General features: G+C 38.9%; 1 protein-coding gene and 2 pseudogenes across 4 annotated transcripts; all 3 read left to right on the top strand.

The window, feature by feature from the left end:
• The first annotated feature begins 4,735 nt into the window (after window positions 1–4,735).
• ARNTL2 (aryl hydrocarbon receptor nuclear translocator like 2) lies at window positions 4,736–89,647 on the top strand. 4 transcript variants are annotated; one of them, XM_035729205.1, is made up of 14 exons: window positions 4,736–5,156; window positions 41,032–41,182; window positions 42,668–42,769; window positions 53,251–53,292; window positions 56,444–56,601; window positions 63,498–63,577; window positions 64,985–65,077; window positions 67,118–67,235; window positions 68,096–68,239; window positions 86,586–86,826; window positions 87,179–87,285; window positions 87,417–87,567; window positions 88,732–88,790; window positions 89,529–89,647. In XM_035729205.1, exons 1-14 carry the CDS (start codon window positions 5,126–5,128, stop codon window positions 89,639–89,641), a joined length of 1,590 nt encoding a protein of 529 aa, XP_035585098.1. In that variant the 5' UTR covers window positions 4,736–5,125; the 3' UTR covers window positions 89,642–89,647. The 4 variants fall into 4 exon arrangements, with proteins under 4 accessions (XP_035585098.1, XP_035585100.1, XP_035585099.1 ...); XM_035729207.1 differs by lacking the exon at window positions 42,668–42,769; XM_035729206.1 differs by lacking the exon at window positions 64,985–65,077.
• Window positions 89,648–92,211: 2,564 nt separating this feature from the next.
• LOC113921615 lies at window positions 92,212–98,370 on the top strand (annotated as a pseudogene).
• Window positions 98,371–110,593: 12,223 nt separating this feature from the next.
• On the top strand, window positions 110,594–111,546 carry LOC113922303 (annotated as a pseudogene).
• Window positions 111,547–116,936: the final 5,390 nt, after the last annotated feature.

Below are 116,936 nucleotides of genomic sequence, written 5' to 3'. Positions count from 1 at the left end.
TATTCATTTTGGTTATTACCACTACTCTGAAATAAACATAATTATCCTCATTTTACAGATGATGAACGTGAGGCTGAGCATGAGTCACCCAGACACAGGTAATAAATTGCTCTTGAACCCAAGTCCAGTGCTCCTTTATTCCCCCCACATCATACAGCATGCTTCAGTGACAAATTGCCTCATGTGCTTCTACACCTCAGAAAAATACATGGGGAGCTAGTGGCAGATTTGTCACTTTGGGTACTTTGGACTGCAAGTGTCTGAAGACGCAAGTCAAGATGGCTTCAACAATAAGGAAAATGATTATCTCATACAACATGAAGACACAAGATAGGGAGCTTCCAGGGTAGTCAACTTAGCAGCTCAAAAACAAGAACACAGGTTCTTTCCATTTTACTACTTTTGTCATCCTCGGAGTGTTAGCTTTGTCCCTTGTCTTGTTTTTCAGAGGGGCTAAATGGCTACAGAGACTCTAAGCATCAAGTCTTTCTACAACATGTAAGTCCCTAGAAACTACTTCTTGTGCACCCTCTTTTTTAAGATCAAGGAAGATCTTTTCTAGAAGCATTCTAAGCAAAGTAAGCTCCACATTTTAATGGCCATGATTATGTCGTACATCCATTCCTACAACAGTACCTGGCCTGGGACGGACTTAAAACTAATCAGGATTCACATCCCTGGTACTAGGGGGAGGCTTACCTAAGCACACAGCCACCTGATACCAGAACCAGTTGGAGTTCTTTTAACAAGCTCCCAGGTAATCAAAAGGGTACCACACATTTTTGTAGCAATGGTTCTTACCTTAAGCCACTATACCTGGATTTTCTTGTTGGTTCTCCCATTGCTATGTTTGAGCTGGAGGCTGATCCATCAACGTCCTTCCTGGCCCACCAAAAACAGGAGTACTAAGTACCACTGTGCTGGACCACAGCTCAGCTACTGCAATCCCAGTTTTCTTGTCCTTTGGAGAACCAAAAGTAGGGGTGGGTCTCTGGACCTCATACAGACAGAATAGATGTATGGCTCAATGACCAGAGTTTGGTCTGTTTAGTACTTTTGCCATCCCTCCCAACTCCTAATCATCTCTTCATTGATCCGTCTCCCCCACTGCTGTTACACCAGTAATAGAGACCCTCATCGATTTATTTCCCCAAGATCCAGCTAGGAGTGGGGTGGCCTAATTATTGGCTCAACTGCTTTGTCTAACTTGAGCAGATGGGCTTTGACTAATAGAAATCCAAACATTTCTCAGGTGAGATCGTGCTAACTACCACGATATTATCTTGGAATTGCTCTACTGTTCATATTAAGATGTTCCTTATCAAACCCTTAAGCATAGGATGACTTTTTTTTAAGATTATTTTTTATTTGGAGAGAGAGAGAGTGGGGGGGCGGGTAGGGGCAGAGGGAGAGGGAGAATCTCAGGCAGACTCCCTGCTGAGTGCAGAGCCCAACGCAGGGCTCAGTCTCACAACCCTGAGATCATGACTGGAGTCGAAACCAAGAGTCAGACGCTTAACTGAGCAACCCAGGTGTTCTAACATAGGATGACTTTTAAGTCTCTACCAAAGGGGAAACCCATAACAGGAAAGGGAAACTGTCCTTTGCCTTTCTCGTCCTCTTGGGTAAGATAATCACGAACAGAACTTGAAGATCACTCCTGCCCAATTCCATACGATATGAGGAGGACTGAGGAGGACCTGGGTTACCATACTTGTTTTAAGAGTGTCCAAAACTTGAAAAAGTAAAAATCAGTTCAGCTTTTGAGACTTATACACACAAACAAATCTAAGGGAAAAATAACATTAAGCAGTAACTCCATATATAAAGAGATGTCTGCACAACCATTCCCTCGGGCTTGTCCTATGTTTGTTCCTTTTTGTATTTTTCTCAGAATTTTAGTTTATTGCTACTTCTGGCCTCTGGCTAGTGGAAATACCCAACTCACCCCCACAACAATCTAGGCTTAGGAAACCTGATTTTTGACAAGTTGAAGCAATATTTCCTAGAGTACTTAAAATGTCTCAAAATCAACTGATTTTGAAGTAGGGATTGAGAACTACTAGCTCATAATCTCTAGGGGTGGGTATGAAATTCTGTACATTATCATGCACATCCAACTTTGGGAACCACGGAGCTAAGGAGAAAAGGACACTGGCTGGACTCTTCCGAAATGAAATAATACCCACCTCATCAGTTGCTGTGAGAACGTCTATACGAAGTGACGGGGGCACAGCGGGTGCAGTACAAGTCAGTGCTATGGCAATGCCTGGCACATTGTATGCGCTCTCGAAATAATGTGTGAACAAACGAATTAAATAACTGCATTTTTGGTGGGCAGCCCTACTTTCCGTCTAAAGCTGATCTCAAAATGTTCTCATTTTTAATAAAAACATAACTCAAAAGCATTGAAAAGGAGCGTAGCTTTACTAATTTTGTTATTTTCCAGGGAAATAATGTAAGAGGGTTTGCATTACACAGTGAAGTTCCCTTAATACCCTTTTAAGAGAACTTTCTCAACTTTCCACTCCCCGTTTACTCTCCCATGAGTAAACTCTCCTGCACTTACCTTCTCTGCATTCTCCCCCGCTTCATAAGGCAAGCTCAAGCTGATCTTCCCCATACCAGACACCTACTATAGGTCCATCTATTCATCCAAACTCATTTGACCTCCCTGTTTGTCCCAGCTGCGCTCCCACTCATCAACCTGCTTAGCAAAAACAAGGATCTTCCCCAGGATGGACCCCACCCCTATAGAATGGTGGGGGTGAAGGGACAGTGGCAGGGAAGAAGGGGTAGTTTTAAATATCAATAATTTAGTTATTTTCCCCAGTCCCTTAGGAGCTCATTAATGGGTAGTTATTTTTATATTTATGCATCACTGGAAATAGTATCTTCAATGTAACAGCACTCTGAAGCAGGTGGATTTTTTTTTTTTTTTTTTTTTTTTTTTTGCCCTGGACCAACTAAAATATCTAACAGGTCTTAAGGAGCCCTCAAACTAAATTATATTGTTACAATCCCAGCAGGAAGTTGACAAGTATAGGAATTTATAGTTTTGAGGCAGTGGATACTAATTCCAGTACTGTTCTTGCCTGAGTACTTGGCAGTGAAGCAAAATTAGGAAACTAAGGTCACCCTGGGATTAGCAATGATTCCCGAAGAGCTACACTATCCCTTGGCTTTGGTGAGAAAAGGACATTGACCAGAAGGAAATAGATCATATGTTCTGCAAGTTATGTTTCAAATCACTTCTGTTACATTTTGCTCAAGGAGAAAATATTAGAAAATCACTGCCCGTAAATGAGAGATTACCTTCCTATCCATCTCTCAAGATACTGGTTTTCTATCTCTGTTTTATCCTATGAGGCACAATATAACTACTCTTTAAAAAAAAAAATCCTAGGAAGGAAAGCTCCAGAGCATAAAGAAAAAGTAGCAAGTAGAATTTAAACTTGAACATTAAGGGGGAAGGCATGTTAAGCTATGAGAGTGACTTGCCCCCGGAGAACCCTGTGGCCTCTTCTCCTTGAGCATTATTACTTCCTCCTATCGTATTAAGGTTCTGGATTCCTTTTCTTTGGCTTTCAAGCTCGAGTGGGAGTGAATCATCATTTCTAAGAAATGAGGACTGCAATGATTCACCAGCAAGCTTACTGGATACCATGGTATGAACGTCTAAGAAGATCTGGCTTTTACAGTCTGGCTTCTCCCATCCACTGAGTGATCCTGGCCCCAGTACTCATCTCTGAGCCTCTAGGCATATGTACATAGTCTGTACTGTACATTTTAACCAGGGTGCTGCTTCACCAGGAAAGTGACATTTAACACATGCCCAGGTCTTTCAATGCCTCCCCACTTGGTAAAACATCCCCAAACAGCGCACATTTATCCGGAAAGCCAGGTTTGGACATATTCAGGGAAACCTACGCCCGATTTAAGACTATTTGCCAGGCTTTCTGTGGAACTTCTATTTTTGAGCTGCCAGCAGAAGCTGATGTTGGTGGATTTCAGGTAGAGCTCCCAGTCAAAGCTGGGATTGTGATGTTTCAAGAATGGTTTTGATGAGGGAAGTGCGTTGGTGTGCTTTACTGAGGGCAGCCACAGTTCTTAGCACCTCCTTCCACCTCCAGCCGGTAAAATCCCTGTCCCCACTTCAGAGGGCAGCAGTTTCCCCTGGTCATGCCTACTTCTTCCCCGGGAACGCTGTCCCAATCCCCTTGCCCAGGTTTGGCCTGAAGTAGCCCCCAGAACACATATGCAGCTAGTTAAGGCGCTATAATGAAGTCATGGTAGGAAAATTAATAGATTTGGGCGAGTTGATGCAAAGCTTTAGTGTTCTCTCTGCGGCTCCTTTCCTCCACTACCTTCCTCTACTAGACAAACTGTGACCAAGGAACGGGTCCAGTGGGACCAGTGGGCGGGGAGAGAAGCAGCTTATTCCGCACAGGATGGAGGGCTGTCAAATGATCCTCAGAGGATCTTGCTTCTGGATTTACCCAACCTTTGCGGGAGCCAAAACCGCTTTCTCAGTGACCCCCCTCTCTGTCACTTCGCTTCCTTGTTTCTGCCCCGAAGCCCTACCCTCGCCCTTCTGTGTACCAGTGAAGTTTCTCTTCCAGCTTCCCCTCCTCCCCCAGCACCCCCACCCTGCAATGATCTCCATTCATCCTTTACCTTTTACCCCAAGGGAAACAACTCCAACCCTCAGAACACTCACACAACGAATCCTTAAAGTGATCGTGGAAACCTGTTTTTAAAAAGCCTGGTTCCTGAAAGGCGCAAGGTGCTGCCTCGCCAGCCTTTCAGCGCTGTGCCTCCAGCCGCAGGGGTCGGGGGCGGTGCCGCCGTGACTCCGCCCACCACCCGGTCCCTTTCTCCGGCTGGGAGCCCCACGGCAGGCCAGTCCCAGGCCGGTGGCTCCGCTGTCCCGGCCGGCCGGGCTGCAAGTCGGCGCCGGCTGAGCGCCCAGGGGCCGCGGGGGTGGCCGCCGAGACGCGTGGCACAGCTCCCCGGGCGCCCGCGTCCCCGCGCCGGGGCCGCCGCCTGGGCCGGCGCAGGGCGGGCCCGGAGCTCTAGATGCCGCCAGTCCCGGGGCTGCGGAGCCGGCCGGCTGGTTCCTGCGATGGCGGCGGAAGAGGAGGCTGCGGCGAGAGGTGAGGCTGCGGGCGTGCGGCTCCAGGTGGGGGAGGGGCGTCGCACACGCGGGAGCATCCCGGGCCGGGCTGGGGGCGAGCGGCCCGCGCGCCGACGTTAGGCGGGCACCGTGTGCGCAGGCTTCCCTCCGCCCCCCCCCCCCCCCCGGCACCTGCTCCGATTGGCTCCCGGACCAAGGTCGTCGCTTGGGGGCACAGGTGCTGCGCGGCATCCAGCCAGTCCTCCCGGGGAGTAGGAGGTGGGGAGTGCCCGTGCTCGCCGCCGGCTGTCGCGTTGCCCGCAGCCTCATTTTTGGTGCCGGCTGGACCTTTAGGCGAAGGTGAGCTGGCGAGGGACCAGCCACCTTATAATGGCGAGCAGCCTCCCTCGGCCGACCACCGGGATCCCACTTCGTCGTCTGTAGGGATTGTTGCGTGGACTTCTTAGATTTCCTCTTTTGTATGAAGCAGTTGTCATCAGCCATTGAAGGGACTCGGGTTCTGCGAGCCTGTAGCCTCTGTACTGGCAATACTCAATTCTCCGTAAACCGTTTCCAAAACTGCCCGCTCCTGGGGCGGGCAGGCGGGCAGGGAGCGCGTGGAGGCAGGTCCCCCGCACCTCTCGCTCGAAAACCATGGATTGCACCGCAGCACCGGTCCGTGAGCGAGAGGCGGCTCTCGTCTTTTACCGTTACTGCGTTAGGAAAGCCGTCAGTGGAATGTTTGTGTTCTATTTTAGTGGAGTTTTTGTGAATTGAATCGGAAGAGTGCTATTTCTTGTTCCTTTCTCTACTATACACTGGCAACATTCCGTGGTCTCTTCCATGGGACTAGTCGCAATTATGGGACGGTTATAAAATATCTGTTAAGTCAAAAGGGAGGCAGGAAAAAAGATATAACTAAAGGAACACTGGCAGAATTTCAGGGAAGCAGTTGATTAAATCCGCACTTGCCTTTTGGAATATGGCGATGAGTTTTGATTCTTCTCTGAAATACAGCAATGAGAAGAGGTGCTTTTGAAAAATCTAAAACAGTTATGGGAACTTGGATTATGGGGAGATTTCCAACATTCTATCATTTGAATGTGTGCGGTTTTTCTGGATGATATAAAGATGCGAGTAAGCACTGTTTGGCAAAGAGAAGGCAGTATGTATGGTGTTAAGCTCAGTCGTGTCACTGGGGTTATTTACCCTTAGCCTTAGTTTCTTCATCTGTAAAATGGGGCTAATTATAGTATCTGTCTTATAGGATTGTTAGGATTAAATGAGATATAAATGCATTTAAGTACATTTAAAGTGCTTAGCCCAGTACTTGAGAAATAGCAAGTCCTCCACAAACATTAGCTTAATACAATTATTATTTTTTTAAAGAATTTATTTATTTATTTATTTGACAGAGAGAGACACATCCAGAGAGGGAACACAAGCAGGGGGGAGTGGGAAAGGGAGAAGCAGGCCTCCCGCTGAGCAAGGAGCCCAATGCGGGGGCTCCATCCCAGGACCCTGGGGTCATGACCTGAGCTGAAGGCAGACGCTTAATGACTGAGCCACCCAGGTGCCCCGCTTAATACAATTATTAATTTACAGCTCCCATTTGCTTTGTGAAGTTAATGAGTCTTGTCTGGTTTTTTAAAATGTCATCCCACACAAGTCAAAATTAGCCAAACTGAAGGAATAGTTGGACTGTACTGAAAAAAGAGAAACACAAAAATGCACCTTACTCATTCAGAGTGGCTTTCACCACATAAGCCTTATGGACTTATAAGTTTTCAAACAGATGGTTTATTGCTATTTAGCTGACTATCAAATGTGCAGTTGGGAATGATTAAAATTAATCCTTCTTAGATAAGAGTAGCAAAGTTTCAGTAGGGTCTGGGAGGGCCAGCATTTCTTGAGGTCCTATTATGTACCAAGCATTTCATAAGGGATACCTTCCTTAGTGTCACAACAGCCCCGTGATGTAGGTGGTGTTACCTCCATTTTGCAGATGATAAGAGAAAACAGGCTGGCCCACAGTTCACAGCCAGAGTGCCAAAACTGAAGTTAACATCTGTGCCTATGGGCCATGCAGCTTTTCTTCCTTTCCTGTCTCACTAGGTGGCGCTAATGAGCAACTAGCGCACTTTTCAGACACCGTCTTTAGCTAAAAAGGGTGAAAAAAATATGGTTACAAGTTCCCCCATCCCTGGAGGGAAAAACACAACAAAACAGGTCTCTATATCACAATCCATGGCCATGTTTTCCTTACACAAAATTCCTGAGGATTTCTTTTCCCTAGGCAGTTTGACATTAAGACCCTGGTAATACTACAAATCTAAAAGTGGTGGTGGGGAGAAACCCCCCTCCCCCATGGTGGTTACACAGCTAAAAATAACTTCAGGGCTGATTGTGAGAATAGCCACCAAAAATCAGCTGGTGCCTTACATAATTGCCTGCTCAATTTTTTGACAGGCTTATGGTAAACACCAAGATTGAGCAAGCTGCCAAGTGACTGGGCGTCCTGGTAAATGATTCCAGAATCCTTAGAGTCAGGGAGAGGGCAGTCTTGCAGGAGCAGCGCATTTTCAAGACTGACTGCCAAAGATGGTTTGGGTCTCAGCATTTGTGGGGCAGCTTTTTCACGTTCCCCGTTCCTTACCGTGGCATGTTTTCACCTGGGAGGTTATCAGACCACTCTTTCTGAGGTGGAGTTGTAGTTCTGCAATTATAGTGGCTTAAATTCATTTTTGTGACTCAGAAATAAAAAATCATGTGCCAATCAACTTTGCATAAGCTACTGCTCCTGGCCTGGATCCTTAGGCAAAGTCTCAGCCTGAGATGCATTACTCAACATAAACCAGGATGGACTAAAACTGCTTTTCACATGTTGGGGAAGGCGGTGGGGGGTGGGGAAGGGGACTGAGAGGAATGGAGAGAATGGGGAGAGGAAAGAGGGAGAGGAGGGGTGGAGTAAAGAGAGAACAGGGGGAGAGAGGGTAAAGGAGCAAGACGGAAGGAAGGTAGGAAGCGAGGGAAAGAGATGGGGAGACAGGAAGGGCGTAGAGGGGAGGGGAAGGAAAATGAGGGGGCAAGGCAAGGAGTTGGTGGGGGGAGAAGAGTGAGCGGGGGAAGGGAAAAGAGGCGGGATGGAGGTGGGAGAGGGTTGGGAGGGTAGGGACTGCCAGCCCATCAGAGTTTGACTCCAGGAAAAAAGAAAAAGTAATTTAATGTTTAAAATATGTAGGGAGGGGCATCTGGGTGGCACGGTTGGGTAAACATCTGACTCTTGATTTTGGCTCAGGTTATGATCTCAGGGTCCTGAGACTGAGCTCCACATGGGGCTCCACGCTCAGTGGGGAGTCTGAGATTCTCTCTCTCTTTCTCTTTCAAAATAATAAGTAAAATAAAATATATAGGGAAAGCCAAAATATTAGCATAGGAAACACAGTCATTTCACTTTACTTTTTTCCTTGTGACAAGACTCCCTAGTTCTAAAAAGCATGATCTCTTTCTGTGCTGTGAACATTGATTATTGCATCCTTTTGAAATCTCTCCCTTTACATAGTGTTCAGGAACTCATAAAGAAGGTAATAACATCTCGTTCTAGTAGCCCTGATTTCAGTCGTCTCATTTAGTTGAAGACCTTCAGTTTTCCACCATGGCAGCTGAGTGACGCAGGTGCCTGGGATCCGGGTCATGAGTCAGCATCAGGACCGTCATCAGCATTATCGGGGACTCAGTGACCAGGTGCCCTACAGGAGACGGGTGTACCTGAGACATCTGCCTGCTCTGTGAGACAGTGATGTCCTGTCCTGGTTTCTGCAAGTCTCCTCCCTGGAGTGGCTCTCCTCACCCCCAAATCCCAGCCCTTCTATACCCTGCCGGCCTCACCCAGTGCCTCCCTCCTTCCTACTGGCAGGAGGCTGTGAGAACTTAATTTAAATTCTTATTGGTGCTGGTACTACAGGTGGAAGATATTCTCTGCAGTAGCTTGTAGTATTTCTGGATATTTACTGATAATTTATGAAGCACTTAGCTGTGTACCTCCCGCCCCGCCCCACCCCCAGTTTTCTTCTCTTACTTATGTGAAGTCACATTTACTGGTCCCTCACACATACTATTTAAATTATATCACTTTAGGCTATAATATCTCACCCACCCCCAATTTTTAAATTTAAAATATTTTAAGGGGTGCCTGGCTGGCTCAGTTAAGCATCTTACTCTTGATTTCGGCAAAGGTTGTGATCTCAGGGCCGTGAGATACAGCCCCTGCATGGGGCTCTGCACTGGGTATGGAGCCTGCTTAAGATTCTCTCTCTCCCTCTCCCCCTGCCCCTCCCCCCTAATTTTTAAAAAAAATTTCTTAAAATATTTAAATCAGTCCAGTTATATAATATTAAAACTCTAATTTGAAAATACTTAAATGTTGTCTGGCATGATAGGAAATTTGTCATTTATCCAAGTACATTATTGGCATTTTGTTTCTCTAGTTTTTAAAGTTTAAATCTCTAAATAATATCTTTACAGAGAGATAAAAACAAAAGCTGGAGGAAAAGGAAATATGGAGAGAATCACTCTTCCAGTCAACATGGTTTGCATTACAGGATATTATTGAAGGTCAAGATTATTGCCATAAAACAGTAATTGCTAATGTATTCAAAGTGTTTTACTTATAAAGAAAATGCTTTACTTATTTATTTTTTTTAAGTAGATAAGAAATACACTTTACCCTATGTTCCAAATATATCACAGGGAAAATGGAGAATCATTCACTGGCTTTCTCTCTCCATTTTGTCTCCCTTATATGTCCTATAATCTGTTATGTGAGGGAATCTGCCTTTCCCCATATTTTTCTTAAATTTAATTTAATTTTATTATGTTACATTATGTTAGTCACCATACAGTACCTCATTAGTTTTTGATGTAGGGTTCCATGATTCATTGTTTTCCCCATATGTTTTAAACTTTGCTACCTCCAGGCGTTGCTCAGGCTATTGGCTGCTCCTGGAAGGATCCTGCCCTCCCTCCAGATACTCATGTGGAAGTCTTATGTCCTCCTGAAGGCTGAGCTCAGGTGTCACTGTGTTTTTACTTGCCTGTGGGGGAGGAGATCTGGTGTATAGGGAAATGAACATGAGCTTTGGAACCAGGCCATTGGGAATGTGACCGCCAGTTTCATTATTTACTAGCCATGTGACCTTGGCCAAATTATTTAACTGCTCTGAGCCCCAATTTCCTTGTCTAAAGAATGGGAGTAAAAAATGCCTAACTTGGAGGGTTATGTGGGAATTAAATGAGATGATTACAACCAGTTTAGTGAAATCTGACCTACAACAGATGATTTCCCCCCTTCTTTTCATGCAGTCTTTCCACAATCTCCCTTCCCCCAATGGAAATGCTTCTTCCCTTCTGTTTTTACACCGTGTGTGTGTGTGTGTGTGTACACACGCGCGCACACACGTGCGTGCACGCACGTGCCTATTAAAACAATTGGCCTGCTTGCCACAAGTTATTTAGGTAGATTTCTTAGTTCCATTCCCATCCTAGGAGAGCAGGGTTGATTCTTACTCATCTCTACAATTTCCCAACTCCTTGTACCTATTAAATGCCAAATGAAGGTTTGTTGATTTTAAATGAATGATTGGTCTAAGGTGTGGACAGGGCTGGTTCATTCGTAAACTATACATTAAATATACACTACTGTACTAAGCAAGCTAAGCACACTACTGTACTAAGACGGAGAAATGGATACAGCCAGAAAAAAGATTCAAGAGCTTATAAACAGGCAAAAAGCAGTTAAAATATGTGTAAGACAAGATAGAACCTAGTAAGATCTATAGTTTAACGGCTAGGAGTGAGCCTCCCCACCCAAAGTTGGCAGAAATTATATCTAGTTCACAGGGCAAGGACTCACTTTCAGAGAAGGTACCAACTTTAGTATCGATGGATAGAGAACTCTTGGGGAGGCAGTGAAGAAGATGGTCTTTGAGGACAGAACACAGGAACGGTATGGAAAGCCATCAGTGATGTGTTTGGAAGAACTGGTGGTGGTATTTTTTTGGCTTTGGATAGGAAAAATGGAAAAGGAATTGATCGGTGAAGTTGCATTGTTCATGTTGCGGGGGGCTTCCCCTCCCACGCCTGTGGTGCAGCACAGACAGTGGACCCAGAAAACCCACGGTATACCGGCAGTGATTTGCCTGCTCTCCAAAAGGAAAGATCCATGCATCTTCCTTTTGGCCCCGGTCAGCAACAGAACTTCTATGTCACCTCGAAAGACTAATTGTGGCATATTTCTAATCAGATAAAAAAAAAAAAAAGCACAAGTCCCGGTTCCTGCCAGGTGATTGGCTCTTAGGTCTTAGCCTTTACTGTAAATCCTTTGGACCACTTCTTTCTCTCTTTCATCTTTTCTTCCCTGAAAAAGCAGCTGCTTCTGTTTTTAGGTCCATTTCACAGTCATCTGAAAAGCATCGTAACTACTATTTCATTTATTCTCATTATAGCCTCTTGGGAAGCAGGTCTCTAGACTTCTAATGGCCTTTCCTACGTTGTTCCACTGTCCCCGTCGCTGATATACCCTCGGGAGGGATGTGTGCTCCAGGTGTGCTCTCAGACGCTTCCCTGCAGTTCCGTGGGACCAAGCTGAAAAATACCCTCAGCCTTGACTTCTAGACTTCCAACATAAACACTTAGTGAAGGTTTGTGAACCAAAAGGAATCTAGTGCCCAGCACATCTGAACATGCTGCTAATGTGAAGAGAGCACTCATGGAAACACCCATGTGTGATAACCTCACAAGGTGTTCTTATTTTGATTCAGATACAGTGCGGACGATCTCGGGTTTAGAAGATACTTAAAAGCAGAAGCTCTAGGGGCCCCTGGGTGGCTCAGTTGGTTGGGCATCTGCCTTCGGCTCAGGTAGTGATCCTGGGGTCCTGGGATCGAGACCCCCATTGGGCTCTTTGCGGAGAGCCTGCTTCTCCCTCTGCCTCTCTCTCTGTCTCTGTCTCTCATGAATAAATAAATAAGATCTTAAAAAAATATTAAAAAAAGCAGAAGCTCTATATACATTAAAGTACCTCTTCACCTTTTTTCCTTAGGAGAGGAGAATATAAAAAGAATGGACAATTACTGAGCTAGGATAGTTCCAAAGCCATGTGTATTTTACAGAAACACAGATTTTAAAAGATCAACATACAGTAGATAGAATTGAAATTGAACACTTTATGAAGTAGATATTGATATCTAAATGAATACATGATTGTGAAGATTAATACTTGTTTTGTCAAAGATCTAGAGAAAATATTGAAATGTTGAACACAATTTCCAGCTCTGCATGTATTTCTTCCCAGCTCCCTGGTTGGAGCATTGGATGTCCTGAGTTACGAGGTAGCCCAGATAGGCTGTGTTTGCACTGCCAGGGAGGCCAACCCTATTGCTCTAATAGGTCATCCCTTCTGTAAGATTTATCCAGACAACCACACTCACCTAGAAAAAAAGAGACCAAACCCAATTTTCCATGCATCCTGCTGCTGGTAGCTTCTTAGGACAATTCTCCTTTTCTTTAGTTTTCAGCCTGAGTTCAACTAGCCCTTTTGGCTCATCAGTTTCTTTCAACAATAATCGAAGCTACCTCTGGGACATGTGTTTGGTTGTAAGCAAAGCAACCTGGACTTGGGAGGGGGGGTTCACATTCACACTTTAAATTGTAGAAGGCATCGAGGACAAATGATCTATCAAGAGGTTTAAAAATAACCATTTAGTAGCTCTTTGTCTAGGAAGAGCCCGGAAGCAGCTTTAGATTCTGATCATCATTGTAACAATGACGTGTGAGGCCTAGATGGAATTAATGTCACAAATGTCACTTTGAGTTTTATTACTTTTAAAACTCCTATTGTGTTTTAGTTTGTGGAACTTGAACAGTTTGCCTGTTGCAGTATAATGCTTTCCCCTCTCCCCCACTTTGAAAGGGTCTTTTTCTAGAACAGTCACCATTCAGTGAAAAGATACACAAATATTTTTGTGAACACTGATGATTATTTTTCTCAAAGTTAAACTGAAGGCGTCTCATTTTGTTAATGCTTTAGTTGTCAGGAACCATTGTATCTTTTTTAAAAAAATTATCCACATTTATTAACAAATTTTAAGTAGTTGAGATACAATATTATGCAAGTTTCAGGGATACAACATAGTAAATCATTGACAATTATATAAATTACGAAATGCTCACCATGATGGGCGCTTCTCTCATACAAAGTTATTATAGTTATTATCAACTATATTCCCCATGCTGTGCTTCTCATCCCCATGACTTATTTATTTTCTAGCTGGAAGCTTGTACCTCTTAATCTCCTTCACATACTTCACGTGTTCCCCCCTTGTCCCTCCCTTCTGGCAACCACTGGTTTGTTCTCTGTATTTATGAGTCTGTTTTGTTGTTTGTTGTTCATTTGTTTTTTAGATTCTCCATGTGAGTGAAATCATATGGTATTTGTCTTTCTCTAATTTATTTCACTTAGCCTAATAAGTGACTAATAAGGACTTTCTAGGTCCTTCCATGTTGTTGGGAATGGCAAGATTTCATTCTTTTTTATGGTTGAGTAGTATTCCATTGTTGTGTATATATACCACATCTTCTTTATTCATTCATCCATTGATGGACACTTAGGCTGCCTCCATATCTTGGCTATTATAAATAATGCTGCAATAAACATCATGATGCATATATACTTTCAAATTACAGTTGACACTTGAACAACATGGGTTTGAATTGTGATGGTCCACTTATACACAGATTTCTTTTAAAAGATTTTATTTACTTGAGAGCAAGAGAGAGCACACGAGTTGGGGGAGAGGGAGAAGCAGGCTCCCGCTGAGCAGGGAGCCCAAAGCAGGGCTGGATCCCAGGACCCTGGGATCATGACCTGAACCAAAGGCAGACGCTTAACCGACTGAGCTATCCAGGAGCCCATATACAGATTTTTTTTTTATATGTATAAATACAGTACAGTACTGTAAATGTATTTTCTCATGATTTTCTTAACATTTTCTTTTCTCCAGCTGACTTTATTGTAAGAATACAGTATATGATACATATGACATACAAAATATGTGTTAATCTGGTATGTAGTTTATTGGTAAGGTAAGTCAACAGTAGGTTGTTAGTAGTTGTCACTGTAGAGTCAAAAGTTATATGTGGATTTTTGACTGTGCAGGTGGCCAAGCCCCTAACCACTGTGTAGTTCAAGGGTCAGCTGTAGTGTTTTCATTTTCTGGGTAAATACCCAGAAGTGGAATTAATGGATCGTATGGTATTCTTATTTTTTGAGGAACCTCCGTACTGTTTTTCCTAGTGGCTGCGCCAATTACATCGCCACCAGTAGTGCACAAGGGTTCCCTTTTCTCCACATCCTTGACAACACTTGCTATTTCTTGTCTTTTTGACACTAGCCATTCTGACTGGTGTGAGGTGGTATTTCATTATGGTTTTAGTTTGCACTTCCCTAATGATTAGTGAACATCTTTTCATATGTATTAGTCATCTGTATGTCTTTGGAAAAATGTCTGTTTGGATCCTCTGCCCATTTTTTAAATCAGATTATTTATTTTGTTCGTGTTGAGTTGTATAAGTTCTTTATAAATTTTGGGTATTAACCCCTCATTGGATATATCATTTGCAAATATCTTCTTTTGTTCAGAAGGCTGTCCTTCATTTTGTTGATTTTTTTTTTTCTGTGCAAAACCTTTTTAGTTTGATGTAGTCCTGATAGTTTATTTTTGCTTTTATTTCCCTTCCATGGGGAGACAGATCCAGAAAAATGTTGCTAAGGCTGACATCCAAAGGTTTACTGCCTGTGATTTCTTCTATGAGCTTTATGGTTTCAGGTCTCACATTTAGGTGTTTAATCTATTTTGAGTTTATTTATTTTTTTTGGTATGGTGTATGAAAGTGGTCCAGTTTCATTCTTTTGCATGTAGCTGTCCAGTTTACTCAACACTGCTTATTAAAAAAACTGTTTTTTTTTCATTGCATATTCTTGCTTCCTTTGCCATAGATTAATTGACCATATAAGCCTGGGCTTATTTCTGGGCTCTCTGTCCCATTCCTTTGACCTATGTCCGTTTTTGTGCTGGTACCATGCTGTTTTGATTACTAGAGCTTTGTAGTATATCTTGAAACTGGAGTTGTGTTAAACCTTCAGTTTTGTTTTGCTTAAGATTCCTTTGGCTGTTTAGGGTCTTCTGTGGTTCTACACAAATTTTAGCACTATTTGGTCTAGTTCTATGAAAAATGCTGTTGGTATTTTGATAGGAATTGCATTGAATCTGTAGATTGCTTTGGGTAGTATAGACATTTCAACAACATTAATTCTTCCAATCCATGAGCATGGTATAGACCTAAAGTACAGGTCTTTCACATCCTTGGTTAAATTTATTCCTAGGTATGTATGTATGTATGTATGTATGTATGTATTTATTTATTTATATGCAGTGATAAATGTGATTGTTCTCTTAATTTCTCTTTCTGCTAGTTTGTTATTAGGGTATAAAAATGAACCAGATTTCTGTATATTAATTTTGTATCCTGAAACTTTACTGATTTTATTAGTTCTAATAGTTTTTTGGTGGGGTCTTTAGGGTTTCCTATATGTAGAATCATGTCATCTGCAAATAATGACAGTTTATTTCTTCCTTACCAATTTGGATGCTTTTTATTCCTTTTCTTTGATTGCTGTGGCTAGGACTTACAGTATTGTGTTGAATAAAAGTGGTGAGAGTGGACATCCTTGTGTTGTTCCTGATCTTAGAGGAAAAGCTTTTAGCTTTTTACCATTAAGTATGATGTTAACTGTGGGTTTGCCATATGAGGACTTTATTATATTGAGGTATGTTCCCTCTATAACAACTTTTTTGAGGGTTTTTTCTTATGGATTGTGTTAGATTTTGTCAAATGATTTTTCTTCATCTATTGAGATGATCATATAGTTTTTATTCTTAATTGTTAATGTGGTATATCATGTTGATTGATTTGTAGACATTAAACCATCCTTGCATCCCTGGAATAAATCCCATTTGATCATGGTGAATGATCCTTTTAATGTATTCTTAAATTTGGTTTGCTAATATTTTGTTGAGAATTTTTACATCTATGTTCATCACAGATATTGGTCTGTATTTTTTTGTTATAGTGTCTTTTTCTAGTTTTGATATCAAGGTACTGCTGGCTTTGTAGAATAAATTTAGAAACATTCCTTCCTCTAATTTTTTAGAATAGTTTGAGACAGATAGGTATTGACTATTTTATTTTTTAAAGATTTTATTTATTTTAGAGAGAGAGTATGAGCTGGGGGAGGGGAAGGGAGAGAAAGAATCTCAAGAAGACTCTGTGCTGAGCACAGAGACTGGTGCAGGGCTCGATCTCACAACCCTGAGATCATAACCTAAGCCGAAACCAACAGTTGGAGGCTTAACCAGCTGAGCCACCCAGGCACCTCTCTATTTTAAATGTTTGGTAGAATTCACCTGTGAAGAAATTGGATCCTGGACTTTTGTTTCTTGGTTTTTTTTTTTTCAATTATTATTGATTCTATTTCATTACTAGTAATCAATCTGTTCAGCTTTTCTCTTTCTTCCTAATTCAGTTTTACAAGATTGTGTGTTTCTAGGAATTTATTCATTTCTTTTAATGTGTCTGATTTGTTGGCATACAATTTTTCATAGTAGTCTCTCATAATTGTTTGTATTTCTGTGGTGTCAGTTTTACCTCTCCTCTTTCTTTTCTGATTTTATTTGAGCCGTTTTTTTCTTGATGAGTCTGGCTAAATGGTTATCAATTTTCAAAGAACCAACTCTTGGTTTCATTGATCTTTTTTATTGTTGTTTTTAGGGTATTCCCCCCCCCCATTTCATATTTTCTGCTCCGACCTTTACTGTTTCCTTCCTTCTACTACTTTGGACTTTGTTTTTCTTTTTTCTAGTTCCAGTAGGTATAAGGTTAGATTGTTTGAGTTTTTTCTTATTTCTTAAGGTAAGTGTGTATTGCTCTGAACTTCCCTCTTAGAACTGCTTTTGCTGCATTCCAAAGATTTTGAATCATTTTGTTTCCATTTTCATTTGTCTCCATGTGTTTTTTTTTTTAATTTCCTCTTTGATTCTTCATTGACCCATTGGTTGTTTAGTTACATGTTTAGCCATCGCATGTATGTGTTTTTTTTATAGTTTTGTTTTCTTGTAATTGATTTCTAGTTTTATAACATTGTAGTCAGAAAAGGTGCTTGGTATGCTTTCAGTTTTCTTAAATTTATTAACCCCTGTTTTGTGGCCTAATGTATGATCTGTCCTGGAGAATATTCCTTGTGAACTTGGAAAAAAAGTATATTCTGCTTTTTTTGGATGGGATGTTCTGTATATATCTGTTAAGCCCATCTGATCTAATGTGTCATTCGAAGCCACTGTTTGCTTATTGTTTTTCTGTCTGGATGATTTCTCCATTGATGTAAGTGGAGTGGTAAAGTCCCCTACTATTATGTATTTTTGTCAGTTTTTCCCTTTATGTCTGTTGATATTTACCTTATGTATTTAGGTGCTCCTACGATAGGTACATAGATATTTACGATTGTTCTATCCTTATGTTGGATCAATCCCTTCATAACTATGTAATGCTTCTTTTTGGTCTTTTGTTACACTTTCTTTTTAATCTGTTTTGTCTGATGTAAGTAAGTATTGTTATCCTGTTTCCTGTTTCCAGTTGCATGGAACATTTTTTTCGATCCCTTCATTTTCAGTCTTTATGTGTCTTAAATCTAAAGTGAGTCTCTTGTAGGTAGCATCTAGATGGTACAGCTACATTTTTTCACCCCATTCATTCACCCTGTGTTTTTTGATTGAAGCATTTATTCCATTTACATTGAAAGTAATTATTGAGAGATTTGTACTTGTTACCATTTTGTTAATTATTTCTTGGTTGTTTTTGTAGTTCTTCTGTGTTCCTTCTTTTCTTTCTCTCTTCACTTGTGACTTGATGATTTTAGTGTTACACTTTTTTTTCCATTAATTTTTTTGTGTATCTGTTATAGGATTGTGGTTTGTGGTTGCCATGAGGTTCCTCTCTAACATCCTATGTATATAATAGTCTATAATAAATTGGTCACTTAAGTTTGAACACAGTCTAAAAACACTACATTTATTTTTTAAATTTTTAAAAAAATTTTAAACTTTACAGCACATGTGGGGCTCATATAGCTACCATCCATCCCATCATATTACTGTTACAATATCATTGACTGTATTCCTTATACTCTGCTTTTTATTTCTGTGACTTACTCATTCCATATCTGGAAGCCTGTATCTCCCTCTCCTTCACCCATTTTGCCCAACCCCCCGCCCCCTCTTAAGTTCATTCTCTCTATGTTTCTGATTCTGCTATTTATTCATTTTTTCTTAGATTTCATTTATGAATGGAATCATATGGTATTTGTCTTTCTCAGTATGACTTATTTTGCTTAGCATTATACCTTCTAAGTCCATCCATGTTGTCTCCAGTGGCATGATCCATCCTTTTTTATGGCTGTGCAGTATTCCATTGTAGATATATACTACATTTTCCTTTTCCATTCATCTACTGATGCATACTTAGGTTGCTTGCATGTCTTGGTTATTGTAAATAATGCTGCAGTAAACATAGGGGTGCAGATATCTTTTTTAGTTAGTGTTTTCATGTTCCCTAGGTAAATACCCAGTAGTGGAATTATTGGATCATATGTTATTTATATTTTTAATTTTTGGAGGAACCTCCATACTGTTTTCCATAGTAGCTGCACCAGTTTGCTTTCCCACCAACAATGCACGAGGGCTCCTTTTTATCTGCATCCTTGCCAACACTTATTATTTCTTGTATTTTTGATTTTTGCCATTCTGACAGGTGTGAGGTGATACCTCATTATGGTTTTGATTTGCATTTCACTGTTGACAAGTGATATTGAGTATCTTTTCATGTGTCTGTTGGCCATCTGTATGTCTTCTTTGAAAAAATGTCTATTCAGGTCCTCTGTGCATTTTTTAATTGGATTGTTTGGTTTTTTTGGTGTTCAGTTATATAAGTTTTTTATATATTTTGGACATTAACCCTCATTAGATGTATCATTTGCAAATATCTTTTCCTATTCAGTAGGTTGTCTTTTAGTTCTGTTGATTATTTTTTGCTGTGAAGAAGCTTTTTATTTTGATGTAGTCCCAATAATTTATTTTTACTTTTGTTGCCTTTGCCTTAGGAGACACGTGTAGAAAAATGTTGCTATGGCTGATGTCAGGGAAATTACTGCCTGTGTTCTCTTCCAGGATTTTTATGGCTTCAGGTCTCATGTTCAGGTCTTTAATACATTTTGAGTTTATTCTTTTTTACGGTGTTGGTAAGTCATCCAGTTTCTTTTACATGTAGCTGTCCGGTTTTCCTGGCACCATTTATTGAAAAGACTCTCTTTTCCGCATTGTGTATTCTTGCCTCCTTTGTCATAGATTGACCATATAAATGTCAGTTTATATCTGGTATCTCTTTCTGTTCTATTGATCTATGTGTCTATTTTTGTGTCAGTACCATGCTGTTTTGATTACTACAGCTTTGTAGTATATCTTAAAATCTAGAATTGTAGTATCTCCAGCTTCATTATTCTTTCTCAGGATTGTTTGAGTATTTGGGGTCTTTTGTGTTTCCATATAAATTTTAGTAGTATTCTAGTTTTGTGAAAAATGCTGTTGGTATTTTGATAGAGATTGAATTGGATCTGTAGATTTCTTTGGGTAATATGGACATTTTGACAGTATTGAGTCTTTAAATCCATGAGCATGGAATATCTTTCCATTTGTTTTATCTTCACCTGTGTTTCTTTCACACATGTTTTATAGTTATTTGAGTACAGGTCTTTCACCTCCTTGGTTAAGTTTATTCCTAGGCATTTTATTCTTTTGTGGTGTAATTGTAAATGGTGTTGTTTTTTTAAATTTCTCTTCCTGTAACTTTGTTGTTACTGTATAAAAATGCAGTCAGTTTCTGAGTATTGACTTTGTATCCTGCAACTTTACTGAATTTGTTTATTACTTCCTGTAGTATTTTGGTGGGGTTTTTAGGATTTTCATTGTATAGTATCATGTCTGCAAATAGTGACAGTTTACCTTCTGTCTTACCAATATAGATGCTTCTTTCTTTTTTTTGTCCAATTGCTGTGGCTAGGACTTTCAGTACTATGCTGAATAAAAGTGGTGAGAGTGGACATCCTTGTCTTGTTCCTGACCTTAGGGGAAAGCTCTCAGTTTTTCACCATTGAGTATGATGTTAGCTGTGGATGTGTCATTTATGGCCTTTTTTAATGTTCAGTATGTTCCCTCTAACCCCATTTTGTTTAGAGTTTTTATCATGAATGGGTGTTGAATCTTGTCAAATGCTTTTTCTGAATCTATTGAGATAATGATATGATTTTTATCCCTTGTTTTGTTGATGTGGTGTATTATGTTGATTTGTGAATATTAAACCATTCTTGCATCCTGAGAATAAATCCTACCTGATGGTGGTGAATGATTTTTTTAATGTAGTTTGCTGATATTTTGTAGAGAATTTTTGCAACTATGTTCATCAGAGATATTGGCCTATAGTTTTTTGTTTTTTTTTTTTCCTCTCATGTCTTTGTCTGGCTTTGGTATCAGGGTGATGCTGACCTTATAGAATATACTTGGAAGTTTTCCTTCCTCTTCTATTTCTTGGAATGGTTTGAAGAGAATAGGTATTAACTCTTCTTTAAATGTCTGGTAGAATTCACCTGTCAAGCCATCCGGTCCTGGACTTTTATTTTTTGGTAGTTTTGTTTACCAGTTCAATTTCATTACTTGTAATAGGTCTGTTTAGATTTTCTGTTTCTTCCTGGTTCAGTTTTGCAAGATTGTATGTTTCTAGGAATTTATCTATTTCTTGTAGGTTGTCCAGTTTGTTGATATGTAATTTTACATATTCTCTTATAATCCTTTGTATTTCTGTGGTGTCAATTATTACTTCTCCTTTCTTGTTTCTGATTTTATTTGAGTCCTTTCTCTTTTTTCCTTGATGAGTCCAGGTAAGGGTTTGTCTCTTTTGTTTATTTTTTCAAAGAACCAGCTCTTGGTTTCAATGATTTTTTTTCTTCCTTTCTTTTTTTTAGTCTCTACCTCATTTATTTCTGCTCTGATCTTTATATCCTTACTTCTACTCACCTTGGGTTTGGTTTGTTCTTTTTTTTTCTAGTCTCTTTAAGTATAAGGTTAGATTTTATTTGAGTGGTTTTTGTTTGTTTGTTTGTTTCATTCTTTTGTATGTAGCTGTCCAGCTTTCCCAACACCATTTGTTGAAGAGAGTGTCTTTTTCCTATTGCATATTCTTTTCTCCTTTGTCGAAGATTAACTGACCATATAATCATGGGTTTATTTCCGGGGTCCCTGTTCTGTCCCATTGATCTATGTGTCTATTTTTGTGCCAATACCATACTGTTTTGATTACTATAGCTTTGTAGTATAACCTGAAATCTGGAGCTACTCTTTTATACCATTGCTTTTTACAGAAAGAATAAAGAAAAAATAATAATAAAAGAAAAATATAAAACAAAAGAGAAAAATAAAATAGGAGTGGAAAAAAGGAAGAAAAGGAAGAGAAAAAAAAAGAGCAAGAAATAAAAAACAAAACAAAACTGACCACAATTAAAAGCAAGAGAAAATTTAAAAAGTTAAATACAAAACAAAAGCAAACAAAAGAAACACAAAACCATGGCTTGTTCTGTGCCCCAGCACCACAGGGCAGCTGGTGTGGACTTGTGGATCCTGGGCTCCCTGATGTTGCAAGCTCATCCTGAGCTGGACCCTGCTCAGTGTGGGCTTTTAAGGTGGGGGGGGGGTGTTTCTGTAGTTCCTTGGCACTTTTAAACTGTGGTTTTTCTCTTGTGCCTCAGCACAACCAGGGCTGATGTGTGCTTTAAGGTACTGGGCTTGTTGTGGTCACAAGCTCCCTGTGATAACCGGACCCACCAGTTATGGCATTTGGACCTGCCCTTTGTGGCATCCGGACCCTGCCTTGGTCTGTGCTTTAGGATGGAGCAGAGAGAATATTCCCACAATTCTTCAGCCCTTTTAAACTGCTGCTTTTTTTCTATGTTCCCGTTCCAGTGGGCTGGTGTGGGCTTGCAGATCCTTGGCTTCCTGAGGTCACAAGCTTTCTGTGATGATCTGACTCACTGGTTATGGCGTTGTGACCCACTAATTATGGCATCTGAACCTTTGCCTTATGATGTCCGGATCCTGCTCTGGTTTGAGCTTTTAAGGTAGAGGAGGACAGAGTGTTCCCACAGCTCCTCAGCCCTTTTAAACCTGGCTTCTTTTTCTGTGCCCCAGCATGACTAGGGCTGGTGTGGGCTTGTGGACTCTAGGCCCACTAAAGTTGCAGGCTCACAAAGATGACCAGACTCACCCATTTTGGCATCCGGATCCTGCTCCAGTCTAGGTTTTTAAGGTGGGGTGGGAACATCAACTGTGCCCTTCTCCAGGTTCTCTAGACTGGAGAGTGTTCTGCAGCTCCTCTGTCTATGGGAGGAGGTGAGCTCAGGATCCTCCTACTCCACCATCGTCCTTAAACTGCAACCATTGCGTCTTTTATAGGTTCTCTGTGGCATCTGGCATACCTAGTCATGCCTGATTAATATTAAGCATGCACCATGTTTTCTGTTTACTCACAAACTGCAAGAATTATGTTTTCCCATGTGTAACAATGATATGGGTGTAGACCATCCAAATCTAAGTATGTTTTTGTGCTTTTTGGAAAAACATGCTGATGTTCAAAAAGCTAAACCCTGTATTCTTTTTATGCATGAGGGTCAATCTGGTCTGGAACAAGTTAGGGGACTTTCCAGTTTCGACATGGAACTGAAATTCTGATGAAGCTCTGTTTCTTACTTTTGCCTATTCCTGGATTAGGTTATAATGCCTATGAAATGTTGGCTTTTTCCGGAATGGTCCTAGTCAGGGAAGCATTCTTCAGTGCTTATATCACTCTGACTATATTCTGCATCACAACTGAGTGGTTTTCCATGACTCCGATTTCCTCATAGTCATAATGGGTGTTTCTCCTACCCCTTGGCTCCATTTCAAAAGTTTAGCATAGTCTGGTCTCCAGAGCTTTAACCTTTTAACCTCTCCTTCAATTCCTGCTAGACATTTGGATGTGTTGCCATTTCTGTGAAGTGCTGATGTCCAAAACTGAACTTCTTCTGTTGGGAGGGAATGTGAAATAGTGACCTACTTTTGGCTTTGAGAGGATCTGAACTCTTTTACCTAATTATTGTGTGATGTTTGGCACGTGTATCAGTTTGGGTTCAACCAGAGGAAGAGAACTAGTAGGAGATGTGTATATTAAGAGGTTTATTGCAAGGAATTGGCTTATGTAACTGTGAGGGCAGACTGGGCAAAACGAGAATCCCCAGGTCAGGCTGTGAAGAAAGGCCAGCTAGAACTCTCAGACACAGGCTGAAGCAGCTGTCCATAGGTGGAGTATCTCTTTGGAGAAGGCTTAGCTCTGTTTTTAAGGTCTTTCAACTGATTAAATCAGACCCACCCAGATTATCTAGAATAATCTCCCTTATTAAGGTCAACTGATTATGGCCTTTGGACTTGAATCACATCTGCTAAATACCTTCCTGGCAACACTTAAGTGTTTGAGTAACTGAGGACTGTAGCCTAGCCAAGTTGACACAGCAAAAAGACCATCACAGCACGTTACTTCACTTCTCTAAGCCTGTTTCCTCATCTGCTAAACCACCACTGGAGGGTTGTTGTGAGGATTGTATAAGAAGGTAGGCAAAGGGTATAGTGCCTTGCACTTAAGGATTCAGTAAAGGATTATTCTATTTTTTGTGCTGGTGGCAGTATGTATGGGGGGGGTTGGTGACAGTGGTGGCTGTGGTCTCACCTACAAAAGTGCCTTAATCCCGGTTTTTGTCACTTTCCTGATCATTCTGCTTCATTGCGGTGGTTGGCTTCCTAACTGGTATTCCTCCCCAAATTTCTTCTCTTCCATCTTCATTTTTTTTCCCTCAAGGCTGTAATAGAAGCTTAAAGTAGCTCACTACTCTCCATCTCTGAAAAAAAATGTCTTAACTGAAATTCAGACACACTATGTTCAATGCTTTCCTCAATGTATCCGTCAATACTACAGCTCCCTTTTCCAGAAAGCCCCCACCTCCTTGCTAAAAGCTAGTGGAATAGAGGACTGCCTTCTCCAGTGGCATCAAAATTCATTCTAGTATATTCTATTTTTTTAAATTTCTGTAGTAATTGAGAGTGGACGTGCATGAGAACTGTTTCTCTGTAAGACGCTGTTGTATTTACTTTTTTCTCTCATTTAAACTGCAGTATAACACATGGCTGGGCAAATAATTGCACACCCTGAGTCTCACTTTCCTCTGCTGTCTGGTGAGTGACTTGGACAAGATGATTTCCTTTGTTCCTTTTGCCTCCTCTTAATCTTTTATTGTAAATTAAGAAAACCAGGTATCTTTTTAGGATTTTCTCCAAAAATTTTATACTAATTTTTATCTTTAAGATCAAAAGCGGTTTGTTTTTTCCAGATCAAAACAGATACATAATAGGCAATACTTAAATATAGTTGAACAAATAATAAAAATTTACCTGGGAAAATCTTTCAGGTCCCCACTCCATCAATAAGAAACGATGTGTGGGGGCGCCTGGGTGGCCTCAGTCACTTAAACATCTGGCTCTTGGTTTCAGCTTCAGTCATGATCTCAGGGTTGTGAGATGGAGCCCTGCATCAGCCTCTGGGCTTGGTGTGGAGTCTGCTTGAGATTCTCTTTCCATCTCCCTCTTCCCCCCTTCTCTCTCTCTGTCAAAAAAACAAAAAACCGAAAACCAATGTGTGAACAAATGAATGCAGCTAGGAACTGTTATAGTCTATAGGAATGACATCTTTGGCATTGAATGTCACACAGGCAAGCAAGTGGGCCATATTCCTCATGGCTTAAAATGAGCCAGGGTGGATCTGGTTTCCTGTGGGAGGGGCCAGAGATTTCCCAGGCTTGCTCAGGGCAAAGGCGTTCCAGAGCGTGTATGAGGTAGGATATGCATTTGCTTATATTGCCCTGTGTACTAAAAAGAGCCTTAAAATGAGCAGGTGCCCTGGACCTCATGCACAGTGTATACTGAGGCTCCCCATATCTGGTTATGAGGGCACAGTGTTCAGAGTGGAACACAACTGTTGTTCCACTTGTATGGGTGTGAATGGGAGAGAGATAGGAAGTTTATGGCTTCCAAACCCTAGAATGAACTCAAAAACCTGTTCTCCAGTTTGTAGCACAACCAGGTAGAAAGGACATGGTAGGAAAGAGCTAGTGTATTCCCCTCAGCTGTGATCCTATCACGTCCTGCATATCATCCCAAGAGTACATATTCATCAAGCTACTTCGAAGTAGACATTCTGCTGTGGGGGCTAGGAATATGATATTGACCCAAAAGACTGCTCCTTCATGGAACCTAAAATCTAACAGGTCCTTCCGTGTATCCTGGAGTTCCACCAGGTATTAACCCAAGGCTGGAGTGCTGTTGGGGATGTGGTAAAATGGAGGGGAAGGACAAAATTGGGAAAAGGCATCATTTAGGCATATCAGTGAATAAAAGCTAGTGCACAATCTTGAGGCGACAAGGAATATGGCCCACTCACTTGCCTGTGTGACATTAAATGCCAACAATGTTATTCCTATAGACTGCAACAGTTCCCAAGTGTTTTTTTTGTTTTGTTTTTAGAGCGAGATGGGGAGGGGGTGCTGAGGGAGAGGGAAAAAATCTTAAGCACGCTGGCATGGAGCCTGACGTGGGGCTCAATCTTATGATCCTGAGATCATGACCTGAGCTGAAATCAAGAGTTGGCCATTTAACTGACTGGGCCACCCAGACACCCCCACAGCCCCCGAAGTTCATTTAAGATGTGAAGCCCAACGCGATTCATTACAACCCGAACAACCTAACCCCTGAGGCTCTCTGACACCGTGCATTGTTCACAGTCTTACTCCCAGAGCACTTTCCCCAACCCAATTAACTCAGTTTTCCTGTCTGCTGAGTGATTCTCTGAGTCCATTCTAACCATTCAGAGCTCTTCCCTAGTGTCAACATTTTGCTTTCCGCTGTAACTCTTACTTGGGCTCTCACTTTGCCTACACTGTATTTGATCACAGCGAGTAAATTTCCGGCTGTTCTCTCTTTGGTTTTTGGTTCCACGCGCCAGCCAAACATTTGGTTTGACGATGTAAATGTCATGCCGGTCACTTTTGCAGATGGCATATTTTGAGGAGGCTTTATTCAATTTGTTAGATATAATCTGAATCCAAGAAGATGCTGTTAGGGTGGTGCCAAAGAAGATTAAACTTAACCAATAAAAGGGCCAGTACCTAAGTATTTAAAAAAAAAAAAAAAAAAAAAAAGCAGATGTATGAAAGGTAAAGAGGTAGCTTAACAACAGCCCGTAGAAAAGACAGATTTAGGTGTACTCAAGGAAAGCCCTGTTCAGGAATCAGAAGACTCACGGCAGTCTGTCCTCCGTCAGTGTCTGGCTGTCTGAAAAAGGGCAAAGAACTTAATCCACTGTGGAACTCTTTTTCTTTCTTGGAAAAAGAGGGAGTTATATTAGACCATCTGTAATACCAGTTACAATTCTAAAATTACACTGTTGATTCATTCACTTATATAAAGGCCCAATATATGAAATAAAAGCTAATGCAGTCTTATAAATAACAACAGTATGTCAAAACATTATCAGTAAGAGTTCTGCTCCCCTCTCTGTGGGCCAGACAACTCCCAGATGTTATGTTCTGATCATTCCACACATCAAAGGAAGTTTTTGGTTAAAGTCTGTCCAGAGAGAGCAACCATGCTAGTGACAAGACATCCTATATGGGTGATGTTTGAGGGAGTCACATGGTTTGGTTTAGCGGGGAGAAGAATTTAGGGCAAAAGTATGGGATATTATGGTTGTCAACCAAAGTTTGAGGGGTTCTGTACTATATGGACTGCGTCAGATGACACCTCCTTCATGAAGCCATTATAGAATGTTGTGACCCAGACTTCTCCACTTTCCGTTCTCGCTTGCATTTGGGTTATTCTTCTAAGACTCAGTTATTTGAGAGCAAACGCCATGTTGTGCTCATCTTTGCATTCCCTCGAGCTTCTAACACTGCATTGTACAATAGTAAGTATGCAAATACTTGGCGACTGAACTGAAAATTTACTAGACTTTTTAGGTACAGGATCAATGGTTAGAAATTAAAGTGATATTTTGGTCTTCTGAGGAGTAAACTTTTCAAAGATTCAAAATGTCGTAAAAGTATACACTTATGGTGAGATAGCACACACAATGCATTCACTAGAATGAATCAAATTAAGAAGGCTGACAATGTCCATTGTTGCTGAGAATGTGAAGCAACTGGAACTCTCATACACTGTTGGTGGAAATGAAACAAAAAAAACACTTAGGGACACAGTTTAGCAGTTTTTCAAAAAGTTAAACATAGACCTGTCTTACAATCTAGTCATTCTGCATCTAAGTACTTACTCAAGACAAATGAGAACGTTTGTCTACACCAAGACTTGTACATGACTATTTGTAGCAGCCTTGTTTACAGTAGTCAAAGATTGAAAACAAGCCAAATGGCCATCACCAAGTGAATCAAATTGATGAACGAAATATGATACCCACCCAAAGGAGTAAGCAATAAAAAGGAGGAAACCACCATTACATGCAACAACATGGATGAATCTCAAAATCATTATGGGGCAAAGAAGCCAGCCCCAAAGGGCATATATGGTATCATTCTCTTTACAAAATACGTAGAAAATGCCAAAAACATCACTCTGCCTGGGGTTGGGATAGAGGGAAGGATGGACTGCAAAGGGCATGAGGAAGCTTTTCTCCAGTTTAGTTTATATGTGTTAATTTTATGGTGGTTTTGATATACAGAAATTTTAACTTTTTAATGTCATTTCTTTCATGGCTTTTACCTTTGGTATATCCTTCAGAAGTCCTCACTTTAAGATAAATATTTACAGATGTTTTTTCTTATACCTTTTATGATTTTATTTCCCTACAGTTAACTCATTTATTCATTACAAGTTTATTTTTGATAAATAGGGGGAAGTACAGATCTAATATTTTCTGAATAGTTAGGAATTGACCTAATATGAGTTATTCAGTAATCCATCATTTTGTCAATTATTGAGTGTGGGTAATGTGTCAGGGATTGTGTTAAACTGGGAATAAAAACATGGTCCCTGCCCTTAAGGAGTTGTGTCTAGTGAGGCAGGCTGACTAGTTAAAAGATAATTATAGTGAAGTAGAATAAGCTTAATAATGGTATCAATTACAAAGTGCCACCATATTACATAGAAGGGGCCCTAGTGGGATGGCAGGTTTTAGGGGCAGCGGGCAGAGAAGACTTCTTGTAGGAGTTAACATCTGACCTATGTCTTGACAGGTACGATTATGTTACTCTGATTTGGGAACAGCATTCCAGGCAAGGGACAAATAGGCCCAGGGAGGCAGAGCCATGAGGGACTGAGATATGATTGGGGAGTGTCACCCAGTGCCCTGTGGCCGTTGCCTGGCTCATGAATGAGAGGGCAGCACAGGGTGAGCCTGGTAGGCAGACTGTGCTGTGCTATGCAAGATTTCCTATTACATGGCCTCTTAAGCTCAGTGGGGAGTCACAGTTGGATTTTGAGCAATGGAAAGGAATAATTAAATCTGTTGTGCAGCAATCACACTGCTAGTGGTTTGCATATTGAATAGTCTCTCATAGCACACAGCTTTTAATTCAAGCAGTCATCATAGTTTTGAATTATGTATCTGATTATTGATTGTCTCACATTACCTTCTTCAGAAGGGGTGGAGGAAATTTATTTTTTACTGATTAGAGAAGGATTTTCATGTGGAAATCTGAAATGTCTGGCACTATATTTCTTTCTTTCTTTCTTTCTTTTTTTTTTTAAGTAGGCTCCACACCCAGCGTAGAGCCCAATGTGGGGCTTGAACTCACGATCAAGACCTGGTCGCTTAACTGACTGAGCCACACAGGTGCCCCTCTGACACTGTATTTCTGATTTAATCCAGCTCCGCAGTCAACCTGACAGTTAATTTGACTTGGACCTTAGTTATCTTTAACATCATTCCATCTGACCATGCACAGGGTTGGAGATAGGTTCACATCTGTGTCTGTTTGGATCTCCTACTTTGCCATAAGCTCATTACACTCAATTCAGATAAGTAGTGTACTACCTGATATCCCTCCAACAAAACTTCACAGATTCTAAAAGTCTTCAACATTTATCTCATTCTTTTTCTTTTTTTTTTTTTTTAAGATTTCTTTATTTTAGAGGTGGGGAGGCATCATTTCCTGATCTGTTAACTTTACCCCCAATTTTTCCTATTAATATATTTTAAAACAAAGAACAAAAAACATAAAATTTAATATTTTACACAGTATTTACCATTTCATAAATAATTTGGAAACATTGTATTTAAAGGCTGTATAGTAGGCCACGGGGCGCCTGGGTGGCTCAGTTGGTTAAGTGTCTGACTCTTGGTTTTGGCTCAGGTCGTGAACTCGGGGTCGTGAGGTGGAGCCCCGCATTGGGCTCCATGTTCAGCAGGGAGTCTACTTGGGATTCTCTCTCTCTGCCCCTCCCTGCACTCACACTCTTTCTCTCTCTCTAAAATCTTTTTCTTAAAAAAAGAAGGGCTGTATAGTAGTCCATCCCATGATTACACTTAGATTTTTAGTTCCCTTGTTTGTTGATACCTTTAGGTTGTTTTCAGGTTTACACTGTTGAAATATTTTAATAAATTTCTATGTACAAAAGTCTTTATATCTTTAATAATTTTAGGGTAAATTCAGAGAAATAGAATTGCTGGGTCAAAGGATAGAAATATTCTTGTGTCCTTTGATAGAACTTTCCAAATTGCCTTTTAGAAAGTTTATATCAATTGTTATTCCCACTAGAGGTATATGAAACTCTGAGAATCTCTATTCTTACCTCCTCTTCTCCAAGGCTCCTTTGCCAGTAAACAATTTATCAGGATTGATCAATTTGATAGGGGGAAGTATCTCTTTTTTTGCTTCAGTAATTCTCAGGTTATTTGTAATGTGGTCAGCCCGATTGTGAAGGAACTTATGATCAGGGAGTTGTAGAAGCTAATCACTCTCTTGTGTATTTCAGAACTAGGAGAGGAGGTTGGTATTATTTGAGCCTCCTTGCCATTTTCAGAAATGATTCCCCACTGTCACTTAATTATTTTCATTTAGGTTTTCTGTTCGTTTCACCCTCTTCTATCCTCATTTTAATCATCTATCTCTGGGATGTTACCTCTGTATATTCTTAGACATTTTCCTCTCCTGTGTACTCCCTGATGCCATCCTAGGTGACTTTGGTCTTTCTTCTCTTTTCCGCATGTTCTGTCTTCACGTCCCTGCAGCACCCCCTGTGGCACATCTTATGTCGACCCTCGAATCAGCTGGAAATGCTTTACCTATGAATCCCCAAGTCTGAACTTCTCCCTGCTCTTACTTATACAGACATTCCAGCCACCTGCCTGTTCTTTCAGCTCCTTCTGGGTGTCTCTTGCTTTCCTACCCAGCCTGTACACTGTGACGGACCATTTTACTACGATGCAGACATCATTTATTTGTCCTTTGACCTTCTGCATACTTCCCTGGCAAGGGACTGACTTTGGGCAAGTGAAACCATCTATTTTCTCTGCTTTGATTCTCCAGCTATTGTGTAATCATGGACAAACTCACGTGCCAGCAAAGCTCCACATCCACAGCATCTAGGAGCGTATGGTTTCCCCTTTACCATTTGGAACTCAAAGAAAGGAACAGTGTCTTAAAGTAAAAATTAACAGAGAAAATAAGGCTAAATGTGTTTTTGTTTATGAAGTCTGAGATAGCTATACTTTGACCCAGGGTCTTCTACCTGGGTTTCTTTCTCACCATATCTGAGCCTTCCTCCCCTGAGAAACATCCTCAGGACTTACCTCTTAGATATTCTTTTTTTTTTTTTTTAAGATTTTATTATTTATTTGTGTGAGAACGAAAGCGAGAGAGATCATGGAGTGAGAGGGAGAAGCAGAGTACCAGTTGAGCAGAGAGCCCGTTGCGGGGCTCCATCCTAGGACCCCGGGATCATGACCTGAACCAAAGGCAGATGCTTAACCGACAGAGCCACCCAGGTGCCCCATCTTTTAGATATTCTTGCTACTTTTGACATCATGGCCAAGAGAATAAAATTTCCTCCGTACATAGGGGAGATTGATCCTTCTGTGATGTTTCAACATCATATCTGGGACAGGTGGTGGTGGATCCACAGGTGGGGTCCTGATCCCCACTTGAAAGGGTTTTGGCTTTCTCTGCCTGTGCTTGGCATCAAAGCCTTATTTTCCCGGCCCAGCTGGAAAGGGTTCAGAGTGCGGCTCTGAGTGCAAGCTTCATTACAGAAATAAATAGGAATCCAGCTAAGAAGCCAGCCATTCCGGTTGGGAAAGGTGGATGCATTAGGATGAAAGTTGTAGCTTTTAATAGGAAGACTAACTCCTAGTAGGGAGGACAGTGCAGATGGTACCCCCACCCTTCTGAGGCTTGCCCATGAAATGAAGGGGGCTGAGATGCAGCGCTAGGCCACTTCATTAGCTCTCTGCCACCTGGAAATAAAGCTCTCACTCCTCAGTGGGACATCCAGGGCCCTCTGGGAACAACTTTTCCAGCTTGATTTCCTAATGTTTCACACTGTGTGCAGCCGTACTGATGTACTTGCTATTCCCCAACAGTCCACATATATATTCCTTTTTCTTGCTCAGTTGTATGTATGTCTTACAAAAGTAAGACACAATACTTACACAATTTTGGAACAATACAGAAAAGTAGAACAGGAAAAAAATCCTTTGATTGGCCATTCAGACAAAACACCTGAAAACATTTCACTGTGTCTCCTTCCAGGTTTTTTTTTCTCCCCTGCATATATATTTTCTTTGTTTCTTGTTTTTATGTAGTCTCTGTCTTTCATCCTTTTTTTTTTCTTAAGATTTTATTCGACAGAGAGAGCGAGAGAGGGAACACAAGCAGGGGGAGTGGGTAGAGGGAGAAGTAGGGAGCCCAGTGAGCAGGGAGCCCAATGTGGGGCTCGACCCCAGGACCCTGGGACCATGACCTGAGCCAAAGGCAGATGCCTAACGACTGAGCCACCAGGCGTCCCTTTCATCCTGCTTTTTAAAGGAAACATTACATACCCATTTTCCAGGTTGATAAAACTCAGATGCATCATTTTCAGTTTATGTTATTCTTTATCAACAATAGCAGTTTATGTCTCACAGTTCTCCGACTGGAAGTGTGAGGGTTCCAGCAGAGTCAGATCCTGGAGAGGATGCTTTTCTGGTTACAAACTTCCTGCTGCGGCAAGAGAATGAGCTAGCTCTCTGGCATCTGGATAAGGGCACTAATTCATTCATGAGGGCTCCGCCCTCAGACTCTAAATACCTCCCAAAGGCCCAGCTCCTAATACCATCACATTGGGGTTTAGATTTTAACATATGAATGGGGTTGTTGCAGGAGGATAGTCAGGTAGTATGCAAGGGTCCCTCTGTTGGGTCTGCAACTGAGGAGTGGTAGGGTATCAGAGCATTGCTGCTGAACCTCCTGACTCCATTATTGTGAGGTTTCCCACTAGTTTTTACAGGGGCAAATACCAAGTAAAGCTTTGCTTCAAAAGCAGTAACCAAATGGAGATACAAGAAGATAAAACATTTTCCTAGAATATAACTTAGAATTGCTTCTCGGTCTTCCTTCTTCCAAGCCACACCACTCACCAAAGATGTTGCACTTTGCAGCAAACAGAAAGGAGTAGCAGAGATGCCAGCAATACAGCCCTCTTATCATGGGAAGAGACAGTAAATGTCATTGTTTTTGACCTACAAAAACAGAATGCTAATTTATTAGTGGATGCAAAATATCTCTATCCGAAGGCCTTGTGTAGGCATCCATATGGTGTCCTTTATTTCTCTCCTGTATGTAGACCCACATAAAAACCCTGCTTTTAAATCCAAATTCTCCTCCTCTGCCAAGGTCACTGAGGCTGAAATCATGGGAAAACCAGGTTTTCATGGGAGCCATTTTTCTGTAATAGTAAGGTACGTGTTAGAGTCTGAAATGGAATACTTTTCAAAAATAGTAGCAGCATGAAGGGTCTGTCGACACATTCTGTCTACGAACAGATGGGAACTTGGAAAATGATACACTTAGGCCCCTGTATCTTTACTATCCCCTTTTTATCCCTATTTTGAGTAAGATATTTTGCTGGCTTAAGAGACAAATCTGGCTAAACATCTGCTCCTCTTCAGGGTTTGGTGGGATGTTTGGATCGACAACTCAAGGAAGGTGGTCACTGGGAGACTCTTTCCTGCCTTTTCTAATCATGGTAAAAAATTCAGAGGTAAATAAATCTTGAGGGACTTTCATGAAATCTCAGTGAATCTAAGCCCCATCCTTATTGAATTTTCTAGATAACCTGTGTTTCTGCAGGGTGAATAATGATCTGGGGGTCCGGTTTCTGGTCAGATACCAGATATTTAGCGTGTGTTTTGTTTCATATGTGAGAAGGTAAAATTTACATTGAAAAAGTCCAATTTTACCCATCAAACTTGTATGCGGAGACTCATTTTCTAAAACTTGACTCATATGTATTCATTGATTCAACAACTGAACGTCATTGTTAATGATGGCGTAGGATCTTACTGAATGCATTTATTTTGCCACCTGTTCATGATGTTCTCTTAGCCTGAAAAAATGCTGTTGTTACTGCCTCCCCCCAAATAGAATTAAGTGTTCTTCTGTCTGTGTTCTTGTAGGGTAAACTCATACCTGTCTCTAGATCTAATTTCACCTACATGTGCACAAACATATTCAGGATTATAAGCTTCTTGACAGCAGGTTACATTAGGCTCTTAATACATACTATGAAATAATAGAATGTTTTTTAATCTTTCCTGAGCAAAAGCCTTTTCATAATTTGTGTATAGTACTACCTATAGATGGTCTTTGTTCTTGAATGGTACCAATTGGTACTTTATCTATTATGTGACTAAGCATCTTACAGTAATATGTTAGTGATTATCTTACAATAATTTGTCAGTGATAAACGGTTTTTGATTTTCTCTTGTAACGCATTACCACAAACCTATACAACAGTTACCGCTTGTTGTTCTAGAAAGCTACTTCAGATTGCCAAGTCCCATGTCACACAGTACCTTTTTTCCAACAATCAAGTGTATTTTTCCCTCTGTGGGGAAGAAGTTGGTAAAAATGAAGTAATGGAAGGAAGTAGGCCTATTCGTTTGTGAAATAGGCATAGTGGGGAACCGCATATCCCTTATTGTGGGAATTTTATCATTTCCAGCAGTCTAGGAGGGTGAATCTGTTAGTTCAGATATCACATCTCTTTCAGTTTCTCTTTTGCATGTCTGGGGTTAATGAAATGCAGTTCATTCTTTCAACAAACCCTATTATTGTGTGTCAGGCACTGTGCTAGGATTTGGGGAGAAGAGATGAAATGGTTCTCACAGCTATCCATATTGGAGCTTATAGCAGATCTCCTAAATCTTTCTTCTGCCTCTTCTTTTGTGTCTATGAGCTGAACACCTTTTGGAATCCTGAAGAGCGGGATCTCAATGAAGCAATAAAAAGTGCCGGGAGCAATAAAACTGAAAAGTGTGGGTGTTTAGCACTGAGTAGAACACAGCATCACTTTTGTGGCATTCTTGACAGAAGTTCATAATCTGAATTTAGTTATGAGTGAATAGAAGACAAGCTTAAACTGGGTGACATTCTATACAACTGGCCAGTACCCTTCAAAACCTCAAGGACAAAAGACTGAGGGACTGTTACAATTTAAGGGAAATGGAAGACATATAACAGACCCTAAATATTTCATGTGATCCTGGATTGGATCCTGGACCAGCAGAAGGACATTAGGGGGGCAATTAGCAACATTTGAATATTCCTGGTCTTGAGGTTAAGTAAGACATTACCTTTTGGGTAATTTGATTTGAGGCATGGATTCTCAGAAATTAAGAAGCAAATGCTTACATTGCACAAATTGTTTTTAACACAGAGTTATTCATAGGTTAATTTATATTTTATATAAATTTTAACATAGAGCACACTACTGCAGTGAAGGTACGTAGTGGGACAAAGTTTCTAAGTTGTATGAAAAATATTTTTTTTCCATCCTGCCATTGCCTGCCTGTGAATGTGTGTGTGCTTGTGTGTATGGGTAGATGTATATTGTCTTTCAAACACAACATCAGATTCTAAATTTGAACCCTTCATAACTATGAGCCTAAGCCAAAGGGCTGCTTGTTTTCTCCTGCTTAGGATTCTGAAGCAGCTGCTCATTTCCCCCAGTTTATTTTCATCTTTGAGGAACTGATACTAAATGGCAGACCTTTAAAATAATGTTACTTTGATGACCATCACCAGGGAGATACATGTAGAATGGAGTGAGATGTAATGCTAATGTCATTTTAAATAAACCACAGAACCGCCTTTATAAAAGACAAGCATACTATCTTTGTTCAATCTAAATTGTGAATTATTTTTATTGAGTTAAATAACATGTATTACCCAACTCTACATCAAAAAACCTAAAAATCCAATTAAAAAATGGGCAGAGAACCTGTTAGGAGTTGGGGAAGAGACAGTAAAATATCCCCCAAACTGAGAAGACACTTTGAGACTGGAAAATGAAGGAGGCCACTCCGTAGAGTTTACACAGAGTTTTATTCAGGTAACTGACTGACACAGAGGAGATCGGGCAGGAGGCGATCCGTGGTAGCTCTCACAAAGTCCAGACCTTAGTCCACAGCTTTTATAGAGCGAGAGGACAAGCAGAAGGGCACTGTAGTAGGATCAAAGGGTTCACATGCACCTCAAAGGGCTTGCATGCACCTAGTTGACAGCTACCCTTTCATTAGATCTTGTGGCATCACCTGTGCATCAAGAAAGAAGGAAGACTGTGTTATCTCTAACAGATTCGTGAGAGGCCAAAACAAACCTGCCCACCATCCCAGTCTTGGCTGACATCTCTAAGGTATGTATATTAATCTCCAACGGGCCCAGAACACACAGCCCCAGGAGAGGTCATTGAGCAAACATGAGCAAGATGGAGGGTCAAAGATGGAGTCAGTATCGTCAGCACTCCTACAGAACTTGAATAGACATTTTCCCAAAGACCTCCAGATGGCCAACTGACACATGAAAAGATGCTCAATATCACTAATCATCGAGGAAAGACATGCAAATCAAAACCACAATGAGATATCACGTCACACCTGTCGGGAATGGCTAAAATTGAAAGACAAGAAATAACAAGTGTTGGTGAGGGTGTGGAGAAAAAGGAACCCTTTTTTGCACTGTTGAATACAACATAAATTGGTACAGCCATTGTGGAAAACAGTATAGAGGTTCCTGAAAAAAATTAAAAACAGAAATATCCTATGATACGATAATTCCTGTACTAGGTACTTACCCAAAGAAAATGAAAACACTGGTTTGAAGAGATATATGCACCCCTATGTTTATTGCAGCATTATTTATAATAGCCAAGATATAGAAGCAACCCAAGTGTCCATTGATAAATGAGTGGATAGGAAGATGTGGTGAATATGTATATACACACAGACATAAAAAAGGATGAGATCTTGCCATTTACAACAACATGGACAGATCTAGAGGGTATTATGCTAAGTGAAATAAGTCAGATTGAGAAAGATAAATGCCATACGGTTTCATTCATATGGATCTAATAAACAAAATAAGTGAATAAACAAAAGCAAAACCAGACCTATTAAATACAGAGGACAAACTGATGGTTGCCAGAGAGAAGGCAGTTGGGTGAATGGGCAAAATAGGTAAAGAGGAGTGAGAGATACAGGCTTCCAGTTATGGAATGGATAAGTTACAGGAATAAAAGGTACAGCATAGGGAATACAGTCAATGGTATTATAATAGCATTGTATGGGGACAGGTGGTAGCTATGCTTAGGGTGAGCATAGTGTGATGTATAGAGATGTGGAATCACTATGTCGTACACCTGAAACTAATGCGATATTGCACGTCAACTCTACGTGCGCAAATAAAATTTTTAAAAGTAGGAAAAGAGTATTATAGAAATGTATTAATAAAGTGTTATTTTTCTGGAAAAAAATAACATGGATTTTCACCATGGAGAAGTGACAACTTGATGAAGAAAGACAATATCAAAAAATTGAAGCATATACCTTCAAAATGAGTTATATAAAAGCAGAATTAACTTTCAATTCCTAACACATGGTCTCATCTTGTAAGTAAGTGTATGTGGATGCTGAAAGTAAATTGGGAGGTTAAAAGTGAAATCTTCACTCTTTAAATTATGAGTTACCTTCTAACAAATAAAAATCTACATGAAGGCTGAATTGTTTCCAAAGAACAGATCTTTTCATCCAGAACTAATTAGTCCCACTAACCCATATTTTCCTTTTGTTTACAGAAAGCCCTCTTCTTTGAATACACTTCTACTGACATAGCAAACTTAAACTTGATGGAACATAGCTTATTATGGGGCAATACTCCCCCACTCATTAGGGAACATACAAATAAAGACCCTTAGAGCTTTAGGTTTTGATTTTTGTGAAAAGAACATTATTTTGCAGCCTAAAGATGGTCTATTTCTTATTTTAAAGGTTAGGAAGTAGGATTGTAATGTGGAGATCATGCTTCCTAGAATGAGAGGCCAAAAAAAAATCTTTATTTTTGTTTTGAACTTATGTGAGGGAAGCAGTGTGCTTGCTTATGTTGGAGGACTGGAGGTGGGCGGGAGGGGTCTAGTATTATATATACCAGGGTGAACTCTGGTTCAGTGTTGATGAATTTTTCCTATTGATTTGTCATTTATTGTAAGAAACTCCCCACATTTTTCTGTGGAGACAGATGGTGTTCTGCCATTCAAAGTCCATTGGATTGAAGTCTGGAAGCTGAAATCAAAATTAATCTCATGTGGTATCTGTGGTGATCCTGAATCCTTCCCATTAAGAGAGTCTAAGCCTAGAAGTCTTCGAAAATCATAAATCAGAAACTTAATTCCCAGGTGGCCAAAAATCATTGATAAAATTATTCTCCCCACTTTTTTATTGTGAAATGTACTGTAACTTACTTAAGATTGTAAAAGTTATATGTGTAGTTTAAAGAATTAAAAAAAATCTGTGAACTCACACTGGGGTGAAGAAATAGAACATGAATTCTTAGAAGCCTGTGTGTGTCCTTCACTGATTGCATCCAGATGCACCTTTTCTTCTCTCAAAGAGAATTCTGACTTTTGTGTTAACTATTCCTTTACTTTCCTATATAGTGTAGCTACCTCTATGGATATTGCTAAAAAATATTGATTAGTTTTACTGATTTTTGAACTTTATATAATTTTTTTTTTTAATTGTGCTGTGGGATGCCTGGGTGGCTCAGTTGGTTAAGCTTTGGACTGTTGATTTCTGTTCAGGTCATGATCTTGGGGTTGTGAGATGGAGCCTCATGTCGGGCTGCACTGGGCATGGAGCCTGCCTGGGATTCTCTCTCTCCCTCTGCCCCCCCATCTTTTTTTAAAATTAAAAATAAAAAAAGTGCTATATGTTTTTAGCTATGACTTTTTTCCCCCCAGAATCACTAGTTTGAGATTCATCCATGTTGATATCAGTACTTCATTCATTGTTACTGCCATTAATATTCATTTAGTAAATAAACAATCCATCTGTTGAAGGAGATTTAGTTTCCAGTTTTCTGAGGTTTTTATTTTTGTTCTTCAGTTACAAGCAGTGCTGCTAATGCATTTCTTGTATATGTCTCCTAATATGCATGGAGTTTTTCCCTTGTACCTAGGACTGGAATACTGAATCACATGTTATATGGAATAGTCAACTTTTTTAGGTAATACATAAATGGCTTCCAAAGTGGTTGTACCAATTTATGTTCCCACCAGCAGAGCAGAAGACTTCCCATTCCTTCACATCTTCACTTACACTTGGTGTCCTCAAATTTCTCCATTGTAGCTGTGGGATGGGTATACCACTATAGTTTATTTTGGATCTTCCTAATTGCTAATGAACTCTGCTTTGAATGTGTTATTTGTGTATTTCTTAATTTTTAAAGATATAGGGACTTTCTAGTTATCTTTTTGTTACTGGTGTCTAGCATAATTACATTGAGTCAGTAAATGATGTAGGATGTCATTCTTTTGAAACTGTTAAGACTTACTTGCTTTTTGTCCAGTATATGGTCAGTTTTTATAATGCTCCATGGGTGCCCCAAAACAAACAGTGGATTTTGAACCTGCTAGGAATAGTGGTCTATAGATGTCTATTACACCAAGCTTGTCCATTGTGTGGATCAGATTTTCTACATCATTGTTTCTGAATGCTTGATCTGTCAGTTACCGCTAGAGGTATGTTAAAAATCTCCCACTCTTGTAGATTTATTGCATTTTCTTTGTTAATACTTCTTATATATTTTCAATCTATTTTGTAAATTAGATGATTTTAAACTTGTTACATCCATTTTAATATGAGAAATATAGTTATTCAGGGAGGCCCACTTTTGGACTATAGGTTATTTTTATTTCAGTGATTCTGATTTTTATATTTTATAAAACATTTAATAAACCACACTTTATACAAAAAGGATTTTATTATCATATTTAGCAATTTAGGGTTAAAAATATTCACATCCTTTGATGTTATTCTGAGATATTATCTAAATGAAATAACCAGTAGATGAAAAGCTGTATGTACCACAATACATATTTGTGATGGTTAAAACAAACATAGATTGTAACAATAGAAGAATGTTTAAGTAGCAGGGCACCCAGGTGGCTCAGTTGGTTAAGGTACCGACTTTTGATTTCGGCTCAGGTCATGATCTCAGGGTCATGAGATTGAGCCCCTCATCACACTCCACACCAAGTGCAGAGTCTGCTTGGGATTCTCTCTCTCTCTCCCTCTGCCCTTCCCGGAACTTGCACGTGCAATCTCTCACTTTTCAATAAATAAATAAATAAAATCTTAAAAAAAAAAGAATGTTTAAGTAGCTATGACACATCTACATGAGTGTGTATTATATAATCATTAGAATCATTTAAAAAGAATTTTATATATAATGCTTGTAATACGATAAAGTTATCACAGTGATTTGTAAATAAAGTAGAATATACTATACACTATTATTTCAATTACTTAATGACAACTTTGGAAAAATTCTTAAGGGAAATACCTCTAAATAGTAACATCAATTGGTGACATATGATTTCCCCTTTCCTGTTTTTTGCGTTTTCCCTATTTTCTACAATTCTTTTACAATTAAATGGGGGAAATAACCTTAAAAATATGGACTAACATACATTTCTAACTAGTATTTAAGTGTACGTATTTGTCTTTCATTCTATGTTATATCAATATAATTGATATATTATATTGTTATAAAATATCAAGATAGAAAAACCACTTAAAACATGTGATAGGGGGTGCCTGGGTGGCTCAGTCATTAAGCGTCTGCCTTCCGCTCAGGTCATGGTCCCAGGGTCCTGGGATCGAGCCCCGCATCGGGCTCCCTGCTCCATGGGAAGCCTGCTTCTCCCTCTTCCACCCCCCTGCTTGTGTTCCCTCTCTTGCCGTGTCTCTCTCTGTCAAATAAATCAATAAAATCTTAAAAAAAACGTGATAGGGATATGTATAAAGTAAAAGTTAATGTTAAAAATAGATGTGCTATTGGGCTTTTTCTCTCACAGACAGAATACTGACTGAAGAGAACCAGTGCATTTCTCCTGTGGTTTCCAGTCATATGAGCCCATGGACAAAACCAACAGCTATTGGATCCCTCTGCCCACATGTGGTGGAGTTCCCAAGAAAACGAAAAGGAAGTGATTCAGACCCATCCCAGTAAGTGAATTTATTCCTCTAACCCCATGAAATCTTTCATTCTAAGGACAAAAAGAAAAGATTTCTTTTTAAATCATTGATGATTTTCAGTTACATGGTAACATTTGGATAGGGACAATTATTTATCCACCCAGCTGCCACCTGTCACTGACTGATCTGTAACTTTTTCATCCACCTTTGAAGTTTTCAGTTGGAGTCTGAAAGACATAGGAACATAAGGTTAAGTTGCTTAACATTTATGGTTACAGCAAAATACTTAACCTTCCTAATTGAATTGCTTAACCATGAGGAGAACATCTTCCTGCATGTTTCGCTTAAAATAATAAACACCATGTTGCTTCTTACCTTATCCATCATTTATATAGTAACCAACCCTTGGTCATCTGTGGCCAGTTAAAATCATCTAAAACTCTTGTTTTCCATGTTTATTAAGCCAAGTAGATAATAAAGTCAATGTTGAGGATACTTGGTATCTCCTTGTTTTTGTTGCTTAACACAGCTTGCAGCCCCAAATATCCGTTAATAAACACCCCAAAGCTAGGGTTTGTATGGTGAAAATGGTAAGGCAAAGTAAATATTATGATCTAGAGTACTCCGTTTTAGGCTGGTACTTTACATAAATGAGAAAGTTGATGACAGTCTTCATGAACGAAGGGAAAAATTTTGAGTAGGGGGACAAGAGTACGTACTAGTACAAACTAGCTCTTTTTAAGTCTGTTTTTCCCAGTATACTTTATGATTTCACTAAAACTCCTAAGACAGCAGTGTCACTGTTATTCAAATGTAAGTACCGCACTTCCCAAGCCACATATAAATGACTTGAATGTTATCTACTATTTTGGGTTGTCCATATTCTCTTAGACTCTTCTATTAATGTGAATGATCATAAATAACTACAACTGACGAAATGACTGTCTAGAACTGTTTACTGTGTTACATCCTAAATTATCAGTTTGCAGTCCCCACTCAGCTCAAGCTCAAAGTGATTGTAAGTCCTTTTTATTTTCTTTTTCTTCAGAATCATAAGCACCATTGTTCTTTCTTAGTATCTAAATAAGATTGTGGGCTGTTGAAATGGAGCCGTGAGTACTAGAAGTAACAGTTTTATGCCACATAGCGGGCATGGTTGAGACCTCACAGTGGTTTGGGGAGTGAATGGGAAAGTGGGGTCCATGGTAGGGGAAGTAATAGAAACATGCAAAGTACTGGCAGGTAGTGATTTTTTTTTGGCAGAAGACAACACTGAAAATTAGCCAATTGCCCACAGTTTAGAAAATGAAGAAGCCAGGATGCAGAAATATCAAGCGGCTTGCTGAACATTACACAACTAGTTAGATCGTTAGTGTGGTACTTTCTTCGCTATACCCTGCTTCCTGTCTCTCTGCAGCTGGACAGGGTAGGGGACTTTTGGCACATGGGGGTAATCATGCTGTCCATTTCCCAACATGTATGGGGAGAGGTGACCCAAGACCTCCTTCCTTCCAGGTCAGGAATCATGACAGAAAAAGTGGTGGAAAAACTCTCTCAGAATCCCTTTACCTATCTTCTTTCAACAAGGATAGAAATATCAGCACCCGGTGGCAGCAGGTAAGTGCTGGACTTCCATTTAACATAATTCCTACCTGAGGAAGCTGTATAATGGCAGTAGACAGAGAGTATATACCCCACTGATTTGCTCATTACCTACCGTAGAGCTTCTCCATTCTGCCGCAATCCTTCTTTCATTCCACCATTTTCCATTCCTCTAATGAAATGATTGAGGTCAAAGTACTTTATGGGTTTTACAAAGTGCTGACTGTAGAGCATCCTTCCCAGAGACTCAGGGCATGAAAGCCAGTCATTAGACATGAAGTTGATTTCCTTGGTGGAGCCCCAGAATATTGGGTATTTTTTTTAAAAGATTTTATTTATCTGACGGAGAGAGACAAAGCGAGAGCAGGAACACAAGCAGGGGGAATGGGAGAGGGAGAAGCAGGCTTCCTGCGGAGCAGGGACCCTGGGATCATGACCTGACACAAAGGGAGACACTTAATGACTGAGCCACCCAGGCGCCCCTATTGGCTATTTTTAAACAAAGAAGAATGCATGAGAATGTTTACCATTTCTTCAGTGCTCTTGGTTTTGAGTGGAGAGCTGATTCTTTTAAAAGGGTCATTGATGAAGATTCCCTGGAATGTAGCCATTAAATATTTCCTGAGTACCTACTATGTGACACCCAGTGGACTAGGAGGGAGAAATACAGATGAGACAAAAGAAATGTGTACCAATTAGAAAGATACAGATAATTATTACACATTATGATAACTGCCATAATACACACCCTGGATACCATGGCAACCAAGACAGTTGGGCATTTAAATAAGACTGGGATTGGGAGGGTATCCCATTGTGTGTGTCTATATACACACACAACCTCTGCTTCCTGCAGAGGTTGACTTAAGGTAAGTTTTAAATGAAGAATGGAAGTGAGTCATTCAGAGCAGGGGTAGAAGAGGTATTTTAGGTAGAAGGAAGAACTGTGCAGAGGCATCGGGCATGAAATATGAAATAGCACTCTGCTATTCAGGAAACAAGTGGTTGGCACAATAGAGCAGAGGTGGGTGAAATGAACATGGACTGGGTTAAAGAGATCTGTTGAACTAAAGAATATAGAAATTATCTTGCATGCAGTCAGGAAAACAGAAGGATTTTAAGCATGAGAGGACTTGTCAAATTACATTTAAACAAAAATTGTGGGCCTTCGGACTTTTTTTATTTGGTAAAATACATATAACATAAAAATTGCCATTTCAACCATTTTTAATGTACAGTTCAGTGGCATTAGTCACAGTGTTGTACAACCATTACTGCTGCCTATTTCCAAAACTTTATTACCCCAACTAGAAACTCTGTATTCATTAAATAATAATACATACTCTACACCTCGTTTCCTTCAGTCCCTGGTAACCTCTAACCTACTTTCTAGCTCTATGATTTTGCCTGTTCTAGATATTTTATATAAGTAGAGTCATGCAATGTTTGTCCTTTTGTGTCTGTCTTATTTCACTTAGCATTGTATTTTCAAATTTCCTGTATGCTATAGCATATTTCAGAAATTCATTCTTTTTATGGCTAATATCCCATTGTGTGTGTCTATATACACACACAACATTTTTGTAACAATGTTACATTAATATCAGGTGTACAACCTAATCAACTTTTTTTATACATTATGCTATGCTTACCACATAAGCTATAATCTGTCACTGTACACTGCTATTACAATATCATTGACAATATTCCCTATGCTGTGCCTTTTATTCCCATGACTTATTCATTCTATAAGTGGAAGCCCGTATTTCCCACACCCCTTCACCCATTTTGCCCATCCCCCACCCTCCTTTCCTCTGGCAACCATTAATTCTCTGTATTTATATGTCTGATGCTGCTTCTAGTTTATTCATTTGTTTTTTTAGATGCCACATGAGTGAAATCATATGGTATTTGTCTTTCTCAGTCTATTTCACTTAGCTTAATACCCTCTAGGTCCATCTATGTTGATGCAAATGGCAAGATCTCATCTTTTATATGGCCATGTAATATTTTTTTTTTGTGTGTGTGTGTGTACACTACTACTTTATCCGTTTGTCTATTGATGGACACTTAGCTTGCTTCCATATCTTGGCTATTATAAATAATGTTGCAATAAACATAGGGTTGCATACATCTTTTTAAATTAGTGTTTTGGTTTTATCGGGTAAATACCCAGTAGTGGAGTTCTTGGATCATATGGTATTTCTGTTTTTAATTTTTTTTTTTTAGAACCCCTCCATACTGCTTTCCACAGTGGCTGTACTAATTTACGTTCTCACCAAAGTTCACGAGGGTTCCATTTTCTGTATATCCTCTCCAACACTTGTTATTTCTCATCTTTTTGTTTTTAGTTATTCTGACAGCTGAAAAGTATTATCTCATGGTTTTGACTTGCATTTCCCTGATGATTAGTGATTAGCATCTTGTGTCTGTTGACCATCTGCATGTCTTTGGAAAAATGTCTATTCAGGACCTCCGCCCATTTTTATTTATTTTTTATTTTTATTTTTTTAAAGATTTTATTTATTTATTTGACAGAGAGAGACACAGCAAGAGAGGGAACACAAGCAGGGGGAGTGGGAGAGGGAGAAACGGGCTTCCCGGTGAGCAGGGAGCCCGACGTGGGGCTCGATCCCAGGACCCTGGGATCATGACCTGAGCCGAAGGCAGACACTTAACGACTGAGCCACCCAGGCGCCCCCTCCGCCCATTTTTAAATCAGATTGTTTGCTTTTTGGGTATTGAGTTGTATAAGTTCTTTTTAATTTTGGATATTGACCCCTTATTAGGTATGGAATTTGCAAATATCTTCTCCCATTTAGTAGGTTGCCTTGTTATATAAAAGTTGCACAACGGCTTTTTATTTTGGTGTAGGTCCAATAGTTTATCTTTGCTTTTGTTTCCCTTGTCTTAGGAGATATATCTAGAAAAATACTGTGACAGCCAATGTCAGAGAAATTACTGCCTGTATTCTCTTCTAGAATTTTTATGGTTTCAGTTCTCACCTATAGGTCTTTCATCAATTTTGAGGGTTTTTTTTTTGTGAACGGTGTTAGGAAGTGTTCCAGTTTTCCCAACACATTTGTTGAAAAGACTTTCTTTTGCCCATTGCATATTCTTGCCTCCTCTGTTGTAGATCAATTGACAATACACATCTGGATTTATTTCTGGGCTCTCTATTCTGTCCCATTGATCTATGTGTCTGTTTTTGTGCCAGTACCATACTGTTTTAAATACTATAGCTTTGTAGTGTATCTTGAAATCTGGACCTGTGATACCTTCAGTTTTGTTCTTTTTCAAGATTGCTTTGGCTATTTGGAATCTTTTGTAGTTCCATACCAATTGTAGGATTTTTCATTTTAGTTCTGAAAAATGCTCTTGGTATTTTGATAGGGATTGCATTGAATCTTGACATTGCCTTGGGTAGAATGGACATTTTTTTATTTAAATTCAATTAGCCAACATATAGTACATCATTAGTTTTTGATGTAGTGTTCAATGATTCATTAGTTGCATATAACAATATTCTTTAATTCCATGAACATGGAATATCTTTCCATTTATTTGTGTCATCTTTAGTTTCTGTCATCAGTGTCTCACAGTTTTCAGAGCATAGGTCTCTTACCTCCTTGGTTAAGTTTATTCCTAGGTATTTTAGGCTTTTTGGTGCAGTTGTAAATGGGATTGTTCACTGAAAATCTCTTTCTGCTAGTTTGTTATTAGTGTATAAAAATGCAGTGGATTTTGGTATTTTAATTTTATATCCTGCAACTTTACTGAATTTATTGGTTTTAATAGTTTTTTGATGGAGTCTTTAGAGTTTTCTATATGTAGAATCATGTCATCCACAAATAGTGACAGTTTCACTTCTTCCTTACCAGTAGGATTGCCTCTTATTTCTTTTTCTAGTCTGATTGCTGTGACTAGGACTTCCAATACCATATTGAATAAAAGTGGTGAGTGGACATTCTTGTGTTGTCCCTGATCTTAGAGGAAAATCTCTGAGACCTTCACCACTGAGTATGATGTTGACTGTGGCTTTTTTCGTATATGGCCTATATTATGTTGAGGTATGTTCCCTCTAAACCCACTTTGTTGAGAGTTTTTATCATGAATGGATGTTGAATTTTGTCAAATGCTTTTTCTGTATATATTGAGAAGATCATGATTTTTTTAAAAAGATTTATTTATTTATTTTAGAGATTGAGAGCACAAGCAGGAGGAGGGGCAGAGTGAGAGGGAGACAAGTAGAGTCCCCATTGAGCAGGGAGTCCTACGTGGGGCTTGATCCCAGGACCCTGAGATCATGACCTGAGCTGAAACCAAGAGTTGGACGCTTAACTGACTGAGCCACCCAATCATCCTGAGAAGATCACATGATTTTTATTCTTCATTTTGTTGATATGGTGTATCATGTTGATTGATTTGCAAATATTGACCCATCCTTGCATCCCCGGAATAAACCCTGTTTGATTATAGTGAATGATCTTTTTATTGTTGAATGTAGTTTTCTAATATTTTGTTGAGGATTTTTGCATCTATGCTCATCAGAGATATTGGCTTATAGTTGTTTAGTTTTTTTGTTTGGTTGGTTTTTCTGTAGTGTCTTTGTCTGGTTTTGGTATCAGGGTAATGCTGGCCTCGTAGAATGTATTTGGAAGCTTTACTTCTATTTTTTTGAATAGATTGAGGAGAATAGGTATTAACTCTTCTTTAAATGTTTAGAATTCGCCTGTGAATCCATCAGGTCCTGCACTTTTATTTTATTTTTATTATTTTTCTTTTAAAGAGAGAGAGTGTGAGTGGGTTGGGGGAGCAGAGAGGGAGAGGGAGAGAGAGAATCCTAAGAAGGCTCCATGCTCAACGAGGAGCCGACATGGGCTCAGTCTCACAACCCTGAGATCATGACCTGAGCTGAAATCAAGGGTCAGATGTTCAACTGACTGAGCCATCCAGGTGCCCCTGGTTATTTTTTTTTTTTAGTTACAGATTCAATTTCATTACTAGTAATTGGTCTGTTCAGATGTTCTATTTCTTCCTGATTCAGCTTTAGAAGATTGCATGTTTCTAGGAATTTATCCATTTTTTCTAGCTTGTCCAATTTTTGCCATATACTTGTGTAGTATTTTCTTATAATCCTTCCATATTTCTGTGGTGGTCTTACTTTTCCTCTTTTGTTTCTAATTTTATTTATTTGGATCCTTTCTCTTTTTTTCTTGATGAGTCTGGCTAAGGGTTTATCAATTTTGTTTATCTTTTCAAAGAACCAGCTCTTGGTTTTATTGATTTTTTTTCTTGTCTCTACATCATTTATTTCGCTCTGATCTTTATTATTTCCTTCTACTCATCTTGGGCTTTGTTTCTCTTTTTCTAGTTCTTTTAGGTGTATGGTTAGATTGAGCTTTTTTCTTGGTTTGTTTGTTTTGAGGTAGGCCTGTATTGCTATATATTTTCTTCCTAGAACTGCTTTTGCCACGTTCCAAAGATTTTGGACTATTGTATTTTCATTTTTCTATATGAATTTTTTTATTTTCTCCTTGATTTCTTTGTTGACCCATTGTTGTTTAGCCTCCATTTGTTTGTGGGTTTTTTAGGTTTTTTTGTGATTGATTTCTAGTTTCATACAATTGTGGTTGGAAAAGATGCATGGTATGGATTTCAGTCTTCTTAAATTTATTGAGACTTGTTTTGTGGCCTAACATGTGATCTATTCTGCATAATGTTTCATGTGCACTTACAAAGAATGTGTACTCTGTTATTTTTAGATGGAATGTTCTATATATGTGTGTTAAATCCATCTGGTCTAATGTGTTGTTCAAAGCCACTATTTCCTTATTGATTTTCTGCCTGGATGAAATACCCATTGACGTAAGTGGGATGTTAAAGTCCTCTGTCATTATTGTATTACTGTCAGTTTCTCTGTGTTCGTTAATGTTTGCTTTATGTATTTAGGTGCTCCTATGTTAGATACATGAATATTTACAATTGTTCTATCCTCTTCTTGGATTGATCCCTTTATCATTATGTAATGGCCTTCTTTGACTCTTGCTACAGTCTTTGTTTTAAAGTCCGTTTTGTCTGATATAAGTATTGCTAACCCGGATTTTTTTTACCCCACTTCCATTTGCATGAATATTTTTTCTATACTTTTGCTTTCAGTCTATATATGTTTTTAGGTCTTTTGTAGGCAGCATTTGTTTTTTATCCATTCAGCCACCCCATGTCTTTTGATTATAGCATTTAGGGCATTTACATTGAAAGCAATTATTTGTAGGTATGTACTTATTGCCATTTCTTTTTTTTTTTTTCCTGGCTGTTTTGGTAGTTCTTCTCTTGCTCTCTTTCTTTGTGATTGATGTGTTTCTGTAGTATCATCTTTGGCTTTCTTTTTCCTTTTTTTGTGTCTATTATAGGTTTTGGGTTTGTGGTACTATGAGGTTCATATATAACATCCTAAGTATATAGAACTCTTTTTAGTTGATGGTCATCTAAGTTCAAACACGTTCTTTAAAAAAAACCTTATTTCGCCCTTTCCTTCATGTTTTACGTATATGCTGTCATATTTTATATCTTTGTTCACCATTTTCTAACATCTAATTATGGCCATTTCTTTTCCACTTAAGTTCCTTTAACATTTCTTGTAAGGCTAGTTTAGTGGTAATAAAATCATTTTGGGGGGAACTCCAGTTCTGAATGATACCCTTGCTAGGTAGAGTATTCTTGGTTGTAGGTTTTTTCCATCAGTACTTTGAATATATCATGCCATTTTCTTTTGGCCTGCAAAGTTTCTGCTGAAAACTCAACTGATAGCCTTGTAGGGTTTTTCTTTTTTTTTTTTTCCCCAGATAAAATTTTATTCAGAAGGCTAATTTTGAGTGCTGTGAATTATGTAAGACTGTTGAATAACAGATCTGTACCTCTGAAACAAATAATACATTATATGTAGGGTTTTTCTTGTAGGTAACTTTTTGCTTCTCTTTTGCTGCCTTTAAAATTCTCTCTTTATATATTTATTTTTAAAGTAGGCTCTGTGCCCAATGTGGGGCTTGAACTCATGACCCTGAGATCAAGAGTAGTATGCTGTACTGACTGAGCCAGCCAGGTGCCCCCAAAATCTCTCTTTATCTTTAACCTTTGACATTTTATGTGTCTTGGTTTGGATCTCCTTGGGTTCATCTTGCTTAGAACTCTGTGCTTCTTGAACCTATATATCTATTTCCTTCCCTATGTTAGGGAATTTTTCAGCTATTACTTCTTCAAATAAGTTTTTTCCCTTTCTCTCTTGCTGCTTCTTCTAGGTCCCCTATAATGAGAATGTTTTTTCACTTGATGCTGTCTAAGAGATCCCTTAATCAACCTTCATTTGTTAATTATTATTTTTTTGTTTCGTCATTCAGCTTGTGTGCTTTTCACTAGCCTGTCTTCCAGATCGCTGATATATTCTGCATCCTCTAATCTGTTGATTCTCTCTGATGCATTTATTTCAGTTACTGTATTCTTCAATGCTGATTGGTTCTTTTATTATTTTTTTTATCTCTTTATTGGAGGTCTCACTGAGTTCATTCACTCTTCTCTCCAGCCCAGTGAGCATCTTTATGATCATTACTTTAAATTCTTTATCAGGCATATTGTTTATCTCCATTTCATTTAGCTCCTTTTTCTGAGGTTTTGTATTGTTCTTTCTTTCGGAGCATATTTCTCTGTCTCCCCATTTTGCCTGACTTCCTGTGTCTGTTTCTATGAATTAAGCAGAATAACTACTTCTAAATTTGAAGGAAAGGTCTTGTGTATGGTCATCCCCTATGTAGACCTTGTGTGTTTGGTGATTTTCACTGGCTGGAGATGTGGCTGGCATGGGCTGGGTGTCCCAGGACTCCACACAGTGGGCACCCTGGCAGGATAGCTGAAGTGGGTACAGGTCAGTGTGGTCCCTGGGCTCTCCCTGCAGCAGGTGCCCTGGCAGGATAGCTAAAGCTAGAGTGGGTGCATGCCGGGTGTCCCAAGGCTCTACATCCAGAGGGAACCTTGACAGTATAGCAGAAGCTGACATGGGTATTATTCGGAGTATCCTGGAGCTCTCCACACAGAGGGCACCCAAGCAGGACAGGTGAAGCTGAAGTGGGTGTATCCCAGGAGATCCCAGGGCTCTCCATGCAGTGGGCACTGTGTCCCAACAGCTAAAGCTAAAGCTGTTGCAGGTCAGAGTGTTTCAGGTTCTATATGCTGAGGACACTCTGGCAGGATGTCTGAAGTGAAGGTAAGCTGGGATTTCTGGGGGCATTGTTTTCAGGGGGTGATCTGGTGGGGTGGCTGGAGCTGAAGCAGTGTGTGGACCAGGAGACCCTTGAGTTCTTTGTACAGGGGGTGCCCTGGTAGGATAGCTGAAGTGGGTGCAAACAGGTATGTTCTAGGACTCTCTGTAGAGAGAATGCCTTAGAGGGGTGTCGGCTGGAGCTGAGGCAGGGTACATGCCTGGCCAAGGAGGGGTCCTGGGGTACTCTGCACAGGGGTTGCCATATATCACATTTTGTCTCCCCATTCATCTGTTGGTGGGCATTTAGGTTGTTCTTATCTTTTGGCTACTGTGAATAATGCTATTATGAACATTGATGTACAAGTATCTGTCTGAGTCCTTGCTTTAAATTCTTTTTGGTATATACCTGGGAGAATTGCTGGGTCATATGGTAATCCTATGTTTAGTTTTTACGGAACCACAGAAACTGTTTTCGACAGTGGCTGTACCATTTTACATTCCCACCAGCAATGTGCGAGGGATCCAGTTTCTCCATATCCTTGCTGACATTTGTTATTGTCCATTTTTTAAAAGAATTTGGCTATCCTATCAGGTGTGAAGGGGTACAGACTTACATTTTCAAAGAATCACTTGGGAAACAGCAAGGAGGATGGGCTGGAGGCGGAAAACCCAAGAGGCAGAGAAAATAGCTGAGAAGTTCTTGCTAGGGATTGTTTACTGACCATTGGTCTAAGAAGGTGGTCCTGGACAGCAGTGCATGGGAAGGGAAGGACATGTTATGACACACTTAAAAGAGAATTCATGATTTTTGGTTAAAGAGAGCAGGCATACAAGAAGTGTTCAAATTTTCTGACTTGGTTACCTATGTGGAGGATAATATTATATGCTGAGATCACGGGATAGATGGTGAATTCAGTTTTTGATGCAGTAACAACATGGTAATTCTGGGATCTTCAACTGGGCAGTTGGATATGAGAGTCTGGAACTTAGGGGTGATGCCTGGTCTGGAGATAGACATTCACACATCATTAATGTTCAGAAAGCCATTGCAGTGATTGGCATGAATTCAGTCACTGGGGGAAGTGTATGGAGTGGGAAGACTTGGGGGCTGAGGATATACTCTGGGGGCACTTGGGCCTAAACCCTGTAAAGGGAGGAGGGAAATCCTACCCCAAATGTGAGAAGACATGGTTCTGAAGCAGGAGTAGTATCTCAGAAACCAAAAGAAGAAGATTTTAAAAAGAGGAAGGCATGAAAAGGAGCAAATCTGGAGAATGTTTTGATAGTATTTGCAATTACCTAGGTTTGTGCTGCAAACAAGAAATGAATTGTTTGGCTAATACATGATTGTGCCTTTTTTTCTGTTCTACCAGGGACCATTAAACAATAGTATTTTTGGATTTCATAAGTACAGTAGGTTTGAATTTCACCATTTCTTTTGAGTTTTTTTTTCTTGTAGTTGACAGTGTTATATTAGATTTGTGTGTATGACATAGTGATTTAACAATTCCACACAGGACTCAGTGCTCACTATGATAAATGTACTTACCATCTGTCACCATATGATGTTATAATATTATTGACTATATTCCCTATGCTGTACTTTTCATCCCTGTGACTTATTTATAACTGGAATTTTGTACCTCCTAATTCCCTTCACCTATTTTGCCCATCCCCTCATCTACCTCCCCTCTGGCAACCACCAGCTTGGTCTCTGTATTTAAGAGTCTATTTTTGTTTGTTTGTTTTGATACATTTGGAAATATATTTTTAAAAATATGTATTTTTAAAAACTACTCAGCCTGCATAATTTTTAATGTGGAATGTATTCTGTCACCATCAGTATATTTCATTCTAGTAGTGGTCTGGTGGTAACTACATTTCTTAAATACACATATACACACACGTGTGTGTATATGTGCATATATAGACACACACATTTAATATTATTCATATGAAAATTATATTTCTCAGGATTCGCATGAGATAATTTTTGTTCATTGTCAGTTAACAGTTTTTGTTGCCCTGTTGGGGATGATGTGCCTGTCAGCCTTAGGAGGAGAACTGCCACTTGTGTTGACAATAATAATCACTTCCGGTCATTAGGAGCTCAGGGTAGCATTTCTAACGAATGACTTAATAGAAATTAAGAGGATGGTACTTAATCTCACATTTATTTTCTTTCAAGAATTACGTAAAAGCTGTTTCCTGTAGTTTGACATTTTATTCTGCTTTTTTGTAGAATGGAAGATGGTGAACAACAAGGAAAAGTGAAGTCCTTCAGGTACATTGAACCACTGAGATTGATAGATGGTGGGTGGAAAAGGTTGCACCAAAGTAAAAGGTGACGTCAAGATAGAATTGATTCATGAATATTAGGTTTTTCTCATTTGGTACCTGTTACCTTTTCTTTCAACTTGAATAACATTTTGTCTTAATGTGCCTTTAAATTTTTCTTAGAGGGACTGTTTATTAAAGTATTTCCTTTAAGCCCTAGAGCAAAGCTGATTCATGCCATAAACAAATAAAAATTACTTCTGAGGAGCATCTGATTGTTAGGAATTCATCCTCATAAATTCTTTGGCAATTGTTTCAACATATTCTCAACGTCAACAAAAATTTTTCTACAACTGGCAACATGGCCAGATCTCAGTTTTGCTTTTCCTTCATTTATTCTGGTTTTTGATATGATTTACAAAACACTGACAGGGGTCAAAGTGGCAGTAACAGTACACAGAATTAAGAGCCAGCCCCTGCTGCTAAATTATCAAGCAGAGAACCAGCCTCTGGTAAATAAGGCTTTCTCGAATACAGTCCTCCGGTATTCTTTTCAGGTGCATCTCCTTCAAGTAAAGTGCCTTATTCAAAAACTAGCTATTTTGCCTTCCTCTGGGTTTCCTAGCTCCTACCATCATCATTCATTGTTCTCCACAGGGCCTTGCTCCCACCCGTTCTCACTCGTCTCTAACACCCTGCCTCTGAGACAGAACACCCCATCTGCTATGCATTCCTGGAAACAGGCATCTCTGCCCATTGCTCGTGTCTGTTGCTAGTGGGTAATACTGGTGGAAATGAGAGGTGATAACTCTAGCAAGAGGATAACTATAACATTCTTCTAATCATAAAATTTTAATCTAAAAATTACTCTTGAATGGACCAAAGCATAAGTATATAACTAAATTTTATGTGAATGTACATATAATTTGAATTCCATCCAGTTCACTCAAAAGTACATATTTTGTTCCAGGAGTGACGTGACCCAAGGGTGAATGGTTGTGGGGAGGCGGGGGACGGGGAATATTATCTCCATTGGTTTTCATTAGTGTTCTCCCCTCCCCCACTCTTTTATGTGGAAAAATTACATTTTCTTTCATCTGATTTAAAGTTGCCATAAAGACAGGTCAGAGCAAGTGTCCTTCTTTCCCATCAGACTGTCCTTTTTAAACTCTTCTTATGTGGAAATTCTGGAGGTGCCATGATCTGAGTGTTGTAGGAGAAACAGACAGATGTTTACAGTTAAGTGTGAAGAGTAGAAGAGCCTAACTCAAATGTAAGGTACAAATAAAAGATAGACATTTTCCCCCTACATTTTACCATCTATGAAAAAGGTCTTATCAATGCCCTCTTCCTGTTAATTGGCAATGTTTTTCTTTCCTTGTGACGTTTTAAATAATACTGAATTTTCAACAGATGGTGACTTAGGTCTGGTGACATGGTCACGGTGTAAAAGATACTGAGACAACTGAGAGAGGAAGGGGCTTCCTCAGGTAGTAGTCACAGATGGTTTCCAGGAAGAATAACTGAGCTGGGTGTTGAAGAAGGAAGAGGGTTTTTCCAATATAGAAGGGAAGGACATTCTAAGCTTAGCAAAGAGCAAGTCAGAGGAGATGTGAGGTGACTTGGCATGTGTGAGGACCAGCAAGTCGTTTGGCATTGCTGCGGAGTAACATGTGGAGCTGTAGGGAATGCACGGAGAGAGGAAACTGGAAATGAGGGCACAAACCAGGTCACGGAGAACCTTGGGGTGTCACGTGGGAGTTTGGCCCTTCCTCTTAGGCAGTGAAAATACATGTTAGCAGTTTGATGCAATGGAATTAGACGACTTCGTTTTTTTTAGAGTGATAATTCTGGAAGTCGGGGTTTGTATAGACTGGAAGAGGAAGATGCGGGAAGTATAGCAAGTTAAAAGGCTTTTGGGGGTAGTGCAATGAGCTGTCACCTAAGGAATCAAGGTGGGGACGGAGTGGATGGGGAGGAAGACAAGACCTATATAAGAACCACTGAAGAACTAGAACCTATAGGAGTTTGTGATTATTCAGCTCTTCAGGGTGAAGAAGGAAGGGTCTAGAATGAGCCTAGTGATATCAGCAAGATAAACTCTACAGGAGTAAATCAGGGGTAATGGAGGAAGGAGGAATAAAATGAGGTAAATTGCAAGGAACGTCTTCAGTGTGGGCTTACTTGAGGTTTAAAGTACTTGTGAATCATTTAGGTGTGTAGTTCAAGTTCTGAAGGTCAGGAATGGGGTGAAGTATGAACGAGATAGAGATTTAATAGTAAGTAGCTTATGAACAGCTGTAAAGCCTTTGAGAGATAGTGCTATCTCAGGGTGAAGCTATAGGGTGAGGAAAGAGTAGAGCCAAGTGGGGAATCTTGGGGACACTGCTATTTAAGGAAAGAGGAAGAGCTGATAAAGAGACTAAGGGGACTGAGCAGAGCAGGGAGGACAGAGGAACAGGAGATGGTCACAGGAGCCATCGGAAGAATGAGGAATGTCCATCAAAATTCAAGGCAGGGATCGGCAAGGAGTTGCATAAAATAAGGATGACCTCTGCTAAAAAGAGTGTCAGTGGGGCAGGGTTTGTGGCAGGTTGGTTTTAATAGATGGAAAGGTGCCTGCTTGAGAAGTGAGAAGAGTGGTGATGGTGATCTTCCAGGAAGCTGGCTGAGAACAGAAGACAGTAGCAAGGTAAAAACCCCTAGGACTGGGGAAAGGCGGGGGTTTTTTTCCCCAGAGGGCGAGATTTGCACACAGGTGCAGCCCCATGGGAAGCTGCTGTGGAAGAGAATGAAGTTAAGATGCTGAGGTGAATACCGGAGAACAGTGATCTGTAATAAGAGGAAGAGTTGGGTAGCCTTCTAAGACTGAGGGAGGTTCTAAAGCTACCCATGTGGCTCTCAGACACATCTTAGTTCTTGAAGGTTTCTGGAAATAAGATAGGGAGGAAGGAGCAGGGGTAGTTGGTGGGATGAGAGACGAGCCCCATTCCTGCGCTCAGCAGCTCCCTCCTCTTCCCTGAACCACGAGTGCAGGGCCAGAGTTGGGAGGGACGTGGGTGTGCTTTTGCCGGCCTCCTCAGGCCCCAGCCAGTGCCTCCCGGGTAACTCTGAGTCTGCTCGATGTTAAAAATAAAGGAGGTTCGTTTCCTTCTTAGAGAAGCTCATAGCCAAACCGAAAAGCGGAGGAGAGATAAAATGAATAACCTGATTGAAGAACTATCTGCAATGATCCCTCAGTGCAATCCCATGGCACGTAAACTGGATAAACTTACAGTGTTAAGAATGGCTGTCCAACACTTGAAATCTTTAAAAGGTGAGTTTGGAAATGGCTTCTGCATTTGTTTTGTTTTGTTTTTAAAGATTTTATTTATTTGAGAGAGGCCGAGATAGCAACATAGTGACAGAGAACATGAGCAGGGAGGAGAGGGAGAAGCAGGCTCCCCACTGAGCAGGGAGCTTGATCCCAGGACCGTGGGATCATGACCTGAGCCGAAGGCAGACGCTTAACCGACTTAGCCACCCAGGCACACCGCACTTGGATTTGTGAAGTCCTCCCTGTAATTGAGATCCTGGATTCATTTGTTTTGCTGTTGTTGGCTACTGAAATTCTATACAGATGTGTCTTTCAGCTTTATAGGCATCACTTTGTTTATAGGCATCAATTTTGATGCTTGCTCATATTCTGTATGTGGAGAGAATACTAATCGGGGTATGGAAAATCTTGGTTTCACTAAAAGCTTTATCTTAAGTGCACACAGTATGTCTACATTTGTGTCACCTTCAATGTCTTTCATCAGTGTCTTAGAGTTTTCAGAGTACAGTCCTTCCACTGCCTTGGTAAAATTTATTCCTAGGTGTTTTATTCTTTTTGATACCGTGGTAAATATGATTGTTCTCTTAATTTCTCTTTCTGCCGGTTTGTTAATAGTGTATAGAAATGCAATGGATTTCTGTATGTTGATTTTGTATTCTGCAACTTTACTGAATTCACTTATTCTAATAGTTTTTTGGTGGAGTCTTTAGAATTTTCTATATGGAGTATCTTGTCATCTGCCATGTATCTTGTCGTCTGTCATGAGTATCACTCATCTTATAGTGAGCGTTCTCCTTCCTTACCAATTTGGACACCTCTTATTTCTTTTTCTTATCTGATTGCCGTGGCTGGGACTTCCAGTACTATATTGAATAAAAGTGGTGAGAGTGGACATTCTTGTCTTCTTCCCGATCTTAAGAGGAAAAACTTACAGCTTTTCACCTCTAAGGATGAAGTTAACTCTGGGTTTGTCATTTATAAAGCATTTATTATGTTATGTTCCCTCTGTACCCACTTTGTTGAGTTTTTCTGAATGTTGAATTTGTCACATGCTTTTTCTGCATCTGTTGAGGTGATCATATGATTTTTATCTTTCACTTTATAATATGTGTTATGTTGATTGATTTGCAGATACTGAACCATCCTTGCATCTCTGGAACAAATCCCACTTGATCATGGAGAATGATCCTTTTAATGTATTGTTAAATTTGGTTTGGAAATATTATGTTGAGGACTTGTGTTCATCAGGGATATTGGTCTGTAATTTTCTTGTTTAGTTAGTGTCTTTGTTTTTCATATCAGGGTAATACTGGCAACATAGAATGAATTTGGAAGTTTTCCTTTCTCTTGGAATGATTTGAGAAGGGTAGGTATTAACTCTTCTTTAAATGTTTGGTAGAATTCACCTGTGAAGCCATCCGGTCCTGGACTTTTGTTTATTGGGAGTTTTTTCATTACTGATGCAATTTCATTGCTGGTAATTGGTTTGTTCAGATTCTTCCCGATTCAGTTTTGGGAGATGGTAGGTTTCTAGAAATTTACCCATTTCTTCTAGTTTGTCCAATTTTTTTTGCATAATTTATGTAGTCTTTTTTAATCCTTTGCATTTTTATAGTGTCGGTTGTAATTTCTTTTGCATTTCTTTTTTTTTAAGATTTTATTTATTTATTTGACAGAGAGAGACATAGCGAGAGAGGGAACACAAGCAGGGGGAGTGGGAGAGGGAGAAGCACACTCCCTACTGAGCAAGGAGCTTGTTGCGGGACTCAATCCCAGGACCCTGGGATCAAGACCTGAACCAAAGGCAGACACTTAACTGGCTGAGCCACCAAGGCTTCCCACTCTTGCATTTCTGAATTTGATTCTTTGTCTTGATGCATCTGGCTAAAGTTTTAACAATTTTATGTCTCTATTTCATTTATTTCCACTCTGATCTTTGTTTTTTTTCTAGCTCCTTTAGGTATAAAGTTAGATTGAGATTTTTCTTCTTTCTTGAGCTGGGTCTGTATCACTATAAACTTCCCTCTCAGAATTGCCTTTGCTGCATCCAGGAGGTTTTGAGCCATTGTCTCTATTTTCTTTCATCTTCATGTATTTTTTCCTTTCCTCTATGACTTCTTTGCTGACCTGCTGGTTGTTTAGTAGCATGGTTTTTTTGGCCTCCACACGTTTGTGTTTTTCCAGTTTTTGTTTGTGTGTTTGTTTTGTAATTGATTTCGTTTCACTGTTGTAGTCAAAAAAAGATGTTTGATTTCAGTCATTTTTTTTTAAATTTCAGGCTTCTTAAATTTATTGAGACTTGTTTTGTGGCCTAACATGTGATCTATTCTGGAGAATGTTTCATGTGCACTTGAATGTATAGTCTCTTGTTTTGGGATGGGATATTTTGTGTGTGTATATCTGTTAATCCTGTCTATTGTAATTTGTCAGTCAAAGCTACTGTTTCCTTGTTTTCTTTTGGATGATCTATCCATTGATATAAGTAGGGTGTTAAAGTCCCCTACTATTGTATTACTGTTAATTTCTCCCTTTATGTCTGTTAATGCTTGCCTTATATATTTAGGTGCTCCTATGTTGGATGCATATTTACAATTGTGATAACCTCTTTTGAATCAATACCTTTATTATTATGTAATGGCTTTCTCTGTCTCTTGTTACAGTGTTTTAAAGTCTATTTTGTTGTTATAAGTGTTGCTGCCCCATCTTTTGTTTTGCTTTCATTTGCATGGAATATCTTTTTCCATTCCTTCATTTTCAGCCTGTGTCTTTACCTCTGAAGTGAGTTCTTTGGAGGCAGCGTGTAGTTGGGTCTTGTTTTGTTATCCATTGCATCACCCTGTGTTTCTTGATTAAAGGTAAATAAATGTAATGCTCCAGAGTAATTATTGATAGGTACATACTGGAATTTGAAAAATTGTTTTCTGTTTGTTTTTGTAGTTCTTCTCCATTCCTTTCTTCTTCTTTTGGTCCCTTCCCTTGTGATTTGAGGACTTTCTTTAGTGTTATGCTTGAATTTCTTTCTATTTTTCGTATATGTATCATAGGTTTTTGGTTGTAGTAACCTTGAGTTTCATATAACTTCCTAAGTGTATAGCAGCCTGTACCAAGTTGATGGTCCCTTAACCTTGAACACATTCTAAAATACTACATTTGTACTCCTCGTCTCCACATTTTATACATAGGCTGTCACATTTTATATCTTTTTATTTTGTGTATCCCTTAACTAATTTTTGTAGATATTATTTTACTACCTTTGTCTTTTAACTGTCATACTAGCTTTATAAGTGGTTGATCTACCACCTTCACTCTGTTTTTACATTTGAAATATTTTTTTGCATAATTTTCTTCTAGTCTTGGCCTTTTCTTTTCTGCTGAAGAAGTCCCTTTAACAAGAAAGATAATTTAAATCACCTTCCTTAGTCTTCTACATGCGGTAGAACAGTGGCTCCTTGTACTCCAACCTGCGGACTATGTGCAGACCTGGAGAGTAGGCAGTGGGGAAAGAAAGTACAGCCTTGATCCCTTCAATGCCAAGCAGAACAGCACAAGTGTGGGAACACTGCTTGGCAGGCTTCCTTTTGGGAGTGTGACAGGAGGTATCATTTTCCTAGTGATCCCTTGTGAAACAGGATTCTCTTTTACCCACAACTGGATCTTGCATAAGTTGTGTGCAATATTTCCCTTAAATCTTTAAGCAGTGAACATTTGCAGGCCCTACTGAGGTCATTTGATTGCAACCCTAAAATTACCCAACAATTTTCACATTCGCAATGCCCGGATGGAGAAGGACCTAAGGGAAAAGTCATGAATCCATCAACTAGTTCAACAAACATGCACCGAGCATCAAATAGGTTCCTGTCTGTGCTGGGAACTTGAAAAGGGAGGAACAAGATCTCTGCGCTCTTGGGATTCACAGTAGGCGAGGGAGACAGACCCAGGTAGAGATCATTAAAATCCAGGGTGCCAAATGCTACAGTGGAAGTAAGAGTGGGAGGAGCAGCAAGAGAAGCTCAGTAGGGAGGACGTACTGTCTAAATCCAGAGCAGATTCCTTGCACCAGAGCACAGGTTTTTGTCATTGGCCCTTCTGAGGTGGTCAAGGACCCATCACCCACCCTGAGCATACCCTTAAGTCAGTGCTGCCCACAAGTGAGAGGACTTAAGGCAACTGGGTCTGCCTGCATTCCAGGGCCCTTATAGGAGTAGACCATCCAATTTGCTCTGCAAAAGCCTGGACCCCAAATCATCGGAGGGCTGCATGTGGATCATGTTATTTTGGTCCCTACATAATTACTTTAAAGACAAATAGATCGTGAAATGAATTTTTGTAAACTTTAAATAGTGCTTCTGAAATTATCTGGGTGGAGGACAAGTGTTTCCCACCCCCCACCCATTATAAAGTACAGTTAATTCCTGGAAAAAATGATCATGGGCTGGGGTGGCACAACAATGTCACATTTCCATAAAAGTGTCTGAAAATGCCTTTTTAAAAAGGATTGATCGATTGGACACAGAGGGAGAGCATGTGCCTTTGCACAAGCAGGGGGAGAGGGAGAAGCAGGCCCCCTGCTGAGCAGGGAGCCCAAAGCAGGGCTCCATCCCAGGACCCTGAGATCATGACCTGAGCCGAAGGCAGATGCTTAACCGACTGAGCCACCCAGGCGCCCCTAGAAATGCTTGTTCTTCATTTCTGTACTCACCTGCCACAGTTTGCTGATGACATTGGTCTGCAGACAGCACTTGGAGTAGCCCTTCTTCTCAGCATGTGCCTTCAGAGAAACTGTGGGCATTCTATATGTGTAGTCATATTACTGGGGCTCAGTGGGGTGCAGTGGTCCATGCATGTAGCTCCCAGAGGCAAACCTCCTGGGTTCAAAGCCTGGCTCCCTGACTTAATAGCGGTGTGACTTATTCAAGTCACTTCACATTCTGATCCTCAGCTTCCGTAGCCATAAAATAGGGACAGTGCATTTACTGGTAGGGTCGTTAAGAGTAAAGAGTAACACCTATACAGGGCAAGCACAGAGTTTACTCAGGGTGGGGGTGGGGGTAGCAGGAGGAGGAATAGTTACTGTGATTTTGATCATTTTAACCTAATGAACACTGTAATAAAGGTAAGTGATCATGTTTCCTTGTTTGTTATCTCTCAGGGCGCCTGGGTGGTTCAGCTGGTTAAGCGTCTGCCTTTTGCTCAGGTCACAATCCCGGGGTCCTGGGATGGAGCCCTGCATCGCATGGGGCTCCCTGCTCAGCGGGGAGCCTTTTTCTCCCTCTCCCTGTGCTCCAACCCCGACTCGTGCTCTCTGTCAAATAAATAAAATCTTAAAAATTTTGTTATCCTCATTGGCCCATGCACAAAATATCACAGCATGCGTTTTATTAACACACCTCAGCCTGGCTTTGGCTCTGCCCTTACCCCCACCCCCCATTTCTCCTTAGCACGTCCTCGCTCACTGCCCAGGCTCGCCCGTTCTGGCTGATGGACATGGACAGGGTTTCCCCAGCATACTTCTGCCAACCTTCGGGCCAGACAAGCAGATAGCACTGCCTTGCTCAAATTGATTTATGGCTGTACCCTGGTCTGGAACTCGGTCTGTATCTTTCTGCTCTTTCTCAACTCCCTTCCACCAGTTGCTATGTAGTCCTTTATAATAACAAGAAATCATTTGAGGGAATTCTTGGAGACCTACCTAGAAGGTAGATTTCGACAGGGATTTTCATTTGCTTATGCCAGGCTTATAAGGGTGCTACCGGTCTGAAAAAAACTTTATCAAGTAAGACCATGAGGTATTTTTTATTTTCTGGGGTTTTTTTCTCCTCCAGCACTTAGGTATTTTGTGAGTTTGAGCTGCAAAGCCATTCAAGGGCCACTGTGTGGTTAAAATGTCCCAGGGTGGGGAAAACAACAACAAAGACCTCTCAGGGTATTAACCCATCTTTCTCTTGCAAAAGCAACTTTACTTGCGGTCCTCAGGAAGAGGGGCTTGGGGTTAGGAGAGTTGAGAAGTATAACAGAGGGAAAATTGATTTACCCGTGAATTACCCTTGCCTGGAGGTTACCTGGGGACAGGGCACCTTGGCTTGGTGGGCTGTCCCTTGCGCCCCCTTGTGGCCACGAACGGCTTTCTCCTGTTGAGGTGGGCAGATGCCTTTAAGGCAAATGCGATTTCGGTGCTTCCCTTGTTTCTCTCATTGAAACGTTTACCTAGGTCGTGATCTGCTGGTTCCTCATTTTGTCAGCTGTTCAGTTAGAGACTTTTAATACAATAAACTCTGTGCTAAGGGCTTAAAATGAATTATTTCACTTACATTTTATACATTTTTATATATTATCAGAAATCTCCATATGATTTTTAAAGCGCCATATGGGAAAATCGTATGAATCCATAGAAGTGATTTAAAGTTCCACAATCTTCTTCTTTAGGGTAATTCACATAATCAGTTCTTTTGTTTTTTGTTTAAGTAGGCTCCATGCCCAGCATGGAGCCCAACAAAGGGCTTGAACTCATGACTCTGAGATCAAGACCTGAGCTGAGATCAGGAGTTGAACACTTAACCGACTGAGCCACCCTGGTGCCCTGGAGCTGTTTTAAGAAGCGGAATTATCGATTCTAGCTAGATTCTTGAATACTGTTGCATGTTATTATAGTGTTACAGAGAATCTAGTTCTCTTTTGAAATCCAGCTCCTACTGTCTACACATTTAAGTATAAGGGAGTAAGAAGTTCCAAGAACTTAGCAAGTATAAAAGCAGGACATCTTAATCTAGTAATAATGGAAGAATGATTACGATAAAGCCATAGGATGTGCTGAAAGTACCGTCTCCAATGCAGCAGCAACAGTGCGCGGTTTCCTACGTTTCCAATCTATTTTCCGTAACTTTTGGACTTATTTTTAGGTATGACAAATTCTTATGCAGGAGATAATTATAGACCTTCATTTATTCAGGATAATGAGCTCAGACACTTAATCCTTAAGGTAAGTCAAGAGTTATATTTGTCTAAGCTGTGTTTGTCCTTTCAGTTTTACTTGGATGGGAGGCAGATTTTCTTCAGTTTGCTTCTGGCTGCCAGCACCCAGGGCTCCCTCATACACCACAGCTCCCTTCCTACAAAAATAAGTTGCCTAAGTAACCGTGTCTTAGTTTGGGCTGATGGAAGTAGAGACAGAGGATAGGCACTTTCCAAAGTTTGGAGCAAAGCTCGTCTTTAATCCTAAACTTGCACTGCCTACGGGACTCACCTCCTATGCCATGGGGTCTGTTCCCCTCTGTCAGCACCTCCTTCAAAGCCATCTACCTTGTATCCTTTCTCTCCTGGATCCTGTTCTCTGCACATTAGCCAGTTGCTGCTTAATGAGCTATTAGTCGATGCTTTGACATTTCTCTTCTCATCATCTCATATGCATGGGTTTTCAGATTCATTCGTCTAGAGGTTTATTTGACCTGGAAAATATGACCATGTCATTGGCTTATCCTGCCCCCAGGAGGTGATAAATGTCTTGATCTTGTGCTGTGACTCCTGGGCTTTAAACTGCAGCACGATTAAACAGAAAGATTATTCATATATATACTTGTCTATTTTTCTTTTAAAATTTTTAAAAAGCTCTTTAATCTGAACAGCTGAATTTAAATATAATATTTCTGATAGGAATGTAAGGATTTTTTTTGAAGATTAAGATATTTAAAGTTAGCAAAATGTACAGTATGCTTTGGAAGCTTTCTCACTAATCTTTAAGTGTTTTTTTTTCAGGCCTAACATAACACGGGTTCTGCCCTTCTAGAATATGTCTGCCTAACTCACCTCATGTTTGTTGCCAGTTAGTAGAAATTAAGGGAATGTCCAATGGGGTGCTAGACTCATCCTGTGTCCATATATATCCATTTCCATATAGGTTGCTTCACAAGGAATATACTGGACAGATTTCAATGGGAGTAACTGATGTTAGAATTTTTTAAGTTTCATTTTAAATGAGCGACATCTTATTATCTAAAAAGTATATTGTAGAATGTCTTCTCTTTTCCTTGTTCCCATTCCACACATTCCCTTCATCTAAGCACATCCCTGGACAGTTGTTAATCCTGTGTTTTGATATCTTTATAGTTTCTATATGCACTATAGAATTTGGGATGGATCGTTTTTGTATTAGAAAACATCTCAACCAAATATTCCATAGCCAAACTTTCCATGTCAAAAACTAGTTTAGACTGGGGTTCAATTTGATGTTCTTTATCAATCCTTTTATAGCTTAAGAAAATGTCCTGATTTTACTAGCTCTTTGACCACTCTTTGTTTTATTGCTATAGGAATTTTCACAGTATCTGAATGTGTGTAAGAAAGACAGAAGATATTTAAAAATATTCACTTTTATATTTTTAAATCCTAGACTGCAGAAGGCTTCCTATTTGTGGTTGGATGTGAAAGAGGAAAAATTCTCTTCGTTTCTAAGTCAGTCTCCAAAATACTTAATTATGATCAGGTATCCAAAACTGAGGATATTTTCCACGCGATGTTTAACTTTTTTTGAATGAACACATATTTCCGAGTTCTCTTCCTGAACCCTATCCTCACCCTGGGCTGTGGGCGCTTAGGTTCTGCTAGGTTAGAACTCCCAGAGAGATGGAAATATATGGAAACACTATGGGTTTTTATTTTTATTTTTTTTTAAGATTTTATTTATTTGACAGAGAGAGAGACACAGCGAGAGAGGGAACACAAGCAGGGGGAGTGGGAGAGGGAGAAGCAGGCTTCCCGCTGAATAGGGAGCCCGATGCGGGGCTCGATCCCAGGACCCTGAGATCATGACCTGAGCTGAAGGCGGATGCTTAATGACTGAGCTACCCAAGCACCCCATGGGTTTTTATTTCTGATAAGGGTGTTCACTTCCTGACCTCCAGCAAGCTATTTAATTTTCCTGGGCTGCAACTTTCTCTTATGTAAAAAGGGGAAATGATGATTACACCTGTGTCTTAGGATGTAAAGACAAAATAACTGTCACATTTGAGACTGTCAGAACAATGTTAGTTGTCCTTCTGTTTCCTCCAAAAGACAGCATTATTATTTATTATTAGGTTATATGCATTACATAATAGTTTTTGATCTAAGCTCTGGCAACAAACTCTAAAATTCATCTTTTACTTAACTACCTTTCTAATCCTTTACCTCCTCATTCCCGAGCACCATTTAATTTGAACTAGTTACTCAAAAGCTCTAGCACTAACACTAATCCAATAGAGTGAAGAAACTATCACCTGTGGTCACCTTTAAGATATACATCAGATAGACCACAGCGTTACTCTTAAATAACCCCCAATAATTTCACCTATATTCTCCCCAAACATGAAAATTTGGGAGATATAAGATTCACAGATAATGAGTTAAATAACAGAATAAGAGGTATTATGAGCCTACATCCAGGAAATAGAGAACATCACACACACACACACACACACACACACACACACACACACACACAGATAACTTAAAATTCAGAATAACATTTAAGTTCCAAATCAGTGACATGGAATCTTGTCCCACTGGGCACTTACCTAGCATTTCAGACCATTCAAGAGATATAATGACTACTCAGGAGGCCTTTGGAATCCCCATGATGTAGGGTCTGGTCCTTAGCTTTTCAGATTCAGAAACCTGATTTGCTTTGAAACATAGAGTTCACACAGTAGATTGGTTTATAAAATGCTATTTTTTTAAGATATGAGATATCTAACTTCCAAGCTATCTTGGCTACTTGGTCATATGTCCAGCTGGACCATGTGTTCTGTCTAATATAAGACTGTCTACTTAGGTAATAAAGGATTTCACAAGGGCGGGGTGATCCCTGTGGGTCAGGGAAGGCTTCATATACAAAGTAGAATGTCTGCTTAGGTGTTAAGATGAGTAGAGAAGGGGAGGAAGACACTTGAAGTTGAGGGAGTCGGGGAGTAAAAGCCAATTGGTTAGAATGGTGCGGGAACTATGAGTTTGTAGAGAAGAGGTCATGAATTCTGGGTGATGAGACCGTACAAGCAAAGGCATAGACGGGGGAATGCTGTATCCTGGGATAAGTGGAATGGGAAGTGGAAGGTGTTCTAGGGTGGATTTTGTTTTTTAATAGTACAGTGATTTTTTTTTTTTTTGAATCTGAGTCACACCCTAAAATCACAGATACTTTGTGGCTTCCATATTGCAATCTCTTTACTTTTACCAAGGATAAGAAGAATTTAAGTCATAATGTGATTTAGAAGCAACAAATGAATTGGGGGATGTTAACAAGAGTTCACTGAATATTAGTGATTAGGTATTTGTGATTTGTGTGTTTCCATATATGGTTTTGTGTGCATGTATTTCTATCTACAAGTATCACCCTGCTTCTAACACTAAGTTAATGTCACACCGTGTGGTAGATGTATCTCTGAGCCTAAGAAAAAGCAGTTTTAACAGTATTTACCATTATGTTTGTGTGAAGAAATGTAGAAAAATTATGGTACTGATTTTAAATGAACATCTACCTTATAAATAGGCTAGCTTGACTGGACAAAGCTTATTTGACTTCTTACATCCAAAAGATGTTGCCAAAGTAAAGGAGCAACTTTCTTCTTCCGATATTTCACCGAGAGAGAAGCTGATCGATGCCAAAAGTAAGTGGTCATTTCAGCATGCCCATACTTTTATGTAAATATAATTATTACTTAAAAGCGCAGCTGTACAATATTTTGAAAAATTAGCTAATTATGGTTTTATCATGAGGAGATTTAATAAACTTTACAATCATTAACCTCAGAGTTCAAAAAAACAATATAAATAGAGAATTCTTATACTCATATACACATACAAAACAAATATATTCATATGAAGATGCTTTGTTCGGGGGAGTATGTGATTGCTTCATATTTGCTGTTTTTCATATGCTAATAAAGTCTTTACAAGAAAGTATCATTTGGGATTTAAAAAGTTGCTGGGGTTTCCATTATTCAGCAATATGCTGAGACGGTTCTCTTTCTTATATGAGTTAGGTCTAGTCAGTATGAAAGACCTTGTATAATTGTGCTTTGGAAGTGTAAATATTCTTTATCTTCTCCTGAAAATACCTCTCTGAAAATGCTTAGTACCAAACAATTATTTATAATATAAAGTAATGATGCTTTATGCCATTGATTACTACTGTAAGTTGAGGATTTTTTCATTTAAAGAAATTTTTTAATTTCATTTCACTTAGATAACTGTCTAGATAACCTTTGTTTCCACCCCTAGGGAAAAAATGAAAATAAATTGCAAGTGTTTATAAATTATAAAAATATGATTGCTCGGTAAATGCTCTTTTTGGTATATTTCACTTTATGGTTTACCATATAATGATGTCATTGCTTTAAGTAACCATTTTTCTTTTTCAATTTATAAAAAAAAAGGAATAATTTTGAAATGTGTCTCCTGACATTTCTTACCATCTATATGAAAATATTCTTTCCACCTGTTCTCTTGCCTCCTCCTGCTATGAAAGCTGGTTTGCAAGTTCACAGGAATTTCCACAGTGGAAGGACTCATGTATATTCTGGCTCAAGGCGATCCTTTTTTTGTCGGATAAAGAGTTGTAAAATCTCTGTCAAAGAAGAGCATGAATGCTTATCCACCTCAAAGAAGAAAGGTATCATCATTTTAAAATATCAAGTGATTTAAGCATGGATATAAAATTAATGTCCTAAAAGCTTTCCATACAGAAATAATAAAGTGTGTGGTCAAGGCAAATAGTTGAGGCCAAAAGCACCTAAGGAAATATGATTGTTTTTTAACCAAAATTATTTAGATTGACTCGTCATAGCTTTCAAATTTATCAGGTAATTGCAGGCCTTTTACTGCCCAAGATTTTAATGGTGTTGTTGAAATTGCAGTTTGGGGGCATTCGAATGGGAAAATAAATGGGAAGAAATTGGAATTTCATAACAAAAGTTATATTTCATTGTTTTATAATATGAAAGTTAGGTCTTTTAAAAAAAAACTGCAATAGTACAAGAGCCTGACTTGATTAATTTTGGTGAAAGTTTTTTTTTAATTTTTTTAAATTTTATTATGTTAGTCACCATACAAAACATCATTAGTTTTTGATGTGGTGATACACGGGGTGAAAGTTTCTTAAGACATTCCAGGTGTAGTTTCAATGCTTTTGGTTCTTTGGTAAATATTTCTAGTTCTGTTTTCTTTTATAGATCTGTCTTATTTACATTTCTAATTAACACTCATCTATTTTACTTGACTGAGAAATTCTGGGGACTGAAAAATGTCTCACACATTTTTTTGCCTAAGAATATATTAACCTATTAGATACAGGATTTCCTATGCAAATTTTAATGTGAGATTTGCTTTCCCATCCTTTAAGAGGATATTTATACTGAGCTGCAAGATTCAATTTATTTACAAGTTTTGGTCAAATCTTTTTTGGCGACCACTTAAGATGATAATCACTCAATACTCATTAAGCCTGTACCTGTGCCAGATCAGAAACTGTACTAAGTGTTTTAATCTCCATGAAAACACTATGCTTACCACTGACTTAAATTGGTAAAACTCACACTCAAACCTAAACCCCCTACTCTTACGTTACACTATGAAGAAACAGAATGAACCAGCAGTCGTAAGAGAGGATCTATTTGTAAACCATCAGTTGCTGCCCTTGTGCCCTTGGCTCTGAGTGGGCAAGGGTTGTCTAAAGTCACTTGTAAGGCCTCCTGGGCTGGAAGTCATAGTTGACCTGGTGATTAAGAGGCTGTGGAATCCAGCTGACTGGGATCAAATTTTGGTTCTATCACTTGCTAGCTCTGTGACTGTGAACAAGTTTCTTAATCTCTCTGAGCCTCAGTTTCCTTATCTGTAAAACAAGATTATCCACAGCCTTGTATGGCTTTGTGGGGTAGGTAAATGCGTCAGTTCTGGAGCCAAACTGCTCAGGTTTGAATCCTAACTTGTGAGTAACTGTGTGACTCAAGATAAATTACTGAATCCTTCTGGGTCTCACTCTTTTTAACTGTAGAAAGAAAATAAAAGACTCTCCCTCCTAGGGTGGTTATTAGGATTCAAGGAGTTAATACATGTGATGTGCTTACCCTGGTTCCTAGCATAGTAACACTAGGTAAATGTTAGGAGCTGTTATGAATATTATTAGAAATAATGCATCTAAACTCTTAGGACAGTGCAAGGAGATGGTGTTGTCATTACCTCAGGGTGCCTGTTTCCTCTGCCTTCCTTCCCAAGTCAGTCATGTTAATCTCATATTAATCTTATATTTGACATGGCTAATAATGTGGAACTAGTCTCCAAGGGCAGGAATATTCCTTCTGTGTGGATGGTGTAAGGAGTCATACTCCATGCAGACCCTGGACTGTAGTCCAGGATTTAACTAGATTTAAGTAGAGGTAAATCAATACCATACTGAGTAGACCAACCATAAGTGAATCACCTAATCTATACAGCAATCCATGAGAGAGAAAAACATGGCAGCCAATGCAACTATCTTAATGTGGCTGAAGTCTCTGTGGTGTTTTATACAAGTTATAAGTTGAGTAAAGTCTTAAACTATCAGGTTTTGTAAGTGTTTTAAAGATTACCAAATAGGGAGTAATAGTTCTGGTCCAAGATGGTGACATAGGAAGACCCTGAACTCACCTCCTTCACAGATACCAAACCTACACCCATTTATAGAGCAATTTCTCCTGAAAAAGATCTGAGGGCTGACTGAACAGCTTCCACACAATAAAAGACCACATACAGAATGGCACAGTAACAAAGGAAAACCCTAACACTGAGAACTGTAGTGGGAAGGGATAGTACTGAGGGACTGTGAGCAGATCTCTCTGCACTGGGGCACACAAAAAACCCACAGTCTAAAAAGGCAAATAGAATATACAGGAACCAGTCCTACAATGCTGCCAAAGGGCTGGGAGCTACTGGAACTCTCTCCAGGTCAGAGGGGCTGGTGAGAACCATAGTTTACATTCCCCCTCCATCTTGACCATATGAATGACAGCAAGGTCTGGGTGCCCGAGCTAGCCTTCTCTGTCAGTCAGTGAGCCCCAGAGCCCTAACCCACACCAGCCCTAAGGTTGCCCCACAATAGTGCCCGACAGGACATCCCTGGTCAGCACTCACTACAGCTCCACTGCCTTACCAAGGTGACACAAGTGCAAAGCATGCTGGAACACCCGAGGCCCACGTCACTTCAGCTCCAGATGGCTTGCAAGGGCATCCCTAGTGCATACTGCTCTGGAAACCCCCTCCCCCCCCCACCTTATGCCTACTACAGCTCCAGCCAACCCACCAGGGTGCCCCTTGTGCAGAGTACCCTCAGAACACCTGGCCCATACCCATCTCAGCTCCATTTGCCCTCCCAGAGCAACTTCTAGGCTGAATACCCCCATACCCTGGCTTGTACCCCTTTAGCTATCCTGCCAGAGCACCCTCTGTGCAGAGCGCCCAGAGACCACCCCAGCCCATGCCTATACTTCAGTTTTGGCTATTCTGCCAGGGTGCCCACTGTGTAGAGAGCCTCAGGACCCACTAGCCTGCACCCACTTCAGCTGTCCTGCTAGGGCACTCTCTGTACAGATAGTCCTAAGACCACCTCAACTCCACTTCAGCTCTAGCCACCCTTCCAGGGCAGTTCCAGAATGGAGCGCCCTAGGGCCCCCACTGGTATCAGCTACAGTTCCAACCAGCCAAAGTCACCAGATACAGAATCTACACAGGGAAGAACCATACACAAGATGATTCCTTCAAATTTGGGAGAAATAGCTCTTCTGCCTAATTCATAGAAACAACACAGAAAGTCAGGGAGACAGAGGGGTATGCTCCAAATGAAACAAGAAGACAAAACCTGAGAAAAAGAACTAAGCAATATGCCTGATAAAGAGTTTAGAGTCATGATCATAAAGATGTTCACCAGACTGGAGAAAAGGGTGGAAGAACTCAGAACTTCAACAAAAAGATAGAAAATATAAAAGACAACTAATCAGAGTTGAAGAATATAATAAATGAAATGAAAAATATACTAGGGGGAATCAATAGATTAATGGCTGCAGAAGAATGGATCAGTAATCTGGAAGGCTAATGGAAAACACCCAAGCTGAACAGCAAGAAAAAAAAGGAATTTTTTTTTTTAAGATTTTATTTATTTGACAGAGAGAGAGAGAGAGAGAGAGAGAGACAGCGAGAGAGGGAACATAAGTAAGGGGAGTGGGAGAGGGAGAAGCAGGCTTCCTGCTGAGCAGGGAGCTTGATGCCGGGCTTGATCCCAGGACTCTGGGATCATGACCTGAGCCGAAGGCAGATGCTTAACGACTGAGCCACCCAGGCACTCCGAAAAAAAAGGAATTTTAGAAAAAGTGAGGATAGGTAAGGGATCTCTTCAACAACGTCAAGCAAACAAACATTCACATTATAGGAGTCCCAGAAGGAGGAGAAAGGAGCAGAACACTTATTTGAAGAAATAAGAGCTGAACAAGTCTCTATCTCAGGGAAGGAAACAGATATCTGACACAGGCACAGAGAGCGCCAAAGAAGATGAACCCAAGAAGTTCTGCACCAAGACACATCACAATTAAAATGTCAAAGATTAAAGAAAGCTAAAGAGAGAATTTTAAAAGCAGCAAGAGATGGGGCGCCTGGGTGGCTCAGTTGGTTAAGCGACTGCCTTCGGCTCAGGTCATGATCCTGGAGTCCCGGGATCGAGTCCCACATCGGGCTTCCTGCTCAGCGGGGAGTCTGCTTCTCCCTCTGACCCTCTTCCCTCTCGTGCTTTCTATCTCTCGTTCTCTCTCTCTCTCAAATAAATAAATAAAATCTTTAAAAAAAATAAAATAAAAGCAGCAAGAGAGAAGCAATAAGTACCATACGAGGGAAACCCCAGAAGGCTATCAGCTGATTTTTCAGAAGAAACTTTGCAGGCCAGAAGGGAGTGGTATGATATATTCAAAGTGCTGAAAGGGAAAAAAACCTACAACCAAGAATACTCTACCTGGCAAGATTATCATTAAGAGTTAAAAAAGAGATAAAGAGTTCCCAGGCAAACAAAAGTTAAAGGAGTTCATCACTAAGCTGGCATTACAAGAAAAGTTAAAGGGACTTCCTGAAGTAGAAAAGAAAAGACCATACTTAGAAGAAAATTTGAATAACAGGATGTAAAATATGACAACATATAAATTAAACATGGGGGAGGGGAGCAAAAAATCTTTCAGAATGTGTTCAAACTTAAGTGACCATCAACTTAATATAGACTGCTCTATACTTAGGATGTTATATATGAACCTCATGGTGACCACAAACCAAACACCTATAATATATACACAAAAACAGAAAGAAAGAAAGCCAAGCATAACACTAAAGAAAGTCAACAATCATAAGGGAAGAGACCAAGAGAAGAAGAAAGGAACAGAGAAGAACTACAACAACAACCAGAAAACAATAAAATGGCAATGAGTACATAAATATCAATAATTACTTTAAAAGTAAAGGGTCTAAATGTTCCAGTTGAGAACACAGGGTGATTCAATGTATTAAAAAAAACAACACCCATCTTATATGCTCCCTACAAAAGGCTCACTTCAGGCCTAAAGTCCCATACAGACTGAAAGTGAAAGCTTGAAAAAAGATATTCTATGCAAATGGAAGCAAAAGAAAAAAAAAAAGCTGGGATAGCAATACTTATATCAAACAAAATAGACTTTAACATAAAGACCATAACAAGTGACAAAAGGGGCAATGCATAATGATAAAAGGATTAATCCACCAAGAGGAGAGAATTGTAAATATTCATGCATCCAACATAGGAGTACCTAAATACATAAAACAAATATTAACAGACATAAAGGGAGAAATGGAGGGTAATACAATAATAGTTGGGACTTTAATACCCCACTTACATCAATGGATGGATCATCCATGCAGATAATCAATAAGGAAACAGTGTCTTTGAATGACACATTAGATTAGATAAACTTAACAGATACATACAGAACATTTCATCCAAAAACAGAGTACAGATTCTTTTCAAGTGCACATGGAATATTCTCCAGGATAGATCACAAAACAAGTCTCAATAAATTTAAGAGGATAAAAATTTATACACACATCTTTTCCAACCACAACAGTATGAAACTAGAAATTAATCACAAGAAAAAATTCTTAAAAACAAACACATGGAAGCTAAACAACATGCTACTAAACAATCAATGGGTAAATGAAGAAATCAGGAAGGAAATATAAAAATACACGGAGACAGGGGTTCCTGGGTGGCTCAGTCGGTTAAGCATCTGACTCTTGATTTAGCTCAGGTCATGATCTCAGGGTGGTAAGATTGAGCCCCACCTAGGGCTCTGCACTCAGCAGGGAGTCTGCTTGAGATTCCTTCCCTCTGACCCTCCCCCTTCTCATGTGCGCTTTCTCTCTCATTCTCTGTCAAATAAATAAAATCGTTAAAAAAAAAAAACTTAACCAAGGAGATGAAAGACCTCTACCTCAAAAACCACAAAACATTGATAAAAGACATTGAAGGTGACACAAACAAATGGAAAGACATACCATACTCATAGATTGGAAGAATTGATATTGTTAAAATGTCCATACTCCCTAAAGCAATCTACAGATTCAGTGCAATCCCTATGAAAATACCAACAGCATCTCCACAGAACTAGAACAATCCTAAAATATGTATAGAACCATAAAAGACCCGAATAGCCAAAACAATCTTAAGAAAGAACAAAGCTGTAGGTATCACAATAACAAATTTCATGATATAATACAAAGCTGTAGTAGTCAAAACAGTATGATCCTGGCACAAAAATAGGAAGAGAGAAGCCAGAAATAAACCCACATTTATATAGTCAACCTACAACAAAGGAGACAAGAATGTACAACAGGGGAAAGACAGCCTATTGAATAAATGGTGCTGAGAAAACTGGACCACTTTCTCACCCACACATAAAAATAAAATGGATGAAAGACCTAAATGTGAGACCTGAAATCCTAGAAGAAAACATAGGCAGTAATCCTTTGAGCATCAGCCTTAGCAACTGTTTGGTCTAGATATGTCTCCTCAGGTAAGGGAAACAAAAGCAAAAATAAACTTTTTATTTTGACTACATCAAAATCAAAAGTTTTTGCACAGTGGAGGAAACCATCAAAATGAAAAGACAGCCTACTGAACGAGAGAAGATACTTGCACATGATATATCCAATAAGGGGTTAATATCAAAATATATAAATAACTTACATAATGCAACATCAAAGAAATAATCCAATTTAAAAATGGGCAAAGGACCTGAATAGGCCTTTTTCCAAAGACTTAACATGGCCTAGGAATATTAAAAGATGCTCAACATCACTAATCATCAGGGAAATGCAAATCAAAGGCACAATGAAGTGTCACCTTACACCTGTTAGAATGGCTAGAGTCAAAAAAACAACTGTTGGTGAGGATTTAGAGAAAAAGGAATGTGCACTTTTGGTGGGAACATAAATTGCTGCAACTACTTGGAAGACAGTATGGAGTTTTCTTAGAAAATTAAAAATAGAAATGCCGTATCATCCAATAATTCCACTTCTGGATAATTACCCCCCAAATGAAAGCACTAATTTGAAAAAATATATGACCTCTATGTTCATCACAGCATTATTTACAATAGCCAAGATATAGAAGCAACCCAAGTGTCCATCAGTAGATGAATGGATAAAGAAGTGGTACACACATACTGGAATATTTTTTATTTTATTTACATTCAATTAACATTTGGTATATTATTAGTTTCAGAGGTAGGGTTCAGTGATTCATCAGTTGTATATAACACCCAGTGCTCATTACATCACATGCCCTCCTTAATGCCCATCACCCAGTTACCCCATCCCCTCCACACACACACACACACACACACACACACACACACACACACACACACACACACACACACACACACACACACACACACTGGAATATTACTCAGCCATAAAAAGGATGAGATCTTGACATTGCAAACAATATTGCAAGAATATGGATGGATCTAGAGGGTATTATGCTAAGTGAGACAGATAAAGGCAGATACCATAGGATTTCACTTAATATGTGGAATCTAAAAACCAGAACAAATGAATAAACAAAGAGCAGAAACAGACCCATCAATACAGAGAACAAACTGATAGTTGCCAGAGGGAATGTGGGGAGGGGGAAATGGACAAAATGGGTGAAGGGGAGTGGGAGATACAGGCTTCCAGTTATGGAATGAGTAAGTCATAGGGATAAAAGGTACAGCACAGGGAATATAGTCAATAATCTTGTTACAGTGTCGTATGGCAGCTACACTTGGGGGAAGCATAACAGATAGATCTGTCATGTCCCTATGTTGTACACCCAAAACTAACGTAACTTTATGTATCAACTACAGTTAAAAAGATCTTCAGATTAATTTGTCATTCCTTCTGGGAAGAGAAGCGTTTCCATATGGTCTTACGTAGTACTGGTATTTTAGTCATGTCTTTGTCTTGGTGCATGGTTAGTGCCCAGTGTCACCATGTTTTTTTCTTCTGTAAAACTTGACTTCACCCTCCACTCCCTGCTCTACCATCTTACTCTTTGCTTCTAAACTTGGCAGCCTCACAGTTTTCTCAGTCTCTCTGTTCTTTTTGAGAACCACTGCTTTAGACTCTTCTGTCTAGTAGGAGATTATCTGGGAGCAGAAGAGGAGGAAAGAGCAAGGAGAGTGGAGGAGAACAGATGGCCTGGGCAGCAGTGCCCAAGACTGGTGCTGAAATTCTGCTGGTGGAGATTCTCCTCCACTTGGGTTTTCTCATAGCTTCTATCATAATCTTGGTTTTAGAAAACGCTGCATATTTGTTACACTTAAGTAACACTGGTAGAGACCAGCATGATATCATTGCCGGCACAGTAGTCTCTAATTAGATTTTCATCAGTCAATAATTATTTACTGAGTACCTACTATGTGCCAGGCACCACACCAAATGCAAAGGGTACACTGGAGACAGGTGGTCAAATCATTGCTCTAGTGAACATTATATCATAGTGACAGGAGGCAGCCGGTCCACGTGTAAATTAATAAATATTTTAGGTAGTAGAAGGTGCAATGAAGTCAATAAAAGGGAGTAATGAGGACAGGGACTAGGAAGAGGTAATTACTTTAGAATACTCAGAGAACGTCTCTCTAAGGTGACATTTGATCTGAGACCTGAATAAGGAGCCAGCTATGTACAACTCCCTGGGAAGAAATTCCTGACACAAAGACAAGTGTGAAGACCTTGAGGAATGAAAAACTTGGCATTTGGGGGCACTTGGCAAAGAACAGTGTGACTGGATCTTACATACAGGAGATAGTGACAGGAAGGGAGGCAGCTGAAACCACATTTGTAGGTCCACATAGGCTAGAGAGAGTGGTGTACTGGTCAGTGTTTAACAACCAGCTCTGAGCATAGTTTTGATATGAATGTTGGTTGGCATTTTCCTTTACATTAATAAGATGCAAGTGAAATCATGAAGACTCAGTGTCAGAACTTAATGCGTTTTTTAAATGTTAAGTGACTTTGCTGAAATCGTTTAATATTAGAGGATTATTTGCTCAATTTTTGTGCTATTTACCATATAACAACTATAGGCACAACATGCTTTTTAGGTTTAATCTTCATTATTAATATTTTGTCCATGGTTTTCATAGGTGTAGACAACCAGGAAAGAAAATAAACAATAGGTCAAGCCCTGATTTGTAGCTGTGCTGATTTCTGTGGCATAAGTAGTCACACTTTTACCAACATGAAGCCACTGAACATAAAATAGGGAAGGGAATGCACAATAACACACCATTATATGGTCTTGTGTTCAAAAAATGTTTTTCAGTGAATACTTATTAACTACACACTATGGGCCAAACACTATTCCATATGCTGGGGCCAAAGCAATGAACAAAACAAAACCTTTACTGATGGTGATAAGTGCTATGAAGAAAAAGAAAATAGGACAAGTTAGATTTAGAACCAGACCTTCAAGTCACTGTTTCATAATGTGTTAAAACATGGTTTTTAAAAATAATAAAGCATATTTAATAGCTTCATTAAAGAAGATGTATAATTTTTAAAGAATAAGTTTTACCATTAATAAAATTTATTCTTAAAATGTTTTCATCTTTTTTCTATTTTTAATTTCAATTTTGTGTTTTATAATACACATATTTGTATAAGTTGATATATGAAATGTATGCACATGAAGGGTGCTTACATTTTTTTTTATAGCATGCAAAATAAAAAAATGTTTCAAGGCCATTGCTTTAGAGATTAGAAAAATGACAAGCCCCTGATATGCCCCTAGGAACATCTCTGCATTTTTAGTAGGCTCCCCCCACCCCCAAACCTGATAGTAAGGAAGAATGTTCTGTGTTGTATTAGGCCCAATGGGAGCTAAGTGACCATGTCCATCACTACAGCAGATTATGAAATACCAAATTAGACATCCTGAGTATGCTCCCTTCCCCTTAGGACCTCATATTAACACCACAGAAGAGCCAAGACATGTAGACCAGCTGGGAGAACCCTAAGAAATAGTTCAAGGGATCTGTTCCCTAACAAGGCAGACTCTGCAGCACAATCAGTGGTAACATGAAAGATTTAAGAGGGCAAGTTGATGACTTGCTTCACCATAACAAACGTTTAATCCTGAATTGCGAAGTGCCATTATGGAAGAGAAGATTGAGTCTGTCAGGCCTAGGACTCAGGCACCCACCCAGATGGCCCTGGAGGTTTATCGGCCTTAGATCTCCAAAACAGAATACTAGCAGCAGCACTAGGCCATCCCACTGGAAGGAATGGAGAATGAAAGCCTGTTGGCAGATCCAGAACCATTAGAACACAGGCAACGCTTCTTTCCAGGATATCTTCCCTAACACCCTTCTCTCTCTGCTGGGTTAAGTCCCAGGTGCCCACTTTTGGTAGGTGACCTATTAATAATCCTGAGCTCTTTGCTGCACTGTATCAAAATTATTTTTTTTATATTTGCATCCCACATTAGAATGAGAGTTTCATTTGTTTCTGTGATGCCTGACACAGTGTAGACACTCAGACATCTATTGAAAGCGTAAGTGACCATCCTCTTTTTCTCTGTATTGACCACATAATTGCTCTCAGATCCACAAGAACAATTAAGAATCCAGTGAATTAATCTACATCATGATGTTTTGGTTTAACCCAAAATGCAATTTAAACATCTTGAAAGATTTGATCCCAAGAAGTTTCTGTCGTGAGGGTGGGGCCCTCATGATGTTGTTGGTGCCCTTATAAGAGAGCAGAGTTTATTGCTTATACAGTGAGGTGGTCACTATCTATAAGCCAGGACGAGACTCTCACCAGAACTACAAGTCACAGATCGGTGGGGGGGCTCTCTCTTGTCTAGGTTCCTCTGTCACCGTAGATTTTTTTATTTCAGCTTCCGTGGAATTCTAGGACAGCACACAACTACCTACATTCTTGGAGGACTTTTCTTAAATAAGGGAGCCCAAATAAGTCACAGATAGTAATCTTGGAAGAATGATACTTTCTGTGTCTAGTCTTTCAACCCTTTGCAAAGATGCGAAAAGGAAAGTAAGATGTCCTCCGTGAACTGCATAGTACCGTTACAGTATTTTGTAAGTATTGACTCTTAAGCAGAAACACGTGTCTAGTCGTAGATTAAAAAAAAGTCCAAGCAGCATTTTTGAAGGATGTAATAATCACACGTTAGTCTTTCTACGTGGTTTCTAAATGGAATTTTTTATTATAAGTTAGAAATTTATAGAAGAGGCAGAGAAGATTTTTTTTTCTTTTTAAATAAATATTGATAATCTTACTGGAAAAATGTATTTCAAGTGGTAAATTGAAGCTAATTCATACTTTAATTTCATGATGAGCTAAAGGAACTGGCATATTATTAACTCCCTCCAGTGCTCCAAGTTCTCATATTAGGCTTTGCCTCACAACAGCCATGCTGGTGGTCAGACTTTAGGACAGAGTAGGAGGAGCCTGGACTCTGAATTCAATAGGGTTTTTTTTGTTTTGTTTTGTTTTGTTTTTTAGTGTTATTTGAGAGTGAGCACGAGTGGCGGGGAGGGACAGAGGGAGAAGGGAGAAGCAGACTCCCCACTGAGCAGGGAGCCCAACGCTGGGGTAGGGGTGGAGGGGTGCAGGATCATGACCTCATGACCTGAACTGAAGGCAGATGTTTAACCAACTGAGCCACCCAGGCGCCCCTCAGTAGGGTTTTAACATCATGTCTGCTGCTTAACGACTGTGCAACTGGAAGCAAATTTCTCTCAATATATGGGAAATGGGTGTTATGGACTGAATTTCCCCAAAATTCACATCTTGAAGCCCTAACTTCCAATGTGACTCTATTTAGAGATGGGCCTTTAAAGAGGTAATTAAGGTCAAATGAGGTCATGGAGTAGATCCCTAACACAGTATGACCGGTCTTCTCATAAGAAGGGGGGGCCTGGGTGGCTCAGTTGGTTAAGCGTCTGACTCTTGCTTTCAGCTCAGGTCATGATCTCAGGGTCCTGGGATCGAGCCCCGTGTCGGGCTCTGCACTCAGCGGGGAGTTTACTTGGGATCCTCCCTCTCCCTCTGCCCCTCCCCCTCGCACGTGCTCACTCTCAAATAAATAAATCTTTAAAAAAAAAGAAAAAGAAGAGGAAGAGCCACTAGGGATGCACACACACACAAAGAGGTCATATGGGGACAGTGAGAAGTCAGACATCTATAAGGCAAAGAGGCCTCAGAGACACCAAACTTGCCAAGACTTTTGCCTCCAGAACTGAGAGAGAATAAATTTCTATTATTTAAGCCCAGTCTGTGTATTTTGCTATCACAGCCCTAGCAGATACAATGGGTATAGTAATAATACCACCTCATGGGAGTTTGAATTACATGTGGCTAACGCCACGCTTGGCTCCCAGTAAGCACTCAATAAACAGAAGCCCTTATTTGTGGCTCAGAAAGAAAAGAAGGAAAACAAAATAAAATTTGCTTCTTCAGCAAGAAAATCAGTGATTATTTAAAAGCATTTGCCAAGCACTTTGAGTAAATACCTAATTTAATCTGAATAACAATCCTGTGTAAACCGTCCTGATCTTGCACCTGAGGAAACAGACGCCAAAAAAAAAAAACAAAAAAAAAGTTATGTAATTGGTCTAAAGTCACCTAGAAAGAGGCAGAATCAGAAATACGGCTTTAAAATCTGTATTCTTTCCACTATGCCATACCACCTACTAAAGCAACTTCCTAGATGCCAAAAGGTTACTAATGAAAGAGACCCATTCTGGATGATTTCTGCAGCAGACACACAGCAAGGGGGCTGGCTTTTGGGGTAGGAATGTATTCCTGCCCACACACAGATGTTCACTCCCACGTCAAGCTGGACCACACAGATGCCTGCAGTGAGTCAAATATCTTTTCAAAAAAGACTTTTTAATCTGCTCAAGCACTTGAACCAAATATTCACTTTATACTCCAGAGCTCTGTGCCAAAGGCATACGGCCAGTTGGGCCGAAGAAATGGTAAGGGCATGTGTTAACAATCAGGATGGCCTTCCCTTGCAGCGCCTGATTTGAGGACAACTGCCTGTAGACAGACATGTAGACAGACCGCTGGGCCGGGGTAAGGTAACTGCAAAATTGAACCCTGATTGGCCACATGGATGGGTTCCCACACGTGAGATCATCTTGTATTCTACGTTAGCCAAGGAGAGTATCAAGTGAAATAATGGTATTTTACATATAGTTGCTCTGAAATGGTCTTACCAGTAATAATTAGCCAATAGGATTATGTTTTAAGACGACTCCCTATTAATGAGGAAAGCTCATAGTTAGTAAAGGTGTTTTTCTTATTTACCACGGCACAGCAGTTATATTTAAATTTTTAAATTATTTTAGTTTTAGTTTTACAATGAAACTGAGAGGGAGGGACAGAGATTTCCCATATACCTCTGCCCCCACACATGCAGAGCCTCCCCCATTACCAATATCTCCCACCAAAACAGTATATTTCTTACCAAGGATGAACCTACACTGACACATCATCATCACCCAAAGTCCACAGTTTGTCTTAGGGTTCACTCACGATGTTGTACATTCTATGGGTTTCGACAAATGTATAATGACATGTATCTGTCGTCGTAATATACAGAGTAGTCTCACTGCATTAAAATCCACTGTGCTCTGCCTATTCATCTCCCCCTGCCACCTCCCCTGGTAACCACTCATCTCTTATCTCCATAGTTTTGTTTTAGTTACACTTAAATTTAAGAGACTAGAAAGCCCTTTTTATGCTAATTGAAACTGAACTTAAAATTTATGGAAAAGCCATTTCTCAAGATTGGCCATGAATCCCTCAAGTGGGGTTTCATTATACTGTTCTCATTTTGTATGTTTGAGATTTTCCATAATAAAAAGTTTAAAAATAAACAATATTGACATTAGAAACATTATTTCTGCCCTGATTCTTACATGAATGTTATAGATTCAAACTTTGAAAAAGCTTCTAAGATAGGGATAAAATTACTCCTGTATCTCTACTCGTGAAATCAAGGGCTGATGAAGGATGGATGACTACTACCAAATGTCTTGGGTGTTTCTCAAATTTATCTTAATGAGATCATCAGTAATACAGTAGTACACTCAGAATCCCTTTGGCTCCCTGTGCAAGTGTGGCAGATGCTGTCAGTACACCATGACCTATCCTCTTAGCACCTACCACTTGAAGGGATGCCACCTTGTTTCCAATGTCCAACCTCCATGACTCTGCTAGACCTTCTCTCTTCTTTAGAGATTGTTCTGCCTACAGTAGCTAGGGGCAGACCTCAAGTCCTTGGGAATCAGTGCTCCCTGTGAGCACCCCTCATCCACTGCCTGAAAGGAGCTGATGGATAAACATCCTAACTCTCTTTTTCTTCGGATTACTTAGTTCTGAGGCTCTTGTTCTACATTTTTTCCCAGAAGGTCCCCCACCCAGATATAACATTGATTTTCCAAAGTGGGAACTTGCTGGAGAACTTATCCTTTATCATCTTCCTTCTCTTCCCTGTCTCATCCCACTTCCCTACTAGTATTCCTGGGATCCTCTCTCAAATATGCTTCTTGTACCTGAATCCTTGTCTCAAGATCTGCTTCTGTGAGAATTCAAACCAAGCAAGATACCAAATTGAGAGACCTAGCCCTCAACCTGAAGAAAAATTTCATGAGGGATTTTGAAAAGATGTCCTATAAATGAAGGCAGCGTTTGGGTTAACATAAATTTTTCCCCCTTTCCAAAAATCACAGAGTAGGTTATACTTGAATCTACCCTGTGGAGCTGATGTAAACAGTTTGGTAAGGATTGGGGCCCATGACCCCAATATTTAGGTAAAAATTTAAAGAATTCTTTTTTAAAAATGATTTATTTATTTTAGAGGGAGAGCATGTGAACGGGGGTGGGGGAGGAGAATTTCAAGCAGACTCCCGGCTGAGTGTGGAGCCTGACATAGGGCTCAAATTCATGACCCTGAGATCATGACCTAAGCTGAAATCAAGAGTTGAATGCTTAACTGACTGAGCCACCCAGGTGCCCCTAAGAATTCTTGAGATAAGAGGTATCATATGGGATTTTAAAAAAGCCTAAGACAATTGATCAAATGGATTGCAGTGGATGGAATCACATAACCCCAACTAAAAATCTGCCAACTGAATAAATGTTCACAGTGAGAATTGTGAGTCAGATTAAATTGGAAATTTGGTTGGCAACCCTGTTATTAGAGAAGAATCAAGGTAAAATGCTAGGTTTTGTGTGATGAGATTCTGTATGAATGTGGAACTTTTTAAATCTACATTTTTAGTTGAAAAGAACATTTTTAGTCAGTATCATTTGTAAATTTGCAAGCAAATGCCATCAGAAATGCCAAACTCAGTGTATAAGCTTTTTGACTTTTGACTGCTATCTAGTTTTAATATGAATGAAAACCTTGTATTTACCATTTATCCCAATTTTAATTCCCTTAAGGTATCTTGGATGTTGTAAAGAAAGGAATCTGGTGGGACTCCCAGTTTTCTCATTTAACTAACTACCTGGGTTGATTATGGTGCCAATAAACAGAATAGGGAGTAAGTGATATAAAGGTGATTTGGCTGCATAATATTCCATAGCATACATATACCACATCTTCCTTATCCATTCATCTATTGATGGACTCGTAGGTTGCTTCCATATCTTGGCTATTGTAAGTAATGCTGCAATAAACATAGGGGTACATATATCCTTTCAAATAAGTATTTTGATTTTCTTTGGGTAAATACCCAGTAGTGGAATTATTGGATCATATGGTGTTTCTATTTTTAAGTTTTTGAAGAACACACTGTTTTCTACAGGGGTTGTACCAATTTACATTCCCATCAACAGTATATGAGGGTTCCTTTTTCTCTACATCCTTACCAGCACTCGTCATTTCTTATGTTGATTCTAGCCATTCTCACAGGTGATATCTCATTGTGCTTTGGATTTTCATTACCCTGATGTTTAGTGATGGTGAGCATCTTTTCATGTGTTTTTTGGCCATCTGTATGTCTTCTTTGGAAAATTGTCTATTCGGGTCCTTTGCCCATTTTTAAACTGGGTTTTTTGGTGTGTGTTGGGATGTAAAAATTCTTTATATATTTTGGATATTAACCTTATTGGATATATCATTTAAAAATATCTTCTCCCATTCAGCAGGTTGCCTTTTTGTTTTACCAATGGTTTCCTTCACCGTGCGAAACCTTTTTAGTTTGGTGTAGTCCCAGTAATTTATTTTTGCTTTTATTTCTGTGGAATATTACACAGCCATGGAAAAGGATGCAATTGTGCCATTTAAGACAACATGGATGGACCTAGAGGGTATTATGCTAAGTGAAATAAGTCAGACTGATAGACAAATACCATATGATTTCACTAATACACAGAATCTAAAATGAAAGAAGAAATAAAGAGAATTAGAACTGTGAACATAGGACAAACTGATGCTTGCCAGAGGGGAGAGGGTGAGGTTATGGGCGAAATGGGTGAAGGGGAGTGGGAGATACAGGCTTCCAGTTATGGAATGAATAAGTCATGGGAATAAAAGGCACAGCATAAGGAATATAGTCAATGATATTGTAATAGCATTGTAAGGTGACGGATGGTAGCTACACTTGTGAGCATAGCATAATGCTTAAACCTGTTGAATCACTATGTTGTATACCTGAAACCAATATAACATTGTGTGTCAATTACACTCAAAATTTAAAAAAAATACATACATATGTGTGTGTGTGCGCACGCGTGTGTGTGTGTGTGTGTGTGCGCGTGTGGTTTTGGATTAGAACAGATAATGACATAATTTAAGGCATCTGTGGACCATGGAGGGGGTGATGTCTGTTAGGTGATGAGTGCAATGTCCTATGCATGGTTTACAAGGCTAACCTATCTGTTCCCTGCTTTATTCTCAAGCCACTTGCCCATCACAGACTATGCCCTCAGCCACATGCGACACTCTCTTGGCTCTAGGTTTACATTGGCTGTTCCCTCTGACTGAAACACCTTTTGTATCCACCCCACTCCATCACAACGTGGACAACCCATGTTTAAACACTTTCCAAGACAGAGCACTCACAGCTCCACCCTTTCTGCTATGACTTTGGTGTTAACTCTCAGTTTCCTAAGACAATGGTGCTGATATAAGAACACCTCACAAGACTATTAAGATTAATTATACACTGAAAGCACTTAAAGCAACACGGCACACAAAGTGTTCTCCAAGTCTTTGCTTTGACTATTAGTTGCTGTCTTATAAGACAGCCCATATCATCTTCTGTTAAATTTTTTTTTTAAGATTTGTTGTAATAACAGTCTTACCAGATAGTGCTAATTTAAAATAATGAATGTTCTGGTCTTTTCTAAATCTTATCACAAACCACCGTTTTCAATAATTTTTACCTGTTTTTTTCCCCCTTCTTTTTAACACTTAAGTCAGCTTTGTGTGTGGATTGCCACAATCTGTATACTGCCAATTTTTTATGCTTGTGTTGTATCTCACTGTTTTAAGAGTTTCCTGATATTTGAGCACATGGATTATTTCCAATTTTTTATTATTTTGATTGGGCCTGTTTGACAAACTTTTTCCTGTGAGTTAATTGCTTGAGAGTTTTCTGAAAAGTGAAATTTAATTCAAATTTTATTCTTACACATTTATGAATTTCTCCAAATATTCTCTAAATATTGTTATAAATCTATTATAACCATAGCTATCTATTCACCATTATAAGTGCTAACATAAGGAATTTAAGAATTTATGTGTAATTAACTGTCCTTTATGAATTTTTGAATATGAATTATACCCAAAATTATTAAGCTAAAAATAGCACCTTTGTGGCTAAGGGCAAGGATGCTTAAAGTTTAACTTTTTCTAACAAATAGGAATTACTGTAATTTTAAAAACTGGCTTGGAAATATATTAAGCCCTAGGCCTCTTTAAACCTAAATTAAAGCAATCTTTTACCTTTTTATTATAGTATGTATAATTTAGTTTATGAGAAAAATAATCCGTTAAGAATAAGGCTGTTAAGGGGCACCTGGGGCGCCTGGGTGGCTCAGTCGTTGAGCGTCTGCCTTCGGCTCAGCTCATGATCCCAGGGTCCTGGGATCGAGCCCCGCATCGGGCTCCCTGCTCAGCGGAGAGTCTGCTTCTCCCTCTCCCACTCCCCCTGCTTGTGTTCCCTCTCTCGCTGTCTCTGTCAAGTAAATAAATAAAATCTTAAAAAAAAAATAAGGTTTTTAAATGAAATTGATGATTTCTTTTCAATGCAATAGCTTTCCCCTTTCGTATTTTAGCATGCTTAAAGAATGCTTTATAGCACAATTTTAACTATTATAAATGTCAAAGAAATTTAAGAGTTTATTCACAATGACTCAAATGTCCGTCTTTTAAACTTTTGAATTAGATCATAGAAAATTCTGTACTATCCACTGCACTGGTTACTTGAGAAGCTGGCCTCCACATGTTGTTGGAATGGAAGAAGAAAGGGACAATAAGAAAGACGGTAGTAATTTTAACTGCCTTGTTGCCATTGGAAGATTACATCCATATATTGTCCCACAGAACAGTGGAGAGATTAAAGTGAAACCAACTGAATTTATAACCCGGTTTGCAATGAATGGAAAATTTGTCTATGTGGACCAAAGGTGAACATTTATATGCCATAATGATTAGAGTTCGATGGGATACCTAAGGCTTAAAGATGTGCCTAGTAGCACTGCTGGATAAAACTTGGAATAATATTTTTTAAGCCAGTAGTGCAGAAACTGAACATGATCTGTGGCCACAATTTTACTGAATGGGAGAAGAGCATACCCTGGACTGGGTGGGTGTCCATTCTATTGTGTACCTCTAGTCTGGGTCTCGGGCAGCCGAACGGATCCCAGGTTTACTCACCCCCCGTCCACTCTCCTACTCTCCTGACCATATATGGACCTACAGTACTCTGAAAGGGATTGCATTCACCAATCTGAAGTTTATTTTCAATTTTAAAATCAGGGCAACAGCAATTTTAGGATATCTGCCTCAGGAACTTTTGGGAACTTCTTGTTATGAATATTTTCATCAAGATGACCATAGTAATTTGACTGACAAGCACAAAGCAGGTATGCATTGAATGGGGGTAATTTGGGGGTAATTTTAATTACAGCCTCAACTCATTTCTCATTCCTGTGAAATCTGAAACTTTTAATGTAGTGGTAGAGTATTATGCTGATTATTATCTTTTCTTGTTAAGTTCTACAGAGTAAAGAGAAAATATTTACAGATTTATACAAGTTCAGAAAGAAAGATGGCTCTTTTGTAACTTTAAAAAGCCAGTGGTTTAGTTTCACAAATCCTTGGACCAAAGAACTGGAGTATATTGTGTCTGTCAACACTTTAGTTTTGTAAGTAATTTTTTATGTTGTTAAAACCTTTATGTTAATCTCAAATGAGTGTCTTTTCTCATCATTAAAGTTGTATGATCTTGTGGCTTTATAACTTGAGTATGTATTGTTTTGTAATTCATTCACTGTTCACTGGTGTTACTTCTCAGAATTAAGCTGTAAGTTTTCCCTTTTGTAATAAGTTTCTTTTTGCTTGGTATTAAAGGTGATAGTAAATGTATTCACTCAAGCTCCTCCTTCCTACCCTTCATGGTGGCCTTGTCTTGTCCCTCCACTAAATGATATAGTTGTAACTTAAAACTATATATCACTGTAAGAAATTGTTTTGTCCTGCATATCATTTTTGCATGCACATCTTTTTTTTTCTTTAAATTTTGTATTGTTATGTTAATCACCATACAGTACATCATTAGTTTTTGATGTAGTGTTCCATGAGTCATTGTTCGCGCATAACACCCAGTGCTCCATGCAGTATGTACCCTCTTTAATACCCATCACCAGGGTAACCCATCCCCCCACCCCCTCCCCTCTAGAACCCTCAGTTTGTTTCTCAGAGTCCATAGTCTCTCGTGGTTCGTCTCCCCCTCCGACTTCTAGGCCTGGGATACCACATGTGCTTGTGTGGGAGTATTTGGCTGAGGGAATAAGCAGAATTCCAGCCTAAGCATTGCTTGCCAAGTCCTGGCTATGGCTGTGTTAGCCAGCCTTAAAGAAGACCTAAGTTTTCCTGATTTGCTTAATAAGCTAACATAGCCCATTCTAAGTATTATTAGCTTTCTGTAAGCTTTTCTTTATAATTACTGTAAGGTTGCATCAAACCAATTCTGTTTCCTGATCTATAGTTTTTTAAAAAGGCCCCCAAGGCTTGGTTTCTCCAGCAGGTTCCTCTGTTACTCATTCTAATAATCCTTGCCTTCTTATCATTAATATAAAAACTGAGAGTTTGCAACTGTGAGAAAATGTACTTCATAGGGTAATAGGGCATTGGGCAAATGCCCTGGTACTTAGCACATCAATACCTTGATATCTGGTGGTGACATTAACAGTGTGTATATATAAAACAAAAAGGCCAAGAATTGATAAGTACACAGAGCTTTAATGTAGTGGCTTTCACAATTTCCTTCACTTAAAAAAAAAATCACCTATGGTGTTTCTTAATTCTAGGGGACATAGTGAGATGAGAGAAGTGTCGTTACTTCCTTGTAGCTCTCAATCATCAGAAGGTAAGCTTAGTTTTAAATGATCGAGATTTATTACTAGGACTGTTACTGTAACCATCTTTTTCTGTCTTGGAGAAGGAAACATTTCAAAGTAAAATGCAAAGACTTCTATGGCTTAAATTATCCTTTTCAGAATTTCTACAGTACTTTGAACACACTTCCATTATAATCTTACATCCTATTGCAATTAGTTGTTTGTTCGACTGGCCTGCCACTAAACTGAGTTCAAGAGTAGAAATGGTATTTTATCCATTATCTATCCCTAGAAGTTCCTTGTAGTTTGTGTTACTCAGTACATATCTGTTGGGTAAATTAATGGAAAGCATTAAGGGGGAGTTTTTGCTTATCTTGAATTTCCACCACAAGAATATTTTAATGCATTACTTGTATAAATAAAAATAGAAATATTAAGTAATATTAAAAAATAAAGCAGTATTGCTCTGGCTTTAGTGTGGAGATTAAAATGAGAAGGAAATATCTGTACTCAAGTGCTACAGGTTATAAATGTACCCTCAATGATGTTCTACACATTTGATTCCTATCATTCTTCATACGCATTTTAAACCATCATGAGTTATGTTTCTAATGCAAGCATGAATGGTTAGAATATTTTAGGATGTAGCTCTTTCTTTTAAAGAGGGAAATAGGAAGTATATTAGAGTTGAAATAAAAAATAATAACTGAAGTTATATATACATTTTGAAAGTCTTCATTTGAATTTTTCCTTTTGTTATTATTTAGAATCCTCTAAACAGTCTTGCATTAGTGTGCCTGGAATGTCTACAGGAATAGTACTTGGTGCTGGGAGTATTGGAACAGATATTGTAAATGAAGTCCTGGATTTACAAAGGTAAAGTTTTATTGCTGCATATATTTTCACAAGTGAAATTATATTTATAAAACCAATATTCAAAAATCAGTAAGTTTCCTATATGCAAACAATAACTAGTTCAATAATATAATGAAAGAGAAGATCATTTTTACAGTAGTAACAAAAAAGCTAAGTATTTAGAATTATATGAAAACAAATTGTTAATGATACAAACTATATGAACTATATGAAAACAAATTGTTGATGCTACAAAGATTCATAAAAGATGACTTGAATAACTTTCTGTATAGTTGTTTTTCAATGGGAAGACTCAATACTGTAAATACTGTACTGTAAAATACTGTAAAGATGTCAGTGTTTGTTAAACTCATCTATGAATTCAATGTGAATCCAGTCAAAATGGCATCTTGCATTTGTTTTTTAGAATCCAACAAATGGTACTAACCATATAGAGGAATATTCTAAAAACTAAAAGTAATAGAATAAGATTAACCCTAACAGATACTAAAATATAAAGCTACAGGCACTAAAACATTTCACTACAACCCACAAATAGATTAATGGGAAAGAATAGATTTTAGAACTAGACTCAGACACATATGGGAATTTATTATATGGTAAAAGTGGCATTTCAAATCAGGGGAAGTGGATTAAATAAGGGCATTATAATAACTCTATATAACTATTTGGGGGGAAAAAAGCTGAACACCAACTTTATTCTTTATATTAAGATAAATTTCAGATAAACCAAAGAGTTCAAAGTAAAATTTAAAAACTAAAGAAATATTTCAAGAACAGAGATATGAGTTTTTATAATCTCAGTTTAGAATGTCCTTTCTAAACATCACAAAAAATCCAGAATTCATAAAGAAAAAAGTTGATAAATTATATAAAGATTCAAAACTTAAGCTAATAACCATTATGACAAAGGTAAAAGATTAATAAATTGCAAAAAATGTGTTTCATGTGATAAAATGGACTTAATATAGCTTCCTATATGAAGTTTTATGGTATAAGGAATAAAGTTATTAAGCTATTTAAACTTTATAAATAAACTATAATTTTATTAACTTTTATTTATATTAAACTTTATATAGAGCGTAAAGTTGTTAAGTAGTTTTTAAAAAATAGCTCAATAAAAAGTTGGAGAATAGAAAAAAATTATAAATGGTCAAGAACCTTCAACAATTGTTCAGCCCTCACTGGGTGTTGTATGTAAGTGATGAATCACTGAATTCTACCCCAGAAGCCAATATTGCACTGTATGTTAACCGACTAAAATTAAAACAAAACAAAATAAAAACAGAAAACAATTGCTCAACCCCACTCATAGTTACAAATATATACAGCTGACCCTTGAACAACATGGGGATTGGGGATATCAACCACCTTGCCAGTCAAAAATCTGCATATAGGGGCGCCTGGGTGGCTCAGTCATTAAGCGTCTGCCTTCGGCTCAGGTCAGGGTCCCAGGGTCCTGGGATCGAGCCCCACGTTGGGCTCCCTGCTCCACGGGAAGCCTGCTTCTCCCTCTCCCACTCCCCCACTGCTTGTGTTCCCTCTCTCGCTATGTCTCTGTCTGTCAAATAAATAAATAAAATCTTTTAAAAAAATCTGCATATAACTTCTGACTCCCCCCAAATTTAACTACTAATAGCCTACTATTGACTAGAAGTCTTACCAATAACATAGTCAATTAACACATATTTTGTATGTTATATGTATTGTATGCTCTATGCTTACAATAAAGTAAGCTAGAAAAAGAAAATATTGAGAAAAATCATAAGGAAGAGATTCTGTTCCAAGATGGTGACATGAGAAGACCCTGAATTCATCTCTGCCACAGACACACCAAATCTACACCTATTTATAGAGCAGTTTCTCCTGAAGAAGAACTGAGGGCTGACTGAAGAGCTTCTGTACAAGTGAAGATAAAGAGGCCACATAAAGAATGTTAAGAGAAATACACTGTAACAAAGGGAAAAAGGGAATCCCCACTCCTGACACTGCAAACAGCAGTGGGAAGGAATAGTACTGAGGGATTGTGAGCAGATTTGTCTGCCATGGGACACACACAAAAAGCACAGTTTAGAAGAGCAACTAGAATATACAGGAACCAGCCTGGAACTCTTTAGCTCCAGCTATCCCACCAGCACAGCCCTAGCACAGAGTGTCCTGGGATCCTCACCCAGGCTAGCCCTAGCTCTAGCTAGTCAGCAAAAGTCACCAGGCTCAGTCTACACAGGGGACAACCATACACAAGTCCATTCCTTCAAGTTTAGGAGAAGTAGCTTTTCCACCTAATTCATGGAAACAAAAACAGTAAGTCAGTCAAAATGAGAAGACAGAGATATGCACCAAACCAAACAACAAGACAAAACCCTAGGAAAAAAAGTAAATGGAGATACCCAGTCTATCTGATAAAGAGTTCAAAGTAATGCTCAAAAAGATGCTCACTGGACTAGAAAGAAGAGTGGATAAACTTAGTGAGAACTTCAACAAATTAATAGAAAATATCAAAATAATCAGAAATGAAGAACACAATGACAGAAATGAAAAATACAATAGAGGGAGTCAATAGTAGATTAGCAAATGCAGAAGAATGGATCACTAATTTTGAAGACAAGGTAATGGAGAGCATCCAAGCTGAATAGCAAAAAGAAAAAATAATTTTAAAAATGAGGACAGGTTAAGGGATCTCTTGGACAACATCAAGTGAACAAACATTTACATCATAAGGATCCCAGAAGGAGAAGAGAGAGAGTAGAGGGCAGAAAACTTATTTGAGGAAGGAAATACTGCTAAAAGCTTCCCTAACCTGGGGAAGGAAACAGATAACAAGATAAACCCAAGGAAGTCCACACCATGACCCAATATCTTTTGTTTTGGTGTTTAAATTGTTAAGAGAGGATTTTAAAAGCAGGAGGAGAGAAGCAACTAGAAATGTTTAAGGGAAACCCCAGAAGGCTATCAGCTGATTTTTCAGCAGAAAATTTGCAGGCCAGAAGGGAGTGGTATGATATATTCAAGTGCTGAAAGGAAAAAAACCTACAACTAAGAATATTCCACCCAGGAAGACTATCATTAAAAATTAAGGAGAGGTAAAGAGTTTCCCAAACACAAGTTAAAGGATTTCACCACTGCTAAACTGGCCTTACATGAAATCTTAAAGAGAATTCTTTAATCAGAAAAGGCCATAAGGAAATTACAAAAGGAAAAAATTTCACTGGTTAAAAAATATACACAGTAAAGGTAGTAGGGTCAACCACTTATAAAGCTAGTATGATGGTGAAAAAACAAAAGTAGTAAAATCAATTACATCAACAAAAATTAGTTAAGGGATACACAAAAGTAAAAGATGTAAAATATGCTGTCCTATACATAACATGTGAAGGGGGGAGTAAAAATGTAGTGCTGCTTTTAGACTGTTGAACTTAGGAAACCATCAGCTTAATACAGACTGCTATATACTTTGGATGTTATATATGAAACTCATGGTAACCACAAGCCAAAAATGCGTAATAGATACAGAGAAAATTAAGAGAAAGGAATCCAAGCAAAACACTAAAGAAAGTCATCAAATTACAAGGGAAAGGACCAAGAGAAAAAAGGAAAAAAGAACTATAACAACCAGAAATAAGTGAACAAAATGGCAATAAGTACATACTTATCCATAATTACTTTAAATGTAAATGAGCTACATGCTCCAATCAAAAGACATAAAGTGAATCAATAGATTAAAAAAAAACAGACCTATCTATACGCTGCCTATAAAAAACTCACTTCAAAGCTAAAGCAACATACAAACTGAAAGCAAAGGGATGGAAAAAGATAAATCATGCAAATGGAGGCAAAGAAAAAAAGCTGGGGTAGCAATACTTATATTAGACAAAATAGACTTTAAAACAAGGACTATAGCAACAGATATAGAAGGCTATTACAGGGGCGCCTGGGTGGCTCAGTCGGTTAAGCGGCTGCCTTCGGCCCAGGTCATGATTCCAGGGTCCTGGGATCAAGCCCCACGTTGGGCTCCCTGCTGAGTGGGGAGCCTGCTTCTCTCTCTCCTTCTACCTGCCACTCCCCCGACTTGTACTCGCTCTCTCTCTAATAAAAAATAAAAAATCTTTAAAAAAAGAGAGAAGGCTATTACATATTAATAAAGGGATCAATCCAAGAAGAGGATATAATAATTGTAAGTTTCTATGCACCATGATTATACAGCCAATTAATCGATGACAAAGGAGGGAAGAACATACAATGGGAAAAACAACATAGGAACACCTAAATATATAAAGAAAACATTAACAGACATAAAGGGGGAAATTGACAGTAGTACAATAGTAGGGAACATTAACACTCCACTTACATCAATGAATAGATGATCAAGACAGAAAAATCAGTGAGGAAACAATCACTCTGAACAACACATTAGGCCAGATGGACATAAAAAATATATACAGAGCATTCCATCACCAAATAGCAGAATACACATTCCTTTTAGATGCAGAGGAAACTTCTCAAGGATAGATCACATGCTGGTCCACAAAAGAAGTCTCAATAAATTTAAAGAAACTAAAATTATATTGAGCATCTTTTCTAACTACAACAATATGAAACTGGATATCAATTACAAAAAACAAAACAAAACAAAACCCTGGGGAAAAAAAAAAAACTCATGGAGACTACACTACATGTTAAACCACCAGTGGGGTCAGTGAAGAAATCAAAGAGGAAATAAAAAAAAAAAATACCTGGAAACAATAGAAAATAGAAACACTACAGTTCAAAATCTTTGGGACACAGCAAAAGCAGTTCTAAGAAGGAAGTGATACAAGCCTTCCTCAGGAAACAAGAAAAGTCTCAAACAATGTAACCTTCCATATAAAGGAACTAAAAAAAGGACAAAATCCAGAGTTAGTAGAAGGAAGGAAAAAATAAAGACTAGTGTGGAAATAAATGAAAGAGAGACTAAAAACTCTATTAAAAGATCAATGAAATTAAGAGTTGATTCTTTCGAAAGATAACAAAATTGATAACCCTTTAGCCAGACCCATCAAGAAAAAAGAGGACTCAAAATCGGAAATGAAAGAGAAGTTGCAACCTACACTGCAAAGGATTATAAGAAACTACTGTGAAAAATTATATGCTAACAGCAAATTGAATAACCTAGAAGAAATAGATAAATTCCTAGAAACATACAGTTTTACAAACTGAATCAGGAAGAAATAGAAAATCTGAACAGATCCATTACTAGTAATGAAATGGAATCAATGATCAACAAAATCCCAACAAACTGAAGTCCAGGACCAGATGGATTCACAGGTGAATTCTATCAAATGTTTAAATAAGTGTTAATACCTATTTCCCTCAAGCTATTCCAAAAAATAGAAAAGAATGTTTCCAAGTTTATTCTATGAGGCCAACATTACTCTCATACCAAAATAAGACAAAGATACTACAAAAAAACAAAAAACACAAAAACCCTATATGCCACTATCTCTGATGAACGTAGATGCAAAAATCTTCAGGAAAGAATTAGCAAACCACATTCAACAATATATTAAAAGGATCATTGAACATGATTAAATGGGATTTATTACAGGGATACAGGGATGGCTCAATACTTGCAAGTCGATGAACTTGATACACCACAATAACAAAATGAATATAGAAATCATATGATCATCTTAACAGATACAGAAAAAGCATTTGACAAAATTCAACATCCATTTATGCAAAAAAAACTCAGCAATGTGGGTTTAGAGGGTATATACCTCAACATAAATAAAGCCATATATGAAAAAACCCAGAGCTGACATCATACTCAATGGTGAAAAATTGAGAGCTTTTCCTCTAAGACCAAGACCAAGAACATCCCCCTTCACCGAGTCTTAACCACAGCTATCAGACAAGAAAAAAAATAAAAGTCATCCAAATTGGTAAGGAAGAAGTAAAAGAGTTACATTTTTGCAGATGACATGGTACTATAGATAGAAAACACTAAAAACTATTAGAATAAATGGATTCAGTAAGTTGCAGGATACAAAAATCTATAGAAATCTGTTGTTTCTATATCCTAATAACAAAGCAGCAGAAAGAGAAATTAAGCAAGCAATTCCATTTACAGTTACACTAAAAAATATAAAATATCTAGGAATAAACTTAACTAAGGAGATGAAAGTTCTGTACCTTGAAGAGTAGAAAATATTGATGAAAGGAATTGAAGATGACACAAACACAAGGAAAGACATACATGCTCATGGATTGGAAGAATATTAAAATGTCCATGCTACCCAAAACAATCTATAGATTCAATACAATCTCTATTAAAATATCAATAGCCTTTTTCACAGAAAATCCTAAAATTTGTATGAAACCACAAAAAATCCCAAATAGCCACAGCAATCTTGCGAAAAAAGAACAAAGCTGGAGATATCATAATATTAAATTTCAAGATATACTCTAAGTCTGTGATCAAAACAGTACGGTACTGGTGCAAATATAGACACATAGATCAACAGAACAGGATAGAGCACCCAGAAATAAACCCATGATTATATGGTCAATTAATCGATGATAAAGGAGGGAAGAACATACAATGGGAAAAACAGTCTCTTTAATCAACAGTGCTGGGAAAAACTGGATAGCTACATGGAAAAGAACAAGATTGGACCACTTTCAGGGCACCTGGGTGGCTCAGTTGGTCAGGTGTCTGCCTTTGGCTCAAGTCATGATCCTGGAGTCCGGGGATGGAGCCCCACATCAGGCTCCCTGCTCAGTGGGGGAGTTTGCTTCTCCCTCTGCCCTCACCCCCACTCGTGCTCTCTCTCTCTCTCACATAAAGAAGTAAAAATCTTAAAAAAAATTGGACCACTTTCTTATATATACACAAAAATAAACGAGATGGATTAGAGACCTAAATGTGAGAACTGAAACATAAAATTAAAAAAAAAAAACAACATAGGCAGTAATCTCTTAGACATTGCCTTAGCAACATTTTTCTAGATATGTATTCTGAGGTAAGGGAAACAAAAACAAAAATAAACTACTGGTCGGGGGGGCGCCTGGGTGGCTCAGTCGGGTAGGCATCTGCCTTCGGCTCAGGTCATGATCCAGGGTCCTGGGACTGAGCCCTGCATCAGGGAGCCTCAGCAGAGAGGCCCGCCTCTCCCTCTCCGTCTGCCTGCCACTCTGCTACTTGTGCTCTTTCTCTCTGTCAAGTAAATAAATAAAATCTTAAAAAATACACTACTGGGACTACATCAAAATAAAAGGTTCTACACGGCAAAGAAAAGCATCAACGAGACTAAAAGGCAATCTACTGAAATAGGAGAAGATATTTGCAAATGATATATCTAATAAGGGGGTTAATATCCAAGGTAAAGAATGTATACAACTCAACACCAAAAAGACCCTAAACACCTCAATTTAAAAATGGGCAGAGGATCTGAATACACATTCTCCAAAGAACACATCCAGATGGCCAATAGACACATGTAAAGATGCTCAGCATCAATCATCATCAGGGAAATGCAAATCAAAACCACAATGAGATACCACCTCATGCCTGTCAGAATGGCTAAAATCAAAAGACAAGAAATAGCAAGTGTTGGGGAGAATGTGGAGAAAAAGGAACCCACATGCACAGTTGATGGGAATGTAAATTGGTGCAGCCATTGTGGAAAACAGTATAGAGGTTCCTCAAAAAATTAAAAATAAAAATACCGGGGCACCGCTTTCCAAGCTACCTGGGGAAGGGTCCATATGGCGTTGTTTTGCATTCCTGTCGTAACTTAAAGGGAAACGTTCACAATTTCCGGAGCCCTTGATGTCCTGCAAATGAAGGAGGAGGATGTCCTCAAATTCCTTGCAGCAGGAACCCATTTAGGTGGCACCAACCTTGACTTTCAAATGGAACAGTACATCTGCAAAAGGAGAAGTGATGGTATCTACATCATAAATCTGAAGAGAACCTGGGAGAAGCTTCTGCTGGCAGCTCGTGCCATTGCTGCCATTGAAAACCCAGCTGATGTCAGTGTCATATCGTCCAGGAATACTGGCCAGTGAGCTGTGCTGAAATTTGCTGCTGCTACCGGAGCCACTCCTATTGCCGGCCGCTTCACTCCTGGAACCTTCACTAACCAGATCCAGGCAGCCTTCCGGGAGCCGAGACTTCTGGTGGTTACTGATCCCAGGGCTGACCACCAGCCTCTTACAGAGGCGTCCTATGTTAACCTGCCTACCATTGCTCTGTGTAACACAGACCCTCCTCTGCACTATGTGGACATAGCCATCCCTTGCAACAACAAGGGAGCTCACTCAGTGGGTCTGATGTGGTGGAGGCTGACCAGGGAAGTTCTGCACATGCGTGGCACCATTTCCCGAGAACACCCATGGGAGGTCATGCCTGATCTCTACTTCTACAGAGATCCTGAAGAGATTGAAAAGGAAGAGCAGGCCGCTGCTGAAAAGGCTGTGACCAAGGAGGAATTTCAGGGTGAATGGACAGCTCCAGCTCCTGAGTTCACTGCTACTCAGCCTGAAGTCGCAGACTGGTCTGAAGCCATGCAGATGCCCTTGGTGCCGATTCGGCAGTTCCCTACTGAAGACTGGAGCGCCCCAGCGGCCACTGAAGACTGGTCTGCAGCTCCCACTGCTCAGGCCACTGAATGGGTAGGAACAACACTGAGTGGTCTTAAGCTGGTCTTCCACAAAGGCAAACAAAATGGAAGTAGAAATGGAAAAGGTTGACGGAAAATAAACAGTTTGTAAAAGTCGAAAAAAAAAATACCGGGTCACCTAGGTGGCTCAGTCGGTTAAGTGACTCTTGTTTCGGTTCAGGCCATGATCTCAGGGTCGTAAGATCAAGCCCCCATTGGGACTCTGTGCTCAGTGTGGAGTCTGCTTGAGATTCTCTCTCTCTGTCCCTCCCCCCACTTGCACACACACACTCTTTCAAGTAAATAAAATATTTAAAAATAGAAATACCTATATGACCTGTTAATTCCATTGCTGGGTAATCCCCAAAGAAAATGTAAACAGTAATTGAAGGGTATGTGCACCCCCTATGTTTATTGCAGCATTAACAACAATAGCCAGGATGTGGAAAGCAACCTAAGTGTCCACTGATAGATGAATGGATAAAGTGTTATAATAGTGTTTACACAGTAGAGTACACTGATCAGTGGTTTTGCGGTGCAATTATTGCTAAAAAGTGGTACACACACACTACACACACACACACACACACACACACACACACCACACACCACTGGAATATTACTCAGCCATAAAAAAGGAATGAGGTCTTGCCATTTACAACATCATGGACCTAGTGGGTATTATACTAAGAGAAATAAGTCTGACAGAGAAAAATACCACAGGATTTCATTTATATGCAGACACTAAAAAACAAATGAACAAACAAAAAGCAGAAACAGAGCCATAAATGCAGAGAACTGATGATTGCCAGAAGGGAGAAGTGTGGTGGGATGGGCAAAACTGGGTGAAGGGTAGTGGGAGGCACAGACTTCCAGTTATAGAATTGAATATGTCAGGAGGATAGAAGGTGTAGCATGGGGAATATAGTCAATGGTATTGTAATAACATTGTATGGTGACAGATGGCAGCTACGTTTGTGGTGAGCACAGCATAATGGATAGAGTTGTTGAATCACTATTTGTATGCCTGAGACTAGTGTAACATTGTGTTTCAACTAAACTTTGATGTAAAAAAAAAGATGAAAATCATAAGATATATTTACAGTACTGTATTTATCAAAGAAAATTCATGTAAAATTGGACCCATGCAGTTCAAACACCTGTTGGTCAAGGGTCAACTGTATATACAAAATTAAACAATAAGGTGATGCTTTTTTCACTTATAAGACTGTCAAAGATTTGAAAGTTTCATAATACTCAATATTGGTGAGTGTAAGTGTGAGTAAGCAGTAACTCAAAACTGTAGGAAATAAACTAATGCAACTACTCTGGAGGGCAATTCAACCGTACCTATAAAAATGTACAACGAATATCGTCTTAGATTCAGAAATTCTATCCCAGGAGCAAATATTCTTACCACAACTGTGCAAAGTTCTGTGAATAAGACCATTCACTGCATGCTTGTTTATAGTAGTGATTCAAATATTTATCACAACCACAACTTGTTATAGCATACCCTTACAATGGAGTACTGTGCAAACTGTTAAGAATTAGGTAGTTCTATTTATATTAATATGGAAAGCTCTTCACAATATAGAGTTAATAGAAAGCACAGGAATAGAAGAATAGTATGTATAATAACTCACCTGCGTAAGAAAAAAGTATACATGTTTATATATGTGAGTATGGTGTGTTTATAGGCCCATAATTATTCATCTAAAACCCTTGAGACAAATAGTCCTTGAACCTAAAATTCTTCTTTGGATTTTAGAAAGATCTTGTTTTGGAATTTGAATTTTTTTAAAGAGAGCAATTAGTTACATCATAGGCAGCACCCCATAATCAATTAAATTAGTATTTATGCTTTGAGAAGTATTTACAGGTTAAATGATAAAATGTATGGGAGGAGAGGCAAAGAGTTTGGGGTACATACATTAAATAAGATTGGGGAAAGAATTATTGAAGCTGTTTGGTGGATAAATGGTCTTTCATTTTATTATCTACTTTTACATCTTTTTGAAGTTTTCCATAATAAAAGTTTAAAGATCTATTTCTGGAGTGAATTTTTGTAAATATTAGCAGGGTAAAGTTGGATAAAACATTAGCCTTATCAGGTCAGATTTTGCTGAGGTCAGATCAATTAGTGATTTTGCTGCCACATCAATCATGGAAAATCTTTGTTTTCAAGGCATTTTGGATTTTGGAATTGTAAAGAAAGAACCTAAAATTCCACAATCTATATAGAAAGTTTCTTCTCATATTTACACCTAGGTGTTGGAGGTTGGGAGATATAGAAGAGGGAGAAGAAGTTTTGCTTTTTATTTTTCTACCTTTTTGTAAGCCGGAATTTTTCAAGTTTTCAGATTAAAAACTTTACATTGAAGAAAATCACTGAGACATTGTCCATCTTACTATTGTCTGCCCAATTTTATTCAATACTGAATAGTTGCAATATGCTATATGCTTTAAGTATTGAAAGTATTATAAATCATATGTACAAGGATATGCATTTAACCCATCATACACTTTGATCATAAATTTCTTTACAACACTAATATGTAAAACTGACAGTAGCATATAGTGAATTTTTAAATGCTCGAGTGTGTGGTTTGTACATTCTTGGTCTTGAATCCTGTACTGACTTTCACTATAAGATCCAGGTTTCCTTCCAGATTTAAGGTTTTACAACTGACTTAAGTAATGAAAAACACTGTATCAGTGAAGGACATTTTATTTTTGTAATTGTGGTAAAGTATACACACAAAGTTTAGCATTTTCACCATTTTTTAGGTATATAGTTTAGTAGCATTAAGTACATTTACATTGTTGCACAATCACCACCACCATCCATCTCTAGAACTTCTTTCACCTTGCAAAACTGAAACTCCTGTTAAACAATAACTTCCCATTTCCCTCTCCCCTTAGCCCCTGAAAATCACCATTCTACTTTCTGTCTCTATGAATTTGACTACTCTAAGTAGCCTCATGAGTGAAATCCTATAGTATTTGTCCTTCTATGATACTGTCAAAGTCTTGAAGAGACTAATATTGTCAATATTAACTCTTGAAGAGATTTATGAATAAAGCATAGGATTTTTGTTTATGTTGTTTTGGGTTTCGTTGTTTATATACTTGGGCGTGACTTATTATAGTAAAAATATGACATTTTTCACTTAAATAGGTTGCAGGATATTAGGAAGATTTCTTTACTCAGTTCTGTTTTATTAAGGAACTAATAAGGAATGGATTCTTGATGTGAATGCCTATTCTGAACTATTATTTATTATTCCATTACTTTACCACATGCTGTAATAAGACAAGCAGCATGATTTACTTAAGAGCTCTTACCCCAGAGTTCTATTGTTCCTATTTACCACAGGTGTTTTTCAGCAGTCCATAGTAAAAAATAAACATGGCACTGAACAAGTTAGTCTAGTTGTGAAAACTGTCATGACATTCATTCTCCTGTTTTTCACTGTATTTTTATCAGGTTATGTATTTAGAGGAAAAATCACCTTAGAGAAAATATTTATGTGTCATTTTTTGAAGGTTACAGGTCTTCCTTTCCTCCTTGATGACTCAAGTCCAACAGATTTAATGAAAGATTCTCATGCTATCAACTGCAGGAAAAGTAAGTACAATAAGTAACATTCATGACGTAAGTGGGTGAAATTTGCTCCTTAATTATTTCTTTTGAGAAAAGATGCCATCCTATAAAATGAACTCTTTCCATGTTTTCAAGAGGCAATGTAGAATAGTGGTTGACCGCAAAGTTGCTGGGCCTTATACTATCTGGGTCCACGTTGTAACTCAGACACTTACTGCTAGGTAACCTCAGGCTTGTCATTAAACTCTGTGCCTCAATTTCCTCATCTGTAAAATAGGGACAGTAATAGCACCAAACTCAGAGTGGTGTGTGAATTAGGTGATTTGATACAAAAAACAAACAAAAACTTAACAGTGCCTGGTACATAATATGTGCTCAATAAATGGTAGCTATGATACGATTTTAAAGGGTTCCAATTCAGTGGATTAAATGTATCCTTATGGTCTGGAAAAAAATTTTAATGCTATAAGCTACAAGTATTACATACTGTTTAATTCAATTTAATAAATACTCCGTTATTCAAAATACATTGTTGCATATACAAAATTGACTAAATATAGTGGTAAATATCTGAAAGAGTCACATACAATATAGTTCTAATGTATCCCAGGCAACAAAAAGATCTAAAGTAGGCCTATAAACAAAGTGGTATAAAAAAAATAGAAAAGAGAAATTAAATCTGACCAGGGACAAAAAGGAAATTGAAAGAAAAAAACATTTTTATACAAATGTCATGTGTCTTTTGGTCTAGTATTTAGCTTTTGCTCATACATTTAGCCAGTGTTTATTAGGTACCCATTTTGTGCCAGACGATAGGCTAGAAGGAGGGAGTTAAGTCGTTCCAACATAATCTCCAAGTAGTATACATTATGTAGATATTTTGTAGATCAAGTTCATCAACTTAATAAAACAATATAGGTAAATGATGCATTTTTTTCCCACCAAGCATTATTGCATTTATTTAGTGTTCAAAATAAGGTTTAAGGTTTAATACCATACATTGCTTAAGGGTATTTATATAGATGCTAAAATTATAAAAGCAAAAAGAAAATTATTAACCTAAAACTCAAGATCGTGGTTACTTTAGTAGAAGAGGAAAGGGGATGTGATCAGAGGACAACTTCCAAGCTAATAAGTTGTCAGTAATATTATATTGGTAAATGATGTATGTTGATGAGCTACATGAACTATTGAATTGTTTGGTCTGTAACTGTGTAACAGTATGATAACTATTTGGAAAAGCCTCTAGTTTAATCCATTTCCCACTCCAAAGTACTATTTCCCATTGTAGTTTCGTGTGAGATAGAGTTTTACCATCATTTTTCTTAAAAACAAAGAGCTTTTCCTCCTTAATCCAGAACTTTTCCTTATATAACGTACATTCAGTTACCGTTACAAACAATGTAGACTTTGGAGTCAGGTGAATGGGTTAGAGTTATGGCCCCAACACTTGGGCAAGCTATTAGCCTCTTTAGCCCTCGGATTCCTGACCTCACAGCATTTGAAACATGAAATGAGGGGAAACCTGTGGACTGGCACACAGTCCTCGGTGAATGCAAGTGGTCATACCGGTGAGGGCAGTGGTGGCATTGCCAGCAGGCCTACGTCTGATCATTGCTAAGAAGTCTTTATTTCATTCAAGTAGAAACCTTACTATTTATTATTCTGTCTTTTCAGATGTCAAAAAACGAGTCGAGTCCACTAAATCCTTCTGAAATAGGCAAGCCAGAGGCTACAAGGCAAAACCAGAGTGCTGTTCCTCCCCATAGTCACGAGCCACTCCTTGGTAAGATTTCTTGGGCAACTGCCCGCCATTTTAGTTTTCCAAACACTTTCTTAATCATGATATTTTCAGACAAAGGAGACTTCTAAAGCAAAGATTTTTAAAACTAAGATTTTTCCATTCAAAATCCTAAATACAATAATCATCCTCGACTTCAAGGTGGATGCTACTCAAAGCACCTGTCATTAAAAATTCTGTTATCAATGGAATTAGTTATGGGTATTGTTAATACATACCATTTACATAAAACTGAGGTACTTATATTTAGGGAAAAATGTCCATTTCCAAAAATAAGAACTTTTAAATGTACTAATCATAAAGTGTTTAAGATGTAATTATTCACTTTAACTATGTTTATGTAGACTCAAACCAAGAAAATTGAAGTGACAGTTTTATACCATCCATAACAAACATTGATCTACTGGAAATATATGTTAAAGAGAATCAAAGAACTTGAAAGAAACTGGACTTCAGCTTCACAGAGAGCCACATATTAATCATCTCAAATTCTATTGTACTTTGGAAGATTTCTAGAGAACTTTGGCTAATCTGTAGCTGTGCGTTAATCCATGATTTCTAGATCCTCTTCCTTAGCTCTAACTTAAAACTTATTTCTGTGGTTTCTTCTTATTTCCTTTTTTCAATAAAAAATCTGCGTATTATCCCTTTTATTAGATTTTTCAGATTTTCGGAAGCGGATGCTTTTGTGCCAGCCTTCTCTTTCAGATTAAAGTAGTGCAGTATTTTCACAAGGCAGATTAAAGTTAAGTTTATCCTTCCAGACTCTATATAGACACATGCATAAATGCTGGCCCCTAGCTTCCAACTGTCTGGGAGTCAGTACCTTTTAGTGCTGTTATTTTCTTTTCAAAAACTCATAGATCACCTCACTTATGTGCATCAAATGAATTCTGTGCAATTTCTCTGACAGCACATGGTTATAAAAATAGGTGACCCATTTAAAAATATATCAGCCTTCTGCAATTTAAGACCTATGCTTTGCCTTCAAAATTACCTTGTATAGTATTGTAGCCTTGCGATTTTTGGTTTTTTTAAGTTTTTATTTTAATTCCAGTTAGTTAACATACAGTGTAATATTACTTTCAGGTGTACAATATAGTGATTCATCAGTTACGTACAACACCGGGTGTTCATCACGAGCGCACTCCTTCATCCCTACCATCTATATCTCCCATCCGCCTGCCCCCCTGCCCTCTAGTAACCATCAGTCTGTTCTCTGTAATTAAGCCCCTGCTGCTTGATTTCTTTTTTTTTTGCTTGCTTTGCCATTTTTAATGGTATTTATCTTTTAACCTTCAAACATCCTTACACGGATCTGTATTTTAATTTGATAGGCGAAGGTGCCCAGCTGGATTTTGATGCCCTGTGTGACGATGACACAGCCATGGCTGCCTTCATGAATTACTTTGAAGCAGAGGGGGGCCTGGGAGATCCCGGGGACTTCAGTGACATACACTGGACTCTCTAGCATTTGATTTTTAATTCTTACAAATTAGGAACGTGTTAAAGTATTTCATTGACAAAAAGCTGTATAATCTTCTGTACTATATTGATACTGTTTTTATCTTTTATTCCTATTAATAGTCTACCAATTGTTATAGATGTGCACCTTACTTCCACAGCAGTAGGGGGGGAAATGTGATGTTTCCCTTCACAGAGAAGGGCTCAGAGTTTCCGACAGACCTCTTTTCTCAGTGACATGGCTTAAAACCCACTGGTTGCTATCTTTTTGTTAAAATATTTCTCACCAAGAATATCACATACATCTTGTTTTGGTTTTATTTTCTGATGCAGTTTTTGAGTGTGGGGAATTTAATCTGTTGACATTTTCCTGTGTCTAAGATTCATTTATAATGGATTTATAATAGTAGATGTGTAGAAGTTGGGGCATCTCCATTTCTTGTATATTTCCTTAATTGAGGATAGGGCTTATACACTTTAAGAAAACTCTGAGCACTTGAACATTTAAAGAGACGGTACAATTGGTAGTCATAATTGCAGGGAATCCTGTATTCAGTCATTTTAAACTTGGGCAAGCGTAAAGCCAGGATAGTTTGGTCAAGCACTTGAGATGGGCTTTAAGTGAGAGGATTTATTTAAAACTCAGGAAAAAAAAAAGTTAAGGGACTTTTGACTTGGCTTTACAGAAAAGGAAAGATCTTGGGCCCTAGATCTTGGTAATTATCCTTTGCATGTAAGAATTATTGCTAATATACCCAATCAAGATTTTCATTACATATAAAACCAGTTGTTGGTACAGAAAATGTGCTTAGTAAAAGATTAGCCCTTGAGGAAAAAACAAGCGCAGGCAGGTTAAATGTCTTGTGTGAAGTCACAGTCAAATTCATATTTTTAAAATGTTTAATGTGTATAAGTCCATTTCCTTATACACATTTGGGAAAGCAACGGTCTCACTGGTTAAATGATTAGTTAACTGACCCAGGAACTAGTTGTGGCCTTCTAGAATAGGCAATTACAGTTACTGTTGTCTGTAACCAAAGGTAATTATACAAACGCTAAGTATAGTTTTGAAACTGAGGCAATAAGAAAGAATTTAAAAACCAATTTTCTAGCTATAATTACAAATTTGGAGATCAGTTTTTTAACTAATAATTGAGAGGTGGCTTATCCTGAGTAGAAGAATAATATTTAAAATCGTATACGTATGTCTACCTTGCTGAAGGTCATACTTTCATAATACTGTATGTTTTCATAGTTCTTTCTAGTTTACCAAGTGTGTTTTCATCTATTTTCTTTTGTGCCCCACGAATGAAAGTACAATAGGCTAGAAAGCTAACGGGGAAGCCGGAGGCTCAGCTGTGGAGGATCCAATGCAGTTCTCTTCCTCCATGTGGTGCTACACTCTCCAGCAGATATCTTTCCAAGCCTTGCCCCAAAACAAAGCATTATTTTGACCTTGCATATTTCTTAGGCTGTACGTAATAGGTTAGAACTTCTGTCAAACAGGTCAATGGCAAACATACCACAGGCAATAGTCCAAAAGCACGTGTTCCCTTCAGGTGGGACCGCTGCAGTAGCTACATGGGGAAGGATGTATTGGCACATTGTCCTCCAGCCGATACAGGGTTCCCGCGATATTGGAGGGTCAGCACCACTCCCAGTTCTGGCACTGAGGGACATGCAGGTTACAATAAGCCAGAGAAACCCTACAAGATGGGGGAGATTGGTTTGCAGCAGGCTAAGCGTGATACTTTTAAGTCTGAAGGAGGAACAATCACATCAGTTCTGTAAGTCTGAGGCCGTACCAATGTAACAGTTTAGAGTCTAAACCATTGTGGGTTGGCTTGGCCTCCAGAGTTGACCTAAGCCAGGGGTAGCAAGATGAGTCACGGTGGATGGATGGCCTTGAAAGCAGGGGGCAAACCCTCCTGATCCAAGGATCTGGGAGCAGAGTTTCTAGAGGCCATCGGTGCCACACACAGAAGCAGTTTTTTCTCTTTGCAAGAGGAAGGGTTAGTCCATAGACTGGTGGGCAGATAGCCAATTGAAGGCTTTGATCCTTTAAAATAACCCACTCAAGTATTTTTCTGTAGATCTTGTCCTGGACCCAGAATCCAATCCGCGCAAGGTAGGATAACTGTAGCTCCCATGTTTAGTGTTTTCTCCAGAGTGTGTTGCATTTACGCTGAATTGCTGTTAGGAGTGACAGATATTTTTATGGCTTACCCTATATTACTTTTTCTCCTACCCATTAATTTCCTGCATTTTGATGAAAAGCATCTACACATTGAATGAAATCATAAAAATATTCTAGTTCTGTCTCTTTTTTTTCCCCTAAGTCTAAGAATTACTTACAATGACATAGTGGAGTAGGAAAAGCCTAGAATCAGAAGGAGCCCGCTCAGCCTAAATTTAGCTGTGTGACCTCAAGGAAGCCATTTAAACACTCTGTATGTGCCTCGGTTTCCTCATCTGTAACAAGAGAACTTGATCTCTCAGTTTACTTCCAGTTCTGATTCTGTGATTCTGATCCACGGGACTTGAGCTTTAGGGTCAGACTCTAGAACTGTGTTGTCTGTATGACAGCCACAGGCCATGTGTGGCTATTGAGCACTTGAAATGTAGCTAATGCAAATTGAGATAGACTGTAAATGTAAAATGCATACCAGATTTCATACATTTAGTATAAAAAGGGAACATAAGACATCACATTAACAGTTTTATAATAGGGCACCCAGCTGGCTCAGTCAGTGGAGCATGCGACTCGATCTCAGGGTCGTGAATTCCAGCCCCATGTTGGGCATAGAACTTACTTAAAAATAAATAAAAATTTGAAAATAAATAGGAAAACTATCTTTTAAAAACAGTTTTATTGATCATATACTCAAGTATTTTAGATATACTGAATTATATAAAACATTAACATTTTACTTTTTACTTTTTTAATGTGGCTACAAGAAAATTTGAAATTACCCATGTGGCATACATTATATTTCTATTGGACAGTGCTGCTCTAAAACATTTTATTAAGTGGATATTATTGAAGTAGACCAAAGGTTATACCATACTATGATATTTACCTCTAAATGCTATGGTTTAAGGAACAATTGTTTATTGATTCTTGATTTAGTATAATCAAATAACTGAACCTCTATCCATGTGTCAAGATTTAAAACTTTTTGAAACTAGTAAACCTGAAAATGTTATCAGTTCATTTCATTACATGATGATAACCTGAAATCAAATAAAACTTGGGGTATATGTTGACACCTTATTGCAGTCACTAACCCCGGAAATCCATTGAGAAATAGGAAAATAGAGAATGGATGCTTTTGTTAAATAAATGGGATTAAAGTATTTCATTACAGTGTCAGAGTGGGAAAAGGCTATATTTATTAGTCCTATTCTTTGAGGAATTTCTATAGCATCTGGGCAGAGTAAATGAAATAACCACTACCTAGTTATTGGACCACGTTTAGTAGTGTCATTTCAGATCCTGCTCTAAAGAAACATCTACCACTCAGGTAAGTGATTGTTTGTCTCTGAAATGGAAATTCAGATTTGCCAAGCACAGTTATGAGACGAGCAGGGAAAAGATTAAAATGATCAGACGCCATCAAGGAAAACTGCCAAGTGGCCACTAGGTGTCACTTTTCCATTTCTAGAGTGCTTTGTTTTCATTAATTTTTCCAAGTTGTACAGGGCCTAGGGGAGGCATTTATGACTTGTATTTAGATTAGGTCTGCCTCCTGGTGTGGGTTATTTTATGAGAAATGCTTTTTAAGAGAAGTCTGGGAAGATGTTTCCCATATAATATAAGAACTTTGGTTTAAGATGCTTTCCAGATGTGGCTCCAGTAAAAGGTGACCATAGAAAGAAAACTTGTCTAACCTGGAATATGCTTTCTGAATTCACTTGAGAGTATATTGTATGTGTGTGTCACTGCTCCTACATTCCTGTGCTTAGCTTTGTTTTTTATACAATTTTTAGCTCTTTTCCAGTTTACTTGTCCTTGTCTGTATATTGGGATTTTTAAAATTTTTGTGGTAAGTAATGAAAAGAGTGAAATTAAACTATATTTTATAATAATTACAAGTTTGAAGTTTTTTAAACTTATTAAACCTCCTCCAAAAAAGTTATCTCCTTAACTACTTTCTAAAGTGGAAACATAGACTAGATGATCCAATCTTCTCAAACCACTAGGCAGAGAGGTATATTGAACTACATTAACTCTGTCTATATTTGTGTGTGTTTGTGAGGGTACGCTAACTGCTGTAACCATCCTCCTGTCCACAGTGGCACTCAGAACTTCCCAGTACATGTTCTTCTACATGGCAATCTCAGTGGAAAGAGAGCTTCTCTATTTCCTAGTAATTCACACAAAAATGTCCATTGTTTGGGCCTTTGGATCAACTTGGTTCACATAGATTTTCCTGGGGTCACCAGGCTGGAATACAGATTGGTTGGGTTTTGGTTACATGCCCAAACCAATTTTTGTTTTTTGTTTTTTTAAGATTTTATTTATTTGACAGAGACACAGCGAGAGCAGGAACACAAGTGGGGGGAGCGAGAGAGGGAGCAGCAGGCTTCCCTCTGAGCAAAGAGCCCGATGCGGGCCTTGATCCCAGGACCCTGAGCTCATGATCTGAGCCGAAGGCGGATGCTTGATGACTGAGCCACCCAGGCACCCCCCAAACCTGTATTTTAAAGGCATCCTTGAAAGGGAAAAGATATCAAAAATAGCCAGCTGCCTGACATTCTAGGGCCAATGGAAAGAATGGGGACATGTGCAGCAAGGACAATGGAAAACTTGTAATTTATGATGGTTGAGGATTTCGGAGGATTGTGGGGTTAGCTATGTGAACCTGGAGTCTTGTTTTTGGTTGTTCGGGGGGGGGGCGGTGAGACGATAGTGAGGAGCAGCAAGGTGTGTCATGTGTTTGTAACATTGGTCATCTTTTTTAATACCCAGCCACCAGATGCTTTGGAGGACTCTGTCTATTGCTTCAGTCAGTGTGTGTTTAGAGACTCCATAAAGAGTTGTCTTAAGTTCTTGTCCAGCTGTGTGTCTCTGGCGTAGGATGTATTTTCTTAGGCACTCCTAGTTCTTAAGCTCACATTTAGGTAGTATTTTCCACATTTATTCTTGTCTATGAGGAAATCAGTCCCATTTTACCTTGCGACTAAATAGGTCACATTTTTTTGTGATAATTTTTTTCTTCAAAAGACAACACTAAAATGAGAAGGCTAGATTATGGAGATTTATAAGTTAATGGAACTCTTGAGAAATCTTTTAGTCCAGCTCAAAATGGTGATATAGGAAGATCCTGAATCTACCTCCTCTTATGGACAGACCAAATCTACAAGGGGTGAGAGGAGACAGTGAAGCAGACCTCTCAGAGTCCTTGACACTGCTGCATCCTACCCCATCCTGCCACAATCATGGTCTGCATTAGTCTAGGACAGATGCTACCGTGGGCTGGGCTTGGGCTGCTTGCCCTGGCTGTGCTCTGCCTGCTGTGGATTCCTGGGACCAGCCTGCAGCCTGCGAGCCTGTCTGCATCCCTACCCTAGCACACAACAAAGATATCTAACCACTTGTGCCACAGTACCCAGACCAATGCCATCCTGGCCACTGAGCAGTCTGAAGGTCTGCTGGGCACCGCCAGGAGCCCACATCTGCTCTTACTCTGTGCCATAGACATATTCATCTGCACCATTCCTTTCAACAAGAGCACATTTAGTTCTGTAAGTCTATGTGCAAGTGGGCCCAGAGGCCTGCAAGCCCATCTTCATCAGGTAAGCCACCTGTGGTCTGAGAGCCACGCCTACAAGGAACTGCCATTTATGACTGGGGCACGTACATCTTTCACAAGGCCATCATCACTGTGGACAGAGTGAATTTCCTATGGATCCTAGTAATGGAAACTGTAGAGGGGCAAGCAGTGAATGCCGCAAATGTAAACCTATTTGGGCTACATAGAGGATCTAGTTGCAAAGCAATTATAACTATGTCATTCAGGGAGGCTAAAGGTAAGAGATAAAAGACCAAATGCCATGGTGTGACTGCACTAATTGAGGTGAAGGAGCTTCTAAGGGCTTCTCTAATAAACATTCCAAGCACACCATTAACCTTTACACCAATTCTGGCTGCCTATGTCCTCATTCATATTAATGAGTAGTATATCATTATGTGTTATGAAGGTGAGTGATGCTCCAGATTACTCTTGGTGGAAAAATATTGCTGAGAAATGGAAGGATCAACTTTGTAAAAAAGTTAAGCACTGGGATATGAAGCTCTGTCATCTTAGAGTAAAAGTGATTCTAGCCATAGTAATTCCACTCCGAGTCAGACGTCTGGCAGGAACTCTAACCCCCTACAAGCACACAGCTAAAACCTGAACATGATAATCTGTTATTTACCATGTAAATGGGTATTACCTCCACTTTTCTCTTTTTTTCCTTCCCTTTTTTGTAGTCTGAGTTTGGATCCTTAAATATAATATATATATATATATTCAACTTAACAAAAAATACAGTTTATAACTAAATTGTGAAAAGTTAAAGACAGGGGGAGAATCTTAAAAGCAGTGAGGAAAACAAATTGTTACCTACAAGGGAACCCCCATAAGACTATCACCAGATTTTTGAGCAGAAATCTTACAGGCCAGAAGGGAGTGGTACCATATATTCAAAATACTGAAAGGAAAATAATTCTGCCAACTAAGAATACTCTATCCAGGAAGCCTATCATTCAGAATAGAAGAGATCAACAGTTTCCCCAAACAAAAATTGAAGAAATTCATCACACCAGGCTTATAACAAATGTTCAAGGGAACTCTATGAGTGGAACAGAAAGACCATAAGCAGGAGTAAGAAAAGGGGAAGGACCAAAGCAGTAAAATTAAGAATATCTATAAAAATCAGTCCAGGGATTCACAAAATAGAAGTATGTAAAGTATGACATCATCTACATGAAATGTGGCAAGGGAGGGAGTAAATTTTTTGTTTTTATTTTATTTATTTTAGAGAGAGAGCATGCTCGAGTGTGGGGGAGAAACAGCAAGGGAAGGAGAGGGAAAGGGAAAGAATCTTAGGCAGACCCTACACTGAGCACAGACCTCAGTCTCATGACACTGAGATCATGACCTGAGCTAAAACCAAGAGTTGGATGTTCAACTGACTGCGCCACCCAGGTGTCCCCAAACTTAGTGCTTTTAGAATGGATTCAAACTTAAACAACCATCAACTTAATATAGACTGCTAGATGCATAAGATGTTATGTATAAGCCTAATAGTAACCACAAATAATAAACTGGTAATAGATATGCAAAAAATAAAGAGAAAGGAATCCAAGTGTATCAATAAAGAGCCAGCAAACCCACAAAAGAGAGCAAGAGAAGAACTACGAAAACAACCATAAAGCAAGTAACAAGATGGCAATAAGTACGTAACTATAATAATTACTTTAAATGGACTGAACACTCTAATCAAAAGACAGAGGGTGACGGAACGGATGAAAAAGCAAGATCCATCTATACGCTGCCTACAAGAGACTCATTTCAGATCTAAAGACAACTGTAGATTAAAAGTAAAGTGATGGAGAAGCATCTATCATGCAAAGCTGGGGTAGCAATACTTATACTGGACAAAATAGACGTTAAAACAAAGACTGTAACATGCAACAAAGAAGGACACAGCATTACAACAACAAAGAGAACAGTCCAATAAGTAGATATAACAACTGTAAATATTTATGCACCCAACATGGGAGCACTTAAATACCTAAAGTGGCTAGTAACAAACTTAAGGGAAGCAATTGATACTAATGCAATTAATAGTAGAGGATTTATGCACCCCATTTACATCAATGGATAGATCACCCAAACAGAAAAACAAGTATAAAGCTTTGAATAACACATCGGGCCAGATGCAACTAACACATATATTCAGAACATTCCAGAATACACAATCTTTTCTAGTGAACATGGGACTGTTCCCAGAATAGATCACATGTTAGACCACAGAACAAGTCACAACAAATTAAAAAAGATTGAAGTTATATCATGCATCTTTTCCAACCACAATGCTATGAAACTAGAAATTAACCACAAGAAAAAATCTGGAAAGAACACAAATACATGGGGGTTAAATCACATGTTACTGAACAATGAATGAGTCAACCAAGAAATCAAAGAGGAAATAAAAAATACATGGAGACAAATGAAAACACAATGATCCAGAATCTTTGGGATGCAGCAAAAGTTGTTCTAAGAAGGAAGTTTATAGCAATACAGGCCTACCTCAAGAAGTAAGAAAAATCCAAACAATCTAACCTTACACCTAAAGGAGCTAGAAAAGGAAGAACAAACAAAACCCAAAACCAGTAGAAGGAAGGAAATAATAAACAGTAGAGCAGAAATAAACAAAATGGAAAGAAACAAACAAACAAAATGACCAGATCAATGATAGCAGGAGCTGGCTCTTTGAAAAGATCAAAATTGATAAATCTTTATCCAGACGAGAGAGAAAGAGAGAGAGATTCTAATAAACAAAATCAGAAATGAAAGAAACACCACAGAGATACAAAGGATTATAAGAGAATATTATAAAAATTATATGCCAAAAAATTGAATAACCTAGAAGAAATGGATAAATTCCTAGAAACATAACCTCATAAAACTGAATCAGGAAGAAATAGAAAATTTAAATAGACCAGTTACCAGCAATGAATTGAATCAGTAATCAAAAAATTCCCAACAAACAGGGCACCTGGGTGGCTCAGTTGGTCAATGGCTGCCTTCAGCTGAGGTCATGATCCCAAGGTCCGGGATCGAGCCGAGCCCGGTGTCAGGCTCCCCTGCTGCTTCTCCTTCTCCCCCTCGTGCTCTCTAGCACTCTATCAAACAAATAAATAAAATCTTTTTAAAAAATTCCCCAAAAAACAAAAGTTCAGGACCAAATAGCTTGACAGGTAAATTCTACCAAATATTTAAAAGAGGAATACCTATTCTTCCCAAACTATTCCAAAAAATAGAAGAGGAAGGAGAACCTCCAAATTCATTTTATGAGGCCAGCATTACCCTGACACCAAAACCTGATAAAGACACTACCAAAAAAAAAAAAAAAGTGAACTATATACCAACATCTCTGATGAACAGATGTAAAACTCTTCAACAAAATGTTAGCAAACTAATCCAATAATACATTAAAAAAATTATTCACCATGATAAAGTGGGATTTATTCCTGGAATGCAGGTGTGGTTCAATATTTGCAAATCAATCGATGTGATACATCACATCAACAAGAGAAAGGATAAAAACCATATGATCATTTCAATAGATGCAGAAAAAGCATTTGACAAAACACAACATCCATTCGTGATAAAAAACCCTCAACAAAGTAGGTTTAGAGGGAACATACCTCAGCTTAATAAAGGCCATATGTGGAAAAAACCCATAGCTAACATCATAATAGTGAAAAGCTGAGAACATTTTCCCTAAGAATAGGAACAAGACAAGGATGTCCACTCTCACCCCTTTTATTCAACATAGTACTGGAAGTCCAAGCCACAGCAAGCACACAAAAGAAAGGAATAAAAGGCATCCAAATTGGTAAGGAAGAAGTAAAACTGTCACTATTTGCAGATGACATGATACTATATATAGAAAACCCTTAAAACCTATCAAGAAACTGAATAGATAAATGAATTCAATAAAGTTTCAGGATACAAAAATCAATATACAGAAATCTGTTGCATCTCTATACACTAATAATGAAGTAGCAGAAAGAGAAAGAAAAACAACCCCATTTACAATTGCACCAAAAATAAAATACCTAGGAATAAAACCTAACCAAGAAGGAGAACACCGGTTTCTCACCCATTAATCTGGCTGCCGTTTCACCAGTAACAAACTGCTTGAATTAATTAAATAACGGAGTTTGATATGAATCTTTTCATTATTTGATGGTGTATCACCGTTTCTTCTGAAGGGTTTCAGAATACGCCACCCCAAAATATGCCACTTTGGCACATGGATTATTTTGAGCTGAAGGCACTTGAGAAACCAAGGGTGGAAAGGGGTCTCTGGCCTCCCCCTTTCTACCTAAAAGCAGGACACAAAATTTCCCCATGAGAAAGGTACCCTCCCTGTATAAGAAAGAGAAGAACATTCTTACCAGCAGAGACTTGGAGTCGATGGTGAAATGGACTTTCACAAACAAATCTCTGAAAATAACCCTGATTTTCCATTAGTTTCCCCATATATTTACTAGTCTCTATTCCACAATTCATCAGCCCTAACCCAATTTATATCTTATCACATTCCCACAATTTATTGTTGTTTGTGTAAAAAGGTATGTAGCTTTGGGGGCCTAAAGCCTTCTTTAGTTCATCATTGTCCTTCCGAAGATCCCCATGTACACATAAAAATATTAAATTTGTATGCCTTTCTCCTGCTAATCTCTCTTACATCAGTTTAACTCTTAGGCCCAGTCATGGGACTTGGCTAAAAGGACGTTTTATTTTCCCTACACTTTTTCCCGAAAGTTTTTATTTTTTTAATTTTTTAAAAATATTTTATTTATTTATTTATGAGAGACAGAGAGAGAGAGAGAGAGAGGCAGAGGCAGAGGGAGAAGCAGGCTCCCTGCTCAGCAGGGAGCCCGATGTGGGACTCGATCCATGACCCCAGGATCATGACCTGAGCCGAAGACAGATGCTTAACTATCTGAGCCACCCAGGCGCCCCTCCTGAAAGTTTTTAAAATAGAAATTTTCTATATATTTACTTATAAAATATTTTTAAGATAGTGAAAAGAGGAAATGTTAAAGTCAGAAAAAAACTACTAAGTTTTTATTTTTATCAAGCTGCACATCAGTCACTTAAATCAATGAATTCCATTTCAGAAACAGTGTTGATGGGTTTAGCATTCTTCTATACTCACATTATATATAGAATATGTTGATATAGAATACATTTATTCTTGAACAACCTATCCAATACTACAGTCTCTATTCTCTTGAGTTGTTGATGTTCTAAAAGAGAAACATCTAGCCTTTATTAAATTCTTTCTATGGCAGGCAACTTCCTAAGCCTTCTACATGTATTAATTTAAGCTGCCTAACAACTGTGAAGATAAATGCTGGTATTACCCCGTTTTACGCATGGGGAAACAAAGGCTCAGAGACTTAGGTACCTTGACAATGTTACCCAGCTTTTGAGCGGTGGAGTCAGAATCCAGACCCATGCAGCCTACACTGGTGCTCTTAACCTTGTATTGTGGTAAACACTTTGATTTATTGTGGGACTTTCAGGGTCTTTCTGCCTTTCCCTCGCGCTCCTTAATTTAAGACACAAAAATCTCTAAGTTTTTTTTTTAATTATAAAAAGTCACTATCTTAACCATTTTTATGTTAGGCACACAGTTCAGTAGTGTTAACTATATTCTCATTGTTGTACAACAGATCTCTAGAGCTTTTTCATTCTGTAAGATTGAAACTCTATACCCACTGAACAACTCCATTTCCTTTCCTCCCAGCCCCTGGCATCCACAATTCTTCTTTATAAGCTTGACTGCTTTAGATATCTCATCTAAATGGATTCATACACCTTCTTTTTGTGACTGGCTTATTTCACTTGGCAAAATGTCTTCAAGTTTCATCCAGGTTGTAGCATTTGACAATATTTCCTTCCTTTTAAATATTCTGTTTTATGTATATAACCACATCTTCTTTATTCATTCTACCTCTTGGCTATTGCAAATAATACTGCTATGAACATGG

The sequence above is a fragment of the Zalophus californianus genome, chromosome 9 (assembly GCF_009762305.2).
Source record: "Zalophus californianus isolate mZalCal1 chromosome 9, mZalCal1.pri.v2, whole genome shotgun sequence".
NCBI lineage: Eukaryota > Metazoa > Chordata > Mammalia > Carnivora > Otariidae > Zalophus > Zalophus californianus.
This window is presented reverse-complemented; position numbering and strand designations above follow the sequence as displayed.

What these genes read in the sequence shown, in the direction of transcription:
- ARNTL2 (XM_035729205.1), top strand. Translation starts at nt 5,126, where the DNA reads ATGGCGGCGGAAGAGGAGGCTGCGGCGAGAG. An exon ending in GGAAAAGTGAAGTCCTTCAG is followed by an intron (nt 53,293 to 56,443) that starts GTACATTGAACC and finishes TTTCCTTCTTAG; the next exon opens with AGAAGCTCATAGCCAAACCG. An exon ending in TAGCTCTCAATCATCAGAAG is followed by an intron (nt 88,791 to 89,528) that starts GTAAGCTTAGTT and finishes GTTATTATTTAG; the next exon opens with AATCCTCTAAACAGTCTTGC.